At 38.8% G+C, this 142,471-nt stretch overlaps 8 long non-coding RNA genes, 44 other non-coding genes and 6 pseudogenes across 53 annotated transcripts; all 58 read right to left on the reverse strand.

The window, feature by feature from the left end:
• Positions 1 to 8,904: 8,904 nt before the first annotated feature.
• On the reverse strand, positions 8,905 to 10,880 carry LOC117024118 (uncharacterized). Its single transcript, XR_004423310.1, has 3 exons — positions 10,785 to 10,880; positions 9,961 to 10,170; positions 8,905 to 9,103 (listed from the first exon to the last, which is right to left on the reverse strand). It is a non-coding gene; the product is annotated as an uncharacterized LOC117024118 (long non-coding RNA).
• Positions 10,881 to 38,020: 27,140 nt separating this feature from the next.
• On the reverse strand, positions 38,021 to 38,094 carry LOC117024316 (small nucleolar RNA SNORD113/SNORD114 family). Its single transcript, XR_004423395.1, has one exon. It is a non-coding gene; the product is annotated as a small nucleolar RNA SNORD113/SNORD114 family (small nucleolar RNA).
• Positions 38,095 to 38,700: 606 nt separating this feature from the next.
• LOC117023938 (uncharacterized) lies at positions 38,701 to 43,458 on the reverse strand. Its single transcript, XR_004423286.1, has 5 exons — positions 43,376 to 43,458; positions 41,527 to 41,605; positions 39,770 to 39,860; positions 39,244 to 39,301; positions 38,701 to 38,784 (listed from the first exon to the last, which is right to left on the reverse strand). It is a non-coding gene; the product is annotated as an uncharacterized LOC117023938 (long non-coding RNA).
• On the reverse strand, positions 41,118 to 41,192 carry LOC117024304 (small nucleolar RNA SNORD113/SNORD114 family). The gene has a single exon (XR_004423385.1). It is a non-coding gene; the product is annotated as a small nucleolar RNA SNORD113/SNORD114 family (small nucleolar RNA).
• Positions 42,084 to 42,158, reverse strand: LOC117024282 (small nucleolar RNA SNORD113/SNORD114 family). Its single transcript, XR_004423367.1, has one exon. It is a non-coding gene; the product is annotated as a small nucleolar RNA SNORD113/SNORD114 family (small nucleolar RNA).
• A 487-nt stretch (positions 43,459 to 43,945) lies between the features above and the next one.
• LOC117024283 (small nucleolar RNA SNORD113/SNORD114 family) lies at positions 43,946 to 44,016 on the reverse strand. Its single transcript, XR_004423368.1, has one exon. It is a non-coding gene; the product is annotated as a small nucleolar RNA SNORD113/SNORD114 family (small nucleolar RNA).
• Positions 44,017 to 44,925: 909 nt separating this feature from the next.
• LOC117024273 (small nucleolar RNA SNORD113/SNORD114 family) lies at positions 44,926 to 45,000 on the reverse strand. The gene has a single exon (XR_004423358.1). It is a non-coding gene; the product is annotated as a small nucleolar RNA SNORD113/SNORD114 family (small nucleolar RNA).
• Positions 45,001 to 46,617: 1,617 nt separating this feature from the next.
• LOC117024297 (small nucleolar RNA SNORD113/SNORD114 family) lies at positions 46,618 to 46,690 on the reverse strand. Its single transcript, XR_004423381.1, has one exon. It is a non-coding gene; the product is annotated as a small nucleolar RNA SNORD113/SNORD114 family (small nucleolar RNA).
• Positions 46,691 to 47,554: 864 nt separating this feature from the next.
• Positions 47,555 to 47,628, reverse strand: LOC117024308 (small nucleolar RNA SNORD113/SNORD114 family). Its single transcript, XR_004423388.1, has one exon. It is a non-coding gene; the product is annotated as a small nucleolar RNA SNORD113/SNORD114 family (small nucleolar RNA).
• A 1,183-nt stretch (positions 47,629 to 48,811) lies between these two features.
• Positions 48,812 to 48,887, reverse strand: LOC117024287 (uncharacterized; annotated as a pseudogene).
• A 350-nt stretch (positions 48,888 to 49,237) lies between these two features.
• LOC117023745 (uncharacterized) lies at positions 49,238 to 51,208 on the reverse strand. Its single transcript, XR_004423251.1, has 3 exons — positions 51,125 to 51,208; positions 50,193 to 50,278; positions 49,238 to 49,320 (listed from the first exon to the last, which is right to left on the reverse strand). It is a non-coding gene; the product is annotated as an uncharacterized LOC117023745 (long non-coding RNA).
• On the reverse strand, positions 49,802 to 49,871 carry LOC117024291 (small nucleolar RNA SNORD113/SNORD114 family). The gene has a single exon (XR_004423375.1). It is a non-coding gene; the product is annotated as a small nucleolar RNA SNORD113/SNORD114 family (small nucleolar RNA).
• Positions 50,743 to 50,816, reverse strand: LOC117024314 (small nucleolar RNA SNORD113/SNORD114 family). Its single transcript, XR_004423394.1, has one exon. It is a non-coding gene; the product is annotated as a small nucleolar RNA SNORD113/SNORD114 family (small nucleolar RNA).
• Positions 51,209 to 51,290: 82 nt separating the features above from the next.
• LOC117024264 (small nucleolar RNA SNORD113/SNORD114 family) lies at positions 51,291 to 51,362 on the reverse strand. The gene has a single exon (XR_004423349.1). It is a non-coding gene; the product is annotated as a small nucleolar RNA SNORD113/SNORD114 family (small nucleolar RNA).
• Positions 51,363 to 51,710: 348 nt separating this feature from the next.
• LOC117023746 (uncharacterized) lies at positions 51,711 to 58,577 on the reverse strand. 2 transcript variants are annotated; one of them, XR_004423253.1, is made up of 6 exons: positions 57,930 to 58,577; positions 56,976 to 57,032; positions 56,044 to 56,125; positions 55,100 to 55,185; positions 52,861 to 52,947; positions 51,711 to 51,771 (listed from the first exon to the last, which is right to left on the reverse strand). It is a non-coding gene; the product is annotated as an uncharacterized LOC117023746 (long non-coding RNA). The 2 variants fall into 2 exon arrangements; XR_004423252.1 differs by having other exon boundaries at positions 52,861 to 53,053.
• On the reverse strand, positions 52,467 to 52,539 carry LOC117024271 (small nucleolar RNA SNORD113/SNORD114 family). Its single transcript, XR_004423356.1, has one exon. It is a non-coding gene; the product is annotated as a small nucleolar RNA SNORD113/SNORD114 family (small nucleolar RNA).
• On the reverse strand, positions 53,498 to 53,571 carry LOC117024317 (small nucleolar RNA SNORD113/SNORD114 family). The gene has a single exon (XR_004423396.1). It is a non-coding gene; the product is annotated as a small nucleolar RNA SNORD113/SNORD114 family (small nucleolar RNA).
• LOC117024281 (small nucleolar RNA SNORD113/SNORD114 family) lies at positions 54,695 to 54,765 on the reverse strand. The gene has a single exon (XR_004423366.1). It is a non-coding gene; the product is annotated as a small nucleolar RNA SNORD113/SNORD114 family (small nucleolar RNA).
• Positions 55,644 to 55,718, reverse strand: LOC117024272 (small nucleolar RNA SNORD113/SNORD114 family). The gene has a single exon (XR_004423357.1). It is a non-coding gene; the product is annotated as a small nucleolar RNA SNORD113/SNORD114 family (small nucleolar RNA).
• LOC117024277 (small nucleolar RNA SNORD113/SNORD114 family) lies at positions 56,590 to 56,664 on the reverse strand. The gene has a single exon (XR_004423362.1). It is a non-coding gene; the product is annotated as a small nucleolar RNA SNORD113/SNORD114 family (small nucleolar RNA).
• LOC117024276 (small nucleolar RNA SNORD113/SNORD114 family) lies at positions 57,523 to 57,594 on the reverse strand. Its single transcript, XR_004423361.1, has one exon. It is a non-coding gene; the product is annotated as a small nucleolar RNA SNORD113/SNORD114 family (small nucleolar RNA).
• LOC117024269 (small nucleolar RNA SNORD113/SNORD114 family) lies at positions 58,512 to 58,583 on the reverse strand. Its single transcript, XR_004423354.1, has one exon. It is a non-coding gene; the product is annotated as a small nucleolar RNA SNORD113/SNORD114 family (small nucleolar RNA).
• A 166-nt stretch (positions 58,584 to 58,749) lies between these two features.
• LOC117023747 (uncharacterized) lies at positions 58,750 to 63,814 on the reverse strand. The gene is made up of 4 exons (XR_004423254.1): positions 63,739 to 63,814; positions 60,811 to 60,896; positions 59,958 to 60,035; positions 58,750 to 58,997 (listed from the first exon to the last, which is right to left on the reverse strand). It is a non-coding gene; the product is annotated as an uncharacterized LOC117023747 (long non-coding RNA).
• Positions 59,572 to 59,645, reverse strand: LOC117024301 (small nucleolar RNA SNORD113/SNORD114 family). Its single transcript, XR_004423383.1, has one exon. It is a non-coding gene; the product is annotated as a small nucleolar RNA SNORD113/SNORD114 family (small nucleolar RNA).
• On the reverse strand, positions 60,420 to 60,483 carry LOC117024299 (uncharacterized; annotated as a pseudogene).
• LOC117024280 (small nucleolar RNA SNORD113/SNORD114 family) lies at positions 61,391 to 61,463 on the reverse strand. The gene has a single exon (XR_004423365.1). It is a non-coding gene; the product is annotated as a small nucleolar RNA SNORD113/SNORD114 family (small nucleolar RNA).
• LOC117024292 (small nucleolar RNA SNORD113/SNORD114 family) lies at positions 62,348 to 62,421 on the reverse strand. Its single transcript, XR_004423376.1, has one exon. It is a non-coding gene; the product is annotated as a small nucleolar RNA SNORD113/SNORD114 family (small nucleolar RNA).
• A 455-nt stretch (positions 63,815 to 64,269) lies between the features above and the next one.
• LOC117024290 (small nucleolar RNA SNORD113/SNORD114 family) lies at positions 64,270 to 64,343 on the reverse strand. Its single transcript, XR_004423374.1, has one exon. It is a non-coding gene; the product is annotated as a small nucleolar RNA SNORD113/SNORD114 family (small nucleolar RNA).
• Positions 64,344 to 65,244: 901 nt separating this feature from the next.
• LOC117024275 (small nucleolar RNA SNORD113/SNORD114 family) lies at positions 65,245 to 65,314 on the reverse strand. Its single transcript, XR_004423360.1, has one exon. It is a non-coding gene; the product is annotated as a small nucleolar RNA SNORD113/SNORD114 family (small nucleolar RNA).
• Positions 65,315 to 66,232: 918 nt separating this feature from the next.
• On the reverse strand, positions 66,233 to 66,305 carry LOC117024313 (small nucleolar RNA SNORD113/SNORD114 family). The gene has a single exon (XR_004423393.1). It is a non-coding gene; the product is annotated as a small nucleolar RNA SNORD113/SNORD114 family (small nucleolar RNA).
• A 568-nt stretch (positions 66,306 to 66,873) lies between these two features.
• LOC117024279 (small nucleolar RNA SNORD113/SNORD114 family) lies at positions 66,874 to 66,948 on the reverse strand. The gene has a single exon (XR_004423364.1). It is a non-coding gene; the product is annotated as a small nucleolar RNA SNORD113/SNORD114 family (small nucleolar RNA).
• Positions 66,949 to 67,853: 905 nt separating this feature from the next.
• On the reverse strand, positions 67,854 to 67,925 carry LOC117024265 (small nucleolar RNA SNORD113/SNORD114 family). The gene has a single exon (XR_004423350.1). It is a non-coding gene; the product is annotated as a small nucleolar RNA SNORD113/SNORD114 family (small nucleolar RNA).
• An 862-nt stretch (positions 67,926 to 68,787) lies between these two features.
• LOC117024285 (small nucleolar RNA SNORD113/SNORD114 family) lies at positions 68,788 to 68,859 on the reverse strand. Its single transcript, XR_004423370.1, has one exon. It is a non-coding gene; the product is annotated as a small nucleolar RNA SNORD113/SNORD114 family (small nucleolar RNA).
• Positions 68,860 to 70,386: 1,527 nt separating this feature from the next.
• On the reverse strand, positions 70,387 to 73,836 carry LOC117024051 (uncharacterized). Its single transcript, XR_004423301.1, has 3 exons — positions 73,760 to 73,836; positions 71,382 to 71,465; positions 70,387 to 70,470 (listed from the first exon to the last, which is right to left on the reverse strand). It is a non-coding gene; the product is annotated as an uncharacterized LOC117024051 (long non-coding RNA).
• Positions 70,980 to 71,051, reverse strand: LOC117024263 (small nucleolar RNA SNORD113/SNORD114 family). The gene has a single exon (XR_004423348.1). It is a non-coding gene; the product is annotated as a small nucleolar RNA SNORD113/SNORD114 family (small nucleolar RNA).
• On the reverse strand, positions 71,950 to 72,023 carry LOC117024312 (small nucleolar RNA SNORD113/SNORD114 family). Its single transcript, XR_004423392.1, has one exon. It is a non-coding gene; the product is annotated as a small nucleolar RNA SNORD113/SNORD114 family (small nucleolar RNA).
• On the reverse strand, positions 72,899 to 72,970 carry LOC117024288 (small nucleolar RNA SNORD113/SNORD114 family). Its single transcript, XR_004423372.1, has one exon. It is a non-coding gene; the product is annotated as a small nucleolar RNA SNORD113/SNORD114 family (small nucleolar RNA).
• Positions 73,837 to 75,138: 1,302 nt separating the features above from the next.
• LOC117023951 (uncharacterized) lies at positions 75,139 to 83,200 on the reverse strand. The gene is made up of 7 exons (XR_004423289.1): positions 83,148 to 83,200; positions 82,195 to 82,248; positions 81,270 to 81,347; positions 80,081 to 80,166; positions 77,695 to 77,817; positions 76,099 to 76,171; positions 75,139 to 75,201 (listed from the first exon to the last, which is right to left on the reverse strand). It is a non-coding gene; the product is annotated as an uncharacterized LOC117023951 (long non-coding RNA).
• Positions 79,382 to 79,453, reverse strand: LOC117024306 (small nucleolar RNA SNORD113/SNORD114 family). The gene has a single exon (XR_004423387.1). It is a non-coding gene; the product is annotated as a small nucleolar RNA SNORD113/SNORD114 family (small nucleolar RNA).
• On the reverse strand, positions 80,670 to 80,739 carry LOC117024286 (small nucleolar RNA SNORD113/SNORD114 family). Its single transcript, XR_004423371.1, has one exon. It is a non-coding gene; the product is annotated as a small nucleolar RNA SNORD113/SNORD114 family (small nucleolar RNA).
• Positions 82,729 to 82,803, reverse strand: LOC117024268 (small nucleolar RNA SNORD113/SNORD114 family). The gene has a single exon (XR_004423353.1). It is a non-coding gene; the product is annotated as a small nucleolar RNA SNORD113/SNORD114 family (small nucleolar RNA).
• A 528-nt stretch (positions 83,201 to 83,728) lies between the features above and the next one.
• LOC117024305 (small nucleolar RNA SNORD113/SNORD114 family) lies at positions 83,729 to 83,797 on the reverse strand. The gene has a single exon (XR_004423386.1). It is a non-coding gene; the product is annotated as a small nucleolar RNA SNORD113/SNORD114 family (small nucleolar RNA).
• An 879-nt stretch (positions 83,798 to 84,676) lies between these two features.
• On the reverse strand, positions 84,677 to 84,753 carry LOC117024315 (uncharacterized; annotated as a pseudogene).
• Positions 84,754 to 85,089: 336 nt separating this feature from the next.
• LOC117023952 (uncharacterized) lies at positions 85,090 to 93,571 on the reverse strand. Its single transcript, XR_004423290.1, has 8 exons — positions 93,509 to 93,571; positions 91,346 to 91,387; positions 90,088 to 90,167; positions 89,444 to 89,515; positions 88,653 to 88,737; positions 87,510 to 87,575; positions 86,399 to 86,480; positions 85,090 to 85,170 (listed from the first exon to the last, which is right to left on the reverse strand). It is a non-coding gene; the product is annotated as an uncharacterized LOC117023952 (long non-coding RNA).
• On the reverse strand, positions 87,155 to 87,229 carry LOC117024270 (small nucleolar RNA SNORD113/SNORD114 family). Its single transcript, XR_004423355.1, has one exon. It is a non-coding gene; the product is annotated as a small nucleolar RNA SNORD113/SNORD114 family (small nucleolar RNA).
• LOC117024307 (uncharacterized) lies at positions 88,065 to 88,146 on the reverse strand (annotated as a pseudogene).
• LOC117024266 (small nucleolar RNA SNORD113/SNORD114 family) lies at positions 89,030 to 89,104 on the reverse strand. Its single transcript, XR_004423351.1, has one exon. It is a non-coding gene; the product is annotated as a small nucleolar RNA SNORD113/SNORD114 family (small nucleolar RNA).
• Positions 90,585 to 90,659, reverse strand: LOC117024274 (small nucleolar RNA SNORD113/SNORD114 family). The gene has a single exon (XR_004423359.1). It is a non-coding gene; the product is annotated as a small nucleolar RNA SNORD113/SNORD114 family (small nucleolar RNA).
• On the reverse strand, positions 92,659 to 92,731 carry LOC117024296 (small nucleolar RNA SNORD113/SNORD114 family). Its single transcript, XR_004423380.1, has one exon. It is a non-coding gene; the product is annotated as a small nucleolar RNA SNORD113/SNORD114 family (small nucleolar RNA).
• Positions 93,572 to 93,810: 239 nt separating the features above from the next.
• Positions 93,811 to 93,884, reverse strand: LOC117024284 (small nucleolar RNA SNORD113/SNORD114 family). The gene has a single exon (XR_004423369.1). It is a non-coding gene; the product is annotated as a small nucleolar RNA SNORD113/SNORD114 family (small nucleolar RNA).
• Positions 93,885 to 96,693: 2,809 nt separating this feature from the next.
• Positions 96,694 to 96,770, reverse strand: LOC117024302 (uncharacterized; annotated as a pseudogene).
• A 1,687-nt stretch (positions 96,771 to 98,457) lies between these two features.
• On the reverse strand, positions 98,458 to 98,532 carry LOC117024293 (small nucleolar RNA SNORD113/SNORD114 family). The gene has a single exon (XR_004423377.1). It is a non-coding gene; the product is annotated as a small nucleolar RNA SNORD113/SNORD114 family (small nucleolar RNA).
• A 1,277-nt stretch (positions 98,533 to 99,809) lies between these two features.
• LOC117024298 (uncharacterized) lies at positions 99,810 to 99,886 on the reverse strand (annotated as a pseudogene).
• A 2,028-nt stretch (positions 99,887 to 101,914) lies between these two features.
• LOC117024295 (small nucleolar RNA SNORD113/SNORD114 family) lies at positions 101,915 to 101,989 on the reverse strand. The gene has a single exon (XR_004423379.1). It is a non-coding gene; the product is annotated as a small nucleolar RNA SNORD113/SNORD114 family (small nucleolar RNA).
• A 6,202-nt stretch (positions 101,990 to 108,191) lies between these two features.
• Positions 108,192 to 108,263, reverse strand: LOC117024310 (small nucleolar RNA SNORD113/SNORD114 family). Its single transcript, XR_004423390.1, has one exon. It is a non-coding gene; the product is annotated as a small nucleolar RNA SNORD113/SNORD114 family (small nucleolar RNA).
• A 2,022-nt stretch (positions 108,264 to 110,285) lies between these two features.
• Positions 110,286 to 110,357, reverse strand: LOC117024309 (small nucleolar RNA SNORD113/SNORD114 family). The gene has a single exon (XR_004423389.1). It is a non-coding gene; the product is annotated as a small nucleolar RNA SNORD113/SNORD114 family (small nucleolar RNA).
• Positions 110,358 to 113,029: 2,672 nt separating this feature from the next.
• On the reverse strand, positions 113,030 to 113,101 carry LOC117024303 (small nucleolar RNA SNORD113/SNORD114 family). The gene has a single exon (XR_004423384.1). It is a non-coding gene; the product is annotated as a small nucleolar RNA SNORD113/SNORD114 family (small nucleolar RNA).
• A 6,476-nt stretch (positions 113,102 to 119,577) lies between these two features.
• On the reverse strand, positions 119,578 to 119,649 carry LOC117024294 (small nucleolar RNA SNORD113/SNORD114 family). Its single transcript, XR_004423378.1, has one exon. It is a non-coding gene; the product is annotated as a small nucleolar RNA SNORD113/SNORD114 family (small nucleolar RNA).
• Between the last annotated feature and the right edge of the window lie 22,822 nt (positions 119,650 to 142,471).

Consider the following 142,471-nt stretch of genomic DNA (forward strand, 5'->3'; position numbering starts at 1 on the left):
TTTCCTTCTTCCCCACTCTGTTGGGGGCAGGGGGGACGTTAGCTTTCCTCTCTCTTCCCGGACGGGGATTTGGGCTTCAGAGATGACTTAAAAGCAACTTTAGATACTGAAAATGTGGATTTTCCTCTATGGTTAACCATAAACCCTGCAAACATAGAAGGAAAATCCACCTTTTGAATACCAAAACTTGAGCAGCCCCAGAAAGTACAAACCAGAACACAGTTCATCAGGAATAAATGCACATAGGGCAGTCAAGTACTTTTTAAGTTCCATGAAGGAACTGTGATGTCAGACACCAGCCTCTGTATGTCCAGATGATGGACCTGATTAAAAGAGACATGACTTGGGATACGCCCTGCTGTCACTCACCCTGCTGAGGGTGACCCTAGTGTCTCTTCCCTGATGGGGAGTTCAGAGCCAGGAGTATTTCCAAAGCGGGGTCCAATTCTGAAAAAGTGGATGTACTCCAAAAATTCACCATAAATAAAGCAAGCACAGTAGGAATGACCGTCCTTTAAGTTCCAAAAAATATCATAGAAAAACCCTACAAAGTTCGTACAATCAGCATCAACTCCATGAAGCCTTCCTAAGGCACCTGATGACAAAGGTCATATAAAAGTGTGTACTGGAGAGGTGAGCATCCTTTCACATACCTTGGAGAGATGAGGACATCAAAGAACCTTCCAGAAAGTGAGACTTATATCCAGAAGGTCCAACAGGCAGGATCCTATAAGTCGACGCAGTAGTCTGTTAGGGGCATATGAGACAAACAGATCACAAACAGTATCATTTCAAACACACCTGAGTGGCAGCAAGGCATGATGTCCACCAGCCACCACCCCCAGGTCCCCCCAAAAACAGCCCCGTTTCCAGAAAAATCATTTTCCAGGCGGATTGGATGCAGAGACTTACCAAAGTAGGTGCTGTGACTCCTGGGTAAAGCTGCCTCCAAAAGCCAAAAATACAGCACCAATCACCCTAGACTCAGCCCTCGTTCTGCAAGGTTTCCATCACCTCCAGGAAGTCCTCCTAAACACAGATTCAATGCAGAGGACAAGTGGGCCAGCGGCCTGTCTCATAAACAAAGCATGTGTTCTACGGGCGACCCTCCATTCATAGTCCACAAAGGACCACCAACAGCGGTATTGATTTTCTGAGGTTGGAATCAGTGGGGAAAAGAAAAAGTCTTGTACTTGAAAACCACTGCCTGTCACAGGGTGGAGCTAGGCATTCCTCTTAAGGACGAATGGATATTGAGGGTAAATGGACCAGGGAACAACCACCACCTACAAAGAGCAGAGCCCCCCCGCCCCCTGCTCCCTGCAGCTGCAGCTTGTGAGGAAGCAATCATGATCTCCCCGAGTCCCCAAGCACAATTGCCATAAATAAAGCAAACACACATGGCCAGGTATTTTTCACATACCATCGGGAGCAATGCCACGCCCCCCAGGCTGGTGCCACCTCTATGAAGCCCTGTCAAGAATAAATGAGACATGGCTGGTTAGGGGATCAGATGGTCTAAGGCATAAATAAAATAAATAGCCTCTGTGGCCAACATCATTCATGTCCCCAGGAATAGTTCTTGCAAGCTCGGCCATGAATCAGGAGCACAGGCCATTGAGGAATAACTCCTGGGTGACTTATTATTTTTTTTAAACTGAAATGCCGGCAGCCAGCCAAGATCTGTGACAGATGCAGTGACAAGCCTAGGAACTGTTTTCCAGGTATCCTGGAAGAGCAACATCAACCCACCTGTTTCTTCCAAGAAGTTGGCAGCACTGACTGAGTGTTAGGGCTGAAATACCAGCGAGGGTACCATGGGCCAGTGGGCGGGTAACCACGTCTGCTCACCCACTGTGTTGTCTTCACCCCCTTCCCTCTCCTGCTACCCCACATTTCGTCCTGGAATGGCCTTCCTTGAGGGCACTGCTCACAAATCTCAAGGAGCCCCCTCCAAGTTTAAGTAAAATGTTATGTGCTACTAACAGCAGCATGGCTTCCAGGGAGACCACAGAAAGAGAGTTCCAGACCCCGTCCTGGAGCTGGCGCAGCCCCGAGATGTGGTGAGAGAGGATGAGGGGCCTTGAGGACTGTGGAAAGAACTTAGAGTCTCTCTTGCTGTTAGGCATCTGGAGCTCATAGCTTTCCCAAGCAAACGGGTATTTTTCCTTTAAAAAAAGTATTAAAATAGTTATAATAAAGTCAGTTATGTATAAAAACATTGCTACACCTGCCACATATTCATAATAATTCCCATGGTCATCCAGTAGTTGTCATTTTAGTTTTTGGGTGTTTTTTTTCAGTGTATGTCTGTATCTTACCCATCATTTGATAGGTTAAACTTTGGAACCAAAGGACTGGATAGTGTGTATGTCTGGTTTCTGAAAACTATGCTAAACATGTTTTTGTTCACATTTCTTTGTCAATTTTTTTAAAAGAAATTGGTGTGACAGAACGTAATTTTTCACATTTATAGATTTACCTTAAAAAACAGGATTTTACGATGACTCATGACAGAAATTCTCAATTCTCAGAATAAAAACTAAAGGAAAACACGTGCCATCTTGTCAACCATCTGTTCACATACCCTCAGAGAGGGGCTAACACTCACTCCCCGTTCCTTAACCTGACACCGCATGTAGCAAGTCCTCCAAGAAGGCATTTGATGAGGAAAAGAGATCAACCGTGCAATATCTGCCATCAACAAAGCAAATACATCACGGACAACCTCCTTTCGAACATCTCAGAACAGCGTCTGTGATCCTCCATCTCCTTCAGCTGCCAGGGCGTCCTCCTGCAAAGGAAACCGATGGTGAAACTTTAATGCACAGAGAACAGATGCCGTCAAAGACGTAATGCTCCCTGAGGACCTTCCCTTGACGTACCTGGGGCAGCGCAGGGACCGGTGGCCCTCCCTGACATTAGCAGCACAACTCAGAGGCACTCCCACATGGGAAATGAGGCTCAGTTCTGACAGAGAACTGTCCCTTTTATGTTTCCTCAGGCATAAAACAGAGACGTCAGCAGACAACTATTCTTCATTTTACACAGGCGACTCAGTCAGAAATGCCTCCAGGAGGTCCTCTGGATCTTGAGAGATTTTGTGAGGGTCTGTGGGCCAGGTGGCACATGTCCCACACAGAATGCATAGCCTGCTCTGTGTCTGCAGTTCAGAAACCCTGGGAGGTGCCCCCAGAGTTGTGTCTCCCCTGATGTTGGCACCCCATCATCTAGAAGCATAGTACTTGAATTAGCAAAACAGGTTAAACTGTGCGTGCCACGTCATGGCCAGCCTTTCTTGATGGACTGCAGACGAGCCCAATGTGTAGCCAGCTGCTGCTTCTCTAAAGCTGTTTCGCCTCCAGGAAGATCTCTGAAGGGAGGACAGGCCCCGGAGGACGGGTGAAGCAGGAACTAACCATTATGCAGGTGTCACGAGGCCAGCGTGGCTCAGGTGCCAAAAACAGGGCTGCCATCGACATCTCTTCCCAGAAGTCGCTGCTAGGCTTCAGCGATGGGGTACGATACACAAATAGAAGTGCACCCGTATTTTTCATCATAAATAAAGCGAAGAAACACGGATGACCTCTTTTCTAGTACTAAAATGTAGCACCGAGAACAACACCATGGCCTCTGTCCCAGCTGGCAGAGCTCCAGGAGCATCTCCTAGGGAAGACAGATGCTTAGGGTTAGTCGACCGCCAGGCGACCACCACTGCTGCTTGCACACTCTCTGGACAACAACCCGTCACTTACCCCAGCCTGGGCCGATGCCACCAAGAGTCCCAGATCAAACAGTCTTTCCTCTAAGTTGGATTTGATACTGAGAAGAGGTTGGCCAAGAATGATTTGTCACAAATAAAACGAATTCACCTGGGAAAACCTCTCGTCAAGTACCACAGAATAGAACTATCCATGGAGCCCCATGGCACCTCCTCCAGGAAGACGGCCTAAGGATGGACCAGACATGGAGGCTGAGAGACAGGGATGGTGGTGTCCTTCATGAGGCAGACGTTCTGCAGTCCTGATTTGGAGCGGACACCAGTGTCCCTTCATGTTGATGACACTGAGGAGCTTCTCCCTCTGTGGCAGGACTGGAACCTGGAAAGAGTCGGGCTGCAGAGGGTTAGGCCCCGAGAAATGATTGCTCTGGGCAGACCCCTCTCCCCAAAACAAGAACGGACCCACTGCCTTCCACCACAGTCAGTGTCCCTGGTCAATTCTACTGTGGATGTGTAGGTGACAATCCACCAGGTGAGACGTCATAGTTAAAATGCACACACCTGGGAGCTATGCACGTCCATCTCTGGAGAGATGTGGTAAATAGTTTTCATTAACTACTGTTTTAGTTGTTGTTACTGCTGCTATCCCGTTGAATTATTTGGGGGCTGCTCTCATCTGAACCCTTTTCAAACGTTGGGGGTATCTTCACAGCAGAACCTGGAAACATGTTTCCTCAGCCTCCCTTGCCATGGGGAGCTGGCACGTGACCGAGGCCTCACCAACTGTGCCTGTTCTCAGGGGTGGCATTGCCTGCGGTTGGAATGCGGATGGCCGGACACCAAGTGTCCCGGAATCCGCCAATGCACAGTGGACGAGGGGCGAATCCTCCAGGTACATACCAAAAGAGGCAGTGACACCAAGGCCCTTTCCCCAAAGATCCATCGGGGCCAGGGAGCTCTTCAAGGTGAGATTTGATACCGAAAAAGAAGTGCACCATGTTTGTTTCGTCACATATCAAGCGAAAATAACATGGGCAACTTCTTTTCAGGTACCAGAGATTAGCACGATGGGCACCATCTGCACCGGCTCACGTCCGGCAGTCCACCTGGGTGTGAAGGATACTGAGCATTAGGGCGTGGCGGCAGGGCTGGGGCAGACACCGCCGACTGACGGGTGCTTGCAAGCAACGGGGCATCAGCTCACCCTGGAGGAGGCGGGTGCCGCTCCCCACCTGCAGTGCCACTCGTCGGGGAAGCCCTCCCGGGCGAGGATGACACTGACCCCAGGACGACTCTGCAACATCATCAAGGATAAAGCAAACCAACCAACCCCAGGCTCCCACTGCTTCAGGATCCCAGGAAGTCTTCGGGGGCAGAATTCAATAAGCAAGGCTGACGGGTTCCGGAATGTTTAGTATCAACTCCACAAATACTCGTGTAGAGCATCATTTCAGAGAAAATGGGACTGTCCCAGACCCGCAAATAAAATCTCCGCCATGAGTCAGGTTCTAGGAAGGTTTCCTCTTGAGAGACGGGAAACTGAGGTAATCAAATTAGGTGAAACAAGCCACCAGCACAGCTTCAGTTCTCGGGGGACCCACCGTGTGCCTTGCATGATCCTGACTGCGGTGTCACTCCGTAACGGCGCTCCTGGTTCTTCTGAGGCATGGTTTGATTCTAAAACACTGGCCGTTCAGTATGACTTGTGACAAACACAGCAAGCCCATCACAGAACAGCAGGGACAAGGAAATGCTATCCTTCCCCGCATCCCAATCACTTCCAGGAAGTCCTTCCAGGGAGAGAGGGACTCTGACGGGGAGTGGGTCAGGGGACATCCTCGGGAGTCCACCATCCTCAGGCGCCTGAAGAGGGGCCCACACCAATGGCCCTTCCCTGGACACAAAGCACATTAATAATATAATGCTTGTCATTTACAAATTAAACCACTAAGACAATGCTTTTGAAGTACTAAGGAAGTCCACAAGAAAGTCACTTTTCACCAAGAACCCACCTGAGATAGGACGCTGAGGATAGCTGCACCAAGAGACACACATCATTGAAAAAAACACAGGTTTTCCAGTCACTGCAGTGGTGTGGTATCATCTGTCAATGTCCCAAATAAGATAAAACCCAACTCAAACTGGCTTAAACAATAAAGAGATTTATAAGCTTTATATAACTGACAGGCTTATACAACTGAAAAGTGCAGAGGCAGGGCAAGCTTCAAGCAGGGTTTGATCCAGGGGTTCAAACAATGTCACCCAGGTTCTGGTTCCTCTCTAACTCTCCCATATGCCTTTTATGGTACAGGCTTCCCGCTCTGGGTCTGCACAGCTCCCTCATGCAAAGTCCCAAGCACTGTCCTCTTGGTCTTTAAATGCGGGACCTTCAAGGCTCACGTTATCAGGTCACATGGCTAAGGGAACATAGAGGGTCTACTCTGGCAGCTCTCACTGGAGAGGGAGAAATACTTCCTTTCCCAGAAGCCTCAGCAAACATCTCCTTGGATGTCACTGGCTTAGTGGAGTTAGGGGCCCATCTTTGAACCAATCACAGAAGCAAACAGGGAGGGATAAAGCAACTCATACCATGGGCTGGTGTGTGTGTGTGTGTGTGTTCAATGCAATGCGAGCCACATGGCAGAAAAGGGGAGCTTTCAGGAAAGAGATCAGGGGAAACCGAGGAGGGAGAAAAGATGCAGGGTGGCAAAAATCTTGACCAAAATCCACAAGTGCCAACATGCCTTCCCTGAAGTCGGCACCCGAACTAAGAAGTCTTCGAGGCAGAATTAGATACTGAAAAAGAAGTGCACCGCGAATGTTTCGTCACAAATAAAGCGAAAAAAACACGGGCAACTTCTCATTAAGTACCGCATGTCAGAACCGTCGAGCAACACTGCTTTCTCCAGGGTCGGTGTCACTTCCGGCGGACTTCCTGAGAGCAGACGGGTCCTATTAGTGCTGGGACCACACGCCTTCATGGAATGGGGGGCAGAGGAAGGTTTAATAGTTTGTCAAACGCAGAGAAGACGGCTCATGGACAACACTGCCCCAAATGAAAGGGAATGACGCTGGGCCCTGACAGTGCCACTTCTGCTGACCAGCCTCAGCTTGAGGAAGTGCTCCTGTGGCAGACAGGAAACTGGAGGCCAACGAGTTACGAATAAATGATGAACGAAACCCAAGTTCTGTGTCCCCTGTGGATGACTGACCTTGGGCTCCACGTCCTCACCCTCAGCAGAACCTCCTCCTGAGTGGAGCACCCCACTCACCCCTCGTCATGGACTTGGTCGTGTGACTTTCTTCGTCCAATGGTATTTGGGCAGAAATGTGCCAGTTCTGAGTTTCAGTCTTAAACGCCTCCAGGTTTCCACTTCCTCGCTTGTGCCCCTGCCATCACCATGTGTTGGCCAGCCCAAGAGAAAGGCGAAAGAGGCTGAGGCCCACCTTCAGCCCCCAGAGTAAGGCCTCCTCTCTAACAGCCCTCCTAGGTATGGAAGGGATACCGGGGATTAGTGGCCCAGGAGATGCGCATGCTAAACAGAATGTTAGGGAAACATACCTTTACTGATGATGGTCCCCGTCTCCAAAGTTGGCGTCACATCCAGAATGCATCTTAGACAGGATCTGACACTGAAAAGCATCCAGTCTGTTTGAGTCCTCATAAGTCAAGCAAAGCTGGGCAACAGACACAGAGATGTCAACAGAGACTCCTTCCCCACGTAATCATCATGGACTTGGAATCCACCCAGGGAGAGGCTGGATTCTAAGTGGCAATGAGCCAGAAGGGGCACATCAAAACCACACCGGCGAGGTCCTCAGTCCCCCATCCATTCACTCACCAGCAGCAGTACAGACACCAATGGCCCATTTCACACCCAGGAAATCCTCCATGGTGATATTTACCACTGAAAAGAGATGTGCCATGCGCCATTAATCATATACATGACAAGCTCATCAGACAACCTCTCTCTGGGTACCAGAGAACAGAGATGACATCACAACCACAGACACTCCCTACATTAGCATTACTGCGGACGCACACGCGCACGCACACACACACACACACCCTCCTGAGGATAGACTGGACCCCTGAACCAGGTAATACACACATCCCGCGTTCAGCACGTGCTGTGGCGTGGGCCTTGCCTGGTGGGGGCACTCATACCACAGCCTCTCCTCTGACATTTTCTGTGGTCAGGCTAACAGTCCTCCTGGACAGGATTTGACACAGAAAGAGAGATTATTCACTGATAATTGCTTCTATTTATTTTGAAAAGATAGGAGAGGGAGCCCCCAAAAGGATAACCCTTCTTTAAGTACTGTAGATTCACATTGGCCCCAAATCCTCCTACATCTTCTCCAAAGTTGCCATGTGCACCAAGATGTCATCCCACAGACGGATCGGGTGCTGGTGGATAGTCAAACGGGTGACCTACATCATAAATGAAGTGCACGTCACCAGTCTACCATCCCCTCAGCTACCCTGGAGAGCAGTTGGCACTACTGTCCCTTCAGTGTCGTTGCTGGTGTGTCCAGAAAGCCTTCCGAGCAGGACCTCACAACGAAGAGCCACCACCCCCGCATGAGTCACCAAATCGATGAAAACCGCAAGGAGTAACCTCCCTTCACCACAGCAGCACGAGCCCCTCCCAAACTTGGCTTCCCTTCCAAGGAGCTGTCCATGGGAGAGGCGGATCCTGAGGGCCACACACCAGCCCCCACCCCCGCTACGTGACACACGTCACACAGTCCGTCTTCCTTTGCCCCCACTCAGCTGGCAACGTCCCTTCCCTGAAGGCCGCATCAGGAACAGGAAGTGCCTCCAGGGTGGGATTTGATACTAAAAAAGAGGTTTCCCGTGTATGTTTCATCATAAATAAAGAGAAGACAACACGGACAACCTCTCCTTCGAGTATCGAAGATTAGCACTGATTAAAAAAAAACACACACAAAATAAAACTGCTGAATCTTCACAGACGTTGGTGTCATCTCCAGATTTTCCTGAGTCTACGCTACACTGGGTAGCCCAGAAGTCATGTGTCATATAAGTGGAAAGTCTGACTCAAGTGGCCTGCAGTGCTTTCTGGAGGTCAGCCAACAAACCCTTTAAGACTTGATACATGAAATATTTCCACCAATACAGAAAATAATTAGCATATAACCTCTCTCCAGGTATTGGAGCTTTCCTGATGGTCGTCTCCTGAAAATGCCTCCAGCAATGGTTTGCATCCCGAGGTCAGTGCATCAGGTCAGAGTTTGTGAATAAATCCCGCATTCTGTGGTCAGGAAGCAGGTAACGTGGTCTTCTGAGGGCTGACACCCTGGCCGCCACATAGAATTGGCTAGAGGTCCAAACAGTCTTCTAGGCAAGGTGTGATTCTAAAGACAGGTATCAGATATCAGGCTGGCTGTAAGTAAAATGAGTGCCCACTACAACCTCTTGCCAAAGTAAGCAGGAAAAACTGGGATCAGAGACAGGACTCCATCCTCCAGATGAAACACCACTTAACACCTTCCACCATCTTCCATTTCATTCAGTAAAATTAAGGAATAAAAACAAAGTTTCTTTTCCTGAAGTCAGTTCCACCAAATGTTTGCACCGACTCTAAGTTGGCTTTTCTGTTTTGCTATAAAACTCCTTTAACCATAATTTTTTTATTGTAGGGGAGAAATATTGGTATCTCCAGACTTTTTTCATTTCAGTAGGGATGTAGGCCAACCCTGATAGGACTGGGGAGAGAGGAGTCCAAAATGAAGGGAAAGAAAAGTCCAGGTTTCCTCTACCAACGTTCTGCAGTGTGCTGTCCGCACTCTCCTGAGCTGGCCTCTAGAACAGGGGACAGTCACTGCCCATGCTGCCCCCCACCCCTGTGCGATCTCCCTTCTGACTCCTGCTTAACCACCAGAGGGCCCAGTCTGCATGAACTCGGCAGCCGCCTGCCCGGGATACCAGAGGCAAAGACGCCCTCACCACCGTCACATTTCCTCATCGTTCTCTCTTTCGCCTCAAGGCCCGCTTCAGGTAGAAGGAGTGGTGTTTTGTGCCTTCGCTGATATGAAAGATTGGTGGTGCTATCCTCAGTGCCATCATATCTCATCAAACAAAGTGGGGTTGAAGTAGAAAAACCTGGCCCTCTCTGAGAACCCAATGTCCCTCCCACAGATGCCACACAAGGGCCCCAAACCCAGAGGCACAGCCTACTGGCACCAAAACAAATGTACAGCCAACAACCTACCTCTCGGCTTTAGAGCTGTCGGGGCACCACTTCCTTTCGAGCAGGTCGGTGTCACCTCCACAGTGATATCCTCCTGAGTGGGATGGGCAGGAGTGTTAGGGTCCGACACAACGTGCAGAGAGGAGGAAGTGCATAGCTGGCTCTCGCACCCTGGACTGGGGCTGACGACGTCTGTCTTGTCCCAGAAGTCTTCCCAGCTGGCTTTTGATGCTGAGGAGGGGTTCACAGGGATGGTTTGTCATTAGAGAAATGAATACGCCTAAGGAAAGCTCTCCTCGAGGACCAGAAAGGATCACCTACAGAAACGCAGCCTCCTCGCTGACGTCAGCATTGCCTCCTAAGGCTGGAGTGGATAATGGTCAGTGGTCTGGGGGTGTCCCTGGTGAAGCACATGTCCTAGAGCCTGCTCATTTCTCCTAGACCAGGGTTGACAACAAAGCCTTTCCCTTAAATTTGCATAACATCAGGCATTCCTCCAGATTTCACATAAACCAACTCCAGAATTCTTGTTAGCAATAAACAGGTCCTACCCAAGACCAATTCTAAGGACCGCTTCCCCACAAGGTGTCATCTTGATCTCAGGACTACCATTTCTTTCCAAAGAAATCATTATGTCCTGAACACCCTGGTCAACGCCACCCATATCGTCTGTTCAGGGCATGCCTGCCATGCAAAAGATAGTCACCTGACATGGGCTGGGCTAACTCCAAGCCCATCACTGAAGGTGGCAAAGACCATCCATCCTTTCAAAGTGGGGCTGGATACTGAACTAGGCTGGCCATGTATTGCCGATCAGAAGACGAATGTAACCACAGACAACCTACCTGCATGTTCTGGGGCACGGAGCTGTCATGAGACCACCGTCTTCCTCCATGTGGCATCGCTTCGGGAGTCCTCCTAAGAATGGATCAGAGATCGCTGGTTAATGGAGTAGGTGGTAAAAGTCAGAAATACGGGACAGGAAAAACAAAAAAAGAAAACAGGAAATACGGGACAGGCTTTGTAGTCAACCAATTATTCATGTCCACAGCGCCCCTTCCCTGAAGCTGGGATCTGGACCAGAGGGCCTCCAAGGGGGGATCGGATACTGGAAAAGGGGTTAACTAGGTGTGTTTCATCCTCATTAAAGAAACACACCTAGAAAACCTCTCTCCAGGTACCACCAATTGACACTGACAGGAACACTAGTTCTGTCCCAGACTTGCCCTTCAGTCCTGGACATCCTGTTAATATGGACTGGACAAGGATGTTAGTAGAACAGGTGACATTAGTCATAATGCAAGGCACAGGCTTTGTGGTCAGCCACTTATTTCTGTCCACTGGATGGGAGCTGACAGTAACCCCCTTCCCTGAAGCTGGGAGCTGGACCAGAGGGCCTCCAAGATGGGATTTGATACTGGAAAAGAGGTTAACCAGGTGTGTTTCATCCTCATTAAAGAAACAGAAACCCAGAAAACCTCTCTTCAGGTACCAATGATTAATACTGACAAGAACACCACTGATTCTTCCCCCGACTTGACATTCAGTCCTGGACATCTTGTTCATATGGAATTAATTGATTTGCTGGTGTAAGCCATTAGCTGAGCGCATGCTGTCCGTCAACCATCCCCCCAAGTACCCCAGTGGAGCAGACCCCAATAGCATCCTGAACTTCCTGAAGTCGGCATCATGGCCAGAGGGTGGTGATACTAGAGACATGCTGGTCACTACACAAGAGCTATCCCATTTGTGGTTTGCCCCCAAGGCAAACTTTTCTCAGTTCCCATAGAGAGGCACCACTGCCCAAGCTGAGGCCGGCTCCCCCAAAGGTCCTTCCAAGGACTCCCTGGATACTGAGGCGTGGTGGGCCCCGTGACCTGTGTCGTAAATAAAGTGCACATACTCCGGTCAGCTGATCACTCAAGTACTTTGGGGTGGTGCAGACAGCAGGCCCCTTCCCCTGAATTCAGATAGCCTCACATCTACAAAGCCCTCCAAGGAAAGAGATCCTACTGCAAATAAGTCCAAGTCTGCCACATCTGGCACGTGTGCAGCAAACACCTCACAGACGCTCTTTCTTCCAAGTCTATCAGAGCCCGGCTGGCCCTGGTTTACTGTCTCTTTCCCCAAAGTTGGCACTTCTTCCGGAAGTTCTCCAAGGGGGAATTAGATACTGAGGGTTAGTGGACCAGGTCACAAACGGCACAAATAAAGCGTGTGCTCTCTGGTCAACCATCTCATGTATCCAGGCACGTGTTGATGCCACTCTCCTTGTCCGCAAGTTACCCCTGCCCTCGAAGCCGCCAAGCCAGAGAGGTTTGCTGAGAAGAAGGTTGCTACACATAAGTTATCATCACACAAGACAAACACATCACAAACCCTGCTGAGCTGCACTGACAGCAGACCTAGGGGCCCCACCCCGCAGTTGATGTTAGCTCCAGGAAAGCTTGCAAGGCGGGATTAGATACTGCAAAGAGGTCGACCGTGTAATGTGCGCCATAAATAAAGCGAACGCGCCACGGACCACCTCTCTCCAAGTACCAAGCAGCAGCAGGACTGACACCAGGACAGTGGCTCTTCCTCAAAGCTGATATCACCTCCTGGAAGTCTTCCAAGGCGAGATGTGATATTGAGAAGAAGTAGACCATGTGTCCTACGTCATAAATAAAGCGTACACACCATGGTCAACCGCATCTTCAAATACCATGAAGTGACGCTGACCCTGACTCTCTTCCCTTAATTTGGTAGCACCTCCAGGAAGCCCTTGCACTGCTTGTCATAAATGATCGGCAATCAGCAAATGTGACAATGACCAAAAACCCATGTCTAATGCCACCACCACTTCCAGAATGCCCTGTAAGGCTGGGATTGGGTGCTAAGTATGGGTTGGGGAGCCAAATGGCCAATGTCATAAATAGAGCACATGGTCTCCAGCCAGTCACCTGGTGATCTGTGCTGGAGAGCACCTAGCACAGAGGCCCTGCTCACAAGTTGGCATGGCCCCCAGGAAGTCCCCTAAAGTTGACTGATGCTGAGAATTGGTGGACCATGTTACACACGTCATAAACAGCACGTATGCCTTATGGTCTACCATCTCTCCACATACTGTGGAATGGTGCTCCCACGAAGTTGCCTTTGCCTCTGGGAAGCCCTCTGCGACTGAATTTGATATTGAGAAGACGTGGACCATATTACATACGACATAGAGATAGCGCATGTTCTATGGTCAACCATCTTTTCAGGTACCGTGGAAAGGGCTGATGTCAGAACCGGCGTCTCTTTCCTCGTTAGCATCACCTTCAGGAAGCACTCTGAGGCTAGATGCAGTATTGAGAAGAGGCCACCATGCAAAGTCTGCTATAGATGCAGTGGACGCAGCACAGAGAAACCCCTCAAGGACCCGGAGTGGAGATGACGCCAGAACAAACGCTATGCCTGAGACTTAGTATTGCCTACAGGAAGCCCCCCAAGGTGCATTTGCTGTTATAAAATGGTGGCCCAAGTAACATGCGTGGTAAGTAAAACGTATGAAGCATGGTCAACTTCTAAGTATCCCAAAGCGGTACTGGTACCAGAACCGCTGCCTCGTCTCCACAGGTGGACGTGACCTCCCCGGAGACCTTCACAGCTAAGCTTGATACTGAAAAGCAGCAGACCATGTTACATACGCTGTTAATAAAATACATGCAGTGCGCTCCAACCCTTTCCAGGTACCGTGAGGTCGGTGCTGACGCCAGAACCAGTGCTCCAACTTGACTCTGAGGCTGGCAGCATCTTCAGCAAGTTCTCCGAGGCTGGGCTGGAGACAGGGAGGAAGTGGCTGTGGAGCGTGTATCGTCCGTAAGCATACACGGCGGGGCCAATCAGATCTTCGTGTAGGGTCAGTGTTGAGGCCAGAGGGCGTCTTCCCCGAGATGACTAGACTTGATATGGAAAAAAGATAGACTGTACACGCATCGTCAATGAAAAACACGAGTCAGTGTGTCTTCAAGTACCTGGAGGAGCATCATCTCACACGCACCCGTATCTGCCTCCACATGGCCACTTGGTCCGGAAGCCATCTGAGGATAGCTTGGAGGCTGACGAGAGGCAGAACGCGTAACATCCCTCCTCCATAAACACTGGCGGCACTGACCACCATTTCTTCAAGGGGAGATATGCCAACGTGGAAGCAGGACACCTTCCTAAAGGTTGTCATTGTCCTACGGAAGCCCTTGGAGGCTGCATTTGACACTGAGGAGAAGACTGTGTCGCAAGCATTAACAGATTAAGTACATATCTAACAGTCTACCATTCCGCCAAGTACCATGGAGAAGGAGGATGCTGAGGCCAGTGTCGCTTCTAACTTCATTTCAGGCTCTCTCCAGGATGGTTTGGATGGCTGGGCTGGATACCAAGAAGCGGTTTACCGTCCCACATACATACTCAAAATGTATGTGGGACGGTAAACCATTTCTTCAAGTACCGCACGAGGGCAGTGACGACTGGAAGAAGGCTCGCGTCCACAAAGTTGCCTCTGGGGACCTCTTCAGGGCTGCACTTGATGCTGAGAAGAAGCAGGTCATGGTGTATACTAGACAAGAGTTGTGTAGTCAACCATGTCATTGAATGCCATAGAGCAGCACCGATCCCAGAAAGAATCAAGATCTCCTCCCCAGAGATGGCGAGATTTCCCGAGGCAGAACTTGATATAAGAAGAGCGAGAGTATGTCATTTCGCATCATGCAGAAAAGAACATGCCCTACAGAAAACCATCTCTTCGAGCGTCTTGGAGAGGCCTGACGTTGGGTCCAATGGCACCTCCCTGAAGATGGCGTCGTTTCCAGGAGCCTCGAGGATGGATTTGATACTGAGGGTTAGTGGACCGTGTTACATACGTCACAGATAAAGCGTACGCTATACGGTCTACTATCTCTCCAAGTACCACACAGGGACGCCGAGGACAGAGGTTGAGGACACGTCCAGAAAGCCTTCCAGAGCTGGGGGGAATCAGAGGGCAGGTCGAGCACAATACATGCATCATGCGACAAGCACACACAGGCTAGGAGTCTTGTCTCCACTGTCAGGAGCTGATGCTGACGCTGGAGCTGGTGGCTTATCCCCAAAGCTGGCAACTCCTCCAGGAAGCCCTTCAAGGCTGCATGTCCCACAGAGCAGAAGTGGACGATGTTATGGATTTCATCATTCCAGAAATACTGATTAAGTGCCTACTATGTGCCAGGCACTATGTTGGATCTGAGGGAATGGATAGGTGGGCATAGTGGAAGGGTGGACATGCCATGTGGCTAACAGAACTGTGTGAGGAGTGGTAAACAAAATGAGAAACATAAGATGGCCTGTGTGCAACCCAAAAAGAACACCTGTCTAGTTATACTGAGCAGGCCAAATACATTGTCTCAGGGCATGTGAAGCCCAGGTTGTGAGTCCTCGTTTGAGGAATAAAAAATTATGCCACAAGGAAAGACTGACGGCCATCTCTGCCTCAAAGTCATGGGCATTTCCAGGAGGTCCTCTGAGGCTGGACTGGATATGAGCAGTAACCACCACGCCATCTTCAGAATCAAAGTAGAGGTCGTTTTGGCCAATCGACTCCCTAAGGTCAGAACCTCTGTCTCGTCCCAGTCTTGGCACTGCCTCCAGAAAACCCTCTGAGACTGAACTTAATATGGATCAGAGGCTGACATTAGTACAAACAAAGAAACTTCAACATAAGGAAGTATCTCTTCAATAGCACAGAGCATGACGGAGGCTGGACAGGTGGGTCCCCCTGAAGGTAGTATTGGTTCCATGAAGCCCTCCAAAGCTGGCCAGGCTACTGGGAAGTGGTGGACCATGTCCCAGGAATCTTCCCTTGTGCATATGCCACATGGCAAACCATGTCTTCAAGTACCATGGCTGAGGCTGGAACCGGAGTCTTTGCCCCAAGTTGCATCACCTCCAGAAACCACCCCCAGAGGATGCATGTAATAGGTCTTGTTGCACAATTCAGACATCAAACATAGGCCACAGGATTTACCATGGAGCAGTGCCGGAGCTAAACCCAATGTTCTCTTCCCTCACGTTGGCAACACCTCCGGGGTGCCCTCCGAGGACGGATTGGATACTGAGAGTTAGTGGACCATGTTACATAGGTCAAAAATCATAAAGCCTACGTTCCATAGTCTACCATCTCTTCAGGAACCATGGAGTGGTGCTGACCCCAGAACCAGGGCTTGTCCCTGAAGTTGGTGTCACTTCCAGAAAGCTTTCTGAGGCCTGATTAGGCATTGGGAGCAGGCACACGGTGAACATAAACAATCCCCTCCTCAAGTCTGGGGGAGCAGTGCTGATGGGGGAGAGGCCCCTCTACCCTGAAGCATCACCTCCCCTAGGAAGGCCATGCCAACTCGGAAAGACTGAGAAGAGGCAAACCATGCAACCCGACCACGTCTTGGCCATTACATGGTCAACTACCTCTTAAGCAACGTGAAGGCAGTGGTTTGTTCTGCATGGCAGAACGGGAAGCTCTAAGGGCAGAGCTCAGCTGTGAAAGGGGATCCCTCCACTTCCGGATAACAACTTGCCCAAGCTCACCCAAGTGATGACAGTCCTTGCCATATACCACACCACCCTGGACCCTCCAACCACAGAGTTGAGTGGGCAGTGGGCCCTTCCTGCTCAATCTCAACATGTCCGACTCCTCTAAGAAACCTTCCTTTGGTCTCTCCATCCCCTCTCACAGCCCAACCCACCCCCCCCCCCATATGAACAGGATGTACAACCAAGAGATTGGCTAGTCTCCAAGGAAAGGGCAAGGGCAGGCCCCTGGGCAGCATGGTGGGAGGGCACGGTTATCTTCCAAAGTCTTGGAGCCCAGTGCACAGCATGGAATCTTCCTGCTCACAATCCAGTTGTTGAAGACCACACTCCTTAGAACAGCATCATGGCTTCAGTCTCCATCTCACCCCCTTCTCTGTTCCCTGAGCCCTGACCCCGCCTCAGCCCGTTCAGGCCTTTGCAACCCCTGACCCTCCACAGCACCCTGCCTTTGCCTCTCCTCCAGCCCAATCCCATTTTCATGTGGTCAGTCATGGAAATAAGCTAACGTTTAGTAAACACCCACAAGGTGCTGGAGTTAGAGCTGTGAATAAAACATGGTTTCTGCCCTCCTGCAGCTTCTAGCTTAGCAAGGGAGATCCACTCTGACATAATTATTGAACAGCACTGATTTCGAAATCAAAAGAGGCCAAAGTGTTGTGAAGGAGCAGGGAGCATTTAACGAGAAGATCTGACCAATGCGGGTGGGAGGGCTGGGCATTTCTCAGAAGAAGTTTAGGGTAAAAGATGATGGATGAGGAGACTAAGTCAGGAAGAGAAGGGACAATAGTGGACAATGCAGAGTGGAAGTGGAGGAGTGGATGGAAGATAGAACAAATGGAGCGTGGACCAGATAGATGGCTCATGGGGCTGAGAAATGAAGCATGGCCCAAACAGGGCATGGAAGGGATGACAAGTGGACCAGATGGAGCATGGACCAGACAGATGGCTCATGGACCAGATAGATGGCTCATGGACCAGGGAGGTGGTTCATGGACCAGAAAGAAGGCTCATGGACCAAAAAGATGGCTCATGGACCAGATAGATGGCTCACGGACCAGATAGATGGCTCACGCACCAGAAAAGTAGCTCATGGACCAGACAGATGGCTCACGGACCAGACAGATGGCTCAAGGACCAGAAAGGTGGCTCACAGACCAGATAGGTGGCTCATGGGCCAGACAGATGGCTCATGGGCCAGACAGATGGCTCACGGACCGGATAGATGGAGCATAGTCTGAATGGAGGATGGTAACCAAAAGAGCACCCCCATGAATAGAGAGTCAAAAACATGCCTTATAATAAAGCCTTATAACAAAGGCTAAAGATTACAGATTTACCCTTAATCCAATCCTTATTAGCTGATAAAGAACATGAGCTTCATATTTTGATAAGGTAGTTCTTGCAGAAGTGAAAAGAGTGCTGCTGGGGCAAGAGTGGGGGCAGGGAGAAAAGAGTACAGGCATCCAAAAAAGAGAGAAAGGTACCCCCGACAGGGTAGTCATCATGGAAATGGGGAAAGACAGGTATACTTGTGAATAGTTAGAAAGAGGAGCATAAGAGACTTGGTAACGTCCCAGATGTGGGTGAGCCATGTGAGCAATAAGAAAATGGCAAGAATCCTTGCAGGTGTCTGGCATGGGAGCTAGGAAAGAGTGGCACCACTCTCTCAGCTGGACAGCACCAGACAAGGAAAAAGTGTTCGTGGGGGAGCAGCCATTTAGTTTTGAGTGCACCAAGTTTCAAGTGCCAGTGAGAAATCCTTGTGGAGACACTGAATCTGCAATCCAATAGAGGGCATTGGTGATCTTAGTGAAAGCTCTTTCAATGGAGCGATAGACTCGACAGCCAAATAAAAGTGAGACACAAAGAAACCACCAAGAGGGTATGGCTAGAGGGAGGAGGTGGATTCCTGAGGTTTTTCAGATTAAAGGGACCACAGTGTGGTCAGAGCCAATGGGAGGGCTCCAGGAGAGGGGGAGCGGTTCTTTGCCGTGCACTCAAAATGGCGGTGTAAGCTTCCTGAGAGCTGGAGGACGGAGCCCAAGCTCAGGTGACAGTGTGCCACCGGGCCAGCAGCCAGCTGCGTCCTGCACTGGTCATCAGGGAAAGAGAAGCAATGGGTCAAGGCTAACCGTGGGAAGCTGGGGGAGTTCATGGGTATGGCTTTTATTTTCACTATGTCCACGATTGAAGAGGAAGTCACTCATGTGTCCCCTTGGGTTGGGAACGCCTTTGGGCAGGAAGGGGACCCCCTGACCTAAGCTTTGTATCCCCAGGGCCCAGAACCACGCATTCTACAGATTAATGAGGACTGAAAGAATGGACAACTTCAAATAGCCGAGATGGACCCTGCAAGTATCCTTGGACTCATGGATAAAGTGACATGTGTCCCCAATAGCTTCCTGAATCTCTAGAGAGGTGGGTAAGCCTACCTTCCCACCCAGCCTCCCAACACTCAGTCACCCAGCCTGGACCGAACATCTCCTAACCACAGGCTAGAGGCTGAGGCCCTCTCACTTTCTCAGGCCCCAGTCATTGCCTGCTCCCGCACCTGTATATCTGCTCAGCCATTCTTTCAACAGCACTCGTCCGTGCACTACACGTACCTCATAAATTGACTCCTTCATGAACTCATTTACTCCTCGGCTACTCATCCTTACATTGACTAACCCACATATCCTCTCAGACACTCAGCCATGAACACACATTTGCTAGCCTTTCTCCAGTGTGGAATCTGAGGCAGCCTGGACTCAGGGTCCCTGCATCCCAGGAGCTCACAGTTTAAATGGGAGAAATATGGATACTCAACCCACAAACTTATAGGAGATCATGGAATGTACAAAGTCTTAGGATTTCAGGCTTATGATCTATAGTCCAGAAACAGTAAAGAGTTTCAGCTACTGCAGATGGGACCAGACCAGAAAAAGCAAAGAGAAGCAATTCTCACCTCCCAATGACTGGGGCAGGGACAGCTGGGGAGGTAAGTAGAGGAGTCAGTGATAAAACCCACTCACACCTTAGCATGTGGAAGGGTGCAAACAGGAGGGATGAGAAGAAACAGATTCATACTCAACTTCGTAATTACACAGAGGGCAAAGTCAAGAGAATACTATTTCATTTTTTTACCATAAAGAAATACAGATGTAAGCATGTTTTGTTTTTTTTTTAACAAAAATCTAAAATGTAAGTACTAGCAGACTTAGAAGCTGGTTGTGTACTTTCTGAAGAACCAGGGTAAAATTTTTAAAGAGAAAAACGTAGTATATATAATCAAAGATAGCAGGAAAGAAAGAATTTTTAAAAAAACAAGGATTAAGTACATTGTTTTAAGTCCAAACAAGACAATCAAGGAAAAAATGTAAATGGGGTATATACACCCTTAAAAAGGGAATTGTTCAATTCAAGTCAAAAGCCTCAAATCCAAACTATATGTTGTCTATTTGAAACACACTTTAAATAAATTAACTGGAAAAATTCAAATCTAAGGGATGGGCACAGATAACTAGGAAGGCCTCCGTTTTCATGCATTTGACTCTCAGGCAACCACACAATCATGCACTGACATCTCAAAACCACAGAATTTAGACAGCAGCTGGCTACCAGCAATCAACTCCCTATCCACGGCACCCCCAGTTTTGCATATACAGCAATCTGTGCAATGTTTCGTGCAATTGCTTAAAAAGCTCATTGCAGAGGCGTCACCGGGCATTCTGAGGGGCACCTGGGGCCTCCCATGTCCCTGGCAGAATGATGCCCAAAACTTGAGGTCACCACCCAGCTCCAAATAGGGCAGCTTTGATTTGATCTCTTTTATTTATTGGGCTTCTGGGTAATATTTGGTCTGAATAAAGGGCTTGGCTGCATCTTGATAGCCATATTTAATTACATTTTGCTCATATTGTTTTATAAAAATAAGTGGAAAATGGAAAAATAAAATCGCTGATACCTGTGGTAAAGAGCATAAATCTCATATATACTTAAGACATTAAGACAAAGATGGAAATCATTAGGCGGACGCAATGTGGCCAATCTTTAGCCTCAATAATTGAATTTAAGGCAGTCAACTATGTGTTTGGAAAGAAGGAAATTAAAGAACATCCGAGGAATGCTAGAAATTGTCTGGAAATGTGCAGAATATCGAGCTCTCGAGGAGCAGAATTCTTTGGAACATGCAAGTCTCTGGTTCAACTTTCAAACAACACTTTGCCTTGAAAACAGGCTTCCAGAAACAATTACACAAGAAAGTAGGGTTCCCTATCTCATAAAGCAGAGGTGCTCCTGTCATTTCAAGTATCCAAGAGCAAAAGCATTAAACAAGTCAATGAAACCCACCTCTCAGAGATGGAAGATACAACCACAACAATGATATAATATTCACAAACATTTACATCAGGAATAAAATAGCATCCAAATATAGGGGGGAAGATCGAAACACAGTTTCCAGAGCCTTCTCAGTCTTAAAGACATCAAATAGGCAAAAAGTAAATGACAAACATACCTCAAATCTAGAGGCAAGCCACATCATATTTAACAGAAAATGAGAGATAAAGAAGAGATGCTTACATCATCAATATTAGGTTACACTGTCCAAAAAACTCTAACTAATATAATAAAACAAAAAATAGATAAATGTTAGAACTATTAGAATGAGTTAAAGTTATGGTTAATTATAGAATACTTAATTCTTTACTAAGAAAATCCAAAAGAATCAACTGAAAAGCTAGTAAACTAAATGTCTTCACATCAAAATCTGTACCCTATAAATAAGATGTACCTTATTTTAAAGGCTCATGAAACATTTACAAATTGATTATATAAGACACAAAGAAGACATCAATAAATTCCCCAAAGTAGAATTTATGTCCACATTCTCTAGCCACAATGAAATATAACCACAATTGAATAAAAAAATATAAGCAACAACACACAACCCAAATAAATTAGAAATTAATTTAAAAATAAGTTCTACTTTTGCACATTTAATTCAGATACTCATTTCTTCTAAGAACAAGAAGAAATGAAAAGCATATTACAAATATTTTAAAATATTAAAAAGACTACATATTAAAACTTATGACATGCAGTCAAAATTGCAACCAGAGGCAAATTCATACCATGAAATGTTTTCATTATTAAAGAATAATAACATAAGGGATATATGGGTAGATCCATAAAACAAGCTTGAGGAAAGCAGAAGGACAGAATCAATAAAGATAAAGGCAGATATTTTTAATTTGAACAGACACACACAAAAAACAGTTGAATTGATAAATTATTCCAAGAACAGATTCTTTTTTCGAAAAACCTCTAAAATAGACACTCCTCTAGCTCATATAATAAAAAAGAGACAAAGTACACCTACACAAAATTAAGAACAAAAAAAATGACATAATCATAGAAATAGATAAAAAATTATTATAAAAATATTATTTATAAATATATGAGAATTTTTTAAATCTCAGAAAAATTGATTATTTTCTAGGATTACTAATAGGTTATAAAAAATCATTGAGCACTAACTGTGCCAGATACAGTGCAAGGTACTTTATCTCTTTAATCCTCATGGTGGCCCTCTTAGCTATCATTTTAACCATTTAACAAATAAGGAAACTAAGAATTAAGGAGAAGACATCATTTATCTGAGGGCACACAGGAAATGACAGAACAAGAATTTAAACCCAAGTTGTCTGATTCTAGTGCCTATACATTTCAACACTGAGCTATATCAGAAAAAGAAGCAAAAATTCTAAAGATGCAGAAAATCTAAAGAATCCAATAAATACAGAGGAAATGGGAAAAGTTGTCAAAGAATTATCCCAGGAAAGTTACATGGGTGAGTTCTTTCAAGCTTTCATGGAATAGATCATTTAAACGATGTATGTATGGTACAGAATATAGAAAAAGATGGAATGTTCCTGATTCATTTTACAAAGTCAGCATAACTTTGACACCAAAATCAATAAAAAAATAAATTGGCAAAGTCCTAAATGGAATACTAGAGAAACAAATTGTATAATATGAAAGAACAACACACCATAACCAAGTAGAATTTGATCCAAAAATGTTTCAGTTATGAAACATTATTATAATACATTGGATCAACAAGTCAACAGAGAAAAACAACACAAATATCTCTATAGACATCAAAAAAGCATTTCATAAAATTCAAAATTCATTCCTGATTTTAAAGTCATATATGAATTAGAAATAAATACTGCATTAGCATTGTAAACAATATGTATAGCCTAAAAAATTATTTGTTATCATACTTAATAGTGAACCAGAAATGAGACAAATATTTCTATTATCAACAATTTAATGTTTTGGAAGATCTAGCCAATGCTATAAGACAAAAAAGAGAAATCGAAGAGCTATACTGAAAAAGAGGCAAAATTTGCATTATATAGATACGAATGACTCTTTATCTAGAAATTCCAAAACATTCAACTAAAAGTTAGTGGAAAAAATGAGAGAATTCAATGAGACAGCCAATAACAATAAATATAAAATCTCTTCCCTACATAACAATAATAACCAGCTACAAAGTATAGGAAAAGAGAACAAATTCACAATAGAAGCAATACTTAATTCCTTGAAATAAAGTCAATGACAAATGGTGACTTTGTCAAATTTGACAAATTGTGAGTATATATATTAAACTGCAAAATATCATGCAAAGCCCAAGTATCAAATATATCAATCCTCTTTCATTTACAATTTTATAAAATTCCACAGAATCAAAATAACAAATTTTTTTAACTTCACAATATCACTAAAATTCATCTGGAAGTATCAGCAAGTGAGACTAATCAAGAAAATCTTGAAAAATCAGAATGAAGGAAGACTACTGCTACCAAATAAGAACAAACATTGTAATAATACAATATATTAAAACAAAGCAATACTGGTGTAAGAATAGACAGATTAATGGAATAATAGAAAGTCACAACAAGAAACTAAGTCCATAAAAATATCTAGCATGTGGTTAATGTGGACACAGAACATATAGTTATTTCTCACAATAATTAAATTAATGGATTGAAGATTCGAATATAGAGATGAAATCATGAAAGAACTAGAAAAAAATAAAAGTGACTATATGAGCTCAGGGTGGGAAAGGTCTTTCTCAGCAAGAAGAAACTATAGGGAAAAATAATAGACAGATTTTTAGAACATAAATTTTTTTTGAATAAAAAAATTAAAAACTCCATGAACAAAATGGAATGGCAAGTGAAAAATGAAGGAAAAGCAATAGTAATATGTGACAGAAAGGAGTTACCATTCTCATTTGAAAAGGTCTTACAAAATAAAAATGAAAGATGAACACACCAATAGAGAAAAACAATAAGAGAAAAATGGGTAAATAACTTCCAGTTCAATACAGTGAACTGAATATAGATGTTCACCTGCCCTTGCCCCTCATGAAGCTATGCTAAATGAAAGTGAGGAGATTTTCATTTTGAGCATAAGTACACAGGGACAAAGAGAAGAAGATAAGTGTTGTAAATGATTCAGAGCTGGGGATTCTAAACTAGCTGTGAGGAATGCTGAAATAAAGCCCAGTGTATTCCAGGAACCCACAGAAGTCTCACAAATTGACAGCACCAGGTACCCCAATGTGGCAGGAAAATCTGGGCCTAAATAAGGTGAATTGGCTGAAAGTCTGTTTAAGAAGAAGGCACTTCTCAAAATCCTCACCCACTGTGCAGAGCCTTCTTTAACCCTGAGAGAAGACTGAAAATGTATTACATGGACAAAGTAAAGCATGGGTGACTGAAATAGAGAAAGCAGGCACAGCTGAGGGCAAGTGTTCTAAAAAGAGAAGAAGGCAAAGTTTTACAAGCTGGATGTTGAGACTCACCCCCAACCTTCCTCCACAAACCTCCCAGAGCACTGGCAGCTAGAAATACTCTAGAACAGAAACTAAAAAATCTTCTTTGGAGCATCTCAGATGTCCAAAAGAAAAAGATTTAAAAATGCTAAAACCTGGGGTTCCCCCAATAGAAAGACCAGCTAGCTCATGCTACAAGAAAATCCACAGTTCACAAGGCCCAACCACAGGCTGAGAGCTTCCAAATAACTCATTAGTGTATTTGTATGCATATATTTACATAATCTATAGCTATACCAGCTATATCTATATCATCTGTCTTTATCATCTATATCTATATCATCTATATTATTATCATCTATATTATCTATACCCATGTCTATTTATTTACATCACAAGAACTGAGAAAAGCGTCTAACATGAACGGTGGAGACATGCGTACCTGAAAACCTATTAATATTATCAAGGATATCAAAGCAATTGCATCCATGAAACAAAAGGTTATAAAATAATATTTAGAGTATAATAAAGAATCTTGAAAATTAGATTACAGAAATTAAAATAGGTTAAAAGATGTTAGACAGAGAAATCTCTCATGAAGAAAACAAAGAAATGCAGCATTGACAATCAGAGGGAAAATATGGGAATTTTAGAGTACCAAAGAGATCCAACATTCAAACAATATAAGTTCTAAAAAGAGAAAACAGATGGAAGGTTATTATCCAAGGAATTGTTGAAGAAAAGTTTCCACAACTAAGGAATACAAGTGTTCAGATTAATAGGACATGGCAAAATGGATAAACATAGGTCCATATCAAGATATGAAATTTAAAAAACACTAGAGGACAATGAGAAAATCCTACAAGTTCCAGAAAGGGAGAAAAAGAATCACATACAAGGGATGAGGAATCACAAAGCTTTCAGCCTTCTCATTAATAGCACTAGTAGTTAGAAGACAATTATTTATGCTTTCAAAACTGAGGGGGGGGAAGCTTACCAACTAGAATTTGATACCCAGCCAAACTAGCAATGTCAATGTGAACTAGATATTTTCTTTTTCAGACGTGAAAGGTCTCCAAAAATTTACCTCCCATGTACCCTTTCTCACAAAACTGCTGAGAATGCACTATAGCAAAACAGGGGAGTAAATAAAAATAAAAAGGATAACACAGGATTTATGACTTCAGGGATCCAACCAAGGAGAGAGGATCAAATGAATCCCTGGGGAAAGAATGAGGGGGAGACCCCAAGATAAGGGCAGGAAGCCCAAAGATTAACCAATCCAAAACAGAACAGGCAAGAAGGCTCTGGGAAAAGATTTCTTTAAATGATAAAACATTAAAAAGAAAGCATATGCTAATGTGTTCGAATGTATTGAGGAGCTTAGGATAAATTTGTGGTAAGTTCATTAAAAACCAATCAAAGAAAGAAGGAAAAGAATGAAACAAGACAATTATCAACTCCAGAGAAAACAATAACTTATGAAGAGATAAATAATCATATATTACATTGTTCAGCTGTGAAGAGTGTTTACACTGTTATAATAATGTAAACACTGAACATTGATCAAATCAAAACTGTGAACTAAATATCCTGAGAGGAAGGATCACAGAGGTATGCTATTGTGTAGGGAAGCCAAGGGCACTTGTGAAAGACTTAAATCTTCACCTTGTATGGTTAAAAGTCAAGATAATTCCTAAGCTAAAAGAAATCAAGAAGAAGAAAACTGAGAATGTTACTTAGAAATATGGATGTAAATGTCAAGGGAACCAGTCAAAAAGAGTTAAAAGCTGTTGCTTCTGTGGAAGGAATTGGGAGGGCTGGAGGACTAATGCTTCTAAAATCATCTTGTAGAACTATTTGGCTCTTAAAATGATGCATATGCATGGCTTTAAAATAAAATAAACTAATAAAAATGAAAAAATGCAAAGAACCTGAACTGGCAATTCAGATACAAAGAACCAATAAAGATATGGGGGAAATGCTCTTATCACAAGTAAAAAAAAAAAAAAAAAAAAACTGAAAATTAAAAGAATGATATATCAAGTTTTGACAAATTGGCAAATGTTAAAAACCTTGGTAATTCCCAGAGAAACTGGCATTTCTTAAACTAATTCTGAGACTGTAAGTTGGTACAAAGTTGAAGGAGGGCAATTTGGTCATGCCTTTTGACATGACCATTCCACTTTTCAAATAAACTGCAGGAAACAAATCAGAGACATACGTGAAGATGAATGAACAAAGATGCTCACCCTAACTTACACAAGCCAACTTTTCAAATTATCTAAATATCTGGTAAGAGTGGACCAATTAAACCAATCATGGTAGTCATTTGCTAGGATACTAGGTAACCATTAAAAAAGGAAATCACAAGATAGGAAATTACTTAATGACATGGGAAAACATTCAGGATATAGATTTAGATGAAAAAATGAAGATGACAGTGATGAGCCCAATTAAAATATGCATACATACATAATGTATACACACATGTATGCAATTCATAGGAGTGAACAAAAGACAAGAGGCTGGTCACCACCATGTCGGCAGTGGTCATCTTTGAGTGGGATGGGTTTTTTTGTTGTTTGTTTTTTAGCATTTAACAAGCTTTTACAATAGAAATGGTGTTTTGGGGTTTTGGGGGTTTTGGGGTTTTTTTTTTTTGTATTTCTTTTTCAAAGAGAGAAAATATTTTTTAGAATTATTATGTTCAACAAATTTAAATTATTAGCTTACAGTACTTTGTGGGAAACACTCACATGGCTCCCACTTACTGCGTTCTCCATTAAACTAATGAGTTCACAAAATGTGGTCCTCAGCATAATTTTTAAGAGCCTCACTTGGAGCAGGGGTGTGAAGATAACCCCAAGCTCCAACTCAAGCTGCCAAAAAGGATTCTGGGGTCTGGCGAGCTGTGAAGTGAACAAGGCCCCACCACGTGGGTGGGCCCAGAGATGAGGGACCCCGGTGTGGGGTCGAGCCCCTGCTGACCTCACCTTTTTGCTCTCCCTAGTGGTACCTTGGGCAACTTTTGAGCAGTGTCTCTGGCCAGACCTGCCCTCCACTCAGAGAAGCAGTTGCCAAAACTGGGCCAGCCTCTGCCTGTCGTGCTCCAGGTGGGCAGTGCATGCACTCAGGCCCTGCTGAGGCCTTCAGACAGGCTCCAGCCCATCTCTAATCACTCACAGTTTGCATCTGATCTAGACCAGTCTAGCCCTTCCTCACAGACACATATGCTTTGTGGAGTGTAACCAGGAGACGCAGAACTCACCCAGGAAGCGAGTGCTCCACCATCAGATGCGTCATTTTCAGAAGCCTGGTGCTCCAGCAACCTCTTCCAGGGCTCTATGCAGACGACCTTGCAAGATAAGAGGGTTGAGTTACAAAACCAAACCCAACTGTGTGAGGGTGTGTCTGACCCACAGGGTACGGGCATGTGCAAACGTCCCTGGACCGGGTACTCTGGAAAAGGCGAGGCCCAGCACAGGGCTAGGAGCTGGATCAGAGACCACTCCTACACATGAGATACTCATAATTCCATGTGACATGGACAGCTATGCAATTAAACCCGGGGATTCTGGGGTGGGGGGTAGGTTTTGAGCAGAGGTGCTGGGGGCATCAGGGAGACCTTCCCGGAGTGGCAGAGCTGATAGGATGGGTGACTTGGGGAATTACAAGGTCTGCAGGCTGGAGCAGGATGGAGGAGATAAAAGAGAGGCTGAGGACCTCAGCTGCAGGTCTAGCTGGGAATTCGTCGAGAGAAGGAACACGGAGGGCTCAGGGGACTGGAATTCCTAGCAGATCAGGGCTCTCAGATTTCAACTCCCAGAGTTCTTACTATTCTTACCACTACTATTACCGTCTGCGACCCCAGGTATACATAGAATTGGACTGATTACGGTCTTTAGTCTATGACACCAGCCACCATTGGTCCATGAGGTTTTAATCTTTAAGGATTTAATGCCCATCCATAAAGCCATCACAGAGCCAACACAGAGCTAGACACTAACGGCAACTTGGGGACGTCCCGTACGGTCCTGTGGTCATGCAGCTCCCACCAGCCCTGACACTGACGGCTGAGACCCACCCTGGCTGCACCACTGACCCTGGATCCGGGAGCTGTGCTTCCGCTGTTTCCTCCCCGCTCTGATCAGTACAATCCCAGCCAGACCATCCCTGGCCTGGAGCTAAGCTCGGCCAGGCTCTCTCTGCTGTGAAAGAAATGGGCTGGTCTCAACTACAGACAGACAAGCACCCATTTGAGCCTGTCTCCAAGGTCACGTAAGTGGCCTTGGGGGCAACCTCGGGCAGTGCAAGGGTGGCCGTGCACCCACTGCCCTGATAGGCCACAGCAAATCTCCGAGCTCTGCACCCCACGTGTTCTGTGTCTTTTGAAACATGCTGTTTGGGGCGACTGTCAGGACAGGGAAGGAGTTTTCCAGATGCTTCCCGGCAGGGCTTTTATGAAAGGTCATTGAGTTGATAGACTTGGCCAGCAAAGTCTGTTAAGTTCTTTCGCCCTGATGAGCAAACCATAAGCATGTGCTTCCATGCTCTCACGGCCCAAACTCCTCCACACAGGAGGACACAGCCTCCAGTCTCACGGATGGAAACAGGCCTCCAGGCACCGTGCACAGTACCCCTTACACTTCACTGTCCACCCCCCACATCCAGTGAGGCAACTAGTTATGAAGGCCATTGTGGGGGCATGGCACATGACCTGGACGTAGGGCAGAGTGGGCTCACTGTGCTCTTCTGAGCCTCAGTTTCCTTCTCTGTAAGAGGGGCCGATGACATGGCCCCTGCAGCTGTGGGGCTTTGGTGAGGTGACAAATGCAACAGCACCCACTGACCCAGCCAGTTATGGCACAGAGGGGAGAGGGTAAGGGAAGAGCAGCTCTCTGGGGAGGCCATACAAAAGATGGCTGGGCGTCCAAGAAGGGGCCCTCCCTCCCCGTTTCTCCAACATCTGCCCAGGAAACCCCTTTCCTTTGCCCAGTTGCACCCCAGACAATGGCCACCATGTAGCCAGGCCTCATCTTCCAGCCAAGCCCAGCCCCTCTCACATGCCCCACTCTGTCTCTTCTTCCTCCCAGCACAGCCTCAGGGCCTGAGAAGGGACAGCCCGGAGGAAGGGCCCTGGGAGGAGAAGCTCAGTGACCGCCTTTGGTGACCTCCCCCTCACTTCCAGTGTGCCATCTCCACGTCCAGTGAGCACCCAGCCAAGGGATGCGGGCCCATGACTCACCAGGGCACTAAATACTTGGATATGTGACCTGCAGTCAGTGAGATGGGGGTGGCGGAGAGCGCAAAGCGGACACACAGAAAAGGTGGGCATGAAGGAGCGATGACAAGGAAGAAGCAGGAGGACCCCGGGGGTGGAGGGAGGTAAACAAATGGCACTGAAAGAAGTCTGAACTCTGGCCCAGGACTCCCCAGAGAAGCCCACAGGAGGGCCTATCAGGAAATGAGACCAGGAGCCCAGCAGGGCCTGCGGGCAGCAGAGGTGAGGGAACAGCTGAGGAAAGGGAGACCAAGGAGGGACACATGTGCCACGCCTGCCGTTTTCCCCTCTGGGCAGCCTCCAGCAGCTCCAGCTGATACCAGGAACACCTGCTGGGGGTGGGGCCCAGTCCCAGCCAAGCTAGTGGACTTTTACTTTATCGTGTTGAAAAAAACTTTATCATGTTGAAAAAACACATGTTGGTAGGAGAGCCTCTGATCTGACAGGTGAGAAAATATAACCAACTGGCCCCCAAATGACGAGTGAGGATTGAGGGCCCGAAAGGACAGAGAAGGGGATCAGGACTGGGGCCCAATGGAGAGAAGTTTCTTCTCACTCCCCAACGGGCAAAAAGATGACGGTAGAGATCCATGTCATCATCCTTTTCCCATTTCTACAGATGGGGAAACTGAGGCTAAGCTCAAGTCTCAGGTGGAGGGAAGAAGGAAAGTCACCCTTTGTGAAGGTCCCCCAGGACACTGAGGTCCCCTGTGAGCCTGGGGAGGCAGTGCAGGGAAGATGTAGGGACAAGAAGGCAAGTGGAAAGACTGCTCGCGAGAATGACGCTGGCAGCACCCGTAAGGTTCAGGAAGGGCAGGCACAGGAGACAAACACGTGCGTTAAGAGTCTCAAGCTCATTCTGGACGGGGCGTGGACTCGACTCCTCCCAGCACAGTGTCTGCTTGGCAGGCCACGCACACCTTGCAGGGGGACGGACCTGCCTCGGGGGCCGCAGCTTATTGCTAGTGCATGGCTCGTAGCACACATCAAGATTTCTCCAGAAAAAAATGAATGAAATTTACTTCCCTTTTACAAATGAGGGGCATGGAACTTGGAGGGTTCTGGTGACTTCTCCAAAGGCACAAACTGCTCCTTTCTGGCAGAAAGAAGAAAGAAGTCAAAAGAGGACAAGAGATGGTGGAAACTCCTTGTCCTAGGGGCCAGTCCACGGCCAGTGCCCACTCACTGAGGACAGCAGGGACAGTGGGACAGCCTGTCACAAGGGTTCAAACATTGAGAGCAGGTCTCCAGGGCTGTCTAACCCTGCGTCCAGCCCCTCCAGCCACGGCAGCTGTGATCCTGGAGCGCCAGGCTCAGCCATTGCTCGGTGTGGCAGTGTCCCAATGAGAAGCGTGGGAAGGGCACTGGACATAGAGGCAGGGCTCCCTGGACTGGACTACGGCCCTGAAGGAACCGGGGGCACAGGCGGCCCTCCCTAGGCCTCAGTTCCCTTGTATCCACAAGGGGGAATTGATGTCACCCATCTCCAGATGAAATAGGGAAGCTGGGAGCTGTGCCTGGTGACAACAGGCATAACATGAAGGTATTATTCTTTCTCTTCACTGCCAGGACCCCCAGGCTCCAGTCGTCAGCCCCACCTGGTACCTGCTCCCCAGGGGGAGGGGGAACCACCAGCCACCGCGGCCCAAGCCTGGCCCCAGCATCTCTCACCTCCAGGACAGAGCGCCCGGCCTGTCTAGCGCTCACACACTTGTCCCATCAGTTTCAGGACCAACTCAGACTCCTCTCTGGCTCTGGGAGGGTCTGAGGCCTTAGCTGAAAGCTTGAAAGACGAGCTAACGAGTGTGACCAAGCTCGCTCAAGTTTCATCAGAGAAGCAACCAAACCACAGAATTCTTCTTGCAAACCATCAGCCTGCTCAGTGACAGCTGAAGATTTGTTTTCAATCTTCCCTTCCCCTCTCTAAGAGGAGGCCCCAGCGACCCCCACAAACCAGACTCAGCTCTGGCCAGTGGCCATGGGGTTTCAAATTTTGAAACAGGCCTTTTGCACAATGTTCAGTTTTAAGCCTTGGTCCAACTACCCACATCCTGTCCAAACTTCCTGGGGGAGTGAGATTTATTTAAGGAAGGAATAAAATCCCAATGCTGGTGCCATGGACTGAAAACCCGCTCCATCCCAGAGAATTTCAAGGATTAAGGTTACATGTCTCTTAATGCGTCGCAGGCGGAGGCAAAGCGGGATTGGCTAGAGAAGGAGGACAGGCCTCAGAAATGAGGGGCTGCTATTCCTCAGTGCCAAGGACCCCCGTTCTCTGCCAGCGATATAATTTGTCCCCCAGCAAGCCTTACAATCATTCTTTCCTGCATTCATTTATTCTTTCACTCACCCGGCATTCTTATGGATCAATCAGCCACTCTGCACAGGTTCTGGGCTGGATAACAGAGGGTGGGGGGATGTTTGAGGCCCCCAAGACTGAGCACCCACAGTTGGGAAACTCAAGTTCTGGTTGAACAAGAGGAAAGGTTTCTGAATGGAGGTCAACTTCATGGCCACGTAACAGTTCCAAGTGTGGGGTGATTCACCCCTCCAGCTAGAGGGCAGCCAGCCCGAGGAGAGGAATAGCGGATGAGCTTGTGCAAAGGCCCAGAGACATAAGCACACGCAGACTCAGGGAGGGGCTGCTGGTAGCGCATAAGGCCAGGGAGTGTGTGGCGGGAGGTGTGGCTAGAGGCCAAGTCACTGGAATCCTTGAGTGTGACACCAAGGGGCCTAGACTTCAGCCTGGAGCTTCCGGAACTCACGAGAGGGCTCTAAGGAGCATGGGACTCAGACTTGTGCATTCTAGAATGATCACACTGACTGCAGTGAGGAGAACGGGCTGGAGGAGGGCCAATTCCGAAGCCAATGGCAGCCCACGATGAGGGAAGCGTGGACTGACGGGCAGCGGAGGACATAAGAAGGGACTCATGGGCTCACTGTTGAGATGCTAAAGGGGCAGGACTGACGTTGGAGGCAGAGGGAGAGCAGCCCCGTGGTCGGCGACTGAACTAATGCGTGCCTAATCGCCAGGTTTGCAGGCAATGAGACAGGGCAGCAACGTTAGTGACAGAACAGTTTCTCAGGCGGCCGTTGTGAGAGACTCAGAATGAAACGCGGTGGAGGGAGGAGAAAAGGTCAACATGCATTCCATCCCACCCTTCGTCTGTCATCAGGCAGCACATCTAAGGGCAATACGTGAACGTGGGCGGGGACATCAAACCCTGACACTCAACAGGGCCTTCCATAACAAGCTCGGTGCTTGAGGGAAACGTCATGTTTGCTGGTCACAACTGTCCAGGTAATCACCGAGCAGAAACTCTGACCTCTACTCATCTTTCTTTCCTCCAAGGATGTCTGAAGACGCCCTGACCTGACCCAAGGAAGCCAAAGCCATTGACCAGCTCTGCCCATGGCTATGTCCCCCCAGAATGTAGCAGAGGAGCAGAGGGTCCCCGGTGAGGGTCATGACCAGCCCAGTCACAGGCTGACAAAGCCCTCATACCCTGGCTTCCGAGCATTCATCACAAGTGTAACTAAGTAATTTTGCCATAAGTATTTGTTCAAAATCTATCTCCCACCCAAGACTTGGAGCTCCATCCACGAGGACAGATGTGGACTATGTCTTATTTCTTGCTATTCATGACCCAGCCTCTGGCACCACAGTAAGGGCCCAATACTTTATGAATAAATTAATGAAAGATGAATTCACCAAATACTTCCTGATGCCTAGGCCTGATGGCGGGCTGTAATGACATAAAAAAGAAGACCTTGTCCTCAAGAAGTTCATAGTCCTTTGGGAGAAACTGGCAGGTCCTGATTAACAATGGAATATGGGCTCTGCCAGGGTATGGAGGAGGACTGACTGGATAAGAAATGGCGAATTTGGACAAAAGGATATGAAAGCCAAAGGAGAGGGCAAGGGATTGTAAGAGTGTGAGAGTAACGTGATATTCGTGTTGGTTTAACACAAAGCTGAACAGCCAAGGGGAAGTACCAGACTAAAATTAATTGGAAGTGTTGGTTACTGTGAGGTTAGTATCCCTCTTTACCCACGAATTCTGGGCAAAGTGAGACTCTAACTCCTGTCTCCTATACCTGTCTCCTATACCTCCTATACACTTGACATTCAAATCTTAGATTCCACTCCAAAGCCATCGATGTGGACCTGCTGCCCACCCCTGCAGAGGACCCACCTGCTATCATGGTCTAAACTCCTCGCAGGAGGGGCGGGAGATTGCCCAGCTGGGAAACAGCCAACCGAGAAGACTCAAAACTAGGGTCCCACACACCCATGATTAGGAAGGGGAGGTCTACCTGATTCAGTCTGAAGCAGAAAAGCCAAGGGGTGGTGCTGGAATAAAAAATCCTCATGAAGGATAGTCCTAGATTCCAAGCCAGATGACTGAGTAGCATCACCAAGTCCAAAGGAAGGCTGCATGACGAGGAGTGGGAGATGGAATCCAGGGTCAGGAGCCAGCAAAGACAAGAGAGGAAGAGGAGTGGTCAGTGTTAGGCACAGAGTGGGTTCTGCACATATAATTGTGGGAGGGACGGAGGAAGGGAGGGAGGGTTTGGGCAAATGCCCCACGTGGAGCAAAGGTGTTGCCAACTCACTTTTCCTGTCATCTGTCCCTGGTAGAAGAGCGTGTTATGCTGTCTTAATGGTGCATGGTCTGGGCAGGCCTGTCCCATCCAAAGTGGCATTCTTCCAGAACTTAGTTGAACTCACCATTCTTCTGGGACTGAGGAATTTGGATATCTCAACCATTTGGGAGCTTTTAAATAAATGCAATTGAAACCATCAATTACAGCTACTTTGGGTAATTTTTGAGGTAGCTATTCCCTCGCAGGTACTGTACTACATACCGGACATGTATGACGTCATGCAAGGGTCTTATAATCAGCTCTTGCTAGACAAATTTAATTCTCACAACAATCCAGCAGGTAGGCGTCGTTACCCTCATCTAACACAGAAAGCTGAGGCTGGGTCCAGGGGGCTTCGTGTCTAACTCAAAGTCCCACAACAAGAAGCAGAAGGAACTTGGGTTGCTTAGAAAGGCAAGGAGTGGGCCCACGTACCAGAAGCATAAAAACAAGACTGGGTTATTTTCGATCTCCTGTCTTGGCAGAGGCAACAGCAGCTTTCGGGAAGACCAAGGGCTCCCATTCCACCATGCCAAGCCAGCGCTGCCCAAGGTGGGCCAGTGTCCAGGGCAGTCGGAACGGCCAGTATCCTGTCTCACTGTTTGGCACTGGACACAGGAAGTGGAACTCCAGGGAGAGTCTGCACTTGTGCAGGAGGATGCCACAGACCATCTAACACACAGCACGCTTCCCCACAGAGCAGCTCCCAGATCATTCTGAGAAGGGCCATCCTGGTTCCACAAAAGCACATGTATTTGTGGTTATTCGTTCACTCATTCAGCAGTAATTTACTGGGCGCCTCCTCGCCTCAGGACTGCACCAGCGGTGGGGATACAGAGAAGAGTTTGACCCAATTCCTGGCTCTTAGGGCACATCAGTTTAGCAACGACATGTAAACAAATGCCCGTGACAGAGTGGGACTGGTGATCTGGGTGAGATATTTATAACGTACTGGGCTGGGTGTGTGGCTAACTCTCTGGAGTGGTCAGGGAAGGAGTCCCAGTGTGACTTCACTCACTTGTTGCCTCACACATGGATCACTGACTCATTCGCTCCGTTATTGAGTCACTCACTCAATTATTCATTCATTTGTTCATTCATTCATTCATTCACAGAGCAGTTAATTTATTCTTGGGTTACATACTAAGTCATTGACTCATTTACTCACTCATTAATTCATTCTTTTATCCAGTCACATTAATATGTTCATCCCTCCATCCATTTGCCTATTCATTCCCTCATTAATTTGCTTTATACATTAACTTATTATTCATTAGTTAAATTATTCAATGTCTCCCTTTTATTGACTTATTCACTTATTCACTCATTTTTTAACTCATTAATCAATTAAGTCATTGGTTATTCATTGATTTATTCACTCATTGATTCATTCACTCATTAATTCATTCCCTCATTACTAATTAATTTTCAGTTATCCATTAATTCATAAAATCTTTCAGAGATTCACTTATTTATCCACTCATCCATTTGTGCACTCATCTTTCACTTATTGACTCACTAACCTACTTTCATTCATTGACTTATTCATTCATTCCCTTTTTGATAGTTTTACTCTCAGATTAACTCATTAATTCATCATTCACATATGCATAGATTGATTTAGTTATTCATTCACTAATTCACTACTTCATTTATTCTTTCATTCATCATTTATTCAACTATTTACTCAATAAATGTTTCTTTCATGAGCTCGATGTGTTGGGCACAATGACCGGACGAGAGTGGTTCCTGCCTGCATGGCACTTCCTGATGCGCTCACTTCCTAATGGCTCCTCACAGGGAGCTTATCATTGGCTCAGGCGCCTCCATGAAGCATCTCATACTTAAGATTGAGCTAAGGGCCTGCCTTCTGTGCTTCTGGAAAGTCAACCTACGAGCCCTATTATATTGAATTGTTACATTTATAAGTAGATTGCCCCCTAATCCCAATAGATAAAGCTCTTTGATGGATAGAACTAGATGGGATTCAGATATGAATGCCATGACCAACACACAGCCTTACATGGATGCAGGCCAAGCTAAAATTAATACCTTAGTGTCAGTTATTTTAGTACTCTGTCAGATACCAAAGTGACAGAAAAATTTTAAATATGAGGTATAAGGGCTTCCTGCCACCATCTCCAAATAAATCAGATCACTAGTATTTATGTCTAAGATAGCAGAAAAAAATAATCCATGTAAGTAGCATGCAAAAATATCCAAATTATTTCCATACAACATACAGAATAGTGCTATGTACATACTATACACTATTGAAACAACGACATAAAACGATAAATGTTTTATGTCATAAATGTCAGTGGTGCAGAATTGTAATAATCATTATCCTTTTTTAAAACACATTTTCATCACTGGTCCATGATTTTGCATCTTATAACTTATTTTTTCATAGATTGATTTACTAAACAATAATAATAAGGATAACAGGAACAACAACAACATCCATGAACCCATCAAAATACCAGAACAAAAACAATTACTATTTTAACATCTACCTCTGTCGTTGTTATACACAGAGGTAACAGATTAAATCTTTTTGATTAAATGGATCTCAGAGAAGCAAGATTGGCTTGATTGTAATTCTTGTTTTGTAAAATTTTATCATTGAATACTCTTGGTCATTTCAATTTTCTTCAGATATGGATTTTTCCTTTTTATTATTTTGGTCAGGTACTCGTTTTCAAAATTGAAGTCAACAACAAAGAATCTACATCCAAACAAGGGGGAAATTTTGACTATTACTTATATCTCTTTATGCATTCCTTAAACAGAATGATAATACAGCTGATCCAGGTTAAACAAATTCTTGTTTAATGAATAATCACATCATTGACCATGAGTGGACATTATAATTTTACTAGTATATTTACCTTTTATTTGTTTAATAAAGGAAAGGAAAACATAACCAATCCAAGAACAAGATCACTGACCAAGACTAGAATGTGTCTATAATCTTCTTAATCTAAGAGGTAGTAGTTTAAACCTATTATTTTAATGGACCTCACTTTTACAAAATGAATTAACTATGACTTCTTGTCAAGACAAATTCTTATCATCATTGGTCCAGGCATGGTCTTCTTTGATTTGATTTTATGATTGTATGAGACCATTTGTTCTTTTTAAATAATATAGTCATCACCCATAAACAAAATGACAAAACCAAGAATAAAAACTTAATGTATTACTTACCCTGATCTATACTCTCCTTGGCCACATAGGTAACAGCCAAGATCTTCATCATTAAATAATAACTGAAACAGCCAAGGTGCAGCCATTCTGGGGTACAAAACAGATGTAAAAATAAAATACACTTATCATTGGTTTGTACTTTGCCCTGATTCATTGAGTTAACTGTTTGGTTAATTTTAACTTTCTTTTCATCATGAATCAAACATCTAGAAACCCACTGCAAACTAAATGCAGAACTATGAAATATATCTAGCTGCTTCTAACATGAAGTGGTAACAATGTTAATCTATTTTTTTTCTTACTGGACCAAGATATTCCAGAACTGAATTAGTAATATTCTCTGTTTTATATTCTCAAATTTGATCCATGTTTTGACCTCTTTTTTCTTTACTTATGAATATATTTACTGATTGATCCATTCACTTATTTAGTAATAATATAAAATCAATATCCATGAACCCTCTCAACTAGATTTCTCACACTTTCTGAGATCGTTCCCCCAAAAATCATACGCTAGTTCTCTTTTTGCAATGGACCTCAGTGGTTCAAAAAGTGATTGATCATAAATTTTATTCAGATGCATTCCATTCACATCATTGGTCCAGGAGCGGCCCTTCTACATTGAACTTGAACAATTTTTAGATGCTGCAATGAACCACCACGAACCACCATCGTACACAACAGCTACCGTGTTTCTCCGAAAATAACACCTAGCCAGACAATCAGCTCTAATGCGTCATTTGGAGCAAAAATTAATATAAGACCGGGTATTATATTATATTATATTATTATTATATTACATTATATAAGACCGGTCTTATAACAAAATAAGACCGGTCTTATATTAATTTTTGCTCCAAAAGATGCATTAGAGCTGATTGTCCGGCGAGGTCTTATTTTCGGGGAAACACGATAGGATACTGGCTCCCTAAATCAGTAACATCCTAGGTGTTAATCAAAAGGGAGATGTTTAAATAATCCATGAGATACACAAAATGGGACTTTCAAGTTTTGAAATGAATGGGAAAAGCTACCTTTTTTTCTTGTACTTCATTTGTGCTAAATTGGACTAATCATAAAACTCTGGTTCATAACACATCTCATTAAAAGTCTATACATGGCCTTTTAAAATTTAATGACATTTATTGTTTTTAATGATACAATGTAAACCCATGAATTAACCACTCAAACCAAGAAGCTGATTACTTACATAGCATGATATATCCTTCCCCAGAGAGATAAGGCAAAGATCATCATGACCGAAGGATAATTTAATTAGCTGTGATGTTCGATCCTGTGGGATGTAAAGAGGATACTGACAAATGAAAAGGCCTAGATTTTGGGTTTAATTCGGTGAACATGAGGTAACCACGACAGAAAATAATCATAAACAATAATTTATGTCACATTGTTATCTCTGGCTCATGAATGGACCTCCATTTTATTGTTTCCACTTATCCATTTTAATAAGGTAACGAACACCCTTAAATAAACTACTCGACATAAGAAGAACTCTGAGTGTTGCAGACAACTGACTCTGTACCTTACCCACAGAGCTAAGAGGCTAGAATTTCTTTTTGAAAGGGCATCTGTTGTGCTAAATTAGATTCATCATGAACTTTGGTTTATGGCACAATCTCATCATTGGTCCTAATGTGGCCTTCTTTGGTTATATTTCATACTTTTTAATCATACACTGAATACCCTAACCAAACTACCCCGACAAAAAAAAAGAACTTGCACTATTACTCACATTGAGCCATAAAGGTTTTGATTTTTACGGAATGATTATCAGCTCAAGTGCATCCATTCTGTGGAGCAGAAAACACATGGAGAAAAAGGGAAATGCATATGTATTCTTTATAACTTTCAAATTTTTAAATAAAATATGCAAGAGTATCTCTTGCAAAAAAGGGAAAGAAATGAGAAATTTTCTCCATTGACTCATGTTTCTCCCCTTTATCTACTTGCTGTTTAGATATTGATTAACGGAATTATTTATTTGTTTCTCCCACTAAAATAAACAAATTAGAACTCACAACTGACCCACAGCAAGAACACTGACTCTTAACTCTTCTCTGTATAAATGACCTTTATCCAAATAGAGAATATCCTCGACTTATTTATTTATTAATGAACCTCATTTTCCAGAATGACATGAAAAATAATATAATTCAACAGTTGTACGGACTGAACACAACCTAATTCTTGGTGTCTATCACTTTCTCCATCCTGGTCTTTTTAAATTTTGTGTACAAATGCATGAGCAAGCCACCCACCCATGGACTAGAACTGTGTATACTTCTTCATAGGTCTATGGGCTTCTTACGCAAAGAATACGGGCCGAGATCTTCATCCACGGGATCCATTCTGGAGAGCAGAAAAGTAAATGTTACAAAGAATAAAACAGCCTAGATTTCAGCTTTGCTGTAATACTCTAACTCATGCAAAATGAGCAGGTTTAGATTAATCTTCAACCTTGGACCATGTCATTTGCTACAACTGGCAAAAAAACAACCAAAAACCATATAAAAACCCTCCCTTTATCAAATTAATTCAGTGATTAATTTTACTTGAAAAAATGGATACCTCTGAATTCACCACCTGAATCCAGACCAAGAGCTGCCAGTGAGACACATCTGTCTCAATGCTTCCACCCACACACAACCACCTACACCTCTAGCCCTGACAGTGTGCACAATTAGATTAATCGAAACACTTATTTCAAAGCAATTTCACACCAATAAACAATGCTTGAGTCTACTTTATCTATTCATTCATTCATAAATTAACTTGGACAACTAGTCATTGTTTTTAAAGAAATGGAACAATGTTTCAACTTTCAGAAACCCGGAAGAGAAATGCTACTGTGGGTGTGTCTATGGTCTCCTTGCCCAAACTGACAAGAGCCAAAATGTTTGTCTTAAGGGGTTATCATCTGAGTGCAACTGGTTAAACTAAATCGTGATCATTACTTCAAGACATGCTCATTACTGGCCCATGCTTCATCCCTGTGAGCAACTGACTGTTATTAACTTATTCACTTACTTGCTATAATGAGAAAATCAGTATCTTTGCACACACTCAGTACAATAGCACTGGGGAACAGGAACTATGTACAGCAGTTGCTCATCACCAAAGTGACAACAGACTATGTAACTTCACAATGGAAATTAGTGAGCACAGGAGTTGGTCATATAACAAACTTTTATCACTGGCCCTCTTTAAATAGTGCTTAATCTTTTATTTGATTTTATAACCTTTTTTTGTGAAGTAAGAAAATAAACAACCAGTAGACCAAAGACATTGACAATTCGTACCGCTGTCTGTATGTGCTGCATTCTGAGAGATTAAAGAAACATGAGTCCCGATTCCTCCAAAATAGATTGGCACTGACACTTGTTCATTACATATTCTATACTTGGTCTACGTGTGGCCATGTTGGTCCAAGCGAGGCCATGTTTTTATTCAATTTTTCCGATTTGTTTAACCCTTCATGCATCAAATCACTTGTAATAATATAATCATTATCCATGAACCACAAAAGCACAAGAATAGATTATTGCATATCCCTAACTGTATAGAGGGTCATGTCCAAGGGAGCGATAGACTAGACTTCTTTCTGTGTTGTACCTCAGACATTGAGACACATATGATGCATCCCCCTTGACTCATACACTACCAGTCGTAATCAATGGTCTAAACGCATGAATCTTTTTCTTCACTTATTCTATTGATTTATTCTTTAATTTACTACTTACTAACAAAGAGATATACATGAATAAGAAAACCCAGAATAAGGGCCTCAATATCCCCAATGCCTACCTAGAAAATCATTTCCGACAGGCACTAGATCTGCTTCTTGAATTGACTTCAGTGCGCAAATATGGATGCCTCAACATAATGTTTCATATAAATCCCATGTTCATTATTGGGCCATGTTTAGCTTTCTTTGAATATATTTCTTACTTCTTAATAATTCATTGACCAATCTTAAACCATCCAAGCCAAGACAAGAACTTTGACTATTACTCACACTGGTTTCCATGCTCCTAAGACAGCCATTGAGTTTGAGGTCATGGCAAAAGGTTAAAACCAGCGTAGGAGTACCCATTCTGAGGAGTACAAGAAAGAGCAGAAAATAAAATTTGAGACTTTCTATCCATTGGTCCTTTGTAGTCCACCTTTCATTTACTCGGTCATTTAATATTTCTTAATTTATGATACTATTTGCTTACTTTTCTCTTAACAAAACAAACATTGAACTTAAAATTGATACAGAACGATACACTGAGTATTATTTATCAATGGCTACTGTGTGATCCTACTCCAAAGGAGAAACACCTTTGCTTCATTTATTATCCATTCCAAATTATATTAATAGTATTTCTTTCCTTACCACATACTTTAATAATTGTAATAAGCATCACTCTACTCATCTTTAATCATTTAAATATTTTCATTGATTCTTCTATATTAATATAATTATAATCTATGAGCCATTAAAATTAGAAGCACAAGATTTGTAAATATCTCTAACGTCTATCTACAGGACTTTTTTCCAATAGAGGAATACACTATATTTCTATTGTATTGGACTTTACAGTTCCAGACACATAGTAGTCATCATCCATGACTCATCCGCTACCAGTGGTCATCTTTGATCCAGACTTGGCCCTAATTTTTTAAATTCATACCTGCATATATTTTATAAATTAATCAAGTCACGAATAATAATAAAATATATACCTAAAGTCATAAAACTTGAGCGTAAGATACTTAAATATCTCCAAATCTGTTACAGAATTATTACTCATGGCAATACGTCTTTTCCATTACTTGACTTCCATGTTGCATATACGAGGTATGATCAGAAACTACGGTGAATGTTTAAATAAAAAAATTATTACAGTAGAAGACACATTGCAATTAATCCCCCTCAAAATACCCTCCACTTCGAACATACTTATCCCAACTTTTGGAAGCAGTCTGGAAGTCCTCTTTCATGAGTGTCTTTAGTTGCGCTGTCATGGCCGCCTTAATGTTCTGACTCATTTTGACTTTGGGGAAGAGCCAGAAGTCGCATGGTGCCAGATCCAGTGAATAAGGTGGATAAGGATTAAACTGTAATGTTTTTCTGTCCAATAAAACGTGTAGCCTTTCCGTTGTGAGATATATATATATATAAATGCTGCCAAGTGCCATCCAACAGAAAGGCAGAGATCTTCAATATGGGAAGTTGTGCATAGAGCTTTACTAACAGTACATGACAAGTTTCAGCTTGTTCGGTGCAGTCAGTTGGGTGTGAGCTACAGTTGAGAGAAAGCGTGTTTTAAAGTGTGCTGTAAATCATCCTCCATCATGATAACACTCCATGTCACACATCACCTGGTACGGCAATTTCGGTCAAATAAAAACATTACGGTGTGTCCTAATCCACCTTATTCACCAGATCTGGCACTGTGCAACTTCTGGCTCTTCCCCAAAGTCAAAATTACCATGAGAGGTAAATGTTTTGGATCAATTCAGGACATCGAGGCAGCCATGACAGTGCAACTAAATACACTCACGAAAGAGGACTTCCAGAACTGCTTCAGAACGTGGCAAGAATGATGGGATAAGTGTACTCGAAGCAAGTGGGAGTATTTTGAGGGGATCAATGGCAATATGTCTTTTACTGTAGTAAATTTTTTTATTTAAACATTCCCATATTGTTTGATCACACCTCATATGGATTAATCAAAACAATGCTTCATATTAATCCCATGTTTATGATTGGGCCATGGTTGACCTGCAATAACTACATTTCACACTCTTAAAATAATACAATGAATACCTTTAAAACAAACACTGAGACCAAGACAAGAACTTTGACTATTACTTACATTGTTACCCATGCTAATAATGCATAGATGTTACCTATAGAGCTTATGACCATGGAAGATGCTTAAATTAGCTCGAGTGTGTCCATTCTGTGGAGTACATAGCAGAAGAGATGATAAAGTTTGAAATGTTATCTGTATTGGTCTGTACATTCCACTTTTCATTTAGTCACTCTTTAGGTAATTAGTTATTTGGGATATTTATTTTCTCTTAAGTAAACAAACAATATTAGTTTTGCCACTAACACAGAACACTATTATTTAGCACTATCTATATCATCCTTAGCCAAGAGAAAACACCCTTTACCATTTCCTAATGAATCTCAGAGTATTCAATATATATTGATAGCACTTCTTGCCTAACCACATATTTTTACAATTGGACAATGTTTCACTCCATTCATATTTATTTACTTATAGATTTATTTATAGATTCTTTCATTTATCTAATTATAATGATGGGATAAAAATACACAAACTCAAAGATCAAAACAAAAAAAGATCTTTGTGTAAGCCTGACATCTGTCTATAGGATCCCTTCAAACAAAGGAAGCGGACTAGCTTTCACTTGTGTTGGACCTCAGGTTCCAGACATGTATTCATCGTATGTGACTCATACGCCACCAGGAGCCATCATCAATCCAAGATAGTCCCTCTTTTTCTTCATTCATTTCTATTTGTTTATTGATCAAATCAAAAATTCACTGATAATAATTTTTAATTACTATGATTCACAAAAACCCAAGAGTTTTATATCCCTATTATGTATATATAATAATTCTCACATCTATATATCTTTCATTAATTATCCTAAGTTTTACACATATGCAATAATCAATAAATGTATTATACAATCTCATATGTATTACTAGTCTACAGTTGGCTACCTTTGATTATTTTCACACTTTTTAATAATTTAATAACTTTGAATACTCTTAAATAAACCACCCAAAGCAAGACAAGAACATTGACCATTATTCACACTGGTCTCCATGCTCCTAAAACACAGATGCAACCAGAGAGCTCATGACCATGGAAGATGCTGAAATCAGCTGGGGTGTGTCCATTCTGCAGAGTATAGAGCAGAGCAGACGATACAGAAAATTGAGACCTTATCTCCACTGACCCTTGATTTCTGCGTTTCGGTTACTCTTGAAATATTTAATTAATTTTCACAAATATATATTTTTCTCTCTTATCAAAAGGAGGAACTTCAAACTTGGAACTGATCCAGAATAATAAAATTGACTCTTTCTAAACAGTGTCAATACTAACCTAAATCAAAGAGGTAACATTCTTAACCCACTTATTTCTTAATGAACATCAGTGTTTTCAGTTTTTATTAGTAATATTTTTTTGCCTCACTACAAATGTTCATAGTTGAAAAATGCTTTACCCTTCTCCTATCTGTTTATATTTATTTAATGGTTCTATCATTGATTCATTAGTAATAGTAAATCTAAATCTATGAATCTAAAATAAGAATATGATATTGGTATATTCCTGACACCTGTCTATGGGATCATTTCAGAGGGAATATACCAGGTATTGTGTTGAACCTCAGACTTGCAGACACACATTATTCATCATCCGTGAGTCATACGCCACCAGTCGTCATCACTGGTCCATGTGAGGCCATCTTTATATTCCGTTATTCCTAAATTTGTATCAATTAAATCATTAATTCACTGATAATAATAAAAAATACATGATTCACAAAAACAAGAACAAAATCCGTAAATAGTCCTAACATCTATTGATAGAAAGCTTTCCCAATACACTATATCTTTTTCATTAAGCGGCTTCAGTGGTGCACATTATCTATTAATCAACATGTTTCGTATCATATTAATCTACTTTGATTAACAGGTAACTTTTTAAATTATACTTAATACTTTTTAATAATATGATTACTGCCTTAAACAAATGACCAAAAGCAAAACAAGAAGTTTGACTATTACTCACCTTGGTGTCATTATTAAAACAGAGGTAACATAACAATTTTGATCATGGAGGAAGGCTTAAGACAGCTTGGTGCTTTGTTTCTGAAGAGTGTCAAGAAGAAAAGATGGGGGGCCGGCCCGGTGGCTCAGACGGTTGGAGCTCCGTGCTCCTAACTCCGAAGGCTGCTGGTTCGATTCCCACATGGGCTAGTGGGCTCTCAACCACAAGGTTGCCGGTTCAACTCCTCGAGTCCCGCAAGGGATGGTGGGCTCTGCCCCCTGCAACTAAGATTGAACACGGCACCTTGAGCTGAGCTGCTTCCCGGATGGCTCAGTTGGTTGGAGTGCGGGCTCTCAACCACAAGGTTGCCAGTTCAATTCCTCAAGTCCCTCAAGGGATGGGGGGCAGTGTCCCCTGCAACTAAGATTGAACATGGCACCTTGAGCTGAGCTGCTGCTGAGCTCCCAGATGGCTCAGTTGGTTGGAGTGCGTCCTCTCAAACAATGTTGACAATTCACTCCTACAAGGGATGGTGGACAGTGCCCCCTGCAACTAAGATTGAACACAGCACCTTGAGCTGAGCTGCCACTGAGCTCCCAGATGGCTCAGTTGGTTGGAGCGCGTCCTCTCAACCACAAGGTTGCCGGTTCCAAGGGATGGTGGGCTGTGCCCCCTGCAACTAGCAACAGCAACTGGACCTGTAGCTGAGCTGCACCCTCTACAACTAAGACTGAAAGGACAATAACTTGACTTGGAAAAATGTCCTGGAAGTACACACTGTTCCCCAATAAAGTCCTGTTTCCCTTCTCCAATAAAATCTTCAAAAAAAAAAAAAAAAGAAGAAGAAGAAAAGATGACAAAAATATTGAGACATTGTCTCCACTGAGCTATACTTTCCATACTTCATTTACATAATCATTTAGGTATTTATTAATTTATAGTAAAATTTACTTTTTCTCTTTATAAAATAAACTTCAAACTTCCAAACATCTCGGGGCAATAAATGACTATTACCTGTCAATGTCTATATCATCCTTAGGCCAGGACATAATACACTTGGTCCATTTATTGTCCGTTACAATGTATATTAATATCCATTTTCCTGACTACATATTTAAGCAATGAACAAGGCTTCATCCTCTTCATCTTTATTGATGTATACTTTTGGTAATTTATTCTGTAATTGATTCTTTTATTATATATTTAAAATATTCATGAACACAAAGACCAACAAAAAGATTACTGCATAATCTTGAAATCTATCAATTCAAAGAAAGGCAATGAACTAGATTTCTTTCATGTTGGACCTCAGAGTTCCAGACACACATTCATTGCATATGACTCATATGCCATCAGTGGGCCAATATTGTCCCTATTTTTCTTCATTTCTATGGTTTTATTGATTAAATAATTATTTCACTAATAATAATTTTTAAATGCTATAATTCACAAAACTCCTAGAAGCTTTTATGTCCCTGATCTATATAATTATTTTCACCACATATCTCATTAATTACCGTTTTTCTCATATACATTAATATACTAACTATATCCCATATTTATCACTAAGATAGAATTGCATTCTTTAAATACATTTTCCACTTTTTAATGAATAATTTTTTAAAACACAACACTAATACCAAGAAAATAACTTGAACTATTACACACATTAATCTCTGTCCTCCTATTATATACAGGCAACCATGGAGCTCGTGACCATGCAAGACGATTAACTCAGCTCAAGTGCATCTAAGGATTACAGAGCAGAGCAGAGCAGATGATTTAAAAAAAAAAAAAAAGTCTTACAAAACAGCAAAACTGAGACCTAATTGTCATTGATCCTTGCCTTCTGCATTTCATTAACTCAGTATTTAGGTGTTTACTGCTTTTTCTTAATATGTATTTTCTATCTTAACAAAAGGGAAACTCGATCTTGAGACTCACTCAGGAAAATAACATTGACTCCTCCTTGTTATTTTCTATACGATCCTTATACGATTCCTTCTTAATAGGAATGAATGTTTTCAATTTTATTAATATTATCTTTTCCCTCACTACATACATTCATAATTGGACAACGCTTCACCCTATTCTTCTTTGTACATTTGTTTATATGTTTAATACTTCTATCATTATTCTATTAATACATATCTATGTTTATGATATCTGTACAAGAACATGATCTTTACAACTCTTCATAGCAATAATTTCAACAGAGGAAACAGACAATGTTTTGTGGTAGACCTCCGGGTTTCAGCCACATATTTTCATTGTCCGTGACTCCTCCGCCACAGGTCATCATCACTGGTACATGATTTGGTCTATTCTTCTTCATTCTTGACTACATTTGTATTGATTAAATCATGAATTTATTGATAATAATAAAAATAATACATGATTCATAAAAACTTAAGGACAAGATTCTTTTTTTTTTTTCCCCAAGTTGTTGTCCTTTCAATCTTAGTTGCAGTGGGGAGTCGAACCAGCAACCTTGTGGTTGAAAAGATGCACTCCAGCCAACTGAGCCATCCGGGAGCTCAGCGGCAGCTCAGCTCAAGGTGCCGTGTTCAATCTTAGTTGCAGGGGGCGGAGCCCACCATCCCTTGCGGGATTTGAGGAATCGAACTGGCAACCTTGTGGTTGAGAGCCCACTGGCCCATGTGGGAATCGAACCGGCAGCCTTCAGAGTTAGGAGCATGGAGCTCCAACCGCTTGAGCCACCGGGCCAGCCCAAGGACAAGATTCATAAATATCCTTAACATCAGTTCACAGAATCATTTGCCACATAAAATAAACCTCTTTCATTAGTAGACCTCAATCCTGAACATTATCAATTAACATAATGTTTCATATCATATTTATCATTGAGACATGGATAACTTTTTATTAATACTTTTAAATAATACCATAAATACCCTTAAACAAATGACCCACTCCAAGACAACAAGTTTGACCATTTCTCACCTTGGTCTCTTTCCATACACAGAGGGAGCGTGACAATCTTGATGACAGCTAAAATCAGGTCCAGCGTCCATTTTGAAGAGGGACGACCAGACAAACACATGATAAAAATTTGGAGACTTTTTCTCCATTGATTCATAGTTTCCACTGTTCATTTGCATAGTTGTTTAGGCATTTATTAATGTATAGCAATTTTTATTTATTTTTCTCTTAATAAATCAAATGTCAAAGTTTTAAGGACTCCATCAGTAAACAACGATTATCACTGTCTACCATATTACTCAAGGACATATACATGTGATCATATTACTTTCCACTCCAATTTATATTATCATATTTCTTTGTATATATTTTAATAACTGCTTTACCCTCTTTGTATTTCTTCATTATCTATTTGTTTATTTATCCTGCCATTAATAATAATGCTTTTAAATATTCTTGTACACACAGACCAAGAACACGATAGCTGTATGCACCTAACCTCTCTCTATAGGATCACTTAAAATGAGGGCATAGGGCCGGATTTCTTCTGTGTTGGACCTCAGACTTCCAGACCTGGCGTCGGCATCACCCAAGTCTCATATGCCACCACTTGTCATCATTTTATCCAGGTTTGGCCCTCATTATCTTCACTCACGTCTAGACATTCTTATGGATTAATTCAACAATTCACTAGTAATAATAAAATAAATACCTACGGATCACAAAAACTTGAAGCCAGATCCTTGACTATCTCTAACGTGTCTATAAAATTACTTCCCACAAACAACACATACCTTTCATTAATGACCTAAAAATTTCCTACAATGATTAATTAACATAATACATCATGTTAACACCATTCTTCTTTTTCGCATGTTTGGCCGTAATTGATCATAATTCACACTTTTGAATAATTCAGTGAAAACCTATTTTAAAAACTACAAAACCAAGAAAAGAACTTTGACAGTTACTCACATTGCTCTCCATGCTCTGAAAGCATAGACGCAACCAGAGAGCCCATGACCATGGAAAATGCTAAAATCAGTTCGAGTGCGTCCACTCTGAGGAGTACCAGACGGCAAATAATAAAAAAAATGAAATATTATGTCATTGATCCTTGAATTCTACCGTTCATTTAGTTAGTCATTAGGTAAGTAATGAATTGGGATAACTTACATTTTATTTTATCTTAACTAAGGGAACAATCTTGATCTTGCCACTGACAAAGAATATGATACTATTTCTTATCAATAACTATATGATCCTTGTCAAAGACTAACACTCTTGTATATAAATATCTAAATAGATATTTGTTTTCAATACATCTTAATAGTTTTTCTTGCCTAAGCACATATTTTTATAATTGGACATTTCAGCAACTTCACCTTTATTTATTTATGTATTTGTTTATTTCATTGATCCAATTATACAAATTGAAATCAAATGCATGAATATTAAGAAGAAAAACAAAATCTTCATATATTCCTGACATCTGTCGATAGAATTACTTCAAACAGGACAATGGACCAAATTCCATTTCTGTTGGACCTCAGAGTTCGACACATATTCATTGTATGTGACTCATACGCCACCATTAGTATTCATCGATCCAATATTGTTCCTCTTTTTCCTTCATTCATTTCTACATTGTTTATTGACTAATTGATTAATTCACTAATAATAATTTTAAAACCCAATTATTCACAAAAAGTCAAGAACAGCCCTGAAATCTTTATTCTGTATATAGAATTATTTTCACATCAATATACTTTCTTTAAATACCTTATATTTTTATGTTTCATATCAATTCAATATATATCACTGGACTATAGCTGACCATCTTTATTATATATGTTTCTTTTCAAAAATACACTGAATACCGCCCCCCCAAAAAAAATCACTGCAACCCAGACAAGACTTTGATCATACTCACATTGGTCTCTGTGCTCCTAATACAGAGATGAGAATTACAGAACTCGCCACCATAGGAAAATGCTTAATCAGCTCGAGTGTGTCATTCTGAGAAGTACAAAGCACAGGTGATGATAGAAAAGAAGTTAAGTTACTATCCACATTGGTCCTTGATTTCCACATTTCATTTACTCACTCATTGAGGAATTTATAAATTATTCATTTTTATCTTTAAAAAACTAACAATAGCAAACTTAGGAGAGGCCCACAAAATAAAATTGAGTCCTAATATTCCATATTTATATGATCCTTAGTCAAAGAGTCTCTCTTGATCCATTTATCCCTTAATGAGTTTTAGTGCTTTCAATTTAATAAATAATTTATGTTCCTAGTTGGCCAATGCTCCACCCTTTTTCATTACCTATTATTTATATTTCCTTAATGATTCCATAATTCACCCATTAATAATAATAAATGTAAATCTCTTACCCCAATACCTCTATGGAGTGTATTAGTAACATCCATCTATATAAGATCATATAAACAGAGAAACGACACTAGGTATGATTATATTGGACCTCAGTATCCAGACACGCACTATGTATCGTTCATGACTCACCCATCACCAGTCATCATCACTGATGCATAAGTGGCCCTCTTTGTTTTCATTCTCATAAACATCTGTTTATGGATGAATTCATTAATAAATGCACAGAATAAAAAGTAAAGAAGTATAAGATCCTTCAACACCTTAATATCTATTTCTATAGTCCTTTCCAGAGACTCTGCTCCAAAAACTGACTTCAAGGTTACATTTATGCGTTAATCAATGTTTCCTATCAATCTGATATTTAACAATAGTATATTTTGCCTTCTTGATTATATTTAACATTTTGAGTAATACAGGGAATACCCTTAAACAAGCCACTCAAGCTAAAATATGTTATTACTCACATTGGTCTCCATGCTCCTACAACATAGATGCAACCAGAGAGCTCGTGACCATGTCAGATGCTGAAATCAGTTCGAGTGCGTCCGTTCTGAGGAGGACAGAGCAGAGCAGATGACAATCAAATAAGACACTTCTTTACATGAAGAGAAAGACCAGATTGCTTTTGTGTTGGACCTCAGAGTTCCAGACACGTATTCATCGTTCATGACTCATACGCCACCAGTAGTCATCATCGATCCAAGAGTATCCCTCTTTTTCTTCATTCACTTCTCATTGTTTATTGATTAAATCATTAATTCACTAATAACTTCTAAACACTATGATTCACCAAAACCCAAGAAGAGTTATTACATCCCTAATCTGTACCTAGATTATTCTCACATCAATATGTCTATTTCATTAATTATCCTCAGTTTTTCGTATGGGAATTAATCAATATAATGGTTCGTATATCCCATATTTATCACTGAGATATATTGCTTCTTTAATTATATTTTATAATTTTTAATATTGCAGTAAATTACCTAAAAAGAAAATACTTAAATCAAGAAAAGAACTTCAACTATACTCACATTAACTTCAACTATACTCCATCCACCAGAAAGCTCATGGCCATGGAAGATGCTAAAGCAGCTTGAGTACATTCGTTCTGAGGAGGACAGGGCAGAGCAAGGGATAAAAAATTAAGACCTAATAGACACGGAGGCTTGCTGAGCACACATTTCATAGACTTGATATTAAGATATTTCTTCTTTTCTCTTAATATGTGTATATACTCATCCTAACATAATGAAAAACTCAGTCTTAAGGCTGACCCACAGCAATACGATAGATACTTACTCGTCAGTGTCTACATGATTCTTAACCAAAGAGGGGATACTTGGATACATACATTTCTTAATAAATATAACTCTTCAATTTTATGAATATCTTTTGCCTCACCACATACATTCATAGTTATGCACTGCTTCATTCTATTCTTCTTTAACTTTTAAAATATTTAATCTTCTATCATTATTCCATTAATAATACATATCTATGTCTATGAAATCAATACAAACTAATTTTTATATTGATGTGTATTGATCCTGACATCTCTCTATAGAAACAATTTGTCTATAAAAACCAATAGAATTTGTTGCCTAACCCAACATTTTTATAATTGGACAATATTTTACTTCCTTCATATTTATACATTTTTATATTTGTTTATTTATTGATCCAATTATAAAAACAGAAAAAATGCAGGAATATAGAAACCAAAAACAAGATCCTTGCATATTCCTGACGGATCTGTCTAGAAGATCACTTCCTATAGGGAAAATGGATCAGATTCCATTTCTATTGGACCTCAGAGTTCCAGACACATTATTCATCATCCATGACTCATACGCCACCAGTTATCATCACTGATTCAGAAAAGACCACTTTCTCGTGAAATTTCTATATTGTTTATTAATTCATTAATTCACTAATCGTAATTTTAAAACTGTAATTCACAAAAACTCAACAAGACCTTGATACTCTAACATGCATTAAGAACCATTCTCACATCAATATCTCTATCATTATCCTGTTTTTGTATATGCTTCAGCCGGTATGATGCTCTATATTAGTCCCAATTGTTACTAGGATACGGTTCACCTTCTTAGATTCCATTTCACACTTTTTATTAATACAGTGAGTATCCTTAAGACAAAACACCAGAACCAAGAAAAGAACTTTGATTATTACTCACATTGATCTCCTGGCGCCTAAAAGAGAGATGCAATCCCAGGACCCTTGATCAAAGAAGAATCCTTAAAACAGGTCAAATTTGTCCATTCTGAGGAGTATAAAGCAGGGCAGAGGATAAAAATAGTTGAGGCATTTCTCCTTTGATCCTTGTTTCAGCAGTTAGGGCAACCATTAATTGGGCTTTTTTCTTTTCCCTTAAGAAAAAGAGCAATGTTGATCTTGCAAAGTGACCCAGAATCGGAACATTGTCTAGGGCATACACTGGCTGCAGCATCCTTAGTCATACAGGTGGCGGTCATGGACCATTAATTAGGTTAGTACAAAAGTAATTGTGATTTGTGCAATTATTTTTAACCTTTTAAACAGCAATTATTTTTGCACCACCTAATATTTCTAATTGAACTTCAGGGTTTCATAATACATCAACAGTATTTCTGCCTCACCACATATTTTTATAATTAGACAATGCTCCATTCCATTCATCCTTATTTATATATATTTATTTATAGATTCTCACATTTATCCAATTATAACAAATGAAATGTATGAACACTAAGACCAAAAAGATCACTGCATATTTCTGACATCTGTCTAAAGGATCTCTTCAAACAGTGGGGATGGACTAGGTTAATTTTGTGCTGGACCTCTGAGTTTCAGACCTATAATATTCATGATCCAAACTTCTACATGACCAATCATCATCACTGCTTCAGGTTTAGTACTCATTATATTCATTAATGTTTACATGTTTTATTGATTAATTCATCCGTTAACTAAAAACAATACAATACATACTTAGAAGTCACAAAAAACTGAAGCAAGATCCTTAAATATCTCTAACATTTTTCTATAGAATTACTTCCTACCGACTATAAATCTTTCATTAATTAACTTCAATGTTTTCCTGTATTGATTAATTAACATTAGGTTGGTGCAAAAGTAATTGCGGTTTTTGCAATTATTTTTAACCTTGTAAGCCACAATTACTTTTGCATCAGCCTAATATAATGCCTTATATTAACACCAAATTTACTATTCGGCCATGGTTATGATCTTTGATTCTATATAACACTTTTAATAATGCAGTGAAAATCTGTTTAAAAAAACACAAAACCAAGAAAAGAACTTTGACTGTTATTCACATTGGTCTCCATGCTTTTGACACATAGATGCAACCAGAGAACTTCTGTCCATGGAAGATGCTTAAGTCACCCAAGTGTGACCGTTCTGAGGAGTACAAGACAGAACAGATGATTTTAAAAAAGGTTGAGATATTACCGTGTTTCCCTGAAAATAAGACCTAGCTGGACAATCAGCTCTAATGTGTCTTTTGGAGCAAAAATTAATATAAGACATGGTTTTATTTTACTATAACATAAGACCCGGTCTTATCTAACATAAGACTAGGTCTTATATTAATTTTTGCTCCAAAAGACGCATTAGAGCTGATTGTCCGGCTAGGTCTTATTTTCAGGGAAACACAGGAATCATTGGCCATCCCATTCTATCTTTCATTTAGTTAATCATTTACGTAATCAATGTCTTAGGACAATGTCTATTTTAATTTCTCATGAGTAAACAAACAATATTCATCTAACCACTGACATACATGAACATTCACTACCACTTATCAATATCTATATCGTCCTTAGCAAAAGAATAACACATGATCCTCTATAGAGGATCAGTCCTTTAAATAGACATTAATACTATTCCTTGCCTAACCACATATTTTTATAATTGGACAACTTTCCACCACCTTTACCTTTATTTTATATTTGTTTATTGATTATTTCATTTATCCAATTATAAAAATAGACTAGATTTATTTTGTGATGAACCTCAGAGTTCCGGATAATTTATTCATTATATGACTCATACTCCACCAGTAGTCATCACCGATCCAATATTGTCCCTCTTTTTCTTCATTCCTTTCTACATTGTTTATTAATTCATAAGTTCACTAATAATAATTTAAAGAACTATTATTCACAAAAATCCAAGAAGAGTCAAGATACCCTTAATCTATTTATAGACTCATTCTTATATCACTGTCTCTCTCTTATTAATTATCTTAAATTTCATGTATGTAGCAATCAACATAAGGTCTCATTAATTCAATAGTTATTACTGAGCTATAGTTGGCAAACTTTGACTCTATATAGCACTTTTTAAAAATACACTGAATATCCTAAAAAAATATTGTTGAAACCAAGACAAGATCTTTGACCATTACTCACATTGGTTTCCATGCTCCTAACACAAAGATGTAATCACAGGGCACACCATCATGGGAAAATGCTTCAGCAGTTCAAGTGTGTCCATTCTGAGAAGTACAAAGCACAGTTGATGATAAAAAAGTTAAGATCTTATCTCCACTGATCCTTGCTTCCCACATTTCACTTATTTACTCATTTAGGTATTTATAAATTTTGCATGATGTAAATATATTGTCTCTTAATGAAAGTAAAAACTTCAAACTTGAGACTAACCCTGAGACTTATCCTTAGCCAACTAGGTAACACCCTTATTCCATTTATTTCTTAATGGGCATCAGTATTTTCAATTTTATTAATATTTCTTGTCTCACCATATATGTTCATAGTTGGACAACATTTTATCTTTTTTTCTTTACCTATTACTTATATATCTTTATTGATCTTACCAGTGATCCATTAATAACAAATCTAAATCCATAAACTCAAAATGAGGATATAATCTTTGTATATTGCTAACATCTGTCTACAGAATCAAATCAATACAAGGAATAGACTATTTATTGTGATGGACCTCAGATATCCAGACACATATTATTCATCGTCCATGACTTATCCGCCACCAGTTGTCATCATTGGTCCATTAGAGGCCCACATTCTCTTTATTTGTTTCTACATTTTTATCAATTACATCATTAATTCATTGAAAATAATAAAATAAATATGTGATTCCAAAACACTGGAGAATAAGATGCTGAACATCTCTAATTTCTGTAGAATATTTGCCAGCTTATATTACACATCTTTCATTAATCAATCTCAATGTTAAATTAATCAATATAATGTTTTATATCATTTATCACTGGGCCATAGTTAACTTTTAAACTGTCTTTGTTACTTTTTAATAATACCGTGATGATGCTTAGACAAATGACCCAAAACAAAACAAAACTATGACCACTACTCACCTTGCTCTCTTTCCTAATAGAAAGGGTACATGACAATCTTGATCACAACAGAAGATGGTATTAGCTAGCTCGGGCATTTGTTCTGCAGAGTACCAAACAGAGAAGGTGACACAGAGCTCGGGACTTTCTATCCACTAATCCATATATTCTACCATCATTTACATTGGCAGTTAGGCACTCATTAACTTATGCAGATATTTATTTTTGTATCTTAAAAATTAACTTCAAACTTGCAACTGAGTCAGGCAAAACCATACTACTACATTCCACTGTCTACGTCAACCTTAGTCAAAGCTGTAATACACTTGGCCCTTTTATATCCATTCTAAAGTAGATATTTACCTTACTATTCATATTTACAAAGAAGATACTTCAACCTCTTCAACTTAAATCATTTATACATTTCTTTATTAATTCTACCATTAATACTATTATAAATTATTAAACTTTATTAACACAAAGACTAAGAACAAAATCCTTATATAATACTAGCATCTGTATGTAAGACCCCTATACATGCAAGAAATGGACTAGATTACTTTTCTACCAGATCTCAGAGTTCCAGACACATAATATGCATTGTATATGACTCATACACCACCAGTTGTCATCATTGGTCCATGACTGCCCCTCTTTCTTTTCATTCTCACATTTACTCATAGATTAATTCATTAGTAAAGAAATACACATAAGAATATGATCCTTCAACATTCCTAACATCTATCTCTACAATATTACAGAGTTAAATCTCTTTTATTAGCTGACCTCAGTGTTACATTTATGGATTAGTCAACATAATGCTTCATATCAATCTGATATTAAACATTGCCATTTTTCACCTTCTTTGATTATATTTAATGCTTTTGAATAATACAGTGGACAGCCTTAAACAAGTCACTCAAACTAAGACAATAACTTTGATTGTTACTCACATTGGTCTCCATGCTCCTACAATATAGAAGCAACCAGAGAGCTCAAATTTGTCCATTCTGCGGAGTATGAAGCAAAGCAGATGATAAAAATAGTTAAGAATTTGCCCATTGATCCTTGCTTTTTATCTCTCATTTATTCAGTTGTTGGCAATCATTAATGTGGTGTAAATATTTTTTCCCTTAAGAAAAAGAATAACGTTGGTCTTGTAAACTGACCCAGAATCGGGACATTGTCAGGACATACACTGTGTACGGCACCCTTAGCCCTACACAGAGCAGTCACGTACCATTTATTTCTAACTGAACTTTAGGGTTTTCATAATATGTTAATAGTATTTCTTGCCTAATAACATATTTTTCTAATTGGACAATGCTTCACTCCATTATCTAAATTTATAGATAGTTATTTATAGATTCTCATATTTATCCAATTATAATAATAGAATGAAAATGCATGAACACTAAGACCAAAAAGAGGATCCTTGTATATGCCTGACATGTGTCTATAAGACCCCTTCAAATTGGAATGGCCTAGATTTCTTTTGTGTTGGACCTCAAAGTTCCAGACACGTATTCATCGTAAATGACTCATATGCCACCAGGAGTCATCATTGATCACAATACTGTCCCTTGTTTTCTGCATTCATTTCCAATTGTTTATTGACTAATTCATTAACTCACTAATAATTTTAAATGCTTTAATTCACAAAACCCAAGAAGACCTTTTATGTCTCTAGTATGTGCATAGATTTTTCTCACATCAATGTGTCTCTTTCATTACTCATCCTCAGGTTTCCCCACACATGGATAAGTCAGTATAATGGTTCATATATCCCATATTCATCACTGAAATATATAGCCTCCTTTAATTATAGTTCGCACTTTTTAATAATGCAGTGGATGACATTAAAAAAAAACACTTAAACCAAGAAAATAACTTCAACTGCTACTCACATTAATCTCTGTCCTCCTTTTATATATAGAGGCAATCATGGAGCTCGTGAGCATGGTGGAATGCTTAAATCAGCTCGAATGCAACCATTCTCTGGAGGTCAGAACAAAGCAGTGATAAGAAAAGATTGAGATTATGTTCATTGGTCTTTGCATTCCACCTTTAATTCAGTCCATCATTATTAAGCAGTGAATTGCAATAACATATATTTTATTTTCTCTAAGTAGATAAATGAATAATACTGTTCTAGCCACTGATAGAGAAATGAACGTTTACTATTACTTATCAATAACTATATCATTCTTAGTCAAAGAAAACACCCTACTGCCATATATTCCCCTACCTATGTCAGTGTTTTAAATATACATCAATACTGTTCTTTGACTAACCACATATTTTTATAATTGGAGAACATTTTGCTGCCTTCATCTTTATTTCATTTATTATTTCATTGATCCGATTATAAAAATACACAGAAAATGCATGAACAGAAAAACCAAAAACAAGATCTTAATATATTCCTGACATCTGTCTACAGAATCCTTTCAAACAATGGGAATGGACTAGATTTGATTTCTTTTGTGTTGGACCTCAGAGTTCCAGACACATATTCATTGTATATGACTCATAAGCCACCAGTAGTCATCATCGATCCAATATTGTTCCTTTTCTTCTTCATTCATTTCTACATTGTTTATTAACTAATTCATTAATTCACTAACAATAATTTTAAATCCCTATTAGTCACAAAAAAACAAGAAAAGTGATGATTTCCCTAATGTGTAAATAGAATCTAATACGTCTTTTTTTAATTATGCTGTTTTTCATTTATGCATTAATCACTACAATGTTTCATAAAATTTAATGTTTATCACTGAGCTACAGTTGGCCTTCTGTGATCCTATGTGAAACTTTTGAAACTACACTGAATGCTCTGAAAAGAAACAATCACTGAAACCAAGACAAGAACTCTGACCATTACTCACATTGGTTTGTGTGCTTCTCACAGAGATGCAATCACAGAGTTCGCCACCATGGAATAACATTTAACCAGCTCACATGCATACATTCTGAGAAGTACAAAACAGTCAATGATAAAAAGTTTTAATCCACGTTGATTCTTGCTTTCCATGATTCATTTACTCGGTCATTTAAGAATATATAAAATTTTCACAATGTAGACATCTTTTTCTCTTAATAAAACAAAACAAAAACAACAGAATCCCTTCGAACTTGAGACTGACCTAGAACAACAAAATTAATTTTTAACTGATCATGTCTATGTGATCTTTGGCCCAGGAGGTGACACCCTTGATCCATTTATTTCTTAATGGGCATCAATGTTTGCAATTTTCTTTAATATTTCTTGCCTTGCCACATGTGTTCATAATTGGGCGTTTCACATTTTTACATTTATATTCTGTTATTTACATATCTTCAATGGTTCTATACTGACCCATTTATAATAATAAATTTAAATCGAAACCTATGTAATTTTACTAACCATTGCCACCCTGATAAATTTCATTTAAAAAAAAGAAAAACTATTTAAATCTATAAACTCAAGATAAACACATGATCTTTGTGCTTTCCTAACACCTGTCCATAGGATCAACTGTACAAAGAGAATAGACCATGTACTATATGTTCCTCAGAGTTCCAGACACGTATTATTCATCGTCCATAACTCATCCATCACAGTCATTATTATTGGTCCATGGACGCTCACTTTTTCTTCATGAATTTCTACATTTGTATTGACTTGATAATAAAATAAATACATAAACAAAAACTGAAGAACCAACAACTTTGTATATCCCTAATTCAATCTACAGAATAATTGCCAACATAGATTGTATCTCTCATTAATCAACCTCAATGTTACATATCGTCAATTAATCAACATAATGTTTCATATCGATGGGTCATAAATTACTTTATGATTATATTTGTTAATTTGTAATAATACCATGAATACTACCCTAAAACAAATGACCCCAAACAAGACAAAATCTCTGAGTACTACTTACCTTGGTCTCTCTTGTAACATGGAGGCAACATAAGAAACTTCACCCGGGTACAAGTTGAAATTAGCTAGAGCATCTGTTCTGAAGAGCAGTGATAAAAAGGTTGAAACTTTCTTCCACTGATCTTTGCTTACATCTTTCATTTAATCAGTCATTTAGGCAATCATTACTTGGAGTATATTTATGTCATAGTTTTTATGAAAATGAACTACTTTGAACTTCCAACTGACCCAGAACATAAAAACTATCTATAATTCACCCGGTCTATATCACCGTTAGCCAAAGAGGTTACAGTCATGTACCATTTATTTCTCCTTGGACTTTACTGTTTTCAAATTACAGTAATAAAATTTATTGCCTCCCACATGTTCTAAATTGGACAATACAACTACCATTCAGCTTTATTTTTTATATATTTCTTCATTGATAAATCATTGATCCACTTAAAATAACATTTCTTCTGTGTTGGACCTCAGAATTCCAATCACATATTATTCACCAACCATGTCTGGCAGTCATCATTGATCCAGAAAAAACCACTTTCTCTTTATTCATTTCTATATAGTTTATTAATTCACTAAAAAAATTTTTTTTTAACTCTTAGGATTCACAGAACACAAAAGGGCCTTGACAGCCCTCACATGTATCTGGAACCATTCTCACATCATTATATCTGTCCTATTTATTATTTTTTATATATATATTAATATAAACATCAATATGATGTTTCCTATTAACCCCATATTTGTGGCTAGTACACAGTCGGCCATCTTTGAGCATATTTTGTACTTCTTATTAATGCAGTGAATATCCTTAAACCACCCAAAACAAGACAAGAACTTTCATGATTACTCACATTGGTCTCCAAGTTCCTAAAACAGAGATGCAATCCTATGGGTCGTGATCAAGAAAAATCCTTAAATCAGGTCCAGTGCATTCATTCTGAGAAGCATAAAGCAGAGCAGATAATAGAAAAAGGGTGAGACATGCTCTCCACTGATCCTTGGTTTTCACTGCTCACATAGTCAGTCATGTAGGCAATCATTAATTTGGCATATACATTTTTTCCCCTTAAGAAAACAAACTTCAGTTTTACCACTGACCTAGACTATGAACATTTTCTATAATTTATCCTGTCTACACATCATCTTTAGCCACACAGGTAACAGTAATGTGCCATTTGTTCTCATTGAATTTCATGGTTTTCATATAGCAATAGTATTTCTTGTATAATCATATATTTTTATAATTGGACAATGCTTTACTCCATTCATCTTTTTAAATTTATGTTTATTTACAGATTCTATCACTTATCCAATTATATGAATAGATGAAAATGCATGAACATTAAGACCAAAAACAAGACCTTTATGTGTTCCTGATACCTGTCTATAGAATCCCTTCAAACAATGGGAATAGATGAGATTAATTTTATGTTGGACCTTAGAGTTCCAGACACATATTCATCTTATATGAACTCATACACCACCAGTAGTCATCATCGATCCAATAATATCTCCCATTTCCTCATTATAGTCTATTTGTATGTTGATTAAATCATTAATTCGCCAATAATAACTTTAAAACCCTATTATTCACAAAAACTGAGATGAGCCCTATGTTCTTAAAGTGAATATATTTATTCTCACATCAATATCTTTCATTATAACCAGTTTTCCATGCATGCATTAAAATAAACATAATTTTTCACATATCCCATATTTAACACAGATACAGTTACCTTCTTTACTTATATACCACACTTTTTAATAATACAGTGAATAATCTTAAAACAATAACACTGAAACCAAGAAAAGAACTTCACCTATTACTCACATTAATCTTCTAGCTCCTACTACAAAATATCAATCACAGTGTCTGTGACAATGAAAGATGCTTAAATCATCTCGATTATTTACATTCTGAAGAATATAGAGAAGAGCAGATGATAAAATAAAACTGAGGTCAAATCTTGCTTTCTGCATTTCACTTATTCAGTATTTAGGTGTTTATAATTGTTTCTCAATATATAATTTTCACAAAGGAAAAAATTCAATCTTAAGACGGAGCCTGAATAATCAAATTAACTCTAACTTATCCATCATGTTTGTATGACCATGGTCAAAGAGGTGATTTCTTCATCTATTTATTTATTAATAGGCATCAGTGTTTTAAAATTTTATTAATATTTTTTGCCTCATCACATATGTTTACAGATAGACAATGCTTCACCCTCGTCTTTTCTATAAGCTTGTATCAGTTTAAAGGTTCTATTATCACATAAATAATAACAAATCTACATCTATGAAATCAATATGAGAATACGATATTTTTATATTCTTCACATCTCTCTATAGAAACAATTCCAATGGAGGGAATAGACTAGTTATGCATTTGACCTCAGCATTTCAGACACATATTTTCATTGTCCATAACTCCTATGCCACCAGTCATCATCATCAGTACATATTTGACTCTCTTTTTCTTCATTCATTTCTATATTTGTATCAAATCATTAATTCATTCAAAGGAATAAAAATAATTTTACGGTTCACAAAAACCCAAGAACAGAAGACATACAAATGGCCAACAGGTACATGTAAAGGCACTCAGCATCATTAATCATCAGGGAAATACAAATCTAAACCACAATGACACATCACTTCACACCTGTTAGAACTGGCTATTATCAAAAAGACAAGAAATAACACGTGTTGACAAGGATGTGGAGAAAAGGGAACCCTCGTGCACTGTTGGTGGGAATGTAAATTGGTGCAGCCACTATGGAAAACAGTACAGAGATTCCTCGAAAAATTAAGAATAGAACCAACTTATGACCCAGCAATTCCATTTCTGGGCATTTATCCAAAGAAAATGAAAATGCTAACTTGAAAAGATCTATACACCCTTATGTTTACTGCAGCATTATTTACAGTAGCCAAGATATGGAAACAATCTAAGTGTCCACTGATAGATGAATGGATAAAGAAAATGTGGTATCTTTATACAATGGAATATTATTCTGCTGTAAAAAAGAATGAAATCTTACATTTGGAAGAACATGGATGGACCTAGAGGGAATTGTGCTGAGTGAAATAAGTCAGAAAGAGCAAGACAAATACCATATGATTCTGCTTATATGTAGAATCAAAAAGAAAAAAAAAAAACAGATCTCATAGATACAGAGAAGAGATTGGTGGTTGCCAGAGGTGGGGGTTGAGGGGTGGGCAAATGGGTGAAGGAGATCAAAAGGTACAAAGCTACAGTTACAAAATAAATAAGTCACGGGAATGTACTGTATGGTAGGGTGACTATAGTTAATAATACTGTATTATGCATTTGAAAGTGGCTAAGAGAATAAATCTTAAAAGTTCTCTCCACCAAAAACAGTTTTTGTAACTATGCCTGGTGACAGATGTTAACTAGACTTATTGTGATGATCGTTAAGCAATATACACAAATATCGAATCCTGTACACCTGAACCTAATAAACTATTATATGTCGATTATATCTCAATAATACAAGTAAATGTAATTTTAAAAAAACAAGGACAACATCCTTGAATATTCCTAACATCAGTTTACAGAATCATGTCCCGTATTGACTATATCTCTTCCATTAATAGTCCTCAATCTTATACATTATCAATTAATCAACAAAAGGTTTCATGTCATATTTATCATTTGGCCATGCTGAACTTTTCGATTATTTAATACTTTATAATAATATAGTAAATATCCTTAAATAAATGACCCACTCTGAGACAACCACTTTGTTACTCACCTGGTCTCTTTCTAGACACAGAAGAAACACGACAATTTTCACATGGCAGAAGTGGAAATGAACTTCAGCATACATTCTGAAGAGTATCAAATAGAGAGATGATAAAAGTACTGAGAGGGTCTCTCCATTGATACTAATTAAATGATATTAAACAATTAATTTGCATAATCATTCAGGCATTTGTTAATTTGTGGTAATATTTCTTTTTCTCTTAAAACAAACATCAAAGTTGTAACTAATGCAGTAACTGATAATTATTGTCTACCATTCTTACTCAAAGACGTATACACTTGAATCTGTTATTTTCCATTCCAATTATATTAATATTTTTACTACATATTTTAGCAATAAATAATGATTCACCCTGCTCAGCTTTATCTAGTTATTTATTTATTAATCTTGCCATTGATTCTTTATAATAATATTTTGAAATGACCGGGTTCAGAAAGACCAAGAACATCATCTTTGTATATGGATGACATCTCTTTATAGAATCATTTCAAATGGGGGGGAAAATGGATTTCTTTTGTGTTGGACCTGAGAATTCCAGATCTGTAGTATTCGTTATCAAGACTCATATGCCACCAGTCATCATCATTTATCCAGGAATGACCCTCATTATTTTCAATCATATCTACAGGTTTTAATTGATTAATTCATCAATTCATTAATAATAATAAGTAACTACAAATAACAAAACTTGTAAAAGATCCTGAATATCTCTAACATTATTCTACAGAATTACTTCTCACTGACAGTATTAATTGACCTCAATATTTCCTATACAGATTAATTAGCATAATGCTTCATATGAACTCCATTTTTACTGTTCCCAATGTTTGATGATCATTGATTGTATTTCACACTTTTTAATAATGTGGTGAAAACCTTTTAAAAACCACAAAACCAAGGAAAGAACTGTGACTATTACTCACATTGGTCTCCATGTTTTTACCACATAGATGCAACCAGAGAGCTTATTAACATTGAAGATGCTTAAATCAGCTTGAGGGCGATCATTCTACAGAGTACAAGACAAAGCAGATGATAAAAAAGATTGAGATTATGTTCATTGGTCTTCACATTCCACCTTTCATGTAGTCAATTATTATTCAAGCAGTGAATTGGAATAATGCACATTTTATTTTCTCTAAGTAAACAAATAATATCAATCTAGCTAGTGATAGAGAATACTATTACTTTTTAATAACTACATCACCCTTAGTGAAAGAATAACACCTTTGTACCATATATTCCCTTACAGATGTCCGTGTTTTAAATATACATTAATACTGTGTGCCTTGCCTAACCACATATTTTTATAATTAGACAATATTTCACCAACTTCATTTATTTATATATTTGTTTGTTGATTTCATGGATCCAATTATATAAATAGAAAGAAAATGCACAAACATAAAAAAAAAAAACCAAGATCCTCATATATTCCTGACATCTGTCTATAGAATTACTTCGAACAGGACAATGGACCAAATTCCATTTCTGTTGGACCTCAGAGTTCGACACGTATTCATCGTATATGACTCATACGCCACCAGTAGTCATCATCGATCCAATATTGTTTCTCTTTTCCTTCATTCATTTCTACATTGTTTATTGACTAATTTATTAACTCACTAATAATAATTTGAAAACCCTATTATTCACAAAAACCCAGGAAGTATCATGATAGCCCTAATTTGTGGAATCACTCTCACATCAATGTCTTTTTTTCATTACGCTATTATTCGTTATGCATTAATCATTATGTTTCATAAAATTTAATATTTATCACTGAGCTACAGTTAGCCTTCTGTAATTCTATAAGGGACTTTTGAATAATATACTGAATACTCTAAAAGAACAATCACTGAAAGCAAGGCCAGAACTCTTATTACTCACATTGGTTTGTGTGCCTCATGTAGATATGCAATCACAGAGTTCGCCACCATGGAATAACACTTAACCAGCTCACATGTGTACATTCTGAGAAGCACAAAGCATAGCTGATGATAAAAAATAAATAAATGAAAATTTTATAACCATTGAGCCTTACTTTCCACATTTCATTTACTCAGTCATTTAGGAATTTAAAATTTTTTCATAATGTAAATTTTTTCCCTCTTAACAAAAAGAATAACCTCAAACTTGAGACTAACTCAGAACAATAAAATTAATTCTTAATTATTCACATTTATATGACCCTTGGCCAAAGTGGTGATACCCTTGATCCATTTGTTATTTCGTAATGGGCATCAGTGTTTACAATTTTTATTAATATTTCTTGCTTTACTACATGTGTTCATAGTTAGATAATAAATAATTCATCTTTTCTTCTTAAAATATAATTTGTATTTCTTTAATGGTTCTATCATTGATTCATTAATAATAATAAATCTAAATCTATTAACCCAAAATGAGAACGTGATCTCTATGCATTCTTAACATCTATCCATTGGATCAAATAAACAGAGAAAATAGAGTATGTATTGTAACGGACCTTAAGGTTCCAGGCATATTATTTATTGCTCATGACTCATCCACCACCAGTTGTCATCACTGATTTGTCAGAAACCCACTTTTAGTTCATTCATTTATATATTTGTGTCAATCAAATCATTATTTCATGGTAATTGTGAAATAAATACGCGATTAACAAAAACCAAAAAACAAGATACTTGAATATCCTTAACTACTTTTAAAGAATCATTGACAAACTAGATTACATCTTTTTCATTAGTCAATATCAATGTTCTATATTATCAATTAACCAACATACTATTTCATATCATATTTATCACTGAGCCCTAGTTCATTTTTTGATTATATATTTATATATTACTTTTCAATAATACATGGGAACACCTTAAACAAAGGACCCATACTAAGACAAGAATTTTGACCATTACTCACCTTGGTTCCTTTTCTATAACAAGGGAACCATGATAAACTGGACTGCAGTAGAGGCTGAAATCACCTTCAGCTTTGATTCTGAAAAGTACCAAAGAGAACAGGTGATAAAAAGATGGAGACTTTCTCTCCACTGATCCATATATTTGTTTATTGATTGTTTCATTGGTTCAATTATAATACTAGAATAAAAATGCATGAAGAGAAAGCCACATTTCTTTTGTGTTGAACCTCAGAGTTCCAGACACATATTATTCGTTATCCATGAGTCATACACCAGCAGTTATCATCACTGATCCAGAAAAGACAACTTTCTTTATATTCATTTCTATATTATTTATTAATTCATCATTAATTCAATAATTACAATTTTAAAACTCTTGACTCAGAAAACCCAACAAGGCCTTGGTATCAATAATATGTCCCCAGAAACAATCTCACATCATTATGTCTATTGTATTTATTATCAGTTTTTCACATATGCATTAATCAATATAATGCTTCATATTAATGTCTTATTTATCAACAAGATAAAGATGGCCTTCTTTGATTATATCTCAAGCCTTTTATGAATATAGTGAGCACCCCTCGATAAACCACCCAATCCAAGACAAGAGATTTGATTATGCTCACAGTGGTTGGTCTCCAGCCTCAAATCAGAGCGGCAACCTACAGCAGGTGATCATGGAAGACTCCTTCCTTCGGGTCCAGTACGTCCATTCTGAGGAGTACAAGCAAAGCAGGTGGTACAAATGGTTGAGACATTCTCTCCATTGATTCCCCGCTCTACATTTACATAGTTATTGAGGCAGTTGTTAATCTGGTGTGTATATTTAGTCTGTTAAGGACACAAACAACTTTGATCTGTCACTGAAGCAGAAGAGGTTCATTGTCTCAGACTTTTGTCTTCCTCATGCATACTTGAAGAGGTAACAGTCGGGTACCATTCATTTTTAACTGAACTTGAGGGTTTTCATAACACATTAATAGTATTTCTTGCCTCACCACATATTTTTATAATTGGACAATGCTTTATTCCATTCACCTTCAGTTATTTATATATTTATCTATATTCTGTCATTTATCCAATTATAATGGGATGAAAATGCACAAACACAAAGACTAAAAATAAGCCCCTCATTTATTCCTGAACTCTGTCTACAAAATCCCTTCAAACCAAATGAATGGACTACATTAATTTTCTCTTGGACCTCAGAGTTCCAGACACGTATTCATCGTATATGACTCATACGCCACCAGGAGTCATCATTGATCCACTATTGTCCTCTTTTTCTTCATTCATTTCAATTTGTTTATTGATGAAATCACTGATTCACTAATAATTATTTAGTACAATTAAAAAAAAGAGCCTTCATGTTCCAAATGTATGTAGAGAATTATTCTCACATCAATATCTCTTATTAATACCCTCAGTTTTTCATATATGGATTAATCAATACAATACTTCAAATAAACCATATTTAATACTGAGATACAGCTGCCCTCTTCAATTATATTTCATACTTTTTAATAAGACAGTGAATTACCTTTAAAAAAACACTTAAATCAAGAAAAGAACTTTAACTATCACTCACATTAATCTCCATCCAAGCTCATGCCCATGCAAGACGCTAAATCATCACGAGTGTGTCCATTCTGAAGAGTACAGAGCAGAGCAGATGATTAAAAAAACTGAGACCTCATCTGCATTGATATTTGCTTTCCACATTTCATTTACTAGTATTTAGGTATTTGTTATTTTTTTCTTTTTATACTTTTATCTTACTAAAAGGAAAAATCTTCAGTGTGAGGCAGACAATTAAACTGACTCTTACGACTATATAACCTTGGTCAAAGTGGTGACACCGATCCATTTATTGCTTAATGGGCATCGGTGTTTTCAATTTTTATTATTAATAACAATACCCTTTGCCTCCCCATCTATGTTTGTATTTGGACAATGCTTAACCACCAGTCTTCCTTATGTATTTCTTTATATTTGCTTAATGGTTCTATCATTAATTCATTAATAATAACAAATCTATGTCTATGAAATCAGCACAAGAATATAATCTTTTTATATTCCTGACGTCTTTCTACAGAAACAATTTCAACAGAGAAAATAGACCAGATTATTTTCTGGACTTCAGAGTTTCAGACACACACTCATTGTCCATGACTCCTACATCACCAGTCTTCATCACTGGTCCATGAATAAGTCTCATTTATTCGTTCATTTAACATTTGTATTAATTAAAACATTCATTCATTAACAATAATAAAAATACAATACATGGCTAACAAAAACCCAGGAATAGGATCCTTGACCAGCCCTAACATCAGGGACAAAATCATTTCCCAAGTAGACTATACTGCCTCCATGAATTACCCTCAATCTTGCACATTATCAATTAATCGACACAATGTTTCTTATATTAACAGTGGGACCTGTTAACTTTTTGATTAATTTAATACTTTTTAATAATGCCATGAGTGCCCTTAAACAGATGGCCCACTCCAAGACAGCTAACTTTGACGAAAATTCACCTTAGTCTCTTTCCATACACAGAGCATGACAAACTTTGTCTTTTTAATTAATCTTTATTAAGTTTATTGGAGTGACATTGATTAGTAAAATTCTACAGGTTTCAAGTGTAAAGTTCTATGATACATCATCTCATCTCTATATCACATTGTGTGTTCACCTCCCAGAGTCAGTTCTCCTTCTGTCACCATATATTTGACCCCCTTTACCCTCTTCTACCACACTCCTTACCCTCTGGTAACCACTAAACTGTTGTCTGTATCTGTGATTGTTTGTTTGTTTGTTTGTCTTGCTCATTTGTTGCAACAAAGGAGCATGACAATCTTGGTCACAGTAGAAGCTGAAATCAACTCAAACATTCATTCTGAAGAGTAATGACTGGGCATAGTGATAAAAATATTGAGATATTCTCTCCATTGATTCTTTTTTTCCACTACTAATTTGCACATTAATGTAGGCACTTATGAATTGATAGTAATATTTATTTCTTTTTCTCCTAATAAATCAAATGACAAAGTTGTAACTTAGAGTGACTATTACTATCATTCTTACTCAAAGACATATACATTTGAGTTTTGTATTTTCCATTCCAATGTATATTATTTTTATTTGCTGTATATTTTAGCAAGGAACAATGCTTCACCCGCTTCAGTTTTATTTGTTTTTTTGTCTGACCATTGATTCTTTATAATAATATTTTTAAATAAGCAGGTTCACAAAAACCGAGAACGTGACTCTCACATATGCCTGACATCTCACTATAGGATCACTTCACATGGAAGGAACGGACTAGATTTCTTCTGTGTTGGACCTCAGAGTTCCAGACCAAGACTCACACACCATGGTTTGGCCCTCATTATCTTCAATTATGTCTACATATTTGATTGATTAAGTCATCAAATCACTAATAATAATAATAAAATAAATACCTAGGGATAACAAAAACTCAAAACAAGACTTAAATATCTGTAACATTTGTCTATAGAATTACTTCTCACTGACAATACATGTCGTTTATTAATTGACCTCAATGTTTCTGATACAGGTTAATTAACATAATGCTTCATATTAACCTCATTTTAATTATTTGGCCATACTTGGTGATCATTAACTCTATTTCACATTTTTTAATCATGCAGTAAAAACCATTTTTAAAAATCCCAAAACCAAGAAAAGAATTTTGACTTACTCACTTGGTCGCCATCTTTTAATGCATAGATGAAACGATAGAGCTAGTGGCCATGAAAGATGCTTAAATCAGCTCAAATGCAACCGTCCTAAGGAGCACAAGACAAAGAAGTTGACAACAAAGGATGAGACATTGTGTTCATTGGTCCTTGCGTTCCACCTTTCATTTAGTCAGTCATTTAGGTAAACAGAGATTCGGGATAATGTATATTTTGTTTTCTGTTAAGTACACAATATTGATCTTGCCCCTGACAGAATATGAACATTGAATATTACTAAATACTGTCTAACATTCTTAGTTAAAAGGTGACACCCTTATAACATTCCTTTCCTAATGGGTATCAGTCTTTTCAATATATATTAATATATTACTATATTATAGTAATTTTTGCCTAATCACATATTTTTATAATTGGACAAAGCTTCACATTCTTCATTTTTATTTATTTGCACATTAACTTATTCTTTCATTGATCCAATTATAAAAATAGAAAGCAAATGCATGGACATAATGATCATTACCCACATCTGTGTATATTCCTGACCTCTGCCTATAGGATCACTTCAAACAGGAACAATGGACTAAATTCCATTTGCATTGGACCTCAGAGTTCCAGACACGTATTCATCGTATATGACTCATACGCCACCAGTAGTCATCATTGATCCAATATTGCACCTCTTGGTCTTCATTCATTTCTACATTATTGATCAATTCATAATTCAGTAATTATAATTTAAAACATGATTATTCACAGAAATCCATGAAGAACCTAGAAATCCCTAATATTTATTTAGAATCATTTTCATGTCAATATCTTTTTATTAATTACTCTCAATTTTTATCATATGCATTAATCAATATAATGCTTCATAGTGATCCCATATTTCTCAGTGGGCTGTTCGGATTTTGTTGACTATATTTCACAGCTTTAAATAATACAGTGAATACGTTTAAACAAATTATTGAAACTAAGACCAAAACTTGACTATTACTCACATGGTCTTTGTGCTCCTAACCCATGAATGCAACCAGAGAGGTCATGCCATGGAAGACGCCCAGATTAGCTCAAGTTCATCCATTCTAAGGAACATAGAGCAGAATAGATGATAAAAATGTCACACCTATCTCCATTGATCATTGTTTTCCATATTTCATTTATTCATTTACACATTCATTAGTTTTTCATAATGTGGTATTTTTTTTCTCTTAAAAAAAAAAAAAAAAAAACCTTAAACTTGAGACTGACCCAGAAAAATAATATTGAGTCTTTTACCTTATCAGTGTCTCTATCATTCTTAGGCAAAAAGGTAAATGCTTATTCCATTTATTGCTTTAATAGGTATAATTTCAATTTTATTAAAGAATATTTCTTGCCTCACTGCATATGCTCCTAGTTGGACAATGGGTTAACCTCTTCTCTTTAGCTGTTTATTACATTTTTAATGGTTTGATTACTGATTCATTAATAACAATAAATCAAATCTATGAACCCAAAACAAGATATAGTCCTAACATTGACCCATGGGGTCATTTACAACAGAACATAGGCTAGAATTTGTTTTTTGTGGACTCAAGAGTTACAGACACATAGTATCCACTGCACATTCTCCTATGCCATCAGTCACCATCATTGGTCCATTTTGAGGTCTCTTTTTCTTTGCTTGTTTCTACATTTGTAACGACTAAATCATTAACTTACTGATAATAAAAATAAATACATGATTCATAAAATCACAAAAAAAGACCCTTGAATAAACTTAGCTTGTTTATAGAATCATGTACCACATAGATTATATCTTTTTCATTAATTGACCTCAATGTTGCACGTTATCAACCAATCAACACAATAGTTTGTATCATATTTGTCACTGTGCCATCGTTAACTTTTTGATTATATTTATTGCTTTTTAATAATACTATAAATGCAATTTTAAAAAATCAACCAAACCAAGGTAAGATCTCTATTATTCACTTTGGTCGTTTTTCTAACACAAAGTTAACATAATAATGTTAATCACAGCAGATGCTGAAATGAGCTCAGTGCATTCATTTTGAAAACTGTAAGCAAACAATACAATAAAAGAGTGAGACATTTTCTCCATTATACCATGTTTTCCACTATTCATTTATATAGTCATTTGGGCATTTAATTTATGGTAATTTTTTCTCTTAAAAAATAAACCTCAAACTAATACCTGACTGATAGCAATAACTATTATCCGTCAGTGTTTATGTCACCCTTAGTCAAATACATAATATTTGGTCCTTTATTAACCATTCCAATTAATTCCAATTTATATTGACATTCATTTTCATTACACATTTTATTAATGAACAAAGCTTCATTCTCTTCATCTTTATTTATTTGCACAGTTGTTTATTTATTCTGCCACTGAATCTTTTATAGTAATATTTTAAAACTTTGTAAACTCAAAGAACAAGATCCTTGTATATTCCTGACATTGTCCACAGGTTCACTTCATAAAAGGAGAATGGACTGGATTCCATTTGTGTTGGACCCCAGAGTTCCAGACACTTATTCATCACATATGCCCCATATGCTAACAGTCATCATTGTTGGTCCAGGTTTGGCCTTCATTCTCTATTATCATCTACATTTGTTCATTATTTAATTCATTAATACAGAAATACACATAAATCACAAAAAACAAGAATAAGATTCTTGAATATCTCTAACATCCATCTATATGATCACTTCCAGTAAGACCAAATTCCTTTCATTAACTCAGCTCAGTGTTTCATGTATGAATTAATCAACATAATGCTTCATGTTAATCTTTTTTATTAAAATTTATTGGGGTGACAATGGTTAGCAAAATTATATAAGTTTCAAGTGCACAATTCTGTAATACCTCATCTATATATCACATAGTGTGTTTACCACCCAGAGTCAGTTCTCTTTCCATCACCATATATTTGATCCCTTTTACCCTCTTCTACCACTCCTCCTCCCCACTTACCCTCTCATAAGCACTACTGTCTGTATCTATGAGTTTTTGCTTCTTTATTTGTTTGTCTTGTTCCTTGGTTGCTTTCAGTTTTATATCCTACATATCAGTGAAGTCATACGGTTCTCGATTTTTTTCTGTCTGACTTATTTCACTTAGCATAATAATCTCAAGATATATACACAATGGAATACTACTCTGCTATAAGAAAAGATAAAATAGTGCTATTTGCGACAACATGGATGTATCTTGAAATTATTATGCTAAGCGAAATAAGTCATATTAATCTGATATGTAACGTTGACAATCATCTTCTTTGATTATATTTAATACTTATCAATAATACAGTGAAAATCCTTTTTTTAAAAAAAAGTTAAACCAAAAAGAACATAGGCTATCTCTCACATTGGTCTCCATGCTCCTAAAACAGTCGTAATCATAGAGTTCCTAGCCACGGAAGACGCTTAAATCCGCTGAAGTGCATCCATTTTGTGGGGTACAAAGCAGAGCAGAACAACAACAAAAGGTTGAAACATTATCTCCATTGGTCCTAATTCCACCTTTACTTAGTCAGTCAAGTAGATAATCAGTAATTTGTGTTCATGTCTATTTTATTTCCTCTTAAGTGACTGAACAATATCAATATTGCCCCTGGCAGAGAATATAAACATTGATTGTTACGGTCTATATCATACTTAGCAAAAGGGACAGCATCTTGTACTATTTATTTTCATTATCTTCAGCATTCACAACATATAGTGGGTGCCAAAAAATGTATACACATTTTAAAAAAGGAAAAAACTGCATTAAAATTGTAATACTCAATATATATTGATAACGAAAGATGAATACAAGTCACGTTTGACTTCTGCAGTTACAAGAGGTGCTCAAAGTGGTTACCATAAGTGTGATTTTAATACATTTTTTTTCCGTTCTTAAAATGTGTATACATTTTTTTGGCACCCTCTGTATGTGTGTGTGTGTGTGTGTGTGTGTGTGTGTGTATACACTATTAACAAAGGAAAAGCCTCAAACTTGAACTGACCCAGAAAAAGAAATTGACTTTTTAAAAAAAATTTTATTAAATTTATTGGGGTGACATTGGTTAATAAAATTATATACGTTTCAAGTGTACAATTCTACCATATGTAGACTTAATTATCCATGTCTATGATCCTTAGCCAAGGAAGTAACACCCTTGATCAATTTATTTCTAAATGGGCGTCAGTGTTTTCAATTTTTCTTAATAACATATCTTGCCTCACCAAATATGTTCATAATTGGACAATACTTCACTTTCTCCTTCACTGACTTATTTATCTTTCCTTAATGATTCTATCATTGATTCATTAACAAATCTAAATCTGCCAATCCAAATTTAGACAAAGACCTTTGTATATTTCTGTCATCTGTCTATAGGATCGTTTCCAAAAGAGAGATTAGACTATCATCCATGATGGGTCCAGAATTTGTCCTCTTTGTCCTCATTAATTTCTACCTTTATTGATTTTAATGTTTCAACTAACAATTAAAAAATAAATTTACATAATCACAAAAACCCAAGAATAAGACTCTTAACTGTATACACAATGATTTCCCTCAGCAACCCTTGTCTTTCATTAGTCAATATTAGTGCTGCACAAATCCATTAAGGAACATAGGTTCCACATGAATCCCATCGTGGTTCATGGGATTCTGTTTAGTATAAACCATATGGTGAAGATAGTCTTGAACAAATCACCCACAGCAAGACAAGAGCTTCGATTGTTACTCACATTGCTCTCTAGGCTCCTGAGACAGGCTTACTGGGCGTGGCAGAAGGATTAAATCGGCACGGAGCTTTCATTCTGAGTATAAGCAATACAGACAATAAAATATTGAGACATTCTTTTCTTAATTAAATTTATGGGGGTAACACTGGTTAGTAAAATTATATAGATTTCAAGTGTACAACTCAGTAATACATCATCTATATATTGCATTGTGTGCTCACCACCCAGAGTCAGTTCTCCTTCCATCATCACATATTTGACTCCCTGTTCCCTCTTCTGCCACGCCCCCCCCCGCCCCCCTACCCTCTGGTAACCACTACACTGTTGTCTGTCTGTGAATATTTATTTGCTTGTTTGTCTTGTTCCTTTGCTGCTTGCCATAAATACATGCTTTTCTCATTTTATTTTCTTAGTCATTTAGGTATTTATTTCATTTTCTCTAACGTAAATGAACCTCTCGGAACTCACAATTGACTCAAAGCAAGAATGTAGACTATCATATATCACCACCTATATCAATCTTACCCGAAAATGTAACCCCCTTGGTCCATTTGTTGCTTAATGAACTCCAGTGGTTCCAAGTTATATTAATAATAATACTTGTCTCACCACATATTTTCATAGTTGGATATGCCTCACCCTTTTCTGTCTTTCTATACTGCCATATTTGTTTATTCTTTCACTTATTCCCTTAAGATAAAATCGTACTCCATGAAGCACCAAAGGCTGAGATATGATTCTTAAATATTACTGAAATCTATCCAGTCTCATTCTCGTAAGTGTAAACACCTAAATCCCTTTTGTAATGGACCTCAGGAAGTCATACAGGTTCTGATCACAAAACATAGTTCAGCATGCATTCCATTCACATCACTGGTCCACGACTGCCCTTTTGCATATCGTTTGTACATACATTCCTTCTATATATAGAATGAACCCACCCTCAGAATTAAGACAATGACTAGTACTTACATCTCCTATAGGCTTCTTCCTCATAATGAAAATAACGTACATCTTTATCAATTAAGGAATGTTAAGGAAAAACCTAAAATAGAAATTTAAAGAGCGATAAAAATGAGTGACACGGTCTCAGTCTGTTTTAAAAACCATCCTAAGCAATACTAAATCAAATTAAGCATAAACTTTGCTTCTGCATCACTAGCATAGGCCTGTCCTTGTTTGATTTTGTTCACGTGTCTAACCATTTTCTCCTTTTACATATATATTCCTGAATATAGAGGTCGCATAGAGACCTTGTTCTTTTCAGAATGCTTAATTGTTTCAGATGCATCCATTTTGTGGGGTATAAATATGATGTTAAAAGAATGAGACATTTTCTCCATTCAACAATGCTTTCCTCCTTTCATTTACTTAGACTTTCAGATATTTTTTAATTAATATATCTGATCCCTTGTTTTTCTCAATAAAATAAACAACCTGGATCTCACTGCTGCTGATCCAGAGCAAGGGCATTAACTATTACTACATACGAATACATCTGACTTTACCCGTGATTCTCAAAACATCGTTTCCCCGCTATGCTGCATCAGGAAATGGGACCGTTTTAGAAATGAAGATTCTGGGGCCCCACACCAATCCTACCAGATCGGAAATGCCGGAAATGCCGACGTTACAGCCAGCGGTCTGTATTGTCATTCCAGGTAATTCCGATGTTCACTCAGGTTTGAGGACCACTGCTCTATATTCCCCTAACCCAGAGAGGTCACACCCTTGAGCTGTAGGTTTCTATCTTTTTAAATTAAATGTATTGAGGTAACACTAGTTAATAACATTATATAAGTTTCAGGTGTACAATTTTATAAGCCATAATACACTGCAGCATTTCAGAACCACATGAACAAATATTTCTGACTCACATCTTTCGTTAATTAATCCAACTTTACTTTCTTTTATCTACCAACCTACTTATCATCTGTCTATCCATCTATCCACCTACCCTGTTTCACCGAAAACAAGTCCAAGCTAAACAATCGGCTCTAATGTGTCTTTTGGAGCCAAAATTAATATAAGACCCAGTCTTCTTTTACTATAATATCAGACCGGGTCTCACATAGTATAATACAACATATGACCGAGTATTATATTAATTTTTGCTCCAAAAGACACGTTAGAGCTGATTGTCCGGATAGGTCTTATTTTCAGGGAAACACGGTACCTACCTACCTACCTACCTACCTATCTACCATCTATCTATTCATCTAATCTATCTACTGATTCTTTCACTTATTCCTTTAGAACAGGGGTGTCAAAACTGCGGCCCACTGCGGTCCGTAATCCATTGTTAATTGGCCCACAGTAAATTCCAAAAATATATTTAGTTTACTTAAATAAACCAGGTGAGGCAATACGTACTTCACCTCGAGTGAGTGGCCCGGCTGTTTGTGTATTTTACTGCATACGGCCCTTGGCGAAAAACGTTGAAAAAAGTTGGACACCCCTGCTTTAGAATAATTCAATAAGTCCCCAGAATCGACTTAAACACCATAATTAGATTCTTGAAAATTACTGAAATCTAGCTCTGGGCTAATTCCCACAGGTGTAATATACCAAATCTCCTTTTTAAGTGGACTTCAGTAACGCAGAAATGAATTCATCACAAGACACGTTCAGAATGTATTCCAGTCCTCTCATGGGTCCTTGCTTGGCTCTTTATCATTGAACTTGTACATTCTTTAAAAATATAAAAAAGAGCAGCCATGAACTCACTATCCACTCAGCATCCTAACACTGTCAATATTTTACATCTTCCTGTGGGTCATTCATTGAATTAATAGCTTAGATCCTGTTCTCGGAGGAATGTCTATAAACTGTGGTACAAACCTGATATAGAATAATAAGTAACTATGAAAGTGAATGTAAAATCTTCAAACATTTAAAAACTTGCATTGAAATGGATTACTTCTTAAATCATGCTATATATCACATCTTCATCATAGATTCATACTTGCTCTTCTGTGATTTTATGTATGTATGGACCTATTTATTAACAGCTTTAATTTTCATTCATTTATTCTTCAGCTCATGAAATGATTTAACAAACTATTCATTTTTTAAACAAAATGAAAAAATGCTTACCTTCCCAGAAACCTCTAAGAGAAATGCTATTGTGTATAGCTGTCTGATTCCGCTTACTCAAACTGAGAGCTAATATCTGTTTCTTAAGAAGGACAAGCCATGGGTAGAACTGATGAATGATGTTTCCACACATACGTGCTTTGAAACCTTTTATCTTATTAAATTATTTACTTAGTTATTAACTTATTATGATAATATCCATATCTTTGTATACAAACTCAAGACAGTAACACTGATAAATGGTAAACGTGTCCGGTTGCTCACTATCATAAATATCAAAGAACTATATATTTTTTTCCAACTTTATTGAGGAATATTGAAAACTATAGTTGTATGTGTTTAAGGTGTCCAGCATGACGATTCTACTTGCTTTGTGGAGTGATTACCCACGGAGCAGAGTGAGGCCAATCAGATTGGTGATAACTATCACATGACACGTTTTTGTCATGCTTGGCCCTCTTGAATGTAGTTAGTTGATTACATTATTTAATTTTTTCCTATTTATTAATTTAAAAGAAAATACCTGCTATCCAAACACACACAGAACATGAGCATGGACAATTACATACATGTGTCCCTATATCCCTTATGCTTACGTATAGAAGCCTCTATATATTTTTAATGGGCTTCAGTTCCTTAGAAATGAATTGGTAATGATGTTTGTTCCATTCTACCCTGTTTCCCCGAAAATGAGACCTCGCCGGACAATCAGCTCTAATGCGCCTTTTGGAGCAAAAATTAATATAAGACCCGGTATGATGTATTATATTATGTTATGTTATGTTATATTATATTATATTATAAAGACCCAGTCTTATATTACAGTAAAATAAGACCTGGTATTATATTATATTATATTATATCCAGTCTTATAGTAAAATAAGACCGGGTCTTATATTAATTTTTGCTCCAAAAGATGCATTAGAGCTGATTGTCCAGCTAGGTCTTATTTTCGGGGAAACATGATATATGCTATAGTTCTTACACATTTAGCCCTATTTTTCTTTCATTTATTCATAATTTGTGTAGTTATTATTGCATTTACTTTAAATAAGCAATCAATACCTGTGAAACTCAAAAGCCCAAGAATAAGATCTTTGGGCATCTCTAACAACAGGACCATTTGTGTCAGAAGCAGCAGATTAGATTTCTTTTTGTATTGTACCTCACACTTCTCGATAAGCATTCTTCATCCTAGACTCGTAAGCCACCAGTCCTCAATATTGATTCAGACTTCACCTTCTTGTTCTTCATTTGATTATAATTTTGTCTAGAGATAAATCATTAATTCACTAATAATCAATATTTATCAATGAATTTTTTAAAAGTAGCTTTAATATTCCTAAATATCTATATACATATAGAATCATTTTCTAGAGAATAAAGTCTAGATCTCTTTTGCTAATTAATCTCAGTGTTGAATGTTTGTATTAGTCAACTTGCTTCATTTTATTAATTTTATTTTATTTTTTAATTAAATTTATTGGGGTGACATTGGTTACTAAAATTATATAGGTTTCAAGTGTACAATTCGGTAATACATCATCTATATATTGCATTGTGTGCTCACCACCCAGAGTCAATTCTCCTCCCATCACCATATATTTGACCTCTTTACCATTAATTAGTCCGTGGTTGGCATAGACTAATCTCTAACATCTGTCTGGAGACGTATTTCCCTCAGCAATCCATCCCTTCCATTAATCGTTCTCAATATTTCGTATATGAATAACAATAATGTTTCATATTAATTGCATTTTGGGGCCATTCATTGATTATATTTAACACTTTTTAATAACACAGGGAATATCCTTAAACAAATCACCCAAATGGAGACAAGAACACTAACGTTACTCACATTGGCCTCCATGCTTTAAAACAAAGACGCAGCCAACGAGCTCATGACCATTGAAGAATCCGTAGGTCAGCTCGAGCGCATCCATTCTGAGGAGTCCAGAGCAGAGCAGGTGATAATAACAGGTTGAGACCTAGTCTCCATAGATCTCTGCATTCTATCTGTCATTTAGTCAGTCATTTAGGAATCTAGCAATTTGGGAAAATGCTTCAATTCTCCGCAGTAAACAAATAATAGCAATCTTGCCACTGACAAAGAATACGAACCTTGCCTACCACGATATTTAACACTGCCTATAACATCCTTACTCAAAGAGATAACGCCCTTGGATTATACCATTTATTTCCGAATGGATAGGAGAGTTTTCAGTGTACATTAATAGTATTCCTTGTCTCACCGCATATTTCTGCATTTGGGCAATGCCTCATGACCTTCACCTTTACTTAGTTATATGTTTATTTATTAATTCATTGACCCAATTATAAAAATTGAAAGATAATGTATGAACATAAACCAAAAACAAGATTCTTGTATATTCATGACATCTCTCTAGATAACGTCAAACAGGGCAATGGCCTAGATTTCTTCTCTTCTTGACCTCAGAGTTCAACACACATTCACCGCGTATGACTCATACGCCATCAGTAATCATCATCGATCCATATTGTCCCTCCTTTTCTTCAATCATTTCTACATTATCTATTGAGCAATCATTGATTCATTAATAATAATTTTAAGATCCTATTATTCATAAAAAGTCAAGAAGAGCCTTGATACACCTAATCTGTGTATAGAATCATTCTCACATCACTATATTTCTCACTAACTATCCTGTTTTTCATAGATGCATAATTCATCATTGGTCCATGTTTGAGTCTCTTTTTCTTGACTCATTTCTACATTTGCATTGAATAAGTCATTAATTCATAAATAATTCACAGATTCACATATCACAGATTCATAAAATCCAAGAACAAAATATTTGCATTTCCTTAACGTAGTCTATTTCCCGTGTAGGCTATATCTCTTTGATTAATCTACTTTAATGCTGATTAACCAACATAATATTTCGTATTATGTTTATGTTTGGACAGAGCTAACTTTTTAATTATATTTAATACCTTTTATGAATACCGTGAATACCTTTAAACAAATGACCCAAACCAAGACAAGAACTTTGCCCATTACTCACCTTGGTTTCTATCCTGACACAGAGGCAACACAGCCACTGGATCACAGCAGAAGCTGAAATCAGCTTAAAGCATCTGTTCTGAATAGTACCCAGCAGAGAAGACAATAAAAAGATTGAGACATTCTCTCTATTGATCCACTGTTTTCACCATTCATATACACAATCATTTAGTTATTGATTAATGGTAATATTTTTCTCTTAATAAATTAAACATCAGAGTTGTAACTGATTCAGAGCAGTAACTATTACTTATCATTATACGTGTCCTTGGTCCAAGATGTAATACACCTGATTCATTTAATATCGATTTCAATTTACATTAGTATTATTTTTCTTCGTTGTACATTTTAACAACGAACAATACTTCACCTTCTTCATCTTTATTTATTCTGTCATTTATTCCTTAGTAATATTTTATAAAATTTATGAACACAAAGACCAAGAACAAAAGCCTCATGTATTCCTGAAGTCTGTCTACAGGAACATTTCGAACACAGGGAATGGACTGGATTCCTCTGTGGTGGACCTCAGAATTCCAGACCAATCAGCACTCCTGTACCACCAGTCACAATCATCTCCAGGCTTGGGTCTCTTTTCTTCATTCTCATCTATATCTGCTTACTGATCAATTCAGCGATTCACTAATAATAATAAAACAACTATCTGTGAAACTATAAATATTCAAGGACTAGGTTCTTAATATTTCTAATATCTATCTATAGAACCATTTGCCTCAATGAATATGCCTCTCATTAAACAGCTTCATTGCTGCAAATACCTACTCATCAACATAAAGTTTCGTGTCAGTTTCATATTTATGCTTGGAGCATGGATTCTTTGAATATATTTAATACTATTTTTAATCTTATAGTAAATACTCCAAACAAGCAACCCAAACCAAGAGAAGAATTTGACTATTACTCACATGCACTTACAACCGAGGACGACCAAAGGCTTAATCAGCTCAGGTGGGTCCATCCTGGGGAATGTAGAGCAGAGCAGATGGTAACAAGATTGAGACACTGCTGATGCATGATTTCACCTTTCATTTAGTCAGTCACCTAGGAATACAGTACATGGTGGTCCTGTTCATTAATTTTCTCTTAACAAACCAAACAATATCAAACTTGACACAGACCAAGAATAAGAACTTTGACTGTCATTTATTGTTTGTATCATTTTTAGCCAAAGAGTTGTAAGTCACGTCAACCATTTACATTTCTTAATGAACTTCAGTATTTTCAACAAATGTTAATTTGTATTGTCTCACAACATATATTGAATGGACATGGGTCAGTCTTAACATATTTATACTTGTACCTTGATTCTTTTTTGAGTCATTTATTACAATAGAATCAAAACTCATGAAAATGACCCAAGAAAAAGATGAAGGCCCTCTTTCTTTCCTAGCATCTGTCTGTAGGATCACTTCAAACAGAGGCAATTATTTCTCTTTTTATTGGACCTCAGAGTTTCAGACATGTAATATTCATCATCTATGACTCATACTCCACCAACTGTCATCATTGGTCCATACCACAGCCTCTTTTTCTTCATTCTCATATATATTAATTCATTAATTAATTCTTTAACTTATTAATGTTAATTTTTAAACCCTATGATTCACAGAAACACAATAAAAGAGCAATGAATATTCCACATCAGTTGATAGGATCATTTACCACATTACGATAGGATTTTTCATTAATTATCATCAATATTTCATATATGATTAGTAAACATAATGCTTCATAATATCCCATATTTATAATTTTCCATGGCTGGTGTTTTGGATTATATTTCACACTTTTAACAATGCAGTGGATACCCTTTAAAAACATTTCTTAAACAAATACAAGAACTTTAACCTTTACTCACATTCATCTCTGCGCTTAACACACATAGATCTTGTTACCATGGAAAACACTTAAGTCAGCTTGAGTGTGTCGATTCTGGGTACAAGACAGAGCAGATCATTACAAATTAAAACATTGTCTCAACTACTCATTGTCTTCCACATTTCATTTTTCCAGCTATTTAAGTATTAATTTTTCAGAACATACATACATAGGAAAAAATAAACATATACTATATTACAAGATTAACATCCTCAACTCAAAACTGACACAGGCTGATAAAATTGAATATTACTTATAGTGTCAGTGTCCCTATGATCCTTAGAAAAAGAGGAATAGTCTTTGGTCTATTGATTTCTTAACATCAGTTTATATTAATAGTATTTCTTGCCTCACCACATATATTCATAGCTGATAAGGCTTCATTCTCTTTTTAATTTATTTACATATTTGTTTATCTGTTCTATTATTGATCCATTTATATTGATAATACAGAAATCCATGAGTTTAACATTATAAAAGCAATCTCCTTGCATATTCCTAACACCGATCCATAGAATCATTTGCAAGAGAGTAAACAAACAGACTAGAGTTTGTGTTGTTTGGGGCGTCAGACTTCCGGACACATAGCGTTCATCGTATGACTCATACGCCACCAGTTATCACTGTCCAGGTGTGGGCCTCTTTTTCTTCATTCTCACCTATATTGGTTTGTACATTAATTCATCAATCTACTACTACTAATTAAACACAGATCCACGAATCACAAAGCTCAAGGACAAGAGCCTTCAGGATTCCTGTCGTTCACTTTAGAATCAATTCCCCATTGATTAAACCTCTTTCATTAACTATCCTCATTATTCCAAACATAGAATAGATGAATAAACATAATGTTTCATACATTTCCTAGTTAATCATTGGACCATGGTAGGTCTTTTGTTCTTCTGTTTAATGCTTTTTAAATTATTAAAGGGATACCCTAAACAAGCCACCCAAACTGAGACAAAAACGCTAATTATTACTCACTGGCCTTCGTGCTCAGACGATTACATGGTGCTCCTGAACTCTACAGACAGAGGCTTAAACTCCTTCAGGTGTTTTCGTTCTGAGAAGGACGAAGCAAAGTAGACGACAAGACTGAGACATTCTCTCCACTTTACATGTAGTCAATCGTTTAGTAATATGTGGATGTGACATAATACTTATTCATTTTCTCTTTACAAATGAATAATATCATACTTGCTGCTGACCCAGAATAAGAACTTCTCTAAGAGGTAAGGCAGTAGAACGATTTATGTTTCTTAATGGCATTCAGTATTTTCAATCCATTCGAATCGTTTTAATTGCTTCGCCTCCTATATTAAGAGTGCATATGCTTCACGCTCTGCATCTCTACTTTTTTGTGTCTGTACACTGATTCTTAAATTGATCCATTTATAAGTAAAGAATCAAAATCCACGAAAGGATCTAAGAAGACGGTCCCCTTATAGTCCTAATATCAGTCTACAGAATTAGTTCACGCAGAGGCAATAGAACACATTTCTTTTTGTGTCGGATCTGAGAGTTCCACACGTAATATCCATCATCCGTGACTTACTCCTACACCACCAGCCATCATCACTGGTGCACATTTTGGCCTCTTTCTCTTCAACCTCCTACACATTATTGCATTAATTAACTCCTTAACTCTCTAGTATTAATTTTAAACATGCTGTGACCCATGAAAAAATAAAAAATAAGAATCCTGAATATTCTACATCTATCTATAGAATCATTTATCACATTGATATATTAATTATCCTTAATCTATCATAAATGGATTCATAAATATAATGCCTGGTAATAGTCCCATATTTATCATTGGCCATGGTTGGCCTTTTGAATCATAGTCACATTTTTAATAATACAGTAAATATATATTTTTTTAAAACCTGACAAATGAAGACATGAATTTTATTACTCACATTGATCTTTATGCTCCTAAGACACAGAAGCAACCTCTACAGAGATGGTGCCCATGAAATAATTCCTTAATCAGCTTCAGTCTGAGGAACATAAAGCAGAGCTGATGATTAAAACAAATTAAATTGAGACCTTATCTGCACTGCTTCTTCTTCTCCACATTTTATTTAAGTCATTTAGGTATTTCTTCATTTTCATGATGTAGATTTTTTCTCTCTCTCTCTCGAAAAAAAGGAACAACCTCAAATTTAAAACTGACCTGGAAAATAAAATTGATTCTTACTTGTCAGAGTCTATATGATCCTCAGACAAAGAGTGGATACTCTTGATCCATTTATTTCTTAAGGGGCATCAGTGCTTTCAATTTTTAGTAACTGAATTTAGTAGTTTCAATTTATAGTAATAATTCTCGCCTTACCATATATATTCACAGCTAGATAATGCTCCACTCTTTTTCTTTACATATTTATTTATATAATAGCCCCCATTATCTGTGAGGATTATGTTTCAAGACTCCCAGTGGATGCCTGAAACCACACATAGTACCAAACCTTATCTATACTATGTTTTTCTTGTATTATACATACACACCTATGATAAAGTTTAACTTATAAATTAGGCACTGTCACTGATTAACAACAATAACTAGTTATAAAATACAACAATTATAATAATATACTGTAGAATGTGATCTCTCTCAAAATGTCTTATTGCACTATACTCGTCATACACTGCCTACGTGATGAGATGAAGGGAGGTGAATGACACGGGCATTGCGACGTAGCATTGATCGACCTCAGTGTTGCACATTATTGATTAATCAACATAATGTCTCATGTCCTGTTTACCACAGTTAACTTTTTTATTATGTTTAATACTTTTTAAATAATCCAATGAATACCTTTAAATAAATGACCCAATCTAAGACAACAATTTAATGAACTTTAGCATTTTCAATAAATGTTCATCTTTTCCTTCATTCTCATCTGCCTAAGTTCATTGATCAATTCACTGATTCATTAATATTAATTTTTAAAACTGTATGATTCATAAAAACCCAAGAATAAGAGCAATAAACATTCTACATCTGCCTACAGGATCATTGGCCACACTGATATATAGCTTTTGTTAATTATCATCAATGTTTCATATATGGATTAATAAATATAATGCTTCAGACCAATCATATATTTATCATCCATGATGGTTGGCATCTTGGATTATATTTTACACTCTTTAACAATAAAGTAAATACTTGGGGGGAAAAAACTCTCAAACAAAGACACGAACTTTGTTCAATGTATTACTCACCTTGGTCTCTGCTTACCACACAGAGACAACCATAGAGCACGTCACCACGACTGATGCTTAAAGCAGCTCGAGTGCGTCCATTCTGAGGAGTATAGAATAGAGCAGATAATAAAAAAATTGAGCCCATCTCTAAATCGGTCCTATTTTTCTTCATTTCATTTACTCAGTCATAAAGGTATGTATTATTTTTCATAATTTATACACATATACAGAGGGTGCCAAAAATGTATACACATTTTAAGAAAGGAAAACTGTATTAAAATTTTAATACTCAATATATACCAGTAACAAAAGATGAATATAAGTCATGTTTGACTTCTGCAATTACAAGAGGTGCTCAATGTGGTTACCATCAGCATCCAGACACTTTTGATTATGAAAAATTATTGCTTGAGCAACGTTGTATACACTTGTATACATTTTTTGGCACCCCCGGTATAAACATAAATATAAATATAATGATATGATTCTTTAGAAAATGTGGTAATACAAAAGAGGTGGCCCATTTATTTCTTAACATGTATCAGTTTGTTCAGTTTATATTATCTCTTGCCTCGTAACATATATTCATGGTTGATAAGGGTTCATCCTTGTTTTTATTTAGTTATATATTTGTTTATCGGTTCTATCATTGATTCATTCATATTAATATAGAAATCATGAATCCAAAATTACAAGAAAATCTCCTTGTATTTTCCTAACATCAATCCATAGGATCATTTACAAGAAAAGAAACAGACTAGACTTTGTTTTGTTTTGGACCTCAGACTTCCAGACACATAGCGTTCATCGTATATGACTCATACGCCATCAGTCGTCATCACTGGTCCAGGATTGGGCCTCATTTTCTTCATTCTCACCTATATTTGTTCACACGTTAATTCATCAGTCTGCTTCAGTATCTTTATCGTTTTCTTTACAATCCTTCCTAATTGAAATTTATTAATCATCCTCATTATTCCAAAAATAGATTTGTCAACATAATGTTTCATATATTTCTAATTTCATCATTGGACCCTGGTTGGTCTTTTTTCTTATACTGAATTTTTTTAAAAAATATTACCCTAAATGAACCACCCAAAGTAAGATGAGAACATTGACTATTACTCACGTTGGGTTCCATGCTCCTGCAGACAAATACGGAGACCACTGACCAAGGGATAAGGCTTAACTCAGCCTGGGTGTGCCCATTCAAAAAAGTAGAAAACAGAGTACACGACAACATGATTAAGATATTTCTCTATTGGTGCTTGCAATATATTTCATTACTCAGTTATTAAGTTATATATAACTGGGGTAATATATATTTTGTTTATACTTAAGAAAAACAAACAAAATTGAATTTGACACTAACGCCAAACAAGAATATTGGCCATTATTTACATTATCTAGACCATCCTTAGCTAGAGGTAACACCCTTGAACCATTTATTTCTTAACTGATTTAGCCTTTCAATATTTATTAATATCATCTTTGGCCTTCATATTTTTCATAAGTGGACAATGCTTCACCCTCTTCATCTTTATTTATTTATATTTATAAATTGTTTTACTGATTCATTTATTATAATAAAATCAAAATCCACGAACAAGATCCTTGTAAAATCCTAAAGTTGTCTATAGAATCATTTCCAACTGAGGCAATAAATAAGATTTTTTTTTTTATGCTGGACCTCAACAGTTCCACACGTATCATCACCCACATTCCTCACCCATGACTCATATGCCACCAGTAGTCATATTGGTCCAGGTTTGGCATTTCCCCCCACCCCAGTCTCATCTATCTTTGTATACTAATTAATTCATCGATTTACTTAATAATAATAAATCTCTGTCAAGCACAACAAAGCCTCGAACAGCAGCCTTGACTAGTCCTACATATGTCGATAGAATCATTTGCTACATCGTTATATCTCTTTCCTTAATCACCCTCCAAGTTTCAAATAGGGATTCATCAATATCATGTTACATATCAATTCCATGTTTATTAAGGGAGCATGGTTGGTTTTCTTTGATTATATTTCACACTTCAAATACAGATGTAAGGGGGGAGGGGAGATAATAGATGAGGGCAAAATGGGTCAAATATATGATGATGGAAGGAGAACTGACTCTGGGTGATGAACACACAAATTGGTATCTAGATGATGTATTATGGAATTGTATACTTGAAACCTATGTAACTTTACTATCCATTGTCACCCCAGTAAATTTTAATTAGAAAAAAAAATAGAGTGTATACCTATAAAACTCACATTTGTTTCTGTGTGCCAAACGCAGAGCCAACCAGACATCTTGTGACCATGGAAGAATCCTTAAGGCAGCTCCAGTACATCCCCTCTGAGAAGTACAAAATACAGAAGGTGATAAAAAAAATTGAGACATTTTCTGCACTCATTTCGCTTTCTGCATTTAATTTATTCAGCCACTTCAATATTTATTAACTTTCATAATTTACAGTTCTTCACTTATTTGTATTTACTTATATTTGTTTAATTTTTCACTGATTTATTTATACTAATATAACCAATATCCATGAACACGAAAACCAAAAATATGACCCTTGTATGTTATTAACATCTGTCACAATGGTCTTTTCCAACAGAGCAAATAGACTAGATTTTTTACGGTGTTGGACCTCAGAGTTCCCGACACATAGCATTCATCATCCATGACTCATACGCCACCAGTCGTCATCATCGGTCCAGGCTCAGCCCTCTTTGTCTTCACTCACTTCCACATTTCTTTACTGATTAACTTGTCCACAAAGCAATAAGATAAATAGCTAAGATCAAAAACACTTGAAAATAAGACCCCTTAGGTATCTCCAACATCTATCTATAGAATCGTTTGCCTCACTGAATATGTGTTTCATTAATCATCTACATTGTCACAAATATTGACTATTCAATATGTTTCGTGTCAATTCCAAATTTGTCATGGGGCCATGGTTGGCCTTTTTTATTATATGAAATTATTTTTTAATATAGAGTTAATGTCCTAAACAAACTACCCAAATAAAACAAGAACTTTGACTATTACTCACACTGGTCTCCATCCTCCTACATAGAGAACTTGTGACCATGAAAGATGCTTAAATCAGCTTAGTATGCCCACTCTGAGAAGTACAAAGCAGAGAAGATGAAAAAATAAAACTAAGACATTATCTACAATTATCCTTGCATTTCACCTTTTATTAAGTCAGTAATTTAGGTATTTATTAATTTGTGGTAATATTTATTAATATTTCTCTTAAGAAAATGAACATCAAGCTTGTCACTGATCCAGAACAGGAACAATGACTATTACTTGTACTTTCTATATGATCATCAGGCAAAGAAGTAACACTTTGAACCATGTCTTTTTATAATCAATAAATATGAATCACAAAAACTTAATAAGATCTTTAAGTAGCCTTATTAGCTATCTATATGGTCATTTGCCACCTTGATTATATCTCTTTTATTAATCATTTTTAATGAATGATTAATGTTTTACATTAAACATTATTAATGTTACGCAAATATTAATTAATGAACACAATGTTCCTATGTCATATGTTAATATGACATAATGGCAATGTCATATTTATCATTGGGCCATAGTTGGCCTTCTTGGATTCTTTTAACAATACAGGGAATATCCTTTAAAAACTACTCAAAGCAAGACAAAGACTTTGGCTATACTCACATTGGTCTCCATGCATAGAAGCAGCCGGAGAGCTCAGGACCATGGGAGAAAGATGCTTAAATCAGCTGGGAGCATTCATTCTAAAAGTATAAAGCAGAACAAAGGATTAAAATATTGAAACATTCTCTCCATTTATGCTGCATTTCTCCTTTCATTTTATTAGTCATTTAAGGATGAATTAAATTGTGATTTTTTTTTTCTTGAGAAAACAAACAACGCTGAACAAGGCACTGACCAAAAAAGAACATGGACTCTGGATTCCAGTGTTTTTAATATATGTTAATAGTATTTCTGGCCTCGCCATATATTTTCATAATTGGACAATGATTCACCCTCTTTATCTATATATTTGTTTACTGATTCTTTCATTGATCCATGTATAATAATAGAATCAAATTCCATGAATACAAAAACTAAAAACAAAATCCTTGAATATGGCTAACATCTGTCCATAGGACTATTTCCAATAGAAGGTACATACCAGATTTCTTATTGTGTTGGACCTCAGAGTTCCAGACACATGCTATTTATCATCCATTACTCATACTCCACCAGTCATCATCATTGGTCCAAGACTGGCTCTCATTATTTTCAATTCTGTCTACATGTTTTAATTAATTAATTCAACCATTCACTATAATAAAATAAATGCCTAGAGGTCATTAAAACTTGAACCAAGATCCTTGAACACCTGTAATATATCTCTCCATATATACTAATATGTATATATATATATACTGTAATATATATATACTGTAATATATATTACAGTATAATATAGATTACACAGTATAATATAGATTATATATACATATATATTACAGTATATAATAATATATACTTATATAATAAGTATATATACTGTATACAATAATATATACAGTAATATACATATATCATAATGTTTCATTAATTGGCCATAATGTTTCCTATATAAATTAATATAATACTTCATATTAACCCCATTTTACTATTTGAATGTGACTAAATTATGTCTTTGTAGAGTGAGGTTTAAATCAATTGTGACTCAAAATTAAAATTGAATAATACACTCTACGTTAATTAATTGGATAATTAACTGTGAAAATGAATAAAATGATCTTATTTTTTTCTCCTTAATTGACCACAAATTATTGAATTGGCCCACACGTGACTTTCATTCATTTTATTTGTATACGTAACTATTTATTCCCTTTCAATAATAGAATTAATACCTGTGACAAACCATCAAACCAGAAGCAATTCCTTTGTTACTTACACAAGTTTCTGCAGTTCTTAACTGAATCATTGTGCATCCATTCTGTAGAGTACAAAGCAAATATAAAAATAGATCAAATTAGATAGATTGAGATCAGTCTAGATTCATATTTTTTTAATTGATCCAAGTCAACAACTGATTAAGAATAAACCTTAGTGCTTGTTATATATTAAAACCCTGGATGGCTTATTGATTGATTCAAGTATTAAATTTAACTGCTATAATGAACACCTTTGAAGCCAACACCAGACAAAAGAATAAGAACTATAACTATTACAGATATTTGTTTATATGCCCCCTACCCAGCCAGGTAAGAGCTATATCTTCTCTCTAAATGACTCTTGCTTGGAAGGAATTAGGTTAATCTGAATTCCAGATTTTAGCACATTCTCAGCAATTGTCGATGTTTATCCCACCTTTATACATGTATGTATGTATATAGTTACACATGGAGCCATCTATCTTCCATTTTTTTAAAAAAAAAATCACACCAAGAAGCCAGAAAGAGAAATCCTATCTAAATATATTCACCATTCCAAAAAAATAAGAGCCTAGGCTTATTTTTATTATCTGGAAAGCAGTTGTGTAGAACTGTATTAATCACTCTCCTTGTTTCATAACATATGGTCCTCACTAGTCCATGCTTTGCCTCCTTTCAAATAATTGATTAAAAGATTAACTTATTCTTTTACACATTATAATAACATCATTAATATTTGTGACTCCACAGAAACAGGACAATATTAATGCCTGGCCATATGTTCATTAGGCACAGAAAAAGGATCACATAATGTTTTCTTCTTCTTTTTAAATTAAAAAATAGTGAAAATCATTGAATTAATCATAACTGGTCATGTGACACGTTCTCAACACAGGTCCATATGTAAGCCCTCTCCCAATTATGATTATTTAATCAATAATCAATTTAAGTAAATGTTTTGCCGTTCCCTTAATAAAACAAAAATCCAACAACCCAACCCAGAAAAATAACATAGACTCTTACATCCATTTATCTAAATGCTCTTTACCCAAAAGGGTCAGCTTTAATCAATTTATTTTACTGGAACTCAGTGCTTCAGAAATGTATTAACAATGATTTTTATATTATATGTATTTCATTACATACTCTCCTATTTGAACCAGGAATAACCCATTTTGTCTTTGTTCATTTATATATCTCTTAATTTATTCATTCATCGATTTAGTGAAAACACAATATACTCAGAAACCCAAGAATAAAAAAGCCCTGCATATTTTTAATTCCTAGCATAAGCTCATTTCCCATACAGGTAACAAAGAGGAATCTTTTGGTAACGGACCTCAGAGTTATAGGGTTTAATCAAAATCCTTGATTTCAGACACCCCAGGGTACTCATCATTGATCCAAATTAAGCTATCTTTTTCTGCCTTTACACCTTTGTTTATTGATCCATTCATTGATCCACTACAAAATAAAATGAATATTCATAATTATTTTTTAAAAGCCAAGAACAAAGTCCTTGAATATGACCAAGATCTGTTTATAGACTTTTTCCCCATAAACTAGATCTTTTCTCTTTTTGCAGTGGCCCTCAGTGAGGAAGGTACGGATCAATTAACATCCTTGCTTCATATGCCTCCTACCCCAACCACCTTCCATCTCAGTATGTCCTCCCCCCTCAGTTAGGAGCTGTCCAGTAGAACTTTGCATGATAATATGAATGTGCCATAACTGTGCTGCCCTGAATGCTAACCATTAGCCACAGGGAGCTAAGGACTTAAAATATGGCTCGTGCAACTGATGAACTGAATTTAAAATTCACTTAATTTTCAATTATTTTAAATTCAAACAGCCACAGGTGGCTAGGGGTAAGCATATTGAACAGTGCAGCCCTAGAATATTTAAATAAATATTTATACTGGATAAATATTTAAATCCAATGCAGTACAAAAATAAGATGGATTATTATTAATCAGCTTTGAAAATGAATAAAATGTCTTCCATCTTATCTTTAACTACAACTGTATAGAATTGGATTATCCATAATCTTTGTTTCATAACACATTCATAGCATTGGTCAATGTATGGCTTAATTTAAATAATTCAATGAACACTTATGAAAAATTCACTCCAATTGACAAGATCTTTTGACTGTTATTTACTTTAGTCATTACGTTTCTTACCCACACAGGTAACAGCCAAGATCTTCATGTACACGTACTGATTAAATCAGCCATGGTCTTCTGCATTCTGTGGAGTCAAAAGCCAATATTCAAAGAATGAACGGTCCGGATTTAGACTGATTGAAAGGACATTAGTTGTGTGAAACTAGGTTAATCATGAAGTATATTCAAGACTTTATCATTGAAAAATTCAATCTATACCCATAAAGTGTGTACACGCCCATGATTAAGACACCTGAATACTCTCAACTTCTGCTATAAGCTCATTTCCATAGATTAAAACAGGAGGCCCCTTTTTAATAATGGACCTCAGAGTTACAGATGGCTTTAATCAAAATGTTTGATTCAGACACCCTCCAATCTCATCATTGGTCCAGGCTTGGCACTCTCTCTTTATTCACTTATGCCTTCATTTTCCCATGCATCACAAAGTCCGAAGAACAAGATCCTTGATATAATTGTGATCTGTCTGTAGACTAATGTGTCCCAGAGCTTTCAGACTAGAGCTCAGTGTAAATCTTCCTTCACAAAGTACCACAGCTAAAAATGGTCCATGATTGGGCCACATTCATTTATTTGGGCCAATTTTCAACATGGCATCATGAATAACCAAAAACCATAATGGTATCCCACATCTACTATGCAGACAATACGTTTCACCTTCTAACGGCTTCCTCTAAACAGTAATAGCCCAGTGGATATCTACCAATATGGAAATGCTTACATCAACTGTGGTGCAGAAGTAATATGGAATACCAAACAGTTGTGTCAGTTAATGAAATGCCTTCCATCATTTTAAAAAACTGAATGTCCTATGTGCTGAAATAGGTTAATTCTACTCCTTGGCCCAAAACACATCCCACTATTGCTCCATACTTCACGTTCTCGGATTTTATTTTTGTGTATACAGCCTTTTGTTCCATTGAACCAACTCAGCGACCACACATGACCAAACCACAAAAGCCAAGAACAAGAACTGTGTTTCTTACATTGCTGCTTCCACAGGCAGAGCGAACAACCAAGATCTTCGTAACTGGACAGTGACTGAATCCAATGGGAAATGTTCATTCAGGAGGAAAGGCGGGTTTTTAAAAGAATAAAAAGTGGAAATTTAGATTTTTAAATAGAATTTAGTTCTACACTACTAGATGAATCATAAACATTGGTTTGTGACACATTTTCGTCATCAATCCAACACTGCTATTCTTTTCATCTATTGACTTACTCAATTTTAAGTGTGAAATAATATAATGAAGACCTTTTAATCTACCCTCACACAAGAAGTATAAGTACTATTAATACCTGTCTATATACCCCTACCAAATAACAAAAAGGACAATGTTTTAATGGAGAGAACGTGCAAAATGGAATGAATTTCAATTCTTGTTTCATGAAAAAATCTGACCAATAGGCCACACTGTACTTTCATTCATGTATTTATTGATTAATCAATTTATTCATTTATTTTTAAAACTCAAAAGATAATTTATTTGCCCTTTTTTTCCTAAAGAAAACACAAAATGGTAAAGCCATTTGCTACCCAAAACTAAACACTATTACATGCAGCTTTCTGTCTCTGTACTGTCTATACTGACGGAACCTTCTGCAATGAGAAAATGTTCCCCATTGACACTGTCCAATATGGTAGCCACTGGCCACATATGGCTGAAATGTGGCTAGTGCTATTGAGGAACTGAATTTTTAATAAATTTGAAGTTAAATATTAATAACAAGACGTGTTTAGACAGTAGGTCTATATGATCCTTAAAGGAGGAGGATGCTGGATCTTTTTTATTTAAGTAGCTTTCAAGAGGGAAAAACATGAGTAATCATGTTCCTTAATACATCATATATGCTTCTCACTGGCCCATGGTTTATGCTATTTTAAATAGTGGATTGAGATATGAAATTATTCTTTCACTCACTTATAATAATAGCACCAAAACTGGTGAACCCAGAGGACACTGGACAAGAATGCTGAGTGACACTAAATCTAACCATTGGCATATTACTCACAGAAATCATCGACAAAATGCACTTACGTTTTTCGTTTTAAAAACAAATGAATGAACACGAGATAATTAGTCATTTCCTTTTTTTTTTAATCCTCAAACTGGGGTTCCCTAATCCAGGGGGGAAGTATACTGTGATACCCAGGATATACCCAAAGCCACAGGATAGAGATCAGAGATTCTTTTTTTCCCCTAACTTTAAGTTTTCTGCTGCTTTTTTTTTAATTGGGGAATACTGGGGAACAGTGTGTTTCTCCAGGGCCCATCAGCTCCAAGTCGTTGTCCTTCAATCTAGTTGTGGAGGGCGCAGCTCAGCTCTAAGTCCAGTCGCTGTTTTCAATCCTAGTTGCAGGGGGCGCAGCCCACCATCCCATGCGGGAATTGAACCGGCAACCTTGTTGTTGGGAGCTCACGCTCTAACCAACTGAGCCTTCTTTTAGTCATTTCTATAGTCATGTTTTCCATATTCATGCTTAGATCTTTTCCATGTTTCAATAACTATATAATCATTTGCATTTTATTTTTATGATTGATTATTTTTATTAAAATAATTTATACCATGTGTTTATCATGGTTTGTTATATTATTGACTTTATTATATTAACCATTATTGATTATTATGTAATTATGTAAGTTTTTTGTCCCTATTTAAAATAAGACATACAACCAGAAAGTCACCAACCCAGCAAAACAACACTGATGTTCTCATCTATCTGCCGTGTTTCCCCGAAAATAAGACCTAGTCGAACAATCAGCTCTAATGTATCTTTTGGAGCAAAAATTAATATAAGACCTGGTCTTATTTTGTGGTAATATAAGACCGGGTCTTATAATATAATATAATACCGGTTTTATATTAATTTTTGCTCCAAAAGACGCATTAGAGCTGATTGTCCGGCTAGGTCTTATTTTCGGGGAAACATGGTATATGCTCCCAAGGAGGAGCAGCCTCCGTCTATTTCACTTGAACTCTAAATTTCAGAAATGTATTAACAATAATCCTTGGTTCATTAGCTCCTTTCATAATTAAATAAGATGTAGCCCTCCTCCGTATTTATACTTAATCCATGCATTGATTGACTTATAATAATCCATACTCATGAACAGCCAAAGATCAAAAGGACATGCTTGAATCTTTTCTAACTTCCTCTGTAAGCATTTCCTATTGATGCAATAGACCTCAGATTTATAGACTGAGTTTAATAAAAATATTTTATTCAGATGCCCCACGCATACTCATCACTGACCCAGACTTGGTATTCTGTGCCTTCACGTAATATATTGTTCTTGACTTATTTGATGATTCATTAATAATAATACAATGAATGCCCAAGAACTAGGAAAATAACAAGATCCTTGAAGATATGAACATGTCCTGAAATTTAACTTCCCACAGAGGTAGAGGACAAGCCCTCTTCTTTGTGCGATGCTACACAGTCGCAAATATGTATTCATCCACTTCCTCGCATCGTATCAATTCCATATTCCTGATTGGTCCATGCTTGGGCCTCTTTGATTTTACATGCATATTTTAAAGATGATATAATAAACTACCATTTTATACAAAACTAAGAAACATTTTCCAGGCCGGCCCGGTGGCTCAGGCGGTTGGAGCTCCGTGCTCCTAACGCCAAAGGCTGCCGGTTTGATTCCCACATGGGCAAAGTTTAAACGCAATCAGTCTACATTTCGTTATTTTAAATGATTGATAAGCAAGTAACCAGAAGCCTCCATTTGCAAACTATTCTCCACATTTTAAAAGAGAAAGCACTACCTTATATTTATTAACTTACGCAATTTTTGTTTTAAATAATGTAATGAACACCAGAGACTCTAGAAGTAAGCAGAAGAAAAACAACTATCGTTATTAGGAATATCTGTCTGTATTTGGTATCCACATAGGCAAGAGTCAAGATCACCTTTTTTACTGAACTTTGTGCAAAACTGGGTAAACGGAAGAAGATTCAGTTCATGGCACAATCTCACCAATGGTCTAAGCTTAGCCCTACTTAATATACTGATTTATTCATTCATTTATTTAATTATTGAATCACGTAATAAGACCATCCCTTCATTTTCCTAAAAAAATTCCAAAAAGTTTAAACAACAACCATCAAAACAGAACTGAAACACTATTATTTATCAATGTCTATATGCGAAAGGCCTAGAGAAAGACCATGAGAAAGGCCTAGAACTCTGTCTTCCTATGGATATCGCTTGTGTAAAATATGATGAATCATGATCTTACAGCCAACTGCCTGCTTTCCATTGATGTATTGTTAGCTGACTTTTAAAAAAAATTGATTGAGATATAAATGTATACATTTGTTCACTTATAATTATACTTCAATATACGTATGTGAGCCCACCCACACTGGATAAGTGCCTTGAATAATGTTTACATGTGTAATATTTACAAGTGTCCTAAGTCATTACCCAAAAGAACAGCAAATTGGTGCCTTTCATCTTGGCTTCCACAAAATTGCATAAAAAGATTGCTTTAATCATTAATGTTATCAAACATCTCATCGTTGCTCCCGATCTCCCTCTCGATTACAGTTTATTCAATCAACTACTTAGGGAAATGTATTTCCCTTTCCTTAATAAAATGATCAATTGGCAATCCACCTCAACACAGAGCAAGAATATTCACTCTTCTTACAGATGACCACATTCTCCTTACCAAAGTGTAAGAGCCTCGACGATTAATTGGTTGGGACTGAGAATCTTAAAATTGTTTTACTAATTATCCATGTTTCATTATATGCCTTAAAAAGTAGTGCATGCGTATCGTTTCTTTTTTATTCATTGATATATTTCTTCATTAGTGGGCTAATTTTATTATAATAATGCAATTCATACCCCAAATCATGAGAGCCCAAGAATAAGGTGCTGTCGGCTCGTTTCCCACGGAGGATAATGAGATGTCTCATCGTAATGGACCTCAGAGTTACAGATGGGTTTAATCAAAATTCTTGTTTCAGAAACCCCATGACATTCATCACTGGTCCATGCTGGGAACTTTTTAAATTGATTGATTTTCTGATTCGCAAATAATAAAACAATCACAAAATTTGAAAACAAGATCCTTGAATGTAGGCACTTGTCCCATAGAGCTGATAAACTACATCTCTTTCGTAATGGTACTCAAGCTGCCCGTGTGGATGGGCCAACACCCCTGCGCTGTATAGTCCACATTGCTTCCTGGGTGGCCCTCTTTTATTTCATGCATCCCTATGTCAAAGATGTCTCAGTGAAAAATAATGAAACCACCATCTTCAGTCACCTCTGGACTGTCCCCAAAGAGTTACCAGCCAGCTCTACCCATATGAGAATGGTTAAATCAACCATGGCAGAAAATAAAGAATAATATTAAACTGCTCTGAGAATCAATTAAATAACTTCTGTCTTCTTCTAAAATGACCTCAGTTGTGCTGATTTAGATGAAATCTAATTTTTGGCATATAACACATTTCCATCATTGTTCCACATTTGGAGCATTTCATTTCATGTATGTAGTACAGAATGATTACTTTGACATCCTTTAGATAAAACCCATGAACAAACTATGCAAACAAAGAATATGAACTAAGGGACTTACTTATATTATTAGTCTTTATGCTCCTTGATCACGATGACAATTCTTTAAATCAGCTGTCCTATGTTCACTCTGGAAAGGAAAAAGGAGCTTTAGACTAGATTTAGATTTTTTTATTAGTTGTTAGTCAGGCAGAACTAGATAACAATAAACCTTTGGCTCAAAAATGTAATTTTTTGCTAATTCAGCATCGAATTCTTAGCTTTAAATAATATAATAAACACTATTAAGTCCACCATCTAGCCCAAGATTAAGATCTATAACAATGACAAATATCCACCTATATGAACATTTATTAAGTAGATGGCTATTTAATTGGTTATTGACTGATGCAAACACTTTCCCTTTTCTTAATATAGAAAAAAAAAAAGCTACAAAACCTCAAAACACTGCCTCCTAACTACAGATACTAATATGTTCCGTATGAAAGATAATTATAAACCTGTCCATTTTACTGAATTATTTTAATATTAAAGCTTATTTTATTGCACTTTCCTAATTATTCCATGAGTAGGCCTCTGGGTCTTTCATACATACATTTCTTTATGTATGGACTCGTGCATTGATTCACTTGAAATAATACAATCTATACCCATGAACCACAAAAGCCCAGGGACAAGTTTATTGAATTTTCCTAACTTCTACTCCTAGCTAATTTCTACAGGGAATATTGACCAGTGCTCTTTCCATAACGGACCTCAGAGTCACACAGAGGGCTTAATCAAAGGCATTGATTCAGTACCTCCACCAATACTCATCATTGATCCAGGCATGGCTTTCTATTGCTCCCCTCACTTATGCTTTTGAATTGATTCATTCATTCCCAGGTTCACAAATAATAGTTATATGATCAATAACCTTTAATGACACAAAACAGAACGAAAGCCTTACTAACAACCGAGATCTGTTCACTGCCCTTGTTCACATAGGGCAAACTCTTCACATGAACCTGTTTTCCACCTAGGGAATTAGCGCCCCTCCTTCCTATCTATCCCTTCCTTATGACTAGTGTCCACCTGCTCCCCCCTTAATGGACTTGTCCATATATCAAAGTTGGTGTAATCAATAACCATAGACCTATCATCTTAGCCCACAACTGCCATCTGCCGTCTTCTAAGCTACTCCAGCTTCAAAGAGTTAACAACTGAGATCGTTATCAAAGAAGGAAGGCATTAGGCAAATGTTAAATGGGAAGTTCAACTGCTCTGAAACTATGTGAAATGTCCGTCACTTTAGTGATGGTCCTTAGTGGGGCTGAGTATAATTTATCATAAATTTTGGTTCATGACACATTCAAATCATGGGCTCATGATTGACATTCCTTAATTCCATATATTATTTAACTATCTTATTGAAATAATTTTGTGGGTTCCCATGTATAACCCCCATCGAAGCTTAGAACACCTATGTTGATGTTTACTTACATCAGTCTTTACGCTTCTTAGTCCCAGAAGTAACAGCCAGGGTCTTCATAATCACAGGATAATTCAATCAGCAGTGTGGTGTTCATTCTATAAAGGAAAACACATAGCCTAGTTTTTAAAACAATGAAGACACCATTCGCCTTTTAAAATTGAAATTTGTCAGAGGTCTAGATTAATCATAAACACTACTTCACATCACTTCTCATTTTCTCAAGAATGTCAATCTTTCATTTACTTACTTAAACTTTACTATTAAATAATATGAACACCATTGAATTCATTGCTCAACACAAAATAAAAACTATTAAATTAAAGACACCTAACTTTACTTGCTTCCAACATAGGGAGAGCCAAGGTCATCTTTCTATAGGACTTATTTGGACAGAATTGGATATATTTCATTTGCTTCAAAGTACAGTCTCACCAATCCTCCACTATATATATTCATCGATTCACTCACTTAACTGGTTTATTTTCTTATTCAGGGAATAATAATATCATATCCTCATTTTTCTAAAGAAGACTCAGAATGGTTAAACACTAACTTAGAACCAAACTACTACAACTTGCAAAGATCTAGGTATACACTTCAATAAATAGAAGCACCTGGAATTTTTCCTAGAATGTGTGTTGTTGGAAAACAAGATGCATCAGTATCCTTGTATCATAATATGTGTTCCTAACTGGGCCGTGGTTTGCTGACTGTTTAAAATAGATTACGATATAAAATTATACCTTCTTTCTCTTATACAAGAGAAACCTGTAAGATATCTCTTATAAAAAGACATCTGTGATCTTATTCACTAGACAAAAACATGGAACAAAATGTATGGCTGCCCACGGTCATTGCCATCGAGTATAACAGACTTGTTTCTCTTTTATTGTTTTAATAAAAATCAATTTTAAAAAGATTGGATTAATTATGAGTGTTATCATATAAAACATTCTCATCATTGGTCTCTGCTTGGCTTTCAATTATGTGGTTATTTAACGAACTATTTATATGAGTAAAAGTGTTTTCATTTCCGTAATAAAAAAATCAGTCAGCAACCCACCAGCAACACAGAACAAAAACTCTGACTGTTAATGTACAAATGACTGTATACTCTTTTGCAGAGCAGGAAGAGCCTTTACTGTTAATTCAATGGGTGTCGAGTCTCAGCCAGATTTTAATAATAATCCATGTTTCATTATAGTCCTTAATAATAGGTGCATGACCTGTCCACTTTTTTCCTTCACTGATACATTTTATTTACTTGTGGGTCAATTTTATAATAAAAATACAATCCATTCCCCAAGAACCACAAAAACCCACGCACAAGATAACATGGGCAAATTTCCCACATGGGGACTAACTATGTGTTTCTTTGTAGTGGACCTCAGAGTTGCATATGGGTTTAATCAAAACTCCTGTTTCAGATACCCCATGGTACTCATCATTGGTCCAGGCATGTTTTTCTTCCTTTATACTGTCATTTATTTATTTATTCATTGACCCATGAGTAACAATACAATCATAAAATTCCGGGAACAAGATCTTCCCATTCGTGGTTCTTTCCCCATTGAGGGAATAGACTAGATCTCTTTTTACAATGGACCTCAGACAACATGTGTGATCGATTAACATCCATGCTTCATACCAAATCCACATTTACCATTGGTCCTTCTGCAGCTTTCTTTTATTTAATTATCCCATGTTTTAAAGATGGTTCAATGAAAAGTGGTGAAACCATGATCTTTAACCCCTTCTCAAACACAGTGTCTTCCATTTGCTTATGGGTTGCCACACACAGAGTTATCAGTCAGGACTACACCAATATGAAAATGTTTAAGTCGTTTGTGGAGGAAAATAAAATGTAATATTACATAGTTCTACAAATGAATGAAATGATACTATCTTTTTTTAATTACCTCAGTTGTGCTAAATTAGATTAAACGTAATTTTTTATTCAGAACATATTCCCATCACTGGTCCATACTTGGGGGGTTTTATTTCTTTTATAGGCTTTGATTCTTTTGAAAAACCACTAAACAAAGCACCCCAACCAACGATGGGAACTTTGATTTACTTACTATGGTCTTTATCCGCAGAGCCAACTGCCAAGATTTTGTTTCTTAGAAAATGAATGCTGTCCTGGAGTCATTCTGTGGAGGACAAAGTAGAATTAACCTAGATTATTAATGTATATTAATTACCTGAAACTAGAGAGCAATCAACTTGGGTCCTTTTTCATTAGTCCAGTATTTATTTTACTTTTACTTTTAAATAATGTAATAGCCACTTTTGAATCCACCACACAAGAACAAGAACAACATCTATCAAAAATATCTTTATATGTAACAGTTTTAACAGAAAAGATAATTTTAATGGATGCTATTTTTGCAGAATTGAGTACACTTAAATCCTTATTTCACATTCTCAATGACTCATGCTTGATTCTGTTTTATATGTTCATTTATTCATTCACTTATTCATTTAAATTACTTATGGGATGACTTAGCCATATGTTCATTATATTAAATAGTCAAACCGGTAAACCATCCAGTAATCCAGAACAGAAAGACTATTAAATGCAGTGCTCTTTTAGGCTAAGTGAAATAAGTCAGACAGCAAAAGTCAAGAACCATGATTTCACTGATATGTGCGATATAAAATTGAAAGCAACAAAGGAACACGACAAACAAATAGAGAAACAAAAACTCATAGACAATAGTTAAGTGGTTACCAGAGGATAAGGAGGAAGGGGGCAGTAGAAGAGCATAAACAGGATCAAATATGTGGTGATAGAAGGAGAACTGATTCTGGGTGGTGAACAAACAATATGATATATAGATGATGTATTACAGAATAGTACACTTGAAACAGATGTATCTTTACTAACCATTGTCACCCCGATAAACTTTGATTAAAAAAATAGTAAGAAATAAATGCAATGATCTACATGTCCCTTATCAAAAATGGGAGTAGGCTAGGAATTTTTCTTTCTATAAACATCAGTAGTGAAAACCCAAACTAATAATTATCATTGTCGCCTAAAAGATGGTATTCATTGATCTATATTTGAAATAATTAAGATAGGATTTTATTCATTCTATTATAACAATACTTAAGTATCTGTGAATGCAAAGACACGAGAAATAAATCCTGAATGATATTAACATTTGTCTATCTTCTTGCTAATCACAAAAATAACTGGGTATATAATTTTGGGGTTGTTAATAAAATTTAGTGAATACAATGATCAATCATAACATTTCCCATGTGACATACTGTCAGCATGTGTTCATAACTGCTTCTCATTCAATGAGATATATATACTCAATCAAATACCCATTTACGTTAATACTTCCTGTTTCTTTTAAAAATGGATGCAGCAAAAGTAGCACTTAAAGGGAAATTTGTAGCATTGAATGCATATTAGAAAAGAGAAACTAAGTATCTGTTCACAGATGAATGAATAGAGAAATTGTGGTATACACACACAGTGGAATATTATCCAGACTTAAAAAAAAAAGATCCTGTCATTTTCAATAACATGGATGAACCTGGAGGACATTATGCTAAGTGAAATAAGCCAGTTACAGAAAGAAAATGCTGCACGATCTCACTTATATGTGAAATCTAAAAAAGTGGAATTCATAGAAGCAGAGTAGAATGGTGGTTACCAGCAATGGAGAGATGGAGGAAATAGGGAGATGTCTGTCAAGGGTACAGACATCTGTTACGCAGAATGAATAAGTTCTAGAGATCTAATGTACAACATGATGACTACATTTAATAATATCATACTGTATACTGGAAACTGGCTAAGACAGTAGATTTCAGGTTCTCCAATCACAAAACCAAAAAAGAAAGAAAATGATAACTATTTGAGGAGATATATACGTTAATTACCTTGACTATAGTAATTATTTTACTATGTGTACGGATATCAAAACATCCTATTGTACACCTTAAATACAGTATACAATTTTTATTTAAAGAAAAGTTTTAAAATCAGTGATCTAAGATTCTACTTTAGTAAACTAGAAAAAAAAAAAAAAAAATTAAATCCAAAGTTAGCAGAGTAAATGATAAAAATTAAAGCAGAAATCAATGAAATTTAAACCAGAAATCAATAGAGAAAAATCAATGAAGCCAAATCTGATTCCTTAAAAAGATCAATAAAATCATTAAGCCTCTAGTCAGGCTAAGAAAAAAAGAAAGAGGACACAAATTACTAATATCAGAAAGGAAAAAGGAGAGATCACTACAGTCCCCATGGACATAAAAAGGATTGTCACAGAATACTATGAACAACTCTATGACCTCAAATGTGCTAGATGAAATGCACCTATTCCTCAAAAGACACAATTTGCCAAAATTCATACAAGAAGAAATAGAAAATATGAATAGGCCAATAACTATTAAAGAAAAGTAATCAATAATTAATAACCTTCCAAAATAGAAAGCATCAGGCCTAGGTGGGTTCACTGGTGAATTCTACCAAATATTTACAGAAGAAATTATACCAGTTCTCTACAATCTCTTTCAGAAGATAGAAGCAGAAGAAATACTTCCTCACTCATTCTTTGAGACCAGCATCACCCTAACACCAAAACCAGACAAAAGCATTACAAGGAAGAAAACAAAACAAAACAAAAAAAACTACAGAACAATATTTCTCATGAACAAAAATGCAAAAATCCTCGACAAATATAAGCAAATTGAATTTCGGCAATGTATAAAAAGAACTACACAATGACCAACTGGAATTTATCCAAAGTATGCAATGCTAGTTCTACATTCAAAAGTCAATTAATTTAGGGCGGCCGGATGGCTCAGTTGGTTAGAGCACGAGCTCTGAACAGCGTTGCTCATTCGATTCCCACATGGACCAGTGAGCTGCGCCCTCCACAACCAGATTGAAGACAACAAGCACCGCTGAGCTGCCAATGGAGCGGCCGGATGGCTCAGTTGGTTATAGCACGAGATCTCAACAACAAAGGTTGCCTGTTCAATTCCTGCACGGGATGGTAGGCTGCTCCCCCTGCAACTAAAGATTGAAAACGGCAACTGGATTTGGAGCTGAGCTGCGCCTTCCACAACTAGACTGAAGGACAACAACTTGGAGCTGATGGGCCCTGGAGAAACACACTGTTCCCCAATATTCCCCAATTTAAAAAAAAAAAAGTCAATTAATTTAGAGTCATTGTAATTGTAACAGCTATATAGGATGTCAGAGGGTTAGTAGATTGGGGGAGGAGGGTTATCACTTTGTGAGGGGTATAAATGTCTAACTATTACATTGTTTTGTACACCTGAAACTAATAATAATTTTTTAAAAAAAATTTTAAAGTCAATTAATTTAATTTGTCACATCAACAGGTTAAGGAAAAAAAATCACCTCATACCAATAGATGCAGAAAAAGCATTTGGCAAAATCCAACACCTATTCATGATAAAAACTCATCAGTAACTATGAAGAGAAGAATTTCCTCAAAATTGAAAAAGAACCTACAGCCCACATCATGTTAATGACGAGAAATTAGAAGCTTTCCCACAGCAGGATCAGGAGCAGTGCAAGGATATTCCCTCTCAACACTCCTTCTCAACATTGTACTGGAAGTTATGGCTAATGCAATAAAGAAAGAAAATAAAAGGTATGCTATTAGTGAAGGAAGAAACAAAACTGTCTTTGTTAACAGATGATATGGTCATCTGTGTAGAAAATATTAAGTCAATCGCTTTCCTATATACTCGTAGATGGCCTTGGGTTTGGAGATGACTTTTAAATACAACACCAAAGATACGATACACGAACGAAATAATTGATAACCTGAACTTAATTAAAATTAAAAGTTTCTGCTCTGCAAAGAAACTGTCAAGAGAACAAAAGACAAGCCATAGCCCGGGAAAAAATATTTGCAAAAGACATATCTGATAAATGACTATTCTCCAAAACATACAAAGAAATCTTAAAAATCCACAATAAGAAAGCAAAAAACCCAGTTAAAAAATGGTCCAAAGACCTTGACAGACACATCACCAAAGAAGATACACATATGACAAATGAGCACATGAAAAGATGCTCCACATCAGATGTCATCAGGGAAACGCCCATTTGGAAATGAGATACCACTACACATCTAGTAGAACAAGTGTTTGGCAGTTTCTTAAAACACTAAACACATTCTTACCATAAGAACTAACTAACAGTCACACGCCCTGGTATTTACCCAAAGGAGTTGAAAAAGTATGTCCACCCAAAAACCTGCATATGGATGTTTACAGCTGCTTTATTCATAATTGCCTAAACATGGAAGCAAACAGATGTCCCTCAGTAGGCAAAAGGACAACCTGTGTGCCATCCAAACAATGGAATATTATTCAGCACTAAAAAAGAAATGATCTATTGAAGCCATGAAACGACATGGAGAAAACTTAAATGCATATTGATAAGTGGAAAAAGGCAGGATGGAAGGTTACTTACTATATGATTCCAACCATATAACATTCTGGAAAAGGCAAAACTGTGGTGACAGTGAAAGGATTAGAGACTGCCAGAGGTTAGAGGGGAGAAAAGAATGAATAGGTGGAGCACAGAGGATTTTCAGGGCAGTGAAATATTCTGCATGATACGATAAAGATGGATACATGCCATTCCATTACATATTTGTCTATAGCCATTAGATTTAAAACCAAGAGTGAACCCTAATGCAAATTATAGACTTTGGGCTAATTATAGACATTTGGGATAATGATGTGTCAGTGTAAGTTCATCGATTACAACAAATGTCCCATCTGGTGGGGGATGCTGACAGTGGGGGAGGTTGTGCATGTGTGGGAGTAGAGGAATTATGGGAAATCGCTGTACGTTCTCCTCAGTTTTGCCGTGAACCTAAAACTGCTCTAAAAAAATGAAGTCTTAATTGGGGGTGGCCAGTTAGCTCAGTTGGTTAGAGCATGGAGCTAACACTGATGTTGTCGGTTGGATCCCCACATGGACCACTGTGAGCTGAGCCCTCCTTTAAAAAAAAAAAGTCTTAAAAACAGAGGCAACATCAAAGCAAATATCTGCTACCCATTATCAGCAACATTGCCTTTTACCGTATTTCCCTGAAAATAAGACCGGGTCTTATATTGATTTTTGCTCCAAAAGACGCATTAGGGTGTATTTTCAGCGGATGTCTTATTTTTTTCCTGTACAACAATCTACATTTATTCAAATACAGTCATGTCATCTTCTTCTGGAACATCATCATAACATACTAAATGCATCCGTCTGGCTGACGATCTTAACTGGGGTTTATTTTCGGGGTAAGTCTTATTTTCGGGGAAATATGGTACATATAGTTCTTTTTATGTTCCTTACCCAAAAGTGTAAGAGCCTTGATCTATTTATTTTATTGGAACTCAACACTTCCAAATGGTATTAGTCCTGTTCCTAATTTCATTATATACTCGTATTCTCATAATTAGTCCAATCAAGATCCTCCTTGTCTTCATTCATTTATGCATTTCATGCTTTTATTCACACATTGACTTACTTATAAACGTATAGTCTATACTGAAGAGTGCCAACAGACCAAGAACAAGATTTGACACTTCCTAACTTACGCTATATGCTCATTTCCCACAGAGATAATAGGGTAAGTCTCTTTTTCTAATGGATCTCAGAGCTATAGGGCTTAATCAGCATTCTTGATTCAAACACCTCAGGATACTCATCATTGGTCTAGCCTTCGCACTCGTTTTCTTCACTCATTTGCACCTTTGTTTATTGATTCATTCATTGATTAACTAACAATAACAAAATTGACACAATAAAAATCCCCAAATCCCAAGAATAAGAACCTTGAAGTTGCTGAGATCAACAGATGAATCTTAATGTCACACACACGTATAATTAAAATCCGTGCTTCTCTGAAATCGCGTACTCATTGTTAATCCATGCTTGCTCCTTTTCATTTAATTTTTCCATATTTTAAATATGGTCCAGCAAATGACCATGAGCCCACACATCTTGATGTGTGCTTCTACGAGTATGTGCTCCTTTTAAAGAGGCAACAGACTAGGTCACTTGTGGAAATTTAAGTTAGCTGTGCTGCAAAAATAAAATGGAATAGTATTCCACTCTGAAACTGATGGAAACGCCCTCCATCTTATCTTATTTAACAGCCTCATTTGTGCTGAACCGGAATAATCTAATTTTATTTTTGTTCATAATAAATTCCTACCATTGGTCAATGAATGGTGCTCTTTTTAATTTTCTTTAAATATGTACCCAATTATTTCTCTGAAATATTAAAACCCATGAACAAACCCCCAAATCAAAGACACGAACTTTGATTATGGCTTAGATCTGTTTTAATACATATTACCTACAAAAATGACTGCCAAAATGTTCACCAGTGGAGAATAATTAAGTTAGGTATTATGTGTCCATTGGGTGGAGGAATAAAAGCAGATTTACAAAAGAATATAAGAGTACATTTAAATTTTTCGAGGGATATTAGTTGGCCTGTATGAGATTAATCCTAAACCTTATTCATGCCACATTTTAATCAATGGCCCAAGCATGGCCTGAAATATTATTTATTGACTTCTCTAACACCCAACACAAGAATATGAAGTAACTATTGCAAGTTTCCTTCTATATAATCTCTATCCACATGGTAAGAACATAGAACATTTTTCCTAATAATGGATGTCACTTGTGAAGGATTGGATGAATTTCAATCCTTTTTTCACTGGCACAATTTCACCAATAGTCCATGCTAGACCCTACTTTATGTAATTATTTATTCATTCATTGTTTTGCTTCTTCATTTATTTTGTACTCATGAAAATTTAAACATCAGTTTATTTTTCCAGAGAAAACACAACCCGTCAACAACCCAAATTGTAATACAATTAAATGCAACTATACATATGAACCTGACCCAAAAGTGGGAAGAACCTGGTTTGTTTTTTTCTTTATCTGAGTATCAGCAAGGTACAACAGGACAAATAATTCACATTGTTTTTTAACACATGCCGTTCATTGGTCCATGCTTTACCCCAGGGGTTCTAAATGGGGACAATGTTGCCCCCAGGCGACATTTGCCAATGTCTGGATACATTTTGTATTGTCACAACTGGGAGAGAGGGGTCAATATTATGATCTAGTGAGTAGAGGACAGTGACAGGACAGCCTCCCATGAATTATCCAGCCCCAAATGTCAACAGTGGGAAACTGAGAAATCCTGCTTTACCCTTTTCAAAATAATTTGTTGAGAGATGAATATATTTATACATTCGCTCATAACCTCATCAATATTCATGAATATACAGAGTGGATTAGAAATTTGAATGGTATTAACAGCTGTTCATGTGCTCATTACTCACAGACATAGCCAACTAGATCACATTTCCTTGTTTTCAATAAGCTACCAGCACCTCCCCAAAATGAGAACAACAGCCCTGATTTCTAGGTGTTTCTCTCTATATTCTCCTTACCCAAATAGGGATTATATTTAATCAACTTATGTTGGAGCTGAGTGCCTCAGAACTGCATTAATAGTAATTAATACACTACATACTCCCATAACAAGGTCACATATGGCTCACCTTGTCTTCATTCATATATTTATTTAATCATTTACTAATTCCCCTCTAGTAATACAATCTTAGCCTATGAAACTTAAGAGCCAAATAACAAAATCCTAAATATTACTAACTTCAGCTGAAAGCTCATTTATCATAGAGGCTTAACTAGGCCTCTGACCTCGGGGTTACAGGGTTTAATCAAAATCATCGATTCAGACACCCCAGAATGTTCATCATGGGTCCATGCTTGGTACCCTTCATTTGTATCTTTGTTACTGATCCCCTCGTTCAGTCACTAATAATAACAAAGTCAATATACATGAATCAAAAACCCTAAAAACAAGATCATAGACTATCATTAAGCTGTATCTATAGGCTTGTTTTCCATAAAATAAGAGATTACATCTGTTTTGCAATGGATCTCAGCATTATGCATACAGATTATCAACTTCCTTGCTTTACATCAATCCCATATTTATACTTTGTCTATGTTTGCAGTTCTTTTATTCAATTTTTCCATGTTTTAAACATGGTACATGTGGTAGCCAGCCCCCAAGATGGTTCCCAATGGCCATGACTGCTGGTATTCATAGCTTTCTGCAGTCTCCCATATTAAATCATGCTTGGCCTCTATGACCAGTTAGAATACTGTGGAAGAAATGGTGTCTGACTTCTGAATCTAGGCTATAAATACATCCAGGCTTCCACCTTCCTCTCTCTTGGATTAACTGCTGTAAAGGAACTCAGCTGTGGTGTTGTGAGGATACTCAAGCTGTCCTGAAACAAGGTCCATGAAGGAAGGAACTGTGGCCTCCCACCAGCAACCCACACCAACTTTCCAGCCATGTGAGTGAGCCATCCTTCAGCCTCAGTCAAGCTTCCAGATGACTGCAATTCTGCCTGACATCTTGACTACAACCACACAATAGACCCTACGGTAACACTGCCCACTAAGCCTCTCCTGGATTCCTGCCCTATAGAAACTGTAACAGATAACAAATGCTTGCTGTTGTTTTCAGCCACGAAATTGTAGGGTAATTTGTTACACAGAGATACATAACCAACACAATACAATGATCAACCAACCACAGTCATATCTCACAATGATACGTCTTCCCTCTTCCTATCTGCTCCTGCTCCCAGGAGTTAATGGCTAAGATCTTGATCACTGAAGAAATGCTTAAATTAACCATGGTACAAAATAAAATATTATATTAAAAACTCTGAAAATGACTAAAAGCCCTCCATCATTTTTCAATGGAGTTCAGTTGCCCTGAATTGGATTAATCATAAACTTTGGTTAATTTCCATTATTGGTCCCTGCGTGGCATCTTTTGATTTTATTTACATTATTTAGTATTTATTCCTCTGACATAATGTCATAATGAACAAACCACCTAAACCAAGGTTGTGCATTTTGACTATTATCTACTACAGTCTCTAGGCTCCTTAACCTGAGAGGTAAAAACTATTTATTACTATTGAATAATTAAATCGGCTATTGTGAAAACAAATCAGCTATTGTGTTTCCATTCTGTAAAGTCAAATGAACATTTTATGAAGAACGGAACAGCATAGACCCAGCATTTTTTTAGTGGACTGAAATCATGAGGTACTAGATTAATCGTACAACTTGGTTCCTATTACATTTTCATTACTGGCACAAGAATGACTCTAGTTTTTGTATATTGACTTATTTACTGCTTAATGTTTCATTAATGTAGTAAATACTGTTAAATGCAGCACCCCACACTAGAGTAATAAATGTAACTAGTACTACGATCCATCTATATACTCCCTAACCACATAGTAAACAGCTCATTCATCTTTTAAGGGCCATATATTTGTGCATTGCCATGAAGCATTAGTGTAAGATTTACCCTAATTTATACACTTATCGACTCATTCCTGTTTTTCTCATTTAATTACTCAAAAAATAATTTGATCATTTATTCTTTTTTTTTTTTAAAGAAGAAGAGTAAAACCCATCAGTAGTCAAGAACTGAAATATCATTTCACATCATTGCGATATGGACTTTGTCTAAAGTCAGGTAAATCTACATTTCTTTTTCTTCAGCTAAAATGATTTAATTATCTTTGTTTCATGACACCTATTCCGCACTGACCCATGCTCACCTTCTTTTAAATAACTGACCAAACTATAAACTCATTCGTTCATTCATTCACCTTAACAATACATTCAAAATGAATGCAAGCCAAGACACTGGACAAGAACACTGACTAACTCTAGTATCGGCACATATGCTCACTGTCCACAGTTACAAGCTGCTGGGTCCTCTTTTGTTTTTTTCAAATACTAGTGAACAAAATCAGTGTGATCATACCTAGTATCATATTTTCAATAGTAGCCCAGGCTTGGCCTTCATTCAATTGGGCACTTATTTAAACAATTATTTTTAATGTAAATGATTTGTTCCTTTTCTAAATAAAACCAACAACCAGCTACCCACCACCAATGCAAAACGCCAACACGGACTCTCATAGAATAGGATACATCTTTATGGAAAATGGTAAGAGAGACTTCCTAAATGATTTGTTCCTTTTCTAAATAAAACCAACAACCAGCTACCCACCACCAATGCAAAACGCCAACACGGACTCTCATAGAATAGGATACATCTTTATGGAAAATGGTAAGAGAGACTTCCTCTACTTAGGTTATGAAACTCAGTACTTCAGGAAATAATAGAATTAACAATAATCCTTGTTTCACTGCAGACTCACATAATTGGTCATCATTCACTGACACACTTTTATTTATTCTTGCATGGTTTCACTTACGATACATTTCACAGACATTAAGAACTAAAGCTCAGGAACCTGATCTCAGACTACTCCTAACCTTTGCTATAAGCCCCTCACCCTCAAAGGAAATAACTAGACTTCTTTTTTCTAACAGACCTCAAAGTTACAACGTTTACTCAAAATCTTTGATTCATATATCTCAGAGTACTCATCACTGTTCTATACTGGACACCTTTTTATTCCTTTATGTATGTATTGTTATTCCTTTATTCATTGATTCACTAATAATAATACAATCAAATCTCATGAATAAAAAAGCCCAAAAACATCCTTGAATATCACTAATAACTGTCCAAATGCCCATTTCCCACAGTGCTAATAGATGAGGGCATTCTTCATAAAATATCCCGGAGTAGCCAAAAAAAATGTATACACATGACTTGTATTCATGTTGTGTTATTGGTATATATTGAGTATTACAATTGTAATCCAGTTGTCACCTTTCTTAAAGTGTGTATACATTTGTTTGGCACCCGCCGTATATGAGCTCTGTGCCTATATAAATTAATCAACATCCTTGCTTCATATTAGTTCCATTCATCCATGCTTGGCCCTTTTTCATTTAAAGATGATGCAATGACCAGCCAAGGAAGCTGTAATCTCACTCCACAACTCAAACACCAACTGTTTTGTCCATCTTTCTGTGTATTCCTCCCTCAAGGAATTAGCTTAAATCTTTATCAGTGGAGAAGCACTTAAATGAATTGCAATGCAAAAATAAAATGCAATGTGAAGCAGCCCTGAAAATCAATGAAACACCCTTCATATTTCTCATTGGATTTTAGAACTTCCAAATCAGCTTAATCATAAATCCCAATTCAGGCCTATGCTGGTGTTACTTGGTTTTATTTATTAATATACCCATTTATTACGTTGAAAAATTCAAGCGATTGTCACCCCAATAAATAAAAAAAAAAAAATGTTACGAATCCAACAAAAAGAAAAAAGAAAAAGAAAAATTCAAGCGACACCCAGAAACCAACCTCCCAACCCCAGAACATAAACTCTTAACTGTTACTTACATCTATCTCTTCTCTCCTTACCCACAGAGTTTGTAAAAGCCAAGATCTTTAGCATTAGAGAATGATGAAATCATCTGTGATGTGTTCACTTGGTAAAAATGCAGACTTTCAAAAGAAAGAAAGAGCCTGTGGTTAGATATTTTTTAATGGAAGTTAGTCTTGCAGTATTAGATTAATTATAAACTTGGGTCACTTCATAATCTCATCACTGCCCAAGAATGGCACACTTTATTCATTGACTTGTTTAGTTTTATCTTTAAATAATACAATGAACACCAACATGAGAACAAGAACCATTATCTATCATAAATATCTACCCGCATACACCCGATTAATAAATTTAAGATTTCAATGATTGCTTTTAGTGGACCAAACTTACACAAAATTGGATAAATGAAAATCTGTTTTATGGCATATTGTCACCAATCATGCACAAATTTTTCTGATTTAGATGTGGAGTGATTCATTGTTTATTCATGTACATAATGAGGCATGAAGCAAATTAATTATCTACCCATTTTTCTAAAGACTTTTTCCATGAAAATTTCTATGTGTACTATAGCCAAAGCCGGAGGGGACCTAGAGTTCCTTTTTTTTATCTGGACACCATTTGGGCAAACAGGAGCAACCACCATCTTTGGTTCTCAACACAGGTTGCTCATTGGCTCATGCTCGGCCTTCTTTGGAATAACTAATCTGTACATAAATGCACTCCTTCATTCCCTTATAACAGCACATCACCACCAATGAGCACCAAGACACTGGACAAGAGCACTGAATACCCTGTCTACAACGTCACGGCCACGAACATAATGATTAAGTCCTCTTTGGATTTTTTTTTTTTTTTGAGTCAAACTCAATGAATGGAGTTAGATTAATTATAACTCTGGTCATGTGATACATTCTCAATATTGGTTCATGTTTGGCCCTCTCTCGATGAAACAATTATTTAAGCAATTGTTTATGTATGGAAACTTTTTTGTCCTTTTCTAATTAAAACAACCCACCGACAATCAAAACAGCCACATAGACTCTTAGTATACCTGGCCATATTGCCCTTCTGGAAGGGTTCAGAGCTTTGATCTGTTTATCTATGAAGCCCACTGTTTCAAATATGCACTAATAATAATCGTTGTTTTGTGACATACCGTGTTTCCCCAATAATAAAACCTAGCCAGGCAATCAGCTCTAATGCGTTTTTTGGAGCAAAAATTAATATAAGGCCGGGTCTTATAGTATATTATATTTTATATTATATTATATTAATTATACCTGGTCTTATATTACCCCAGTCTTATTTTACTATAAGATGCATTAGAGCTGATTGTCCGGGTAGGTCTTATTTTTGGGGAAACACAGTAATTTCATAATTCATCCATGTGTGGCCCTCCTTATCTTCATTCATTTACACATTTCTTTATCCATTCATGAGTTCACTTCCCAAAGAGTTCAATTTATCTCTTTTTTTGCAATAGTCCACAGATTTCTACACAGGAATCAATCACAATTTTGGATTCAGATCCAACCCCCACTCCAGGAGTCACCACTGGCCCAAGCTTTGAACTCTTTTGCTTCAGTCCTTCATCCCTTTGTTTATTGATTCATTCACTGATTAAATAATATAATCAATGCATATAAATCACAATATCTCAAAAATAAGATCCTTGAATATTACTAAGGTCTACTATCCATATGCTCATATGCCGAGATCTTTTGAAGAGAGAAATGTTAAAATCAACTGTCATATAAATATGAAAGAGAACAGCAAACGTCTCTTGAAATGTATGAAACATCTTCCACTTTTTTAAGGAGTCATCAGTTGTGCAGAATTGAATTAATCATCGTTATCTATGGTTCATAACCTAGCCCCATCACTGTACAGCATTCTTTAATTTCATACTTTTATGTTGCTATTTATTACTTTGAAATATTTCAGTGAACACTCATGAACAAGTTCCCCTAACCAAGTACATAAAATTTGAATGTTACTCACTTTAGTATTTATGCTTCTTAAACACAAAGGGATAAGCCAAAATCTTCATCATTACATACAATTAAATCAGCTATGGCGTGTTAATTTTAAGGTAAAAAGCAGGCTTTAAAAATAATGAGAAAACATAAATTTAGGTATGTTTAAAGGATACTAACTGTAGAGCTCTAGATTAGATATAAAACTTGCTTCATTTCATTAGTTTGAGAATATAAGTACTTTTCATTTACTCAATTATTTAATTTTAAAAAATATTACGAGCACCACTGCCATCACCTAATCCACAAGTCAGAACTATTACCTGACTATAACCTGACTGTTACAAACACGTCTAAACACTTTACACAGGTAAAGTCTAGATTGCCCTTTTTAATGGATCCTTCTTGTGCTGACTGGATAAATTTGCAGCCTGGTTTCATGGCATATTCCTAACAATGGTCCATGTCTGACTCTACTTAATGTGTTCATTCATTCATTCATTCATTCACACATTTAATTATTCATGGAATAATTTCACCAGTTGTTCACTACATAAGGAAAAGGCAAAATGGTAAAATGGTTAACAACCCAGAACCAAAATACAAACTACTGTGAGCATCTATCTACATGCACATCATGAAAATGGGAAAAGCCTAGGTTTTTAAAAAATATAGATATCAGTTGTATAGAATAGAATAAGCATTATCCTTATTTCATAATAAGGCCCATCACTGGTGTGTGCTTTGCATCTTTTAAATAAAATATGAATCTATTCATTCACTTATAACAATATATAATTATGTCATTATTATAATTGTAACTCATTGGACAAAAATTTTGAATGATATTAATGTGATCATCTGCACACAGTAAACCATCTTAAATTAATCACGACTCTTGTCATAGGACATATTCTCATCATTGGTCCATGATCTTTTTTTCAATTAGATAATTATCTATTTATGCAAACATTTTGCCCTCTTCTTAATAAAATAAGCAATCAGTCACCCACCATCAATCCTTAATGACAACATTCAATCTCAGGGCATACCTGTCTATTTGCTGCCTGCTAAAAGGAGTCAACCTTGAACTATTGCTTTTCCTAGATCTCAGTATTTCAGAAATATTCCAAAACAAACTCTCATAATTGAACAATGTGTGGCTTTCCTGATCTTCATTCATTCCTTCATTTCTTTCCTTACTGATGAATTATTTCATTTATAATTTTAAAAAATCTATGCCCAAGCACAGGATCCCGAATACTCCCTTCTTGGACCATAAGTATGGTTATCACAGAAGAAATAACTAGATCTCTTCTTACAGTGACCTCAGAGCTATAGCGCTTAATCAAAATTCTTAGTTCAAACATCTCAGGATCCTCATCATTGATCCAGACTTGGCATTTTTTGTTTTCTTCATTCATATCTTCCTTTCTGGATCATTTTTAAATGCATAAATTATAATACAATCAATATCCATGAATCACAATAGCCAAGAACAAGATACTAAGATAAAGCTATTTGCACGTGTCTCACAAAATTAATACACTTGAAGTCTTTCTCCAACGTCCTTCGGGGTTGCACATATGGATTGATCAACAGCCTATTATTAATATCAACGCCATATTGATAATAGGCTTTTGCTTGTCTCTTTAATTTGTCCATATTGCAAAGATGGTAGAAATACACAACTATGAAACAGCGCCTTCCCTCATAACTAAAACAATGTAACTTTCTTCCATCTTCCTATGATCTCCACCCTCAACAAGTAAACAAGCTTGATCTTTATCAAGGGAGGAATGTCTAAATATATTTTGGAGCCAAACTAAAATGGACTGTTATTTAGCCCTAAAAATGATAATACAGAACTGTACACCTGAAATCTATGTAAATTTACTAACAATTGTCACCCCAATAAATTAAAAAAAAATGATTAATCACGAACTTGGGTTCATAACATATTCCCATCATTGGTCAATGGTTGGTGTTTTTACAAAATTCATAAAATAATAAAACACCAAACATTGACCAACAAGGAGAATGTGTTATGAATTAAGGTTCATGATATATATATATATATATATATATATATATATATATACACATATATATCCAATTATTTAAAATAATTCCTTGGAAAACAATGCAGAAACTCCCCAAACCAAGAACATGAACTTGACAGTTATTTATATTGGTCTCTGTGCTCTTCGCCCACAAAGACAACAACTAAGGTCGTTGCCATGAGAGAATGAATGAGTTGGCTGTGCTGTGCTCATGCTCTAAAGGAAAAAGCCAATTCTAAACAGTCTGTGTTAGGGATTTTTAAATGAACGTGACTCTTGCACTGCCAGGTAGATCATAAACCTGGATCATATCACAGTCACATTATTGGTGCAAAAACTGCGCTACTTTTTATCACCTTATTTTATTTTTAATTTTAAGCAACGTAGTTAAGTAAGCATCTTTGAATCTCACACGCTACTCAACAATAAGGCTTGTAACTATCACACATGCACATGACTATATACTCCCTACTCTTAGTTAATAGCCTACTAATCATGTTCATGAACTTGACTTGTGCAGAATTGGAAAAATTTAAAACCTTGTATCATGGTACATTCTCTCCATTAATCCTAGCTTTACCTCACATTATTTTATAAATTCTTATATTTATTTTTTAATTATTAATTAAATAATATGACTCATTTTTCTAAAAATATGTATTTTATAAGTATATGAAATATATAAATATAAAACGTAATATAAACTATCCAATTGAAACCAGAACTGAAGTACTGTTCTTACATGCCCTTGTCTCTATGTACTTAATCCAAGTAGGAAGAAACTAGGTCCCATTTTCTTCACACGGACATCAGCAAGCTATAGCACGATTAGTCCTTAACTTTATGTCACATTACATGCTCCATAATGTCCACTGTTTGCCTTCTTTTAGGTAATCATTTGCGATATAGTCATATTAATTTAATAACTTATAGGACTATGTAATTACCCAAAAATCTACAGACTCTATACTTGAACACCAAAGTACTAACAACTGCCCACAAGCTCATTACCCACAGAAATAACTGACTGTATCCCTTTTCATTTGTTTTCTTTTTTCAATTAATTCAGTGAACATAATTAGATTAATTCCAACTTGTATCATATAACACATCCTCAACACTGGCCCATGCTTGCTTCTTCCCAATTAGATAGTGATGTCATCACTGTTTATGTAAACATTTTTTCCTTCTTCTTAATCAAACTAACAACCAGCAACCTCCCACCAACCCAAAATGGCATTATGGACACTTCGATGCATCTGTCTGCGTGTGCCTGTGTACCTAGAGTTCCTACATGTTCCCAAGGGAGTAACACCTTTTACTTATGGGTTATATTGGAACTCACTGCAAGCAAATACATTACTAATAATATTTGTTTCATGACACTTTCTCATAAATGATCCACACGTGACCCTCTTCATCTTCACTCACTTAACACATTTATTGATTCACATATTCATTCACTTTCGTCAATACAATCCATACCCAGGAACCACTACTAAGACCCAAGAGCCAGATCCCCAAAGGGCCTGAACTTCTGTTCTGAACTCTATTCCCATAGAGAGACTAACTAGGTCTCTCTCTAACGGACCTCAGAGTTTAGGGTTTAATCAACATTCTTGATTCATATACCCCAGAATTACTCATCATTGATCCACGCTCAACCCTTTTCTTCATTTATTTATTTGTACATTTATTTGAACATTGTGTATTAATCGTTTATGCATTATTTATTGATTATTTCATTCATGGCTTTACTGATAAAAGTTGATTCCCATGAATCACAAAAACCCAAGAACAATATCTTTGAATATAGCAGAGAGCTCTTTACAGGTTTATTTCGCACAGAGCTAATAAATGAGATCTCTTTTTAATTAGACCTCAGTGTTACACGTAAGGATTAATCAATAACCTTACTTCATACCCATACCATGTGCCTTACCACTCTCTGCCTGCTCATCTTTTATTTAATTTCTTCATATTTAAGAAATAGTACAATGAACTTATCATCTTACCCCACAACTAGAACACTGACAATACCTTCGATCTTCCTAGATGCTTTCTCTCAATGATTTAGCAACCTGGCTCGTTATCAACAGAGAAGTTTTCTGAAAATGTGGTGCAAAAATAAAATGGAATATTAGGCAACTGTGAAAATGAATGCAAAGCCTCCCAACTTTGTTGTTCATGTGCCTCAGTTGTACTAAAATGGATTCATCGCAATTAGTGGTTCGTTACACACACCCAGTAGTGGTCCGTGCATGACATTCTCTGACTTGATTTATGCTTGCAGTGGCTACTCATTCCTTTGAAACAATTCCATGGATGACACGAATAACCCCCTCCAAACCAAGAACATGAACTCTGTTACTTACACGAGTCCCTTTGCTCCTTATCCACAGAAGCGACAGCCAAGGTCTTCATCACCGGATAATGGATCAACCAGATGTGTATACTGAATCTGTGGAGTAAAAGGCAAATTTTAGAAAATTGAAAAACTAGTGTAGATTTGTAACAAGACCTTCCTTAGTCCTGTTGTACCTGATTTATCCTAAATCCCTGTTGTCATCACATTCCATTAGCCCAAGAACAGCCCCTTTTTATTTATTTTTTTAAATGATTACCGTATATAATATGATGACAACTAGCGAATCTACATCCTAGTAGAAGAATTAAGAACTGTGCCCATTCCAAATTCTGTCAGTTAAACCCTACCCACATAAGTAAGAGTCTAGATTATCTTTTCCATGGGTCCTCCTAGATTAGAATTAAGTTTACATCCTTATTTATTGACATATTCTCACCAACGATCCATACCTGACACTACTTTATGAATTCATTCCTTCATTTGTTTGATTTATTTACCCATAGAATAACTTACTCATATTTTCACTTTTCAAAACAAATGTAAAATGATTTAAAATACTATCATAGGTAACTGTCTGCTCTACCCTAAGTGGGCAGAGCCCCAATCCCCATATATGTACACGGACATCAGAAAAGGAGACTGAGATTAATAAACATTTTTTCATGATATACACATACGATCCTCACTGTTTGTCCTCTGTTTAACAATCTCTCCCTTCATTCACTTGTAGTAATCTCATCAATATTCATGAACCTACATACCTCAGGCAAGAGTCCTACAGGACACTAACATCTGCCCATAAACGCAATACCCACAGAAAAACAACTACATGTGTTTTTCAAAAATGACACTGATTGAGAAGAACTGATTTAATCCTAACTCCTCTCATATAATGTGTTCTTAACATTGGTCTATCCTTAATCTTCTTTAATTAGGGAGGTCTGTAATTGATTATTTATTTTGTTTCCCTTTTCTTAATAAAATTAACACCCATCAACCCAGAAACACTGACTCTTACATACATCTGCCCATGTTTTCAATCAATATGGTAAAAGCCCCAGGCTCTGTGAAGAGCGATTATTGGAACTTAGCTCCTCAGAAATGATTTAATAATAATTTATATCTCATTACAAAGTCTCATAATTGGTAAATATCTAGCCCTCTGTCTTCATTCATTGATATGTTTCTTTATTCACTCATGTACTGATTCACCAATAAACGAACCCATACCTAAGACCCACCAAAGCCAAAAGCAAGGTGCCTATATTCCGACCTTCACCTACAAGCTCGTGCCCCATCAGACAGGAAATTAAATTTGTTTCTATAATGCACCTCAGAGTTATAGGGTTTCATCAAAATCCTGGATCCAGACACCCCTGGGCATTTGTCATTGATCTAGGCTTGGGACTTTTTTCATCATTCATTAATACATTTATTGATTCATTCACTGCTTGACTAAAAATTACTTAATCATATCCATGAATCACAGCAAAGCAAGAATAAGATGTAAGAATATTACTAACTTCTGTCTTTTGCCTAATTTCTGCCAGAACTAATACATTGGATCTCTTTCTACAGTGGACCTCACTGTTACACTTCTGCAAACCCACACTCATCGTGGCCATGCTTGGCCATCTTTCTTTAGTTTTTCTCTAATTTGGTCAAGTTTCAAATATGTAACAAAGAAAATCCAGGAATGTCTCTTTTTACTTCACTAACAATTTTCCATCTTTTCTTGTGTTTTCTCTCTCGAGAGGTTAGAAACCGAAATCTTTACAACTGGTAGAATGTATAAATCAACAATGGTGAAACAGAAAATGAACTATTAAACAACTGCAAAATGAATGAAGCACACTATTTCATCATTTTTTTAATGGACCTCACTTGCTCAAAGTTGGATTAATCCAAAATTTTGTTTCATGGCACATTTCACCAGTGTTCATTCTTGACCCTCTTATTTTTTTTATCTATTTGCTTATTTGTTATTTAATTTGATTAGACAGACTAATTTAATCCTAAACCTATCTTTTAGAACAAAATTAACAAGAGCAAATCCATCAATAACCCAAACTGAAACGATGTAACATGAATTTATCCATGAACCTTAAAAATATAGGTGGGAGCCTAGACTTGATATCCTTTATACAGACACCAGCAATGAAGACTGAATTTATCCTAATATTAGCTTTATAACTTATGTTTATTACTGGTCCCACTTTTAACTAATGGATTATGGCATTAACTTATTTATTCATTCCCTTCCAATCTATAGCTTGGAATCCAAACAAACTGGTCAAAAAAACTCTGAATAAAACTAACATCTGTCAACCTGCTCATTATCTGCAGAGATAACCAACTAGAACTTTGTCATTGTTCAATGAACTCAATGAATAAACTGGATTAATCATAATTCTTATCATCAGTCACAGTCTCAACACTGGCCCTCTTCACCGTTTGTTATTTAAGGAAACATCCTCCCTTTTTTAGGAATTGATGTCAGTGCTTTTTTAAATGGACTTCAGTGCTTCAAAAACATATTAATAATAATTATTGCTTTATTATATACACTCATCATTGGTCCATCCTGGGCCCTCTTTTTTCATTCATTTATACATTTAATTGTAGCACTGATTCACTTCCATAGTAATAACATAATCAATACCCTGAGCCTCCAAAATCTAAGATTGAGACCCTGAAATCTTCCTAACCTCTGACTACAGCCTTATTTCCCACAGAACTGAGATGAGATCTGTTTTGCTGTGGATTTCAGTGGTGCCCATATGGATTAATCAACACCTGGGCTCACTATGCTGCTTGCACTCGGCACTTGCCACGCTTGACTCTCTTCTATTTAGTTAGTTAAGCAGCTATTTGTTCATGGAGGTCATTTTCTTTAAAAAAATAAAAATAAAAAACTTAGGGGGTCGCCAGTTAGCTCAGTTGATTAGAGCATGGTGCTAATAAAACCAAGGTTAACGGTTTGATCCCCACATGGGGCACTGTGAGCTGCGCCCTCCTTTTAAAAAATTTAAAAATTTAAAAAAAATTTTAAAATTAAAAACTTAAAGACTAGCAACACACCAACAACCCATACCACAGCATTAATTACTATACACATCTGTTCATGTGAGTTCATTACCCAAAGGGATTAACCACTTTACATTGTTTTTATGCATTTTAGAGCTTCATAAAAAAATATTTTAAATAATCTGTGTTTAATATAAACTTTAATATTTACTTTGTGCTTTTTCCTATTTTTCTCATTCATTTATCCACTTTTAATTGATCCATTCATTAGATAATTATAATACAACCAATACCCACTCGTCAAAAAAAAACATAAAGAAAAAGATCCTTGACCATTCATTCATTCATTCATTCATATCATTGGTTTATAGAAGAGCAGGCCAATAAAAACACAATGTAAGCCACCCATATATTTTAACTTTTCTAGAATCTACATTTTTAAAAAAGTACCAGGTGAAATCAATTATAATTGTAGATCTTATTTAACCCAATATATCTAAAATACTATCATTTCAACATGTAACCGATATAAATAAATTATTGATGAAATAGTTTACTTTTTTTGTACTGACTCTTAAATTTGGTGTGTATTTTCCACATAGATCACATCTCAGTTCAGACTAGCAACATTCCAGGTACTCAGCAGCCACCTATGTCTAGTGGCCACACGTCCACAGGCTAATTTCCCACAGAAACATACCACATGTCTTTCTATAATCATCAATAACATATAAATCAACATCCTTGCTACACAGCAATGCCACATTCATCACTAGCCTGTTCTTAGCTCTCTTTCTTTTAATTTGTCTGTATTTCAAAGATGACACAATGAACTATTATGAACCCACTACCTTCTTCAGCAGTAGAACACTGACAATATCTGCCTATCTTCCCAGGTGCTACTCTCTCAACCAATTAATAGTATAGATCTTTATCAATGGGGGAATGCTTAAATCAACAGGGGTATAAAATTAATATGCAATATTAAAATGCCAATAACATAAATAAAGTGTATTTTTAATGGAACTAAATTATGTTGAACTGGATTCATCATGATCTTGGTGCATATCACACTCTCATTGCTTCACACATGGCCTCCTGCAATTGTATCAATGTATAATGCCTTTTGTTTCTGTTACGTAATACAGTCAACATCCATGAGCAAACCATCCAAGAACTCTGTCACTTAATCAGCCTCCATGCTCCTTACCTACAGAGGTAAGCCATCCATCATTACAGAATGGCTAATGAGTCATTCATTCTGTAAAATGGAAATTGGGTGTGAAAAAGAGTGAATAGTATTAAGTTGTTGAATGCATGTTAGTCGTGAAATACTGAATTAACCAGAATCCTTGCTTTGTGCCACAGTCTCAGCATTGGTCCATGTTTGGCCCTACTTCTCAACATTGACCCACAAATAATACTCCCTTTTTTATTGACTTATTCAATTAATAACTCTGAATTATTATTTCAATGAACACAGTTGAATTGCTCACCTGAGTGAAAATAAGAATGATGACTATTACCAACATTTGTCTTTATTCTCCCTCTTATACAGGTGACAGCCTCAGGTAGGGAGATGTCCCGTCATTTGCCCAGCAGGGTTCTAGAGCTGCAATGGAATGACCTGCTCTAGGCCTCCTGTTCTCTCCCTTTGCAAGTGGGAATGGTTCCAGCCCAGTATGTTTACCATGTGGGGACAGTCAACCTGTCTCTAGTTGGGACATCTCAATAAAGACAAATCACATTCAAATTGGAAGTGAATCATGATACTCTGGACGTTGAACCGAAGCTCTGGTTCTATGGACTTCTGGGATGCTCTCAAGAGAAATGATAGTATTTCACATATGGGCATGAAGTAAATACTTCTCACCAATTGGGAGAAATGTGGCAGGTATTTCATTTTTCAGCAAATATCGCCTTTGCCTTTCCTATCCTCCATGGGAAGAAGCCTTCCCTCCATCACTGATGTTGTACTTGGCCATATGACTTGCACCGCCAAATGGAGTATGAGTGGCTGTGACTTAAACCATGTCCAAGCAGAGACTTTCAATGTGCTTGGGCGGTTTTCCCAGGCCTCTGGAGCTTCAAGCCTTCACTACAAAAGGAGCACATCCCAGACACTACAGCTCCTTTATCTAGGGACCGTGAATAGGAAGGTAAGTGGGGCAGTGGGGAACCCACCCCTCAGCCGGGAGCACAACTACTGCAAGAGACACACAGACACATATGTGAGGAATGCGTATTGGTGCTGTTGTTATGACTAGTTATGAGCTGCTGACGTTGTTGGTTACTTGTTATGCAGCATCATCAAAGTAATGACTCACACACTTCCTTATTTTTAGGAGTTTATTCATGTATTGATTGTTTTATAATATAGTCAATGAAATCACCATGAATGTACCAACAAATCCAAGAAAAACTATAATTTATGTTCATATAAATAATACACGTACATGTTATATTTATGGATATAAGTTATAGATACATGATAGGTAGGTAGGTAGGTAGATAGATAGATAGATAGATAGATAGATAGAGCTAGATCTTGGATTGTTTGGACAGTTTTTTGTAATTCTTACCCATAAATAGAGAAACAAAGACTTATATAATAGGCTTCAGTTGTGCAAACACGTGTTAATATAAATAGTTGTTTCAGGATACACTTTCATCATTGGTCCATGCTTAGTCCACTCATGTATATTGACAATTAGTTACATCTGTCTATGTTTCACCAACAAAAGTAAAAGAGACTTTTTATTTATGGACGACAGTTGTGGTGACTTGTAGTCATCACAAACATTGGTCCATGACACATTATCATCCTTGCACCATACATGGACTCTCTATTATTTATTATTCATTTTTTTGAAGTAAATAAATAATATAATAAATATCCACAAAACCACTGTTCAACCCACCAACTACAACTTTGACAGCAAGTTTTTGATCTTTTCCCACCAAGATACATAGACCTTCATCAGAGAAATGTTCACAAAAACTGTGGGGCACACATTCAACATAATACTAAATAGTTGATAAAATAAATAAATAAGGCTATGTCTATTTTTCATGAACCAAAGACCTTTTTTTGCCAGTGAATCTCAGTTGTGCAGAACTGGATTCATTATAAACTCTCTTTTTTTTTTTTATGGTACACTCTCATCTCTGACCTATAACTAACCTTCTTTTATTAATTTAGGTATTTCATTATTCATATTTAATATTCAAGAAACTCCCATTAACCAACCACTCAAAGCAACGGACTGATAGAGTAGCCATTAGCCACATGACTGATTAAATTTAATTAATCAAAATTAATTAAAATTAAAAATTCAGTTCCTCATGCATACTAGCCACATTTCAAGTGCTCAAGAGTCACATGTGGCTACCATATTGGACAGAATAAATTGTAGAATATGCCTATCATTGCAGAAAGTTCTACTGGACAGAACTACAGTTCTCTTTACCACTAGATAACAGTGTAGCACTTTTTCTAATTAAGCTGAATTAATCATAATTCTTGATCATTTATCCACACTGATTCTCTTTTGTTTGATTTTTTAAAGAAGTTTTAATGAGAACCATAAATCCAATTTCTTGCTCGATAAATAGAACTTTAACATTATCTTTCGTGTCCCTTTGAGCACCTTGTTCTAATAGCCTAGATCTTTATCCAAGGAGAAATGTCTAAATAAACTATGCACATATACACAATGACATACGAAACAGCTGGTGAAAGGAATGAAACAGGCTACATTATTTTTGGAAGTCAAGAGCACGAAACTGAACTAACTCTGATCCTTTAATCCGTGGGCCATTCTTATCATCATTCTGTTTAGACCTTTCTTGTATTTTATACATTCATGGAATTATTTATTTATTGTCAGTGATAAAATCAACATCTAATACATAAATGTGCAAAAACAAGAATATCCACTGTTTACTTCTTAACTGACATAAGTTTTACACGGAACTTGGATGTACAGAACTAGAATCATCTTAACTGTGGGGTAATAAGATACTGTCATCATTGACCCAAACTTGTCCTCTCTTGCTTTATGCGTTAATTTGTTAATTCATTCATTTACCTCGAACAATTTACCAGCCAAAGATTTAAGAAAATTGACTATTACGTACATTTTCTTTACATCCCTTATCCACCCAGAAAGAATCAAACCCCTCTGCATGATTAAATAAACTATGGTGTGGCCATTTTGTGCAACAGAAAACAACTATTTTAAAAAATGAATATCCTGGATCATTTTTAATGGCTCTCACTTAGGTAGAACTGAATTAATCGCCTTAGTTTATGAAACATTGTCCTCATTGGTCTACACTTGGCCCTTTTTAATTTTATTTATTGCTTTAAAAAAAAACATAAAAGAATACCTATGAATCTTACCCAACAAACAGAAAGCTATCGGTATTTTACGTCTCCACGTGCATCTCTCCCACTAAGTTAACAGCCTAAACTTCATCAGGAGGAAAGTGTATGAATTAAGAGTATAATGCTATCAAAATAAATGAAGCAGCACAAGTATGTTTGTTTTAATGTCCCTCAAATTTCCAGAATTGTGTAATCATAAATCTTGGGTCACGATACGTTGTCTTCAGTAGTCCATGTTTGACCCTTTGATTTATGCACGTATATATCCACTTATTTTAAATAAATCAATAAACCACTCAACCCAAGAATAAGAAAAAGTAACAATTATATTTATATAAACAGATATTTTACATATTTGTAATAACATAGTTAAACATATACACATATATACAATATAATTATACATGTATATAATTGTTTCTTTTTATTTATTCATTTCCTATACAAAGAACAGCCCAGTTGTATTATTTTTTAACGGGTGACAGTTATGCCACATGAAATTCACCACCCTTGGTTCATGACACCATCTCGTCAGCATAGAGACACAAGTCTGTATGCTTGGCCATCTCTGATTTTATTTGCGCCCATTTATGTTTAATAACGCATACACACCCCTCAACCAGCTACCCACCCATTAAACAACACTAACCATCACTCACATTGGTTGGTCCACAGCTCATTTCCCACAGAGGTCACAGCCGAGATCTTCATCATTAGACCCACTCTGGGGTCTCCATTCTGTGGAACACAAGGCAGACACTTAAACAACCTGGGTATTTTTTAATGGCCGTCAGGTGAGCGGCACAGGATTAATCACGATATTTGTTTCATGACACAGTCTCACCACTGGCTCTCACTGTGCTTATTTTTTCGTCGAACAATTTTATTACTACAAGGAACATGCACAAATTCACCACCTAATCAAAGAATAACAGCAATTATAAGCCTCTGTCTCTATGCTTCTTATTCACAAAGAACCAGCCCAGATATTATTCCTAATAGACTCAGACATGCAGAGTTGAAGTAATAATAATCTTTGATTCCAGATATAATCTCATTATTGTTTCTTATTTGTCTTTTTTATTGCTTTTACTTATTGTTTTAAACACAATAAACACACACGAGCTCAGCAATAACCTGGAACAAAAATATCGATTAGTACTTATATTAGTATTTATATACCAATGCTTCTTATCCACAGAGGCAAGAGGTTGGTTTTGTTTTAAATAGTGCACAATTGCACGGAAGTGGATTACTCTCAATCCATAAGTCATAAAACATCTTTGGTCCATCCTTGGCCCTCTTTCATTTTGTCATTTATCTTATTACTCAAGGAATTCATTTCTAACTCTACGGTAAATACACCTGACGCCACCCTTCAACCCCAGTCCAATGACTGTTCTCTATACCTGTTGATATGCTCCCTCCCCACAGTCCCGACATCCTGGAACTTGTTGGGTTTGCAGAAGGGGGTGAACGCGATGACTCATAACCCTTGTTTAAAAACATTCCCATCTCTGGTGCATGCTTGGCCCTCGTTCACTTTGTTTATGTAGGCGTTCTCTTTATTTATGTAGGCACTCATTTGTGACTATTCAGTGAACACCCATTAAAGCCCTGCTTGTACCTGTCTAGTTTCCCTCCCCACCGCCAAGATTTTCTCTGGCGGAGAAACCCCAGTGTGCCCATTCTAAGGAACACAAAGCCCCATTAAAAGGAAGAAAATAGCCTAGACCTTTTTTGTTTGTTAACGTCAGGTCAGCAGACCTGGATTAATCAGAATCTTTTGTCCAGAACACATTCTCACAACTGCTCTATTCAAGGCCTTTATTACATTATTTATTTATTTTTAATAATAAAATTATCCACCACAAACCACTCCAATCTCTTTCATTATGTCCCTCGTTTGTGGAGAATTAATCACAATCCTTGGTCCACGACACACTCGTCATCTTTCCTGGTGTGCCTCTCTGATTTTATTACTTGCTAAAAAACCACGCATGACCCCTACCTCCTTTTCTCCCCTCTTCCCCCCTTGCTGCTCTCTACCTTAAATAATCACTCCGAAATCTCCTGTGTACCCTCTCCTTCCCTTTTTACATATAAATATATAAAACTTGATCACACATACGTATTCTTGAAAAATATTTTCATGGGCTAGTAGCTTGCTAGGCCTTTGTGCAGGGCCTCTGTCCAGGGGGAGAATTAAATACATATGATTGAGTTAAGAGCGCACCCACCATGGAGTCATAAAAGGACTCAAACCCAGATCCTTGGACTCTACGTGCCATCTTTACCTGCGCTCCCAGGCTCACATGAGGCGGTTCTGTACAATGGTTAGGTCCCAGATGCTCACACCACACTGCCTGCCCCCAAATCCAGCCTGAAATCCCGGCTAGCTGGGCCATATCACGTAAGCTAACTAACCTCTATGTGTCTGTGTCCCCATCTGTACAGTAGTCACAAAGAACTAGCTATTGTTTTCATGCCAGAGTCAGCCAGGTAAACCCCCTCCCCATTCAGTCTCTGCACCCCTCACCCAAACCTTTATTCCCTCTGCAGCAGCGCCCGAGCTGTGGTGCTAGACAGACAGACAGACCAGGTTCCACCCCAGCAGGCACTCATGAGCTGTGTAACTGCAGAGACGTGACCTGGCCTCTCTGTCTTGTGCCCCGACTTGTGCGATTTGTAGACTGAGGACGGCAACAGCCTCGTGGATCCAAGGTGAGGGTGAATTGTACTACGGACAGTTCCTCAGGCAGCTCCCACCCTGCACACGCCCTGCCCTTCCCCCCGCTCACACCACCCACCCCGCTGCTCAAACAGCCCCCAATCCAACAAGAGAGAAAATCATCTCGATGCTCAGTCCAAGCTGAGCGGTTCAGAAAGGATGGGCCTTAAGGCAGGAACTTGTTAGGATCTGTCCTGCTTTGGACATGGTGTCAAAGCTTAAACCTGGGTCCTGGAAAGTAGAAATCCGGAGGGATTCATTTCGTAAAATGGGGCTCCCCATCGGGCATCTATGCCATGAGATTCTTGATGTTCAAACTGTTTCCCAGAAACCAAAGAGGCCACTACCACGTATGTGACCTTCCAGACAATACACAGCCAACTTCCTTCCCACCCTCCCAGGCTGGCCTGGGAGCTGTCCAGCACACTGGCCTCAGCGAAACTCCGAGACATGAAAAATAAAAAATAAATGCATTCTAAAATATACATCTATTATGTATGTGCATATACTGTAATATATTCATAAACACATCCACTTGGGGACTTTTATAAGGGAGTCGTGGAGAGACCACTAGGCTGGAAATCAGGAGCAGGCTCCTGCCTCTGCTTTCATGACACTGCGGGGGGCCCAACCCCTTTCTGAGCCTCAGGTGGCAATACTCCACCAGGCTCCCCGCCCTCCCAGGTGGCATGAAGATGAAAAGCATCCAGTTGAAATGCAAGTTCCCTGCAAGCAGTGAAGATCATTAATGCTGTACCTCCCGGACCGAGCACGGAGTGTTCCCAGCATGCCTTAGCATACATTATCTTGTTGGATCCTCACAACAGCCGCCCTGCGAATTAGACATAATAATCATAATAAGCCAATATTTATTGAATGCATACTCTCCACCAGGCACCATGCTGCCTGCTTTGCAAACGTGAAAGTCCTCTAGGGTGGGTACAATTCAACAGCGGCTTTTTCTTAGCCCCCCCCCCCAAAAAAAGTTTTGAGCATGCATTTTGTGCTAGGCATTGGTCTAGGTGCCAGGGATACGGCAATGAACACAACAGACAAAACCTGACAGCTAACATCCTTGTGGGTGGATACAGAAATAGACAATATTCAAAATAAATAAGTACAATATGTGGGATATGAGATGGTGATAAGAACTACGAGGGTTAACTCTTGCAAAACAGGTTTAAATTGGCGGGTCCACTAGCATGTGGATTTTTTTCAATAAATACTGTATTTTGTCATGCGTTTGATTTTCTTAATAACATTCCTTTTCTCTAGTTTTCTGTAAGACTACAGTATATAATACACAAAACGTACAAAATAGGTGCTAATCAACTGATTATGTTATCGGTGAGGTTCTGGTCACCAGTAGGCCATTGGGATTAGGTTGGTGCAAAAGTCATTGCGGTTTTTGCAATTGTTTTTAACCTTTTAAACTGCAATGACTTTTGCACCAATCCATAGTTAAGTTTGGGGAGAGTCAACAGTTATATGCAGATTTTCAACGAAGCAGGAGGTCGGTGCCCCTAACCCCTGTGTTGTCCCAGCGTCAACTCTATGGAGAAAAATTAGGCAGGAAAGGGGGCACTAGAAACAGCAGGCAAAAGAAAGCCTCACTGAAGAGTTAATATTTGAACACAGATATTATTAGCTCCATCTTACATATGAAGAAACTGAGCCTCAGAGAAGTTAGGGACTTACAAGTGGTCACACAGCTAGAAGACGCTGAGCTACGAGGCAAACTGGGAAGTCTGGCTCCAGACTGTCTTTTCCCCGCTTAGCCCAAGTGCCTCGTCTTTGTAGTTCTGGCTCTGATACCCTGTCATCCAATGATGTGACTGTGTGAACACATGGTGGGGAGAGTCAGACGGCTTGTCTAACCTCCCACGCTGGCAGCCCAGGAGCACGGGCGGTGCCGGGATGCACCAATAATCCTGGATGAATAAACCAACTTCCTTGAAGATCATGCTTTGGTGACAGTTCCCACAGGACTTGCACAGGTTTCTGGGGTCAGCTGCGCTGGGATCTCAGCAAACCACCACCACAGCGCAGCAGCAGCACCGATGCTGATCCCATCTCCTGCCACCCGCATGTCAGGGTGCCCAAACGTGCTCACCCCACCAGAACCACTCCCACACACAGCCACACGCCACCTCCTTGGCTTAAGCTGCAAATGTTCTGCCCAGGAACGGAGGAGGTCACTCTGTCCTCCTGCCTCATGTGGTGTGAGGCTCAGAATTGGTCCAACGAGCCACCCTCCAAAGGGCAAGCAAATAAACACTTCTAAAGTGTCTATTCCCCCATCCCCCTGCCCCAAAAAATAAACAGGTAGAGAAAGAAGTTTGGCGGTGGCTTGGGAAAGTTGCCCACTGACGCTAGAAGCCATGAAGTTGAACCCAGACAAATGAATTGCTCACCTTGCCCTTCACCTACTCAGCGCTTCTCAGCTCCCATCCAACCTCTCTGTACCTCTCATCACCCCCAAGGCGGTTCCTTCAGGGGAGTTCCACCTAGTTCAGGGCTTATTCTTTTGTCAGATGGGTCACGTCCATTTGGTGTATATACAACTCTCGTTGCTGTGACTAGAATAAAACTTTCTAGTCTTAAATTTGTAGTTACAATTCTAGTTCACTGCCTCCCTTTCCAGACGGAAACGCGTCACCTCGCTGAGTACCTGTTCAGCTGTCTGCAAAATGTGGATAATGATCCTTACCAGTCAGAGACATTACATGCCATCTCAATGAGAACAGTGGTAACAATTACCATTTTAATTATAATGAAATATTTGAGTGCTCACCACGTGGAAAACATTGCTTTAAGCACTGGGAATGTTTGACTCATTTGATCTTCCAGTACCCATTAATAAGGTACTACTGGTAGCCCCACACTACAACTGAGGAAACTGAGGCACAGAGGTTAAGTACTTGGTCTGAACTCACAAATCTGGTAAAATGGCAGCGCTGAGACTGCAACCTGGCCATCTGGGACGTGGGTAACAGGGCTTAGCCCGTCAGCAGATTATTCAAAACATATCAACTGGATTGAAGCCAGGTCTCGGGGAGGCTCGTTTGCCCTTCAGGCCTCTGTCTGATTCCTTCTCCCCTTACCTTGCACCCCTTCAGGCTCTAGAGTCATTTTTCCATCTGCTTCCTTTAGCGTTCAGTCATAACATGAGCCCCAGAATTTTCATTAGAATTAATTCACTGTGCTGCAGGATGTCCGTGATGTGTTTGACCCCTGCATGTGTGATCATTACAGATAGCATGAGCGACAGAAGGTGTCACTTGAGAAATAAATTTAGAGTCCAGGGGATAAGAAAGCCAGCTCTGTGATGGACCAGGAGGGTGAGTCTGACATGGGTGAACCCCAAAGAGTGCCTATTTTTCCAGGCACAATCATAAAGAAAAGGAAATGGGGATTGGAAGAAAAGCCAACGAGAGTTCAAATCCTGGTTCTGTATTTGTTCCCTCTATGATTTGGGGCAAGTCACTTAACCATTTCTAAACCTCCGTTTCCTTTTATCTTAATGGAGGATGATAACTGCTGGCATGGAGGGTGGCTTAGAGGAGATACTTATGCCGATTGACTGGCAAAGGCCTGTTAGGTGCAGGGCTTACTCATCCATCCAGGAGCGCCCGGGAAAGGGGCTGCCTGCTGTGTCCTCGTGCACTGTGAAAGCAGCTGGGACTGCAAGCTGACGCTGAGCAGCTCCCGCACCACAGCTGGGACTTGGTCCCTGTGAGCTGCCAGCCCACCTGTTGTCCCAGAGGCAGTCAGTACAGTCAGAGGCAGAACAGGAGGCAGGAGCCACAGGAGGCAGGAGCCGCAGCAGCCAGCTGCACTCAGAGAGAACCTGTATGCACTGAACAATAAGCCTTGGAGCTTGGTAAGAAATCGGCTACTCTCTCTCATCCCTCCATCCATCCATCCACCCATCTGACTTTACCTTGCTCCCCCGTCTTCCCAGCATTCATCAGCCAGCCAGCCATCTCTGTGTACTGACGCACCTTGACACAGGTGACCCTCCATCCACCAATCTTACATCCCTCCTTCCCCATCTCCATTATGTACAGAAATCCGACAAACCTGGCTTGGTATCCAGGCTCCTGCTTCCTAGCGGATCTCGGACAAGTCACCAAGTCTCAAAGTCCTCTCATCTGTAAAATTAAGGGAAGGGAGATGTGCTGGGTGAGGATTTAAAGAGAGCGAGTAGACATACCAATACCTGGCCTGAGCAAATGATCACTGGATGTGCATGCCCTCTGCCTTTGCCACTGGGCTGGGATTTACATGGGGTGAGAACCCCTGCATCCTGCATGACAGACAGAGAAATACTTTTTAGAAGCTCCGTGTCGGGTCTTAGAAGGGTGCACCCCTGGAGACGCCCTGGGGCTGGGCGGTAGCCAGAGCGGTTTGGGGTACGAGGGCCTCCTGGACCTATAGCAGAGGGTGCCATCTAGTAGGCTGACAACAGGTGGGGTGCCCTGTGGGTCCCGGGTCGCAGCAACTGCTGTCTGCCATGGGACAGCTGAGTGGAGAGCCAACTGGGAGATCCCAGCCCCCAGACTGCCCTGGGTGGCGTGTGGTACCCTCACGGGGTGGGGCGGGGGCCTGGACCGCCTGGAGCTTGCTGTTCTCTGCACAAATGCCAGTTCCATCCTACCTGCCCTGCCCAGCTCCCCTCTGGAGGTTTCCAGGGAAAACTAATTCTAGCAGCTCCTGCTTCCTGAGTGTGTCAGACCTTGGATACAGGGATGGGGGCTCCATGTACATTGCCGGTAATCCTCTAAATGACCCTAGGAAGGCCCAGAACTGGCCCCCCATTCAGTGAGAAGACTGAGGTTCGCTGAGGTTGGGTTACTCACTTAAGGTGAAGGTAGACATTCAAAGCCCTGAGTTGGGAGCGACACTTACCTTGTCTAACCCCAGTGCCCCTGAGAATACGGGAAAGAAACTGGACACTGGTCTGGATAAGCCAACTGTAAAAGAAATGGATGAGTCAGTTCGGGATATTTGAAAGCTGAATAAATGTTGGATGACATTAAGGAAGTGCTGTTAATTTTTTCACTGTGATAATGGCATTGTGGTTGTATTTTGAAAACAGAAAGGAGTTCTCCTTTTTTAGAGCTATATACTGAAAAACGCTCAGAGAAAACGCTATGGTGTCTGGAATTTGCTGCAAAATAGTCCGGGAGCGGGGCGGGAGGAGGTGGTAGAAGGACAAAAGGAGCTTGAGACGCAACGAGAAGGCCTGAGAGTTGGTGTGCACCACATCTGGGTGACAGCAATATGAAACTTGTATAACTGGTGATGAAAATGTAGTCTTTCTCTACTTTTGTGCTGTTTGAACTATCTCATATTTAAAGGGGTTTTAAATCAAGTAAAAATAAAGAGGAGGCAGTGGGAGAGGGGAAGCCATTTAAAAGACCAAAGGGGCCCAGGGTCTAAGCGAAACCTTGGGCAGTACTGGGGAGCTGATTCAAAGGGAACAAAGGCCTCAAAGTGTAGAGGGGACCAGAAAGAGGCCAGGGCCTGTTGGAGCAAACAATTCTAAGTTGGGTGGATTGAGGAGACGGTGAAAGACTGTTTCAGAGCAAGGCGCCTCTGAGCTGCCCCCAGGCGCTCCTTCCTACCTCAGACCCTCCTGCCCCCTCCACACCCTCCAGTCCCTTCCCTGGTCCTTCTGTCCAGCCCCCAGCCCATCTTGTCCTCCCCGCACTCAGGCCATCTTTCTCCTTCCTAGGTTCTCCTGCCACCTCCCCGCCCCCAGACTCCCTCAGAACCCCCATGCTCTCCACAGGGCTTCCAGCACCCCCCAAAAGGTCCTCCTACGCCCCCAGGTCCTCTGACCCACTAAGAACCCCTATGCTCTCCCCAGGGCTTCCAGGTCCCCCCTGACCCCCAAGGCCCTCCTACCCCTCCCTGGACCCTGCAACCTTTTCACTGGCCCTAAAAGGGTCGAGAGCACCTCCCTTCTCCAAGGCAGAGCTGGCCACCTGATGAGTCTCCTTCCCTGGGACCAGCTCAGCCAGGCTGGGGAGGATTCAGCTGTGTAGCTTTCAAAAAAAAAATTTTTTTGGGGGGGGGGGTTACACAAGAGTTGGTGCTTTTGCCCTAAAATGATATACCACGTTACGCTCGTGGTCCTCAGCCCCCTATTTCTTATAAGTCATATTGCTGCAAAATGACTCACACTGGACCCCAGGTTCACAGCCGTCTCTACAGACCCCGGACCACCACGCCCCTCCACCTCGCTCGCATTCTGGCAGCTGCCAGACTCTCTGCGCCCTCGGTTTCCTGGGTGCCTCGTCACCTTACACCCCACCTAGAAATGCCCCACATCCTTCATTTCCCACTTTGGGAAACCGGCCACCACCGGACAGCTCCCCAGACCCTCCCGGCAGCCTGCTGCATTGCAGCGCAGCCCTCCGTGAGGGAGGGGCTCAGGCTGCAGCCAGCCTGCTCCCAGCTGCCCCAGCCCAGGGCAGGCTGGCCCCCTCATGCATCTGACGCAGTTAAAAGCGCCACTGCAAAAGTGAAAACGCCAGTCCCTACTGACTGTCTCTCCCTCCTCACTTTCTGGGCTCAAATTGTGGCCCAGGCAGCCCCCTTGTGGCATTTGGGGGCGCCACAGACTCTTGGCTGGCGCCTGGAGAGGTCAGACTGTCTGCTTCTACTGCACCGTGAGTTGGCACAAATCTTAGGTGGCCCAAGCCTACCCGATGCAGATGCAGACCTCAGCTCAGAGCTCCCCCTCTTTCTCCCCTCCACAGCTCCCGCTCTCCCCTCCCTTCTTCCCTCCCACCCCACTGGAACTCTCCTGTTGTATATTGCTCTGACAAGCAGACAGGTGTCTGGCGACTGTAGCAGTGGTAGGGGGAGGGAGAGAGGGCTGTGGGAACAGGGGCTTTTCTTGCAATGATGTTTGGTTTCCATCTCTATCTCACAGATAGGGAAACTGAGGTGCAGGGGCTCAGAGTCCCCTGTCCTTGTCAGAAAAGAGGGTGGGGCCCCTTCTCCCAAGGGCGGGTTCTAGCATGGGGCATTTCCCTGTGGTGAGGTGGTTGCCCTGCAAACCGTCCCCTCAGCCACGGAGCCCTCATCCTCTCCAAAGCCAGTCCTCCCTGGGAGGCAGCTCTAAGGGGCCCCCGATGTGTTCCCTCCTCTCTAACTCACTGTCCACACAAACAAGCCCCAGCCCCTCCATCTCCATTTGCAATCTGCTTGGAGGTGGGCAGGGCCCTCTCCACATCAGGTTAATAATGCCATTTTCATAAGCCTCTGCCCATAGGTGCTACCACCTAATTTTGAATCTGCCCTTCAAACGGATTGGGCCACAGAGGAGCTGGGATCTCAAGCACCGCTGGGAGGTGCTTGTAACTAATCAATCCATCCCCTGCCCACCCACGCCCCCCCAGCACTCAGCACAGCCTTGCTGAGCAGTCTTCAGAGCAGGGTGTGTTGGGGAGCCTTGGACAGCCCAGGGTTCCATCCTGGCTCGGCCTCACACCAGCTGAGAGACGGTGAGTATGGGACTTCACCTCCCTGCCTCAGTTTCTTCATCCATCAAATGGGGATTCTGAGGCTGGTGCTCAGAGTTTCTGCCAGGGTGAGTCCTAGGCAGACAGCCCAGCTCAGGGCTTGGCCCCTACATAGGACTCCATAAATCTCAACTGCCATCAGCCCCCCTTGATCACTTGATTTACACTGACTCACTCCCTGTCTCTTTCCCCCACCAGACTGAGCTTCGAGGACAGGAAACCGACCAGCATCGCTTCGTGTCCAGCCTCCTACTTGGGTCTGGGCCCGGAAAGGTAGGTGCACTGCGGTGGCTTGGAGAGTGAATGCATGGATGGGTGACTGTAACCCAACGTCTGTGGGATGCCTGGACCCCGCTAGGCTTCCATTCCCCAGACGCCCCCGTCTATGCTGGCCTCTCTAGGAAGCAGCAAGAAAAGATGTTTCTTGCTGCTTCTCCCTCAGGTCCCTCATGTTGCTCTATAGAATGCAAATTCTTGCTTTATTAAACACAGATGTGGGCTTGCGTGTCATTTCTGCCGCGCACTGCATCTACTATGAGCTCACAGGCCAAGGGCTGCCTCTGGCTGCCTTGATTGGCGCGGTAGGGACGGCAGAGGGGTCTCTGCCAGGCAAGGTTCCCGTTTGTATTCGGAGCAGGGTCTCGAAAAGGCCAGACCGGTTTCTTTCTTGCGACACTTGTTACATGCGCGCCTCCCTCCCCGGGTCCCGGCGTCTACTCCACAAGCATTTATGAAGTGTCTGATGTGTGCTAGGCTACTCTTATCTCCTTTAGTCTCACTTCAAGCCGGTGAGGGAGCCCCTCTCATCTCCATTTCAGAGGAAAAACCCCGGCTCAGAAAAGTAAAGGGAATCGCCGTGGTCTCCCAGCTTGAGAGCGGGAGTCCAGCCCGTGCCTCGCTCAGGAGCCCCCCAGCCCCGCAGCGGCCACCGGCTGATGCCGCAGTTGTCACCACCGCTGCTGCAGGCTGACCAGGGCCGCGGAGGCTCCTGTAGAAAAGGCAGGGGCTGTGCATAGAGTGTGTTCTCCCTGGCAACTGGCAAAGGGGCCATAAAAAACTGAGAGGGCTCCCGAAGCCGCTTAACAGAGAGATCAGAGCAGCTGGACCAGGGAGGGGAGACCCGCGCCCTCCCCTGGGCTCTCTGCAGAACAGCAGGGCAAAGGGCTCCGTCCCAGCTCCCGACCTGCCGGGGTAGAGGCACCCAGGACAGGTGTAGACGGCCGTGATCAGGACGACGGGGACAGGGACCCCAGGGTTGACGTGGGCCTCGCTGTTCCACAGGGGAAGGAGAGGACTGAGAGGGAGCTGAGGGCAGAGGGGGCGAGGGGCTGTGCGAGCCGCGCGGGCAGATGCAGAAAGCAGGGGAGGGCTCGGCAAAGCAGCTCGGTGTGCGAGCCCCGAGCGGGCTGCTCCGGGAGAGAGGGAGCTCCCTGTTACGGGAGGCATCCGAGCAGAGAGAGGCAGGCCGGTACTTGGCCGGGAGGCTGCACGCGGCTCTCTGCCCGGGCTGGCAGCCCGCACGTCTAGGCCTCTGAGCAGCTCCTCCGGAGCTGAGTCCCGAGCGAGCGGGGCTGGCTGTGCAGGAGGCAGGCTGGGGTCAGAGCAAGGATGCACAGTCTCCCCTGTACCTTGCCCTGAGCTGAATGGCAAAGGCACCGAGAAGGCTGGTGGAGCGCTTCTGTCACAATGAGGCAGTGAGGGAGAGGAGCGGAGAATGGGGGTGAGTGCTCGGGGCCAGCAGCGGGAGGTGGGGGGCTGTCCTGCAGCCAACTCTCCATCTCAAGGGCCCGGCCACCTGGAGTGGCCAAGTGCCTGCCCCGGCTCCCAGGCCCAGAAAGGCTGGCTTGGGTCCCCTCTGGGGCAACAGGCTGGCGTAGAAGGTGGGGGGGTAACCTTCCTGCGGGGGGGACAAGTAGAAGGAGGGGCATCTGGTGAGTTGAGTGCCGGCCTGGTGATGGGAAAAGCAGGGCCCTTTCCTGCAGGCTGGGCCGCAGCCACTGATTGTGCCGGCCACTGACCGTGACTTGGATGCTCTGGGGACTCGTGAAAGCCCCTCGCCCGGGACTGGGACGGGGCCGAATGGCCTGCATGTTGGTGAATGAGGCCCCGGCTGGAGTCGGGCGCTGGCTCTCCAGGCCCATTCATGGGGACTCTGTTCCCAGGAACTCCGGGTGGATGGGGCCTTTATCAGGGCACCCCGCTAGACTAGGCTGTGTTCTGCAGTTTCTAAAGGAGTTTTCTTGTCTTTGTTCCCAGTGTGGGCTGTGGTGTGTGTGTGTGTGTGTGTGTGTGTGTGTGTGTGTGTGTGTGTGTGTGTGTGTGTGTTACAGGTGTGTGTGTCTGTGTGTCTATGTGTGTGTGTGTGTAACAGGCTGACTGAGGGGCCAGCCCAGATTCTTTGTCTGAAATGACCAGGTTGCCCTAGGTCACCCTGAGGGGCAGAGATGCACCTCCATGGGGTAGAAAGATTCAGGGAAGGCGGAGGCACCAGGGACCCAGGGACAGAGCCCCTTGTCACCACTGCCTAATTGTCCCGCTCCTGACAGCCCAATCTGCCAGGGCGCTGTCAGCCTTGGGGTCCCGACAGCTGCTCCGACCCACCGTGGGGGGGCAGCATCGTGTCGCAGGTGGAGAGGCAGGCTGGCTCCCCGCAGACAGACAGACAGACTGGCGGCCGCCCGCTTAGGTGCTAGGGCTGCTAGCGAGCCCATTTGCTTTCTCAGCGTCTCGTTTCTTTTGTTGTTTTTCGTCGTTGCTGTTGTTTTAATCTATTAAAGGACTGCCAATTTGAAAATGTTTGGCAAAGTGGTATCTTATCTACATGTGTTACACCCTCTGCGGCATTACAGAGGGTGGGGGGGGTGGGAGAAGTCACGCACATAGAAATTGTACCAATAAAGGCTTCTGGTCGGGGTAGCTGATGGCACAGAAGAGGACTCAGAATATCCTTGGTGTGGATTTGAAAAGTGACCCATATTCCTAACCAGCCAGAGGCCACAGTGCAACAAAACCTTTAGCCCCGACGGGCAGGCTGGCTGGGGAAGGGGCTCCTGTACCCCTCCCACTAATAGCTCCTTCTGCTCCAGACACAAACAGAGCCCAGCTCCCTCGTCAGTGCGTGAGGAAGTTAGGAAGGGAGTTTCGGCATGAAGCACAGGGCTATACGGACAGCAGAGGCTCAGGCAGCCAGAGAAATAGCCCGGGTGCAAGACGTGGGTCTGACCAAGCCCACGGCCCAGAGTAAATAAACCCAAAACTTAGGAGAGAGGAGTCTTTGTGCCCAGTGGCCGAGGAAGTTCACTTTTGTGTAAAAGGCATCGTGCAAGTCCGACTTGCACCGGGTAAGGCTGCGCTGAGGCACAAAGGCTCCTTCAGGCTGGGCCGAGCCCAGGAGCGTTTTCTGTGAAATGGAGGAGAAGTCAGGTTCAGCCACGAGTTCTTCCAGGAATTAGGAACCTCTGGAGACTGTAACCACTGTTTCTTCGGAGCCGCCCCCGCCAAACTCGATAAAATACGAGCCTAAAAAAATTTGCCTGAAGAGCAGTCTGACCTTTTATATATATTTATAAAAAAATAAATAAACAAACTATCACCAAACTTTTCAGGAGAACTCAGTTAAAACCCACAGGGCCGCCCCTTCTGGGGCTCCCAGGTGTGGGGGAACAGGCCGTGTCTCTCTTTGGGGCCAGGGGAGCAGAGGCTTTCATTCCCTGCTCACATTCTTTCCTAGCCTTTTTGTCTTCCTCAGTGGGGTTCTGACAAGGTGCTGCCTGTATCTCGTGTCTCCCGTGCGTCTCGGGAGGGAGGGAGGGCTAAGATCTGCGGGAGGGGGGTGACATGGAAAGGCTACTGATTATTGTGGGGGACAGCCTGCTGGCTACTGTGCTGCTGACTTATTTGTGTTCTTTTCTCTGCGCCTGTGGGAGATTCTGATTCCTTTCCTTAGCATCAAGAAACTGAGGCACAGAAAATCTCGGGGGCTTTAAGTCTGGTGCGTAACTGGGTTTGTGCTCAAGTCGGTTGGCCTCTTGAGGTGCCTCCTACTCACTGCTGACCCTGGGACAGAAAAGGGGCCAAAACCTTGAATACACCAGTGACTTTTGTTCTTCCCAAAGCAGATGAATCCTGTACCCTGAGGGTGATGTGGACGTGGCATCACAGCCCTGGACCCGAAAGCCCACGTTCTTTCTAGCCCCTAACACTGTCCCAAAGGTACAAGCACCACTCAACCCTGTCCTCTCCTGAGAGCCGCCACCATCACCCCAGGTGGTGGCCCTGTTGTCACACGCTAGGACTTTCCTCTGTCTCATGTTCTGGGACAAGCTCCACTTCCCTCCGGGGAGGAGCAGGCCACAAAAGATGCAATCAACCATTTGCAGCCTGTAATTATGTCCCGAAAACCCATCCCTGGCACTCTCGACCCCA

This window comes from Rhinolophus ferrumequinum, chromosome 6 (assembly GCF_004115265.2).
Source record: "Rhinolophus ferrumequinum isolate MPI-CBG mRhiFer1 chromosome 6, mRhiFer1_v1.p, whole genome shotgun sequence".
Lineage (NCBI taxonomy): Eukaryota > Metazoa > Chordata > Mammalia > Chiroptera > Rhinolophidae > Rhinolophus > Rhinolophus ferrumequinum.